Raw genomic sequence first — 144,179 nt, forward strand, 5'->3', positions numbered from 1 at the left:
CCTGGGGTGAGTAAAAGCATGATGATTTGTTAAAATCACCTCACCAACCGTTTTAAGCTTTCAAATTACTAATCATGTTTATCTGTATCTTGGCTGGAAAATAATTTGGGCCTTGTAGCAGTTTGCAGTACTGATTCTATTAGGCCATCTATACTAAACTCCACCAGATTTAAAATTACTAATCATGTTTATCTGTATCTTGGCTGGAAAATAATTTGGGCCTTGTAGCAGTTTGCAGTACTGATTCTATTCGGCCATCTATACTAAACTCCACCAGATTTAAAATTACTAATCATGTTTATCTGTATCTTGGCTGGAAAATAATTTGGGCCTTGTAGCAGTTTGCAGTACTGATTCTATTAGGCCATCTATACTAAACTCCACCAGATTTAAAATTACTAATCATGTTTATCTGTATCTTGGCTGGAAAATAATTTGGGCCTTGTAGCAGTTTGCAGTACTGATTCTATTCGGCCATCTATACTAAGCTCCACTAGCTTTCAAATTAATAATAATTTTTAGCTGCATCTAGGCCGGAAAATAATTTTGGGGCTCCTAGATGCGCAAGACATATGAGTGCCTTCTTGCTGCACTACCTGCAACATGACCATCAGATTGTCAGAATTCAAAATAATCCTGACTACTGGGTTGCCACACTCTTAGATCCCCCACACTCTTCGATCAACCTTTTCATTTTAAGAACAAAAAAATGGTCATTTTTGAAATTATAAGCATTAGCAGGTTATTAGAAACTGAAATCAAACAGTTTTCAACTCAAAACTTTATTCTAGGTGATGTTACATTTGCACATAGGACCCATTGTTCGAAAGGAGCTTCTGAACTCTCTCGTCCATTGAATTTGTCAGGTTTTGGATGGTTTCTGCTTCAATTGTTTTGTATGAGGACAGAATACCCTCCCAGAGCTGTTGCTTAGATGTGAACTGCCTCCCGCCATCATAGACACTCCTTTTGATGATGCTCCAGAGGTTCTCAATGGGGTTGAGGTCAGGGGAGCATGGGGGTCACACCATAAGTTTGTCCCCTTTTATGCCCATAGCAGCCAGAGATGCAGATGTGTTATGTGCAGCATGAGACGGTGCATTATCATGCATGAAAATGATCTTGCTGCGGAATACACGGTTCTTCTTCTTGAACCATGGCAGGAAGTGCTGTTTGAGAAACTCCACATACATTATGGAGTTCATCTTTACCCCTTCAGGGATCCTAAAGGGGCCGACAATCTCTCTCCCCATGATTCCAGCCCAAAACATTACTCCACCTCCTCCTTGTTGGCGCCGTAGCCGTGTTTGCATGGGGTGTCCATCAACCAGCCATCCTCCACTCCATCCATCTGGACCATCGAGCGTTGCACGGCACTCATCGGTGAACAAAACAGTTTTGAAGTCAGTCTTCATGTATTGTTTGGCCCACTGGAGCCGTTTCTGCTTGTGTACAGTGGATAGAGGAGGTCGACAGGATGGCTTACACACAGCTGCAAACCTCTGAAGGACCCTGCATCTTGTTGTTCGGGGGACGTTGGAGGCACCAGCAGCTTCAAAAACTTGTCTGCTGCTATGACAAGACTTTTTTGCCGCTGCTCTCTTAACCTGACGTAATTGCCTGTAGGAAAGAGTCCTCAATTTTCCCTTATCAGCACGCACACGTGTGTACTGTGAATCAGCTACATACTTCTTGTAGGCTGCTTAATAATGTGGGACAGCCTTCTTAAGTAGTCTTGCCTTTCATTGTACACACCTGCCAAACTAATTAGCACAGGAGTCTGCAATTGCTTACAGTGATATAAAGAGCCCTGACACACATCACCATCAATGAGTTTAACTGACAAACAAAAAAATTCTTACCTTATCACTCCTAAACACTTTTTGCATAATAATTAGGAACACAGTGTACATGTGCTTTTCCACAAAACACCTGTGGTTCACGTAGTGAATCTTACAGTTCTAACTTGCCAACCGTGGTCTGTATGGAGTTGTTCAATAAAGGGCCCAAAATTAAGATAACATAGATGGGAGAGGTCTCTATGAATACAAATTCCTAAGTATTTGATACCCTGTGAGGGCCAGGCAAAGGGAAAGTTGGACTGGATGTAATCCTGTATGGATTTGGGGAGGGAAACATCGAGGGCCTCAGACTTCGCTGCATTGATTTTAAAATTTGACCATGTAACAAAGTGATCTATTTCAGCCATAACAGCAGGGATGGATATATGTGATTGAGTGCTATATACTTGGACATCATCAGCAAATGCAGAGCACTTGTACTCGGTGCCTCCCACCTCAATCCACCTAATATTGGGGTTATGGTGAATTGATGAAAGCAGGTGCTCCGTCACTAGGATGTATAAGAGAGGGGACAGAGGACATCCCTGCCTTGTCCCATTGGTGATTATGAAAGGTGATGAAAATGTTCTGACGCGCCCCCTGGGCCTTGGGACTCCGGGAGCCGGACCCTTTTTGGTGGATACTGGGGGTTGTAGTCTCCGTTGCGGCGACCCGGTTCCGTAGCTCGGGGCGGTCAAACCAGTGGCGGAACTATTTATGTGGTTTTGATGTTTAAATGTCCGACTACGCCACCCGTGGATTGCGGTCAGAGTGAACCGCCGCTGCAGGGCAGACCGCTGAGGCTGGTGTTGTGGGTGCAGCAGTGCGTAGTATAACTCCCCACGGGAGGAGTATAGCCTCAGGGCAGTGTATGCGGAGGATGGGGGTGATGGTGCAGGGCAGCAGCAGTAACGACACGGAGTCAGTGATGCAGTGCAGGGCCTTTACTCACAGTTCTTATTATCCAGACCACTTCTGCAGGTAACGGCTGCCCACGTCGTACTGTGCTCACCAGGTGAGGGGCTCGGCCAACTCCCAGATAACTTTGGAGCGCTTCACAGGACCCCCTTTGTGTGTCCTTTCTCTGGCCTTTCTTACCCCACCAGTGACCACGCTTCTGTCCGGCTGCCTCGGGCCTCCTCTTGGTAAACTTGGCGCCAGTTTCCCTGACCCTTTGTGGTGCCTTCCTAGCGGGTGTAGCGAGGGGCTGCGCCACATAAAATGTCACAGCCTCCGGTTTCTAGCTGAGGGTCGTTTCCCGCCTCCACTAGTTTCGGGGACCGGTCTCCCCCTTTGGCCTGACCCCTCCACGCAGGTGGATTCGGGCGTGCGGTGGCGACTCGCCCGTCCGCACCCCTGGGATCCCTTCGTTCCTGGAGCCTTCTCCTCTCCTCTTCCTTCCTTCTCCCTCTTCCAGGCCTGGGCCTCTGTTACTAGGCCCGCCTCCGGAGCAGAGCTCATGCAGAGCCCCTGCTCCCTGTCACTTCTGCTCAGACTTCTCTGCACTGAACTAAGATGGTGCCCACCTTTTATACTCCCTTCTCAATGCACCCAGGAACTGCTTCCTCCCTGCTCCTTCACTACAGGGTTCCCCTTCCTCGGTGTTCCCTCCCCCCACTCCAGCCAGGGACAGGGACTGTCGTGCCCATCTCAGGGGCATATTGGTCGCCCTGCCCCACGGCAATGTGGTGTAATGCATGCATGTGTCGGGGTCCTGATCCACACTCCATCCTTACCTGAGAGTGAGATATCACACCTCTGGGTGAGGTGCAATACCTCTGTAGCAACCGAGCCCTAGGGGTGCTACAGTTTCATTTATCTTCAGCCTAGGTGATGTATTGCGATACAGGGCCGTGATTTTGGCTATAAAAGGGTCCCCTAGACTCCTACCCCAAGCTTTTTAAGAGAATAATATATGGCGTGCCAGGAGACTCTATGGAATGCTTTCTCAGCATCCAACGAGAGTATCTAATTACAAATTTTTAACTGCATCTAGCCCAGGAAATACTTTGTGCCTAGTAGCAGTGTCTGCTAGTCAGCGGATTATCCCAGCTGTTAAGCAAGCTACACCACCTGTAGTTTGGACACTTAATTTTTTCAAAGGAAATGCTTCGGGCCCCCAGGATACTCAGTGAAGAGCATCGGGAGGCACCCCAAGGCACAGGGGCTGGGACTGGCGGTAGGACGCCTTGCGGTGGACTGCCAAGCTCGATCCTTATAAAAGCTTTTTAACTGCAGCAGCTTTAGTGGACGCTACTGGAGCTGGAATTACGCGGCTGCTGGCATGAGACTTGCCCTCCAATAGATCCTTGTAAATGGATTTAAAGTGTATTCATTCAAATTAGAGAGACAATTTAAATTAAAAGCTTAGAGCTGCCTCCACCGCAGGGGGGCTCGCTCGACCCACCAGTGGACAGGCACCAGTATTGGGAGAGGGGGGCTGGCCATCAGGGTCCACCGCAGCTCTGGCACAAACCCGGCGACATGGAGGTCGCACGGGCAGGAACGGACTGGCCGTGTCGGCTTCGCACTTTTTTGGTTTTAGAAGGGCATGGCATGCCTATATCTATGTCTCCCCCTCCATCTCTTTTCTTTTCGCATGACTATATGTACTTGTCACTTTTCCATGTGTTAGTTGTGTCTTCTGAGCAGTTTGTCAGCTTTTGGACACCTTTGAAGTGTTTTGTATGTGTTTTCTATGTGTTTTCTATGTGTTTCTATTTGCCTGCCATTGGTTTTAACGGTGTTCGAAGGTGTTTGACGAACAGTTCGTCGAACATACGGGTGTTCGACGAACCGAACTCGAACACTACGGGAGTGGCTCAACACTATTAGCTAGCTGCTAGTGGTCGTAACCATGGATACCTAAGGTCCTGTATTGCCTGCACATGAGGTAAGTGACATAGCGAATCAAAAATACTATACTACATTTCTAATTGGAGGTATTTGCTAATATTATTATTATTACACCTACTACATATTGGGATAGGAACTTGGAGATGGGAATACCCCTTTAAGTGGTTTGCTTGGACTCTGCCCATATTAAGCTTATATTTTAAGGATTTTAAGGTGTGAAGAATCCAATTCTCCCTTTGGGTTACACTTTCAGCCCTACTAATATCAATTTTTATAATTCTTTTTATTCACTTTGATGCACAATGTTATTAAGGAAATAATATATATATATATATATATATATACATACACATACATACACATATACATACATACATATATATATATATATATACAGTACAGACCAAAAGTTTGGACACACCTTCTCATTTGAAGATTTTTCTGTATTTTCATGACTTTGAAAATTGTACATTCACACTGAAGGCATCAAAACTATGAATTAACACATGTGGAATTATATACTTAACAAAAAAGTGTGAAAACAACTGAAAATATGTCTTATATTCTAGGTTCTTCAAAGTAGCCACCTTTTGCTTTGATGACTACTTTGCACACTATTGGCATTCTCTTGATGAGCTTCAAGAGGTAGTCACCGGAAATGGTTTTCACTTCACAGGTGTGACCTGTCAGGTTTAATAAGTGGGATTTCTTGCCTTATAAATGGGGTTGGGACCATCAGTTGTGTTGTGCAGAAGTCAGGTGGATACACAGCTGATAGTCCTACTGAATAGACTGTTAGAATTTGTATTATGGCAAGAAAAAAGCAGCTAAGTAAAGAAAAATGAGTGGCCATCATTACTTTAAGAAATGAAGGTCAGTCAGTCCGAAAAATTGGGCAAACTTTGAAAGTGTCCCCAAGTGCAGTTGCAAAAACCATCAAGCGCTACAAAGAAACTGGCTCACATGAGGACCGCCCCAGGAAAGGAAGACCAAGAGTCACCTCTGCTTCTGAGGATAAGTTTATCCGAGTCACCAGCCTCAGAAATCGCAGGTTAACAGCAGCTCAGATTAGAGACTACCTCTTGAAGCTCAACAAGAGAATGCTAAGAGTGTGCAAAGCAGTCATGAAAGCAAAAGGTGGCTACTTTGAAGAACCTAGAATATAAGACATATTTTCAGTTGTTTCACACTTTTTTGTTAAGTATATAATTCCACATGTGTTAATTCATAGTTTTGATGCCTTCAGTGTGAATGTACAATTTTCATAGTCATGAAAATACAGAAAAATCTTTAAATGAGAAGGTGTGTCCAAACTTTTGGTCTGTACTGTATGTATATATAGCTACGTGGCATTTTGACAGTGTACCAGAAGCTATGTGGCATTTTGATAGTATACCAGGTTCAAAAATTGTCCTGGCTATCAGAGGTGCAAAGTTTTGAGAAAAGCCTGGAAGTGAAAGAGGTAACCTTACATTTTAACGAGTCTCTAACATGTAAACTCAGCATCCACGCAGTGTATGGCAGGAGTCTTCTACCTATGGCTTTTCCATTTACCATATTAATAACGTGTACTATAGAATGGCATTTTGATTTCCTAACAGCTACAGGTTTAAGACCACTGCAGTACACATGGGGTCCAGTCTTAAACCCAACAATGGCACCATTCTACTCACTCATTTAACCTTTACGCTTATTCTATTCTGCATGGCTAACTTGTTTGTCACCAAGTGATGACTGCTTCTTTCTCAGCAGGTAGGGTCGATGCAAGATGTAATGCAGCTTATTGTGCTGGCTGTGCTTTGTTCACGTGCAGCATGACCCGGTCTGCACTAAGATCATGCCATCTGATTCTCCTCCTGTAGGTGACGCCTTGCTACTCTGCACTGCTTTCAAATTGAGGATGCATCAGCTCTAGGTGGACTGCAGAAAGAGAATAGCGTAAAAGCTAGGCAGCTGCCTCTTCTTCTCTCGCTCATCAATTTCTCTTCTTGGACTTGTCCTGTTGTACCTTGATGCACAACATGAGACAACAGTGCAGAAAAGGGTAAAATAGGTGACATATGTGGAGTTTACAAAGGGTTCAAAAAGGCTAATAACTGGTCAGAATGAAATATAAATGGTCACGGTTGTTTTAATAAACTGAGCATAAATCAATAGAACAAGCAAATAAAGTTTGTAACATGTTAAGCAGAAATATATGCTTCTTTCTTCAGTTTATCTGAAAAACTGCTAAAATCGATCCTGTCCAAAACAAGTGACGCGCCCCCTAGGACCGTGGGGTACTCGCCACCGGGTTGGTCGGTTCCTTGGGATAGTCACGGGGGCGTGACCCAGTCCAGGGCCCTGGGCGGTCAATAAAAAGGACAGTTTATTTAGGGGAAAAGTTTTGTGACGCCATCAGTGGTATGCGGCTATAGGTGGCCGCCGCCGCCGCTGCTGAAAGAGACCGCTGGGGCCGTTGGTGACGCAGCCGGGATGGATTTGCTCCACACGGGTAGAGCAGGACCCCAGGGCTACCGGTACGGTTTATGTAGGGGATTGTGGATGTTGGGGTGCAGGACTGAGGGTGCAAATAATGACCAGACGCCACAGGAATGGTGGTTTCCTCTACCTTTACCTGATGTTTGATGGTGCAGACCGGTGCACTGGTAACAGAAGGTAATAGAGATCCGGGCAGCCTAGAAGCAATATGGGATCCACCTCGCCCGGTGGGGTTGTAGGCCTTCCTTCTGAGCTGTCCTCTTTGGCCCTGCTGCGGTCCTCTTTCCTGAGTGATCGTTAAATCCTAGCCCGTATGGCAGGCAGCTCGAGCCTTTTACAGGTGTCGCTCCTTCGTGGCGGCTCCGGGCTCAAGTATGCTGCTGAGCCGCCGGGTGTTTGGTGGGGCCAGGAGACCTGCGGTCTCCTGCCCTCTGGATTTAGCTGCCGGGACTTCAGTACCCGACTAACCACGGACTCCAGTGTCCGGTTTCTGGCGTTTTTCTCTGGGCGAGCTTGGTCACAGCTCCCCTCCCCAGGTTCTCCCTTGTCTTCCACTGACTCCCCTAACCCCCGCCTCTGGGCCCCAATTTAAAGGGGAAGCTCCCCTGAAACCAGGTTAGAGCTCCCCCTTCTGGTCTGGAGCCAGGAAAAGTGTTGGATGCTGGTGTTACCTGATAAAGGGACTCCTCCTTGCTTCCAGGCATGGCATCACCCCGTGAGGGAGGCAATGCCAATATGGCAACCAGACTCCTGGGGTGCCACATTTGACGCGCTCCCTGGGGCCGTGGAGTACTCGGCACCAGGCCGGTCGGTTCTTTTGGGATAGTCACGGTGGCGTGACCCGGTCCGTGGCCCCGGGCGGTCAATAACGGGGGGGATAAAGTTTTGGGGATAAAGTTTCGTGACACCACCCGTGGTATGCGGCTATTGGTGGCCGCTGCTGTTCAGATCCACTGGGGCCGTTTGTGACGCAGCAGAGATAGTTCAGCTCTCCACGGGTAGAGCTAGGCCCCAGGGCAATAAAAGAGGTAGCTTTGTTGTTGGTGTAGTGCAAGGCAGGTGACGCAGCAATTAAGTCAAGGACACAGCAGGGTGTAGTCTTCAAGTTTTTACTCACAGTTCTTGTGATGTTCCAGGTTACAACTGCCAGCAGGTTATAACAGCCCACCGAGTCCTGTGTCCTCCGGGGAAGTGATCCAGCCAACTCTCAGATAACTTGGGTGCACTTGATCGGGACCCCCTTCTTGTGTACCTTTCCTGGGTCGTCTCTCTCTGCGCTAGCTCTCACCTTCCTGCCCTGCGCCTCACAGTGTCCCGAGCCAGTGGCCGCGAGCCTTGTCAGGCGACGGCCTCTCTGTCCCCTTGGTCCTTTATGGCCACCTTTTCAGCAAATGTGTGTGGTTTTGGCTACGGTACTTAGAGATACCACAGCCTCTGGTTTGCTAGCTGAGTCTTGCGGTCCTCCACTAGTCTGGGGCCGGTCCTCTACTGCGACCTGATCCCTTTTCCCGACTACGGTCAGCGTGAGCTCGGGCACGGGTGGACTCTGCACTTCCCGTGCCCCTAGGATCCCTTCTCTGTCTCCCTCGCTCCTCTCGTTCTCTCTCCTACTGGACCCTACTCCTCAATGGTCCTCACTCACTGGGCGCTTCTAGATGTTTCTACCTGTCTTTTTATACTGTCTGTCATGTGACCCACGTCACTAACTGTCACTCTACGTGGTTCCCTCTACCTTCAGTCCTTCCTTGTGTGCTTCCCTAAACTACTTCCTCCACCCACCTCCTCTACCTAGTTCCCTCCTCCAGACAGGGACAGGGACTGTGCTCTCCCTCAGGAGCAATCTCACCCTTCCCTACTGGAGTGATGTGGTGTTGGATGTGGGTGTGTGGGTCCCGGGTAGTGCTCCCTCCTGACAGAGATGCAGTACCTCTGTGGCGACTGGACCCGCAGGGGCGCCACACAAGCTCACTGATGGATCGGGTTACAGATACCTATTGAAGTCTATGGGGAAAGAAGGAGGAGAGACAGATTGTAGTAATGCTTTATAATAAGTGCTTGCATCACCCAAATGCTGGATTCATAGTTACACCGCTCAGTACTGCTATATTATGTACATCATGCTGTTTCTGAATCTGAATGAGCTAGAAAGAGATGTTATGGCAGGTATTTCTCATATCTTTTGGTACTGTTTATGGGAGACATTGCACCAGTATTTGGAGACTAGCTGCTGAGACAACTGAAAAACTACATATAGAGCCCCCAGGGGAAAAACTGGTGAAAAATGCAGAATACAAGTCACGGCCAGAGATAGTTTTATTCCTCTTGTATACTTTATTGTAGTCGTAAAATCAGTGAAAGTAAAATATGTTCTTTATTGGTAGATGCCCTCTCAAATAAGAGTTTAGGGGTAATATAACTAAATATATGCAGTCTATACTAAATAAATACACCGCTTAACTTTTTTTTGTTATTGTTGGCATAGGTCAGGTCTTTGCTTAGACTTGACCTAGGAAAATCATAAGCTTCCAACTTTTGGGGGAACAGATTAGGGAAGGTACTTTTCACCTGGGCACAAAGTAAGGTCCATAAAGGCATGATTGTATAAGTTTGGTGTCTAAGAATTTGACTAACTCCTCACCTTACTGGAAATATGTCAGCACAAAATGACTGTTCAAACCAAGTACAGGCACTCAGTGCACACTTTGTGTCGCCAAGCATTTAAGTGCACCTTCCCACCTACTTGTTTTCCATCTATCTTCACACACTCTTCTTTTATTGACAGGTCTGGCATTATAGAGCCATAGAAGGATGGAAAATACAGAGGTGGAAAGGTGCACTTAAATGTTTGGCCACGCCAAGGTTGCACCAAGCACCTGTACTTGGTTTGAAGAATCATTGTGTGCGGTCAGTCACTTTAACCTCATCAAAAACCTTTGGGATAAACTAAAACAGAGTTTGCGATCAACATTTTCTCGTCCAACATCAGTGTCTGACCTCATAAATGCTCTTCTGGGTGAATAGCACAGAGATCAATGTAAAGCTGGTTAACAGTGTAGCAGGATTCTTTCCATGAGTGCAATCCATGTGAAAGATTACTTTCCGTCCATACATTGACTCCCCTACTCCATTACAAAAATATGGGGAGGTAACAGAGGTACATACATAATCAGAGACAAGCATATAATAAATAATATATAAACAAACAATACCCCAACTTACCACTTTAGTGCTAGCACAAATGAACTTGAAATATGTTGTTTCAATGTAATGCAAAGAGACAAGCAATAATTCACAACTGTGGATGTAACACTGTGAGGTTTTATTTACAGAATTCACATACATCATTGTACCCAGCAGTCTCTTCTTATTAAATAGCTAAATAATTAGGAACACCAACAAGCTCATTCCCACATTTTCAATCATGGCCGGGATATTCCACTTTAATCATTTTATTCTTTTTATGTTTCTTCTCGTCTTGTGAGCTAAACCTTGTCAGTCTTGTTTTAATATAAGGTGCATGTTAAAAAGAAAAAAAAAAGAACACAAAAAATTGTAATAACACTAAGTGTCCAGTATTTGTCAAAAGTAGATAGATTGTGGCACTGGTCTCCTAGTTGTAACCATCATCATTGAAGTTAACATATTCCTTTCGGCTCGTTCAGATCATAGAGCCATCAGCAGTGGAAACCATTTTGCTTTCAAGCAAACCGCAGAAAGACTAAAAACACAATGATTTTTGTCCCAAAGTTTCTGCTAGTTTCCCAAGGTCCTCTCAGCCAACAGGAACTCAGACGTAATGTTGAAAACTGTTACAGGACTTCTGAAAAAGAAGAAAAACATTGAAAATTAAAGGGGCTTTATAAGATCATGAAATATTTGGCCAATGGTGGGAAAGTCCCCAGCTGCTCCAGTGCCACCAGTGTGATGCTCCTTGCCATTCTGTTTACTTTGCTGTGGCCAGTGACTGACTTCATCGGTCTTGTGGATAGTCGGGGGTTTCATTGCTGTACCACTTTAAAAAACAAATTGGCAGGAAGAGCTGGTGCTGGATCAGCAGGGGGGTTTATCTGGTCAGGTGGTTTTTTTTACATTATATTTTTTCCCTCTGGCCCAATTTTTCTAAACAAAGGAAATTTTAAAGAAGGCCTGTTGCCTCTCCTGACATGTATAATGTATTAATTGAGTAAATGCCTTTATTCTTCATAAAATACAAATCCTAGAGCTTCTTTTCTTGTTAACTGCATTCCTCGATTTTTCCTAATTTATGAATAAATTGACAATTGGGTGCTACTATTCCCCCTCATCAAAGGGATGTGTTCCTATACAGTCTACACTGATTGGACAATATCAGGGCTCGCGCACAGTAGCGTATAAAAATAGATGAGTATGTTATTCTATGCGGCAGTGCAAATCAGTGATTTTATCTCATGCCGATTCGGCATGAGAGAACAATTGCAGCATGCTGCGAGCGGCTCTGCAAATCGCCCCGTGTGCACCCATTCAAGACTATGGGTGTAAGTAAAACATCGGAGTGCACTTGGATGTCCTCTCAGTGCAGGCCAATGTACGGGCACAGACAGTGGAGAAGATGGAGAAATTAAGTTCTCCATCTTCTCCGCACCTCAGCTCTGATTCTCTCATGTGATAGAATCAGATCACAGTAAAGAGGACACCCAGATCAGACTCAGAGTTTGAGCAGAGTTTCATTAGCATAACTGGCCCAATTCTCTCGCATGAGGGAATCTATGCTACTGTGAGCAAGCCTTCACAATGTGTAGACACACGGCCCCAACTGGTAACATCCAGTTGTCACTTTATAAATTTTCTAAAAGGAATAACAGAAGAGCAGCACAATGCCAAGATTTGAGAAAAGATGCTCCAAAATTCTGAATACATGAGGAATAGAATCCAAGGTCATCTTTAATGTAAATTATATGACATGAAATGATAATCTTGGTTGTGCAAAGTAAGGATTTTCCACACTACGTTGTTTGGCCAGGGTAAAGCATATGTTTATAAAACAGATAAAGAAAAGTCTCTATGGGCCATCTGTATAGAGAACATGCCGTTCCACAGTGCATAAAATGTACATGTAACTATATATTATTTGAAAAAAAAATATAGTTGAGTATACATTTCTTCTTCAAGAAAAGAAATACAAATTATGCTTCAGCTAAAAGGCCACAAATAATGGACAAATAAATAAACTAGAGCACATCTTACACAAAGGAATTGACAGCAGTGATTTGAACAAGGATTAGGTTTATTTTCCTAAACTAACATTCATGTTATTACTGTCATTCATATTTAGCTGTAAGATGTGACTGTTGTATATCCTGCCTTGCACAAGAACACTAAATACTAGCCCCTTACCTGTTATCTGAGGTGGCTGGACAGTTGACTTTTTTATGAAAGCATCTTTGCCTCCAAAGGCGATTATTGGCTCTGCAGGAGGAATAACTTTATCTCCATTGGAACTGCTAATTTCAGACAACGTTATCACCTCCTCAAATGCAGGGGATGATTCTTTAGAGGAGAATCCATTTTCCTGTTTGGAAGGTTGTACACCATTCACTATGTGTCCAGGTACCCTAAATAAAATACTGAAAATATTAGCCTGCATGGTAAGGTCATGCATATACATATACATCAATGGTCACCAAAAGGTAGGGTACTGGTTGCTGTTGACTTGGATTGGTTTCTTGCCTACATGAGATACGTGTATGGCAAGACCATGTTCCTGAAACAGAAGTTCCTTATCAAACACAACCTCTGTTTTTTACTATTAAGAGCCAAGCAGCAGGCAATTTTACTGGCTTACTTTTTTCAATCACATCAAGTGGCTTGATATAACATGTATGTGCATAAGATTTGTAAAATAGTCAGCAGCACTGTGTAGAGGGTTCGGTAAGTTTTTGTAAATGTTAAATTACAGATAAATGCGCAACTGTTAAAAGCTATTGGCCGGACATAGATCTTCCAAAGAAACTGCCTCCAGAGCTTATTTTAAATCAAAGGGGGCATTACCAATATGAGACATGTAGATCAGGAAATCAGACTGTCAGGCATTATATATCAAAATAGTAACACCTCTTTTCATTTAAAATAAGCTCTGGAGGCAGATTTTAAGGGAAATCAGTATCAGACCCATAGATCTTAAAGCTCATTTAAATATTGCAGATATCAAGGCATGTTATTCAGCTTTCTATGTCCGGCATGGCAATGTAGATTGCTTAGGAGGGTTGGTCCTACTGACAGATTCTCCATCAGGGTGTCCATACATTAGAACAAAGGTGATGGAAATTTCAACAGAAGCAAACAATCAGCTGGAGTCATGAAATGAACATCCGTTCAATGAATGTTCATATTTATTCACAATACCATTTAAAATGTGATTTTTTTTTCACCTGATGAGCTGTTTGATGCAGCCAGTGTAGATCATACATAATCAGAAGTATGGAAGATAAACAGGTGGCCAACACTTCTCGCACTTACCCCTGAGGCAAATCAGCTCCTGCCATTTTGTCCTGTATCCTTACAACTTTCTTCTCTGGAAGTTCAATCTTCAAGATTACTTCCGATGATTCTGCTTCATCTGCAAAGAAGAACTTTTAGATACTGTTGGTCATAAAATAACGAAAAATATATGTTCACCTCAATAGGCTCTTAATGACTTACCTTTGCTGCGAGTAGATTCTTGCTTGGTTTCCTTCCCATTCACTGCTTGTTTATCATCCTTTTTCTGCAAGAAGTCACAAGTTTACATTAAAAAATCCTTAAAATTTAACTGTTGCATTTTGTGTATTTTACTTCTCTAACAATACATAATCCAATAGTTTGTTAGATACCAAACATGGGAAGTACTTACTTGAGCATCTGATTTCCGTGTCCTTTTCATTATTTCTTCAAGACGCTGAAATAGGTAAGGATCAAGAATGAATATTTATAATGTGACATACAGAAAGCAAAACATCCAACATTACCCCTGAGAAATTATTGGTGATAATTTGAGGTAGCTATCAAATTTGCATGGCCAGCAGAGGACATTTTAAATATTCACATTCAAATATTCCATTAACATTTTGCTTCTAATGTTTCTCTTTCACCTGATATAATGTGCAACATTGTCAACCATCATTCATAAGCATTCTATTGACCATAGGAATTGTATTTCTATATTGAGATGGTTTCCAATTCTAGCCACATGGATTAAGTAAACTTCACTGTAATGTATAAAAAACCAAGGTGTTTTTCAGATTACTATGTGTGCACACTGTACACATTACCTGGCTTAAGGTTAGTCTATCTTCCATGTACAAGAAATCCCTTTCAAATATGAAATCGCATAGCTGGAGCCTACACGGATGCCACATACACACTTCCTCAGCTAATGATGTGCATGCAATAGCTAGGGACTGATCTACGTCTACTCAACACAGGTTTGCACTCCTGTTATAAGCGGAGCATAAGTCACACAACTGTCCATCGGGCCAATAAATGGTTGGCGACTGCATATTATGTTGATAAAGGCAGAAGTACTATGACTGTCAAATTATTCATAGCCCCTTAAAGAAATATGTACCACTATCTCCGACATTCACAGACAGGGAACAACTTGGTGGTGAATATGCTTAACTTCTGCTTCATCTACACAGGGCTCAGAGTCCAATCTTGAGATCAATAGAGGTCCAACTGGTCTGACCCCCAATGATCAGGAATAATTTCCACCTTTCTTGACATATAGAATGTACCAGTGCGTCCTATCAGGTGCGGGAGTATGGAGCAGGCTCCGGACCTTACCTCACTATATACCTGGCTGCTCTCTGCTGTTTAATCATCTAAATGCTGCTGTCAATCTCTGCCCAATTGTATGTTGCCATTTACATCTTTCATTGGCACCACCACAAAAAGATCATGGAAAAAGACAATGGTTTGCCATGGCAGCCAGGGGTCACCTTGATGCTCCTATGAAGCCAAGCCTGTGGCTCAGCCTTATAGATCAGTGATATTCCTACATATTGCAATGCTGCAGTACTACAGCATATAGAACAAACAATCAACGATCACAGTCCCCAAGCAGCCTAAGAATGAAAAAACACTATTTTTTTCATTTAAATATTTTAAAACAAAAGTTTATATTAACCCCCTTTTGTCAACTGTACTTTAAACGCTGAAAAAATAAAAATGCCAGCATTCCCATTTTTTTCAATTGCTACACCTTACCCCCAAAATGCAAAAAAGTGATCAAAACATCATATGTACAGTACCTCAAGAAGGTATCAATAAAAATATCAGTTAAAAAAGCCCTAAAAAACAAAATAAAAAAAAAACACGAGTCTCAGAAAATGGCAATACAAACTACTTTTTTTGAACCACTGACAAGAGAAAAAAATCCCATCAGTTTGGTATTGCTGTAATCGTACTGACATGGAGAATCACGGTGCCAGGTCATTTTTTTCCTGTGCAGCAAACAATAAAACAACGCCCACCCCCCCCCCCCCAAAAAATTATCATAATTATATATTTTTTCCACCATTTCATTCCACTTGGGATTTATTTTCCTGTTTTTCAGTACTTTGCATGGTAAAATAAATAGCGTCACTCAAAACTACAACTTGTCCCACAAAAAACATGCCCTCATACAGGTATGTCGAGAGAAAAAAAAAAAGTTATGGTTCTTGAAACAGTGGGAGGAAGAAAACAAATGTGCAAAAACTAAAGGTGCCCAGTTATGAAGGGTTTAATTCCCTTCACTATTGAGAAGGCAGATTTTCAGTTTGGACATATGAAGGTACATCTAGCCATCCTATTCATTTCCAAAAAACAGGCTTTGGAGCTAAAGATACTCTCTCATTTCCAAACCATAACTCTCCAAGGTTGATTTTTGGCTATTCTAATGATCCTACATGCAATGAAAGTTCATGGCCAGTTCAAAGGGTTTATTGCCTATACACAGTTAGTCGGGATGATGCCTACTATAAAGTCCCGTTACCTTTTCCTTACAAACCTTCATTATACAAATGAAGAAGGCACCCAGATTGTCTTAACATCCACATATAAAGAAACCTTTAGTTTCATCTTATAAAAAGTGTGGTCACAGCAGATCTATAAGGAAAAAACTCAAGAGACATCTGCTATTTGAAGAAAAGCAGAGTGAATGTGATTTCTGAAATCACAAGCATGTGCTGGTGATTTTTTCCTTGTGGATTTGAACTACCAAAGTGTTTCTCCAAATCTGCAGCATGTCAACTCTTTCAGTGTTTTTGCAGTGTTTTTTTATCCGTTCAAATGAATGGAATAAAAATGCAAGTTAAAAAGGCATCAAAAATGCATGTAAAAAAAGTGCATGTTTTATGCAGTGCTTTTCCTGCAAAATCTGCTGCAAATACTCAACTTGTGCACATAGCCTAAGGATACTAGACAGAACCCTTTTCCCCTCCCTGTACTGCAACGTTGTAATTTAATGCAAATTAAAGTAAGAATTATCAACATCAGAATATAAATCATACTGCCAGGTCAGTTTTACCATATAGTGAACATGGTAAATAAAAACCCAAAAAACAATTGTGGAATTGCACTTTTTTTGCAATTTCAACACACTTAGATTTTTTTTCCTGTTTTCCAGTGCACTGTGTGGTAGAATGAATGGTGTCATTCAAAAGTACAACTTGTCTTGCAAAAAAAAAAAAAGGAAAAACGGAAATATATATATTATATATTTTCTTGGTTGGTACCTTCTTCCTCTCCAGACGCTCTTGCTCTTCCCTCTGAAAGTGTTGTTCTCTCTCCAGTCTCTGTTTTTCGGCTTCTTCACGAGCTTTGGCTTCAGCTTCTTCTTTCTGTAAAAGGTTTCAAAAGGTAAATATACTTGAAGAGGATTCTGTAAAACAACCTGCACAGGAGAGGAGACAAAAAGCTTCTTTATACTATATACTGCTCACAGTGCACCACTTTGATAAACACAGAAACTACACAAACATAAAAATGTAAAGCCTGCCAATGGTTAAATGAGACATGCGACAGGGTAGGCACTATCCCACATTATTTCTTATGCACTAGTCCGATATTGATTAATTTGGCTGTATTGCGCTGTATCCTGCCCACATCTGCATAGCTGTGAACAGACAATGTTAATGCACATATGAGGGCATAGACTGATGTTATGATTGGGATTATCCAACATTTATTTACACTGCAGGTTATAGCCCATTGATTCATCACATTATATGCAGGATTTATCATTTGCAACTACTTTTTAAGACAACCAGAATAGCTTTCAAAACAATACATCCAACTCCAGCAACCTACACCTATCAATCCTATCAATAGGAAACAAATAAATGCTAAAAAGAATCATTCGGAGAGACAATGTGGCATCCTAGTCACCAAGCTAGAGGCACATAACTGCTTGGCATCTGTATTAACAAATTACAAAGTGTAACAGTTGTTTACATTTTTATTTCATAAATCAATAGTAACCATGAAAGGAAGCAACTTTGTAATCCATCTTATCAGAGAGATCCCCTTTTCCCTCCACCTGGACTGATGAATCATTCTCAGAATTCTTAATTCATGGGTACAGCATGTCCAGTGAAGACACTGCCTGCAATGCCATACAGTGGGAAGAACTACACGCCCCCAGTGAAAAACTATCTAACACCCACTAGGAGAGGCGAAATTAAAAAACAAACACACGTTTTACTCCGCTCTGCAGCCACTATTACATCGTGTATCTAGTTCAACCTGAAAATTTTGGTGGAAGGTCCTCTCTAAGATGTATGGAACAGAACTCAGGAGCCCCATACATTGCTAAGTGGCCAGTGCAGAGTACTGCACTATCTTCCATTCCCTCATACACATCTCATATTTATGACCTATCCATTAAAGTGAATGGGAGATGAAGTGCAGTACTCAGCAGTGGCTAATAAGCAATGTATGGGGCTGCCAAGCATCAACGGCTACTGGAGCAGATTTCAGCTTAACGGTGGGGGTGCTGCGCGTGGCTCCCCAAAACTCATTAATTCTATTCTCTCGATAGGTCATAAATGCTTCAGTACTGAACAACCCCTTTAACTGGTTAAAATCAGACATGTCACAGTTTGCATGGAAAATGCAAATTAAAAATTTAATAATCTGTAATCCACTGAGCCATGTTGTGTACAAAAATAAGAGAAAAGCAAAGTGACAGATAACCTTGAAGGGAATCTGCCACCAGGTTTTTGCTATCCAATCTGAAAGCAGCTTGATGGAGACCTTGATTCCAGTGCTGTGTCACTGGGCTGCTCGCTACAGTTTTGATAAAATCAGTCTTTATCTGCTGCAGCTCTCCCAGTTCTCTGAATGCTGTATAGCCCTACCAACACCACTGATTGGCAGCTTTCTCTGTACGCTGTGCATCAGCAGAAAGTTGCCAAACAGGTATTTCGGTGGGATTATGTAGAGCTCATGAATATGGAGGACTACATGGCAGCAGGTTTACTAGTCCTCTAATGTAAACTTCTGCTGATAAAACAGTGATTTTATCAAAACTACAGCAAGCTGCCTAGTAAGTGACGCATTGTTAGATTCAGGGCATCTGTCTCTACATTATGCTCCTTTCAGATTATGCACCAAAAACCTGGTGACAGAGTCCTTTTAAATATGCTATCCTATGGACCAGAAAAGTGCAGCAAAAATACCTCATGAAAACTGCATGAATTTATATGCCATGAACAAGAAATGATGTAATTGTCTGCCTGAACATTCTGGTCCATAGGCATGTAATCTAAGAGAGTACAACTTGGATTTGAGAGAGCTTAATATAGCATTTAAAATGGGTTTTTCAGCCCCATAAAATCATCATCTGACAAAACTAATAAAAAAAAAAAAAAGAGCACAAATATGTTCACATGCACATTTTTGCAGGCAGAAAAATCCGACAAGTTTTTCCAAGAAGAATCTACTTTGGGAAATGCTGCTTTTTTGTTTTTAGAGAGTTTTTTTAACCTATGGCATGCTTTCAATAATTTTTTTGTTTACCTGCTAGTGTCAAGCCTGAAATGGATTCCACAAGGAAACCACCTCAAAGAAAAGGACATGTCACTTTTTTTCCCGTTATTAGGTTTTCAAAACCTCACTGGAAAAAAAATGGAAAAAAAAAAAAAAAACAAGACAAAACGTGTCATATGAATAGCATAGCATATTTTGATGAGGATTTTGAAGTGCATCTGTTTCGAAATACACATAGGAAAATTCTTGCTGTCATACCCTAATACTTACCTTACCCTTCCCCTGCTACTCCTGCGTTGATGCCTCCCTGGGTCCCTGACAGGTTCCATTTACCCAGCTCAAGCCTTGTTGTGTTGTCTCGATATGTGGCCACTGTAGCCAATCACTGACTGTAGCGGTGGCACTTCAACCCCACTAATGTTACTGCTGCCCTGCCACCAGGGAATAGATGCAGAATTCACATACTTATATAGCACCAATAAATTTCCACAGTGCTTTAGACATTGCATTTTGATGCCACATCATTTTTAGGCACAAGGCAGATGAAGGTCAGTTGAGGATCAAGGAATCATCAACACAGGAGCAGAACGGCATTGGAGAGTACATTTTACTCCTCTGTTTGCTATATACCTTTATGAGTGGTCTTAAAAAAATTAAAAGCGTTGGACAACCCCTTTGAAAGCTAGTACAATTGGCTTCAATATAACCTTGCTAAACATAAACTATAAAAATAAACTTATGTAAAATGAAAAGAAAACAACAACTGCCTCTGCTTATGTACTAATCATGGTAAAGTATAAATACAGATAAAATCATTTAGCTAAAGAACCAAATATTTTCTATTCTATAACGGACAGAAAGTGCACCTTCATTTTATTTTTAATCTCGCTGTCAAGGAGAATGGTAAAGCATGATATGGCAAAATGGCTACGGCTTGCACACTGACAATAGGGGGCAGCAGAGGCCCTTCCTTAATGAAATGCTACTTTTACAATATATGTTTGGAAAGACCAGTAGTGCATGTTTATTGTGTGATCTGTTATGGATGTTCATATGACCAGGAAACAGGATATCCGTGTCAATAACTTCAATAATAAAGGATTCAGCAAAATAGTTACCGACATTTAACTATTTAGCACAAGAATACTCTTCAGCCTGCTTTAAAGTGCTGCGGAATATGTTGGCGCTATAAAAATAAAAATTATTATTATTATTCTTTTATACATTGTAAATTTTTCTTATCTCTCACTTGTTTCTGCAGTCTCTCAGTCTCCTCTCGCTCAGCTATGGCTTTTTCTTCTGCAGCCTTCCTGTTTTCTTCCTCTTCCTGTTGACGTCTCTCCTCCTCCGCTACTCTCCTCTGCTCCTCCAGTCGCTGGGCCTCGGCCTCTCTCTGGAGTCTTTCCTCAGCCTCCTGAAGTGCTCGCTCTTCTCTGTCTCGTCTACAGTTGGCAGAATTTACGGGTTAAAGAACAACCATGCTATTACAGTAAATACGTAACAAACAAATCACAATAGCCAGATTTAACACACGGCAATAAAATAGTTTTCATATGTAAGAAGCAGTGAGTCTCAACTTTCTAAATCATCTAGGCTTTAGTAGAGTGGTCACAGAGGTCCTCAGACCTATATTATTACTCTCAGTGGCTCTGGAAGGCCATAGTATACCAGGAAGATTCAGAAGACAAATTATCTATAGTAATGCTTTCCAAATACAATTGCACACCTCACGTCAAATGTCCCTTTTGAGTGTGAAGGGAAGGAACTGACCATAGTCATAACTATATTATGACTATATCCCATATGTATGGTGACTTTTGCATGATCTTGAAGAATATTGCATGTTTTGCTTATTTAAATGCATAGTCCACTATTTTGCTCCATTTTGTAATACAAGTTGTCTGGTGGAAAGATGGCCATCCGTGTGTGGAGAATTACTGAAACAGCTGTAAGTGTGTCCCGTTGGAGTACTTCTTTTATAGGCTCTACTGATTACACAGGACAGGCTGAAACCGCCAGGTTTTAAAACTTTTACAGAAATATAGACCAGTGAATAGGTTCAACAATGAATGAGGAAAATGTAAAAATTTGGTAAAAGGCCTAATAACAATAAATTATCATCTGTTGTGTAGAGATTTTCTACAATACATTATTATTAGGTTTCCCCTCTCTACACAAAAATAATAAAAAATAACTTGCAGGGACATAAAAACATATAAATTGACCACAGGAGATGTAGTCATGATTTGCTGGGGGCTTTTAAATCTGCATTCTGCTTGCAGGTCCGGCAACAGGAGCTCAAAGAATTGATTGCAAGATTGCACATGCAGTAAACATTGCCTGCTTTTAAAAGACGTGTTAATAAAATAATAAATTGCTTCGTTCAGACAGCTTTTTTTGATACTAAAGATTTTATGATGCTTAGAGCTCAGTATTCCTCCATACACACACACACACATACATACACAGCAATACCATTACTAATTACTATGGCCTAGGTGAATTACTCTACATTTCTCAACATTAAAGGGGACCTGTCACCAGAAAAAAATAAAAAAAAAACACTATTATCTGCAGGTTAATAGCATTTTTTCTGGTGACAGGTTCCCTTTAAACTTCAGCCATGTTCTCTCTCACGCTGACAGCTTATCTAGATCTTTCTGTAATATGTTTTTAAGTGGTAATGATAGATACTATGTCAGCATATAAAAAGGAACAAATTGCATTGTTAATTAATCAAGCAATTAAAAATGTATACTAGATCATGTAACACTTAAGTTGACAGACTCATGGCTTTTTTAACCTAAACAAGTAAAACTTTAATAAACTTGGGGCTTCACTGCAAGTGCACTGTTACATTAAAAGGGGCATTTCCATCTCCAAGATCCTATCCTAATACGTAGTAGGTGTAATAATAATATTAGCAAATACCTCCAATTAGAATGTAGTAGTTTTTCTGCTTCGCTATGCCTCATGTGCAGGCATTGCAGGATCTTAGGTGTCCATGGTTACGACCACTAGCAACTAGCTGTTATTATATCAGTGGTCGTAACCATGGATAACTAAGGCCCTGCAATGCCTGCACATGAGGAAAAAGACAGTGATTCAGAAAAACCTTATACATTTCTAATTGGAGGTATTTGCCATTATTATTATTATTAATAAACCTACTACATATTGTGATAGGATCTTGGAGATGGAAATACCCCTTTAAAGAGGATCTGTCACCAGATCGAACAGTATAATCTCTATATAGCTTGAAATAAATGGCCTAGCTCTGATGAGGATGGTGTACTTACTTTGCAAATCCATCCCGGAATGACTATAATCCTTTCTGAACACTCCTCATTTTAGGAGACCAGTCATTCACTGTATTCAGATTGTAAAGCATATCTCCAACCACCTAGTTTGATTGCCAAGCTCTTTTCACAGTTGTCCTCCCTGCCACTGAAGTCCTACACATGCTCATTAGGAGCTGCACTCTCCATAGCACTGCAGTGAGATAGTGCTGCGGGGGAAAACTGGCTCTCTCAGTGGGTATTAAGTTTCTAAGACCATCTGCTGCAAGAACCAAGTTCATCAAGGGTAATTCCACATATGTGAATATCTATGATAGAATATGGTAGATTTCCCCAGACTTTAGGATGGTCTTGGCTGTCAATCACAGTGCTGGAAGGTGTTGGTGATGAGGTGTGGTGGGGAAACTTGTGAGAATGGCTGGGAAAGGGATAGGAAACGGAATTACCCCTTAACATGATTTACATATTTGTTGGGAAAACAGGAAAAAAAATTTTGTTTTCAACAACCAAGTCTAGAAACATTCCATCAAGCACTGTAAGTACTGTTTAACAAGCCCGACACTGGTGACATTAGATGGGCATGGTTATTCTAGTGACAGATCCACTTTTAAAAGGAAACAACCTTAAATTACCCATACATTAGTGGATATAAGCTGTTCAATATAATGAAGGTAAATTGCTGTTTCTGCAACAGCGATACATATGCAACAATAATTCTGTAAAGGGATGTGACTATCTAGGAATTTGTGAACAATTTAAGAAATCTTGCTTATATACAGGGTGCAGCAGAAATGTTATGAATCGATTCACAGAACCAGCAATCTGTGGCCATCTGTGGAGCCATACGAACCTCCTCTTACTTGCCCGCATTTAATGTTCTTCTTTTGATTAGCAAGACTAGCACCACACCATATGTGCATCACATGATGCAACAAGGACGCTGAGCCAGGATGCCCTCAGGTAAAAGGTGGTTTGCAGAGCTCCCATCCGGTGTCAACAGATAACAAAAGTGGACTCTGAACCAGTCCTGCAAATAGATTTGCACCTTCTCTAGTATGTAGTAATGTAATGCCATGTTCCTACTTGCAGGATTCAACATGTCCATGAATGATTATAAAGACTTCCTTGAAGTGCCTCTATTTCATGCTTTTCTTTCATAAAATTGCCAATTGTTGCTCAGTACATCGCAAACCACACTTGTCACAGAGTAGTCACTGGCTGTTCCCCAAACCCCAAAAGCTAGATCTTTTAAGTTTTCACCTTTCTTGTTCTTCTCTCTCCCTCCTCTCCTGCTCCTCCCTCTCTCTTTGCTCCCTTGCTTGCCGTCTCTTCTCTGCTAGTAGACGGGCAGCCTCCTCTTTATCAGTTGTGCCCGCCATTGGCTTACTTGGAGAAGGAGCTGGGGAAGAAACATTCACTGCAGCAGAAATAGGCGTGAGGGTTTGTGCAGGAGTAGCAGCACTTAAAACTGTAGCTGAATTGTCTGGAATATAAAAAGGTACTATTTTAATAAAATATATACAGAGACAAATTTAAGAGGATGGTAGACGTCCAGCTGAAGGGTACAAACCTATATTTGGTGTGGTGCTAGAAGAGGCACTTTCTGGTGGTTCCTGGGCCTTTGTTTCCTCTAGTTGAGGTGCAGGGGATGGCAGCCTCTCTTTGTCAACTTTGTGCTCAGCTTTCTTCTCTTTGACCTTCCCTGGGGTCTTCTCTTCCTTTAGTTTATCTGTCTTAGCTTTAGACTTGGGTGTCACCTGAGCACCCTTTGGGGAAGGCTGTTTTGGGGTTAGTGGTGCTGATGGACTTGGAAAGGGTGAAACTGGCCGCCTGGTAGGAGTAGATGGTGAGGACGGGCGATTTTTAGACTTCAAACTGCAGAAATGGACAGAAACCATTACAAACAGATTCCAAGTAGACAAAAACGCGCATTCTTCTTTAGTAAAACTGACCTTTTGTCAGGTGTGGAGGATATGCGGCTTTTAGTTGCAGGAAGTGACTGGCGTTTTTTTACGATACGCTCCCTACCTAGCGCACTTCTTTCACGCTCATTTTCTCTATCTTTCTCCTTCTTTTCTTTCTTTTTCTAAGGATTACAGATTATTAATTAACCATGCATATTTATAGCGCAAATATATTAAAATTACGCTCATTTTCTAAAGCATGTAACATATTAAAAGGCAAATGACTTCCTAGTATCTCAATGGGTTGATTTATGGTCTGATAACATATTTAGAAGCTACTCACTGGGGATGAATCATTCCTTTTCCTTGGCGTTACATCAGGACTGCCAGCTGTGGTCCTACGACGCTCGGAGCAACGATGCTTGTGATTATTACATGGTGCAAGTGGACTTGCAGAGGCAGAACGGGGACATACATGGGCACCTGGTAAAGATATAAGGCATGAAAGTAAGAACACCAGAGAAAGAGGACTAAAGCGCAGTTTGCCTACAGAAACACACCACTCAAAATCTTACTCAATTCTCTGCTGTTACCAGGGAGTGTTGCAGCACTGCGGCTTCGTGCTAGGAAGGACAAGGTGGGTGTCATCAGACGGTCAACAATACTGCTCTCCCATGGGCTCAGCTGCAAGCTCCTGTCTGCCAAGAGATAAGCAGGTCAACGCCACAAATAAATGAAAGAAACAGCAATTGTGAATTTGTAACAGGTATTAATGAATAGATAGAGAAAAGAAAAAAAATGTTCACAGTTAATATTTAAAAAAATAATTTCCATTATACAAAAAACTCTCACAGTTGAGAAAACATGTGGATTAAATCTGGATTATTATTCATTTTACTAGGTTTACCTATAGCTGGCATTAGCAGCCATTCTAGAGCACAGACATCGGTGGAGATTTAAAATAGTAAATGTGCTTAAATTCTGGCTCAATTTGTGCCAAGAAACTGCCGTACATATGTTGTGCCAATTTTATTATGTGTTTTAGTTATTTTTTTGTGTCTTTTTAGACAATTTAAAAATATTAGTCTAAAAGTAATCCAACCAAGAGGTTATGTAAGGAAAAGTATCTAACATGGCTATCAACATGCGTCAAATCAACAATGTATGTGGCACAATGTCTGCATAGATAGTACAGGACAACTGCTTTATGGTAGCCTAATAAATTGGCAATTGCCTGACAGAGAAAGGTCCGCTTATTACTCTCTGGAAAGCGATGGGAGTATGGCCCTTTCCCTCAGTGACCAGCAATAACAGACAAGCTACATACAGTATTATCTGTGTGTATAGTGTTGGTATTACGCATTATCTAGCCCTCCAGCAGTACAATAGCTCCTACCGTCTAATGATAATATGGTACTGCTCATCCTGTCACAGTCTATACGGCAAGGCTAACAAATGATGCGCAGAAAACAGGAAATGTTCACTTTGTTCCTGCTCTAGTGGCCAATTTCAAACAGAAATATAAAAAAGTTTGTTATATTCATATTATATTCGATTCCCTTTAACATAGGCTACATGATATAGAAAATGTATACCTACTGCGAATGACAAAACGTATTCCCTTGTAACCAATGTTTTTGGAGAATTGTAGTGACAGAGCCACATATTTCCTAGCACTTAACCACTCCTGCTTTATGGCATGACACTCTATAGTCACAGTGAAAAGATGATGTAGTCATGAATTGTGTCTTTCAATTGTATCAACATATCAATAGTTGGATAACATTGCAGAAGTCTTGTTCATTTCAAGAGTTCATATCTTCAGATCTGCAGTAAGTCTAGTCGTAGGTTTACAAAAGAAAGGACAGGCCAGCAACTTCACTGTTCCACAATGATCAAGCTTCCTCCTCTGCTATCCGCCCTGGAAATAGTTGGGAGGCCAAATCTGGTAACTAAATTCCAGAGAAACAGAAAGCAATCCAGTGTCTTAAGAGTCTTTTAGCCGCAAGTTTTTTTATATTGTATTTTTCATGTGTATACATGGACTTGGCCATTAATAAACTTCTTGAAAAAAAGTGTCTGCACATCCTAAAGCAGATGTTGTCCTGCAGCAACACTCCAACTTCTTTGTGATCTTCAAGCAAGCAACCTCTAATTCAAACCACACTGTAAATTCCAGGGCATGCTGATGTATAGGATGTCAGAATTATGCAAGGCCTGCTGTTACACAGAGGAGGATGAGCCAACCCTGGATATAATTAGAAAACTTCCACAACACTTACTTCTGTTTGGTGAGTTCCACAAGGTGGCAGAGGATTTAGATAATCGCTTGTTGATTATTGAGTCTACATGCCTGGGAAGGTTTACGGCAGACACTGAGCATCTATTTACAGCTAAAGTTTAGGAGAAACAAGAAAAGCACAGCACAATACAATAAGTATCTGATTATTATATCAGCCTTCTAGCCTACATGCAACAGCAACAACTACGTTTATAGAGATTTAGCCCCAGGCCTGACATACACATCACCACAGGAGTGTAGTTGGCTGGAAATGTTAGATAGCCATTCGCCTAAAAGCTCAAAGTCCAGCCTCCCTTATTAACATGCAACTATGGCTAAACTCTTAGCAAATGTTCATTTTTTTTTCATATAGTGGGGGATAAGCAGCATCCAAGCAGCTCCATGAGAAACCATAAAATCCAGCCTGTCCAATCCTTTTGTATTTTTTTCCCAATATCAGTTTTTAGGAGAATGTCTGACAGCCAACATAGACATTAGATATTGTGTTGGATCAGCGGAATGCTAATGTCAACGCAGAGAGATCATTACAAAAAGATATCAAAAAGTACCAGTAACATATGCAGTACTTCTTTTATTTACCCCCTTTATGTCCTGGAGAGTTCTGATTTAACGCACCAGCCCATGACCATCGTTGCTGACGAATCTCTGCCCAAGTCTTCTTTGTGGTACGGCTGACTGCTGCTTCATATTTCTCCTAACAAGTGACAATATCATACAGTTACAAACACATGCAAAACATGGCATAGGTTTAGATAAATGTGATAAATACTAGATTTACCATTTCCACTGACAACTTCTGAACCATATGGAAAGAAAAAACAAAACCACCAACTTTTATCATCTAAGCTTCATCCTAAAAAGCATTCCATAATATAAATACTAGCAGTGTTGGACTGGGGTGCCAAGGACCCTCCAGTTACATTCAGGGCTGTGGAGTTGGTAAGCCAAACCTCTGACTCCTCAATTTCCATGACACCGGCTCCACGACTCCGACTCCCTCATACATGGCTCATGTTTAAGTGATCAATTTACTATAGCAGAGAATCATCTCAGCTAAAAGTCTAGACCCTTAGATCAGGAATAGGACAGACATTTATAGGACATTTCATAACTTTCCCAAATTCTTATGAAAAAATATTCCCCACAAACTGCATTGTACTACTGAACCCAATTTATTATATATTTTAGGAGTCAGAGTCGGTCCATTTTATATCAACTCCACCAAAATGGACTCAGACTCCACAGCCCTGGGGACCCACTGTTCAGATGCATGAAAATATTACATTTCCCTGATTCACAAATTTACCTATGCTCCTATATAATAAACTGGGTAGTTTTGTTATATAAATGATGAGATGCTGCCATTGTCTGCACACAGTGGATCAAGTGTATTGTGCATTAGTCAGATAAATCCCCTGCAAGGCTACAGAACATGCTAGTCTGCACGTCTGTCTTTCCTACAGGTAATGACATGGTTGAATTGTCATTGATTCTTCATGAGAATAACATTGTTATCTTATGTGTAATTACAGGTTTATGACAGGCTAGCTGGATGCTAGGAGTATGAAGACAAAATGCAAATAAAAATGAACACTGCCCCCTTCCTATAATCATTAAGCTGTTCAGTATGGGCAGGTATCCACTAGATAACTAGCAAGACTTATCCAAGACAAAATGGCCTAAAATTATAAATATGTAATAATTAGGGGCGTAACTATAATAATAGGTGCAGGGGTTGCAATTGCACCCGGACGGGCCCTTTAGACTACGGGGGTCCAAAGGTCCCTTTGTCCCATATGAAAAAACTATTAAAGACCTGTGTTACTTGAGGGCCTCATTGGAGATTTTGCATTGGGACCCACAAGCTTCAAGATATGACCCTGGAAGTAACACAGTTCTGTTTTATGTCGGTCTGGAGCCCAGATCAGTTGACAGACTGCTGTACACTGATGCGCAGAGATAGCTGATTGATTTCATGAATTTTTAACTTCCACTAATTTGCCTTTCTCCCACAGCTAAAGAGAGTTTTCAGTGAAAGCGATAGATTTCAGGAGTAATAATAAATTAGACATTCCAATAAAAATGCCAAATTCATATATTGAATAACTATAAAATGATTCTGCATTACTTTAGGTGTTTTATATTGCTACTGAAGCAAAGTATATTCATTTTGACAATAGGAAAAGCCATCACATAGCACTGACTATTCACACTTATGTACCTTATTCTTCTCATACTTTAACCTTTGCCGTTCCTCCAGTATGACTCTTCTCCTCTCGGCCTTCAGCCTCTGTTCTTCTAACTTCTTCTTCCGGTCTTGTATTTGTTTCTCCCGAAGCTGTTTTGCCTTTTCCTCTTTCTCAAGCCACACATTCTTCTTGGCAGCTGCAGGTAATTATAAAGTTTGGTTAGAGATCATGCTTGAGCTGCATGACTAGGATAATCTGTACTCTCTCTTTGGATATATAATTACATAAATATATAAGATTGGTCACAGGGAATTAAAATCTTCAGTTCTACTGAAAATCCATCAGCAAATATGCTGCCATAAATAACAGCTTGCATTTTCTGATGGGCAGCCCATAGCAGCTACTGTACAGTAATTCCAAGAATAGTACACATGAAGGAACTACTGTTCATACAATTTCTAGTATATATGTGTGATTTCACAACTTTACTAGTTTATGGACTTGTCTAGAGCAGAAACAAAGGTGTACTCAAATGTGTCTAAATTAGTCAGTTCTACAACTTGTTAAAATTCTTCATCTTTCAAAAGTGTCCCGATTTTGAGCTTAAAAGGTTTTTTTTCAGGCATAAGATACACTATTCTATAGCTAAACTGGTTCACAAGTGAAAAAAGTTGAATTCAACTAATTTTGTGGTGCTGAAAACGAATATGATGCTTAAATTTGCTGATGGGCTCCAATTTTCAAGATCCAGAGGAGGTTGTAATTACTTAGGACACCTTTCATACAGGCTTATAGAAAAATTGCATCTTTATTATTTCATCATCATTATTGCATTGTTAGTAGCTAGTCTATTACGTCGTCTATTGAACCAAACAAAAAGCGACAACTCTGCTCCGATGACGTAATCCTAATTACAGTTGAATCACCTACTTTTATAAATGTTCTCTGTGTAAGGTACACAGTTTAAGGATTTCTCATCTTAGTTTCTTAGTATATTGACAGGTTTCTATGTTTATTCAAATATGCCTCGTTCTTGCAGTGACAAAGCAGATAGTATTTGGAAAATGCAAAAGGTAAAAGCTGGTGATAAGAAGCACTAAGGCATATAAAATTCAGCAATTACTACCTTTTTAATAAAGTCCTTGTAAAAACACAACGCGTTTCGACGGCATGCAAGCCGTCTTCATCAGGTGATACAAGGAAATGACCTCAGGAATGTTATATAGGATCAAAAAACAATCCCTCTGATGCACAATATTAAAATACCAATGGGTATCAATTGCAGAGTTTATCAGGGGGACCCTAGTCAAATGACCCTTACAATTATTGATCATATAGATAAAAGTATGCAAAATAGTTTGGGCAATCTTATTAAGAAAGAAAGCTTCTGGATTTTTAAATTGTGCACTTTACACCGGAAGGACATAATCTTACTATTGAAAATATAATGAAATGAGCTTTATAATAGCTTTTAGCGTATATAATTGAATGCATCGTTTAACATTTATTAATTTTAAATTAAATATACATGCATGTGCACGCATGCTTTATTTATGTGTGTGCATGTGTGTATATGTGTATGTATATATATTTTTATTTTTCAATTATTTTTTAAATAAGTGTTTTTTTTTTTTGTGAAATATAATATGATTCATGGTATCCTACATGCTGGTTTGTGTTCCCCCCGCTGGCTTGCAGACAATATTAGGGGGTTAAATTACTGATTGTTATTATGTCATTAATGAGCGGTCCAATCGGTTTGATTTTTGATCCTATATAACATTCCTGAGGTCATTTCCTTGTATCACCTGATGAAGACGGCTTGCATGCCGTCGAAACGCATTGTGTTTTTACAAGGACTTTATTAAAAAGGTAGTAATTGCTGAATTTTATATGCCTTAGCGCTTATCACCAGCTTTTACCTTTTGCATTTTCCACATGTCACCCCTTTGGGGTTACTGGTGAGCTGCTTTGGCTTACTTTTTAATTTTAGCTCATGGACTGTTTGCCCCTCATTTTGACATCCTAGCGCTTCTTACTACCAGCTTCAATGTCTTTTTTCTTTTCAAAGCAGATTGTATTTGGCACATATGCAGAGAAGTCACTTTTGCGTCACAAAGGTGAAACTTGATGAGGAAAGCCTACAAACTGTATTTTGGCTGCAAAATAAGAGACCAGGACAAGAATTGGGATCCACACCTATGCTGCAATAGATGTACATTGCCACTTCCCCTGCAACCACTGGGTAAGATGTAATATATGCCTTTTGCAGTCCCAATGATCTGGAGAGAGACAAGCGATCACAATACCAATTGCTATTTCTACATGGTCCCCCCCCCTACCAGATTACGAAAGGAGATTCAAGGAGAAAGAAGTGAACTTTACAGCATCCAAACATTCATCTGCAATGCACCCAGTATCACATACAAAAGAACTGCTGGTTCCAAAAGCACCAGAAACATTTTCAGTCCAGTCAAGGGAAGAAGAATAGGGCGCTTGGTGTCAAAGCATCTTCCTCTCACAATTCAGACTTTTTGCCAGCAACCTCAACTGAACCACACCTTATAAAACACAAAGTGAACTGAACGATCTTGTTAGAGATTTGGATCTGCCCAAGACTAAGGCTGAACTTCTAGGTTCCAGGCTACAGCAGTGGAATCTCCTAGCGGGCGATGTTTGGATTTCTTTGTTCCGCCATAATGATTAAGATCTTGTCCACTACTTCTTCATGGAAGGCGATCTTGTGGCATGCAACAACATCAACAGTTTAATGGAAGCTCTGAAGAGAAGTCATAAGAGGATTGGAGGCTTTTCATTGATTAGTCCAAAACGAGCCTAAAAGCCCTCTTGCTGCATAATGGCAATGTGCTACCTTCAATTCCAGTTGATTATGCAGTCCGAATCAGCTGTTGAGGTGCCTGAACTATGACCAACATTTGTGGACTCTCTGTGGTGACATAAAGGTGGTTGCCTTCTTACTTGGTCTTCAGGGTGGATACACAAAGTACTGCTGCTTTCTGTGTGAGTGGGATAGTCGTACAGGAAAATATTACTACTACAATAAAAGACTGGCCTCTCCGACATTCACTTCAGCCAGGGAGTAAAAATATCCTGCATCCAGCACTTGTTGACCCACATTGTTGGCCTAATGAACTATGAAAAAACAATGGAGAATATACAAAAGCATTCAAATATCTCATTGATAAATTTCCAAGGTTGAGTGAAGCAAAGATAAAGGAAGGAGTCTTTATTAGATGTCATATTCGTAAGCCTCCTCAAGATGAGGAATTTGTCAGTTTGCTGCAGAGCAAGGAAAAGGCTACATGGGTAGCATTCGCATTAGTGGTACCTCATTTTTTGGGAAACTCAAGAGCAGATAACGAAGCGCTGGTGGAAAATCTGCTCAAAACATAAGGATCTTGGCAGAAACATGTCCTTAAAGACAATTGCACCTAGACTGCATTTCACCAAACTGCGGAGCAGTGAGTGATGAGCATTGAGAGATTTCACCAAGATATTGAGGGTATAGAGAAAAGATATCAAGGAAAATGGAATCCATCAATGCTTGCAGATTACTGTGGACAATTGTAAGAGATGATCTAATGCAGGAGTATAAGAGACAAGCAAAAAAAATAGGACCACTGAATGAGGACCAAATTTGTAGTGCAATTATTGTAACTGCTTATAATTCGTAAGTGTTTAGACATGTTTTAGTTATTTGAATTGTTGCCAAGTTTCCTCTAAATAAATATCTGAAAATTGGCATAACAAAATATTCTGCATCTTTATATTTGCAAAAATAATAAATTTTCAAAGTACTGAAACTTTTATGCAAAACCATTTGATATCATAGAAACAAGAGCCAGCTAAAAATGTTCATTGTTAGATTTGAATTCAAATCAATAGTAGGCGGATCTGCAGTACCCTGCCGCGCCCACTATCAGAAGACTGAGCAGCTCCGCAATTGGGCATTTTCAATTGGCTGCCACCGAGGACATCTGATCAGTGCCAGGTTTCAGACTCCGACTGATCAAACATTGATGACCTATCCTAAGGATAGGGCCCTGTGATGTGCAGGGGAGGGGGGGGAATATGGTAACTAAGCAGATAGGCGAGGATTTCGGGGAATAATAAACAGACAGGCGGTGATTTCTTAGCGTCTGGGGGACGCCAAGCCTGTGCAAAACGGAGTTTATAAAAACAGATTTCTCTGCAATTACTTTTCTATAACCTGTATGCCCATAGTAGGAGGTCTGATATCTCCCAGAGGGTGACAGATTCCCTTTAACTACTGAAATGAGTAGTCAACCAGCACCCTTCACACACAGCTCTAATCTCATGCCAACAGTATACTGTGTTAGGTACAGAGAGGACCTGACAGGCCCAGGACAGCATGATTGTGACATGAAGTACACTAGTACTTTGTATAATTTACTCATTTAAGCATACTTGAGGACATTTACTATACAATGTACAAGATTTTTTTTTTTTTCTATAAAATGTGTTATAAGGAGTTTTTTTTCACATATTTTTGCTCAGTAAAACGAGGTTATTGGTGAATACATGCAATTAGAATGTGTACCAACAGCAGGCCATTCACACTAGGGTAACAATACCCCACATCAAGTAAAATGCATTCATTCTGCACTGCACAGCACAGAGATTTCTGTATATAGATCCTCTTCTATTCCATCATCCACTGGTGTCTGCAGGGTGACATTGGGGACTGCAGAGTTTCCAGGGCACCGCCTTAAAGTTCCGCAGTAGGTTTAGATCAATGGTTATGGACCGACATAAAAACATTCTAAAGAAGCTAATCAATATTTGTAACCCGGCAATCTCACAAGGTTTGGAGAAATGCCAGAGAGCTGGACTTATTACTCTTCAATTAAACACTGCCTTGTCTTTTCCTTGGTACTAAAAACAACTAGACCAACATGTCGGATTTTATCAAATTACAGTGGCGGCATGTAAAAGTTTGGGCACCCCTGGTCAAGATTACTGTTATTGTGTATAGTTAAGCAAGTTGAAGATGAAATGATCTCTAAAAGGCCTAAGGTTAAAGATGACATTTCCTTTGTATTTTAGGCCATAAAAATATATATTATATATACACACACACACATACATACAAATATACATATATACACACATACATACATTTTTTCTCATCTTTTACATTTTTAAAATTACAAAAAGGAAAATGTGCCGATGCAAAAGTTTGGGCACCCTGCATGGTTAGTACCTAATAACACCCCCTTTTGAAAGTATCACAGCTTGTAAGTGCTTTTTGTAGCCAGCCAAGAGTCTTTCAATTCTTGTTTGAGGGATTTTCATCTATTCTCCACTTGGAAAATTCTTCCAGTTCAGAAAGATTCCAGGGTAGTCTTGCATGCACTGGTATTCTGAGGACTAGTTACAGATTTTCAATGATGTTCTGATCAGGGGACAGTGAGGGCCATTGTAAAACCTTCAGCTTGTCTTTTGAGGTAGTCTAGTGTGGATTTTGTACAAGCTATCCTCTTTTCAACTGCAGCTTTTTTACAGATACTGTTATTATTGCATCAATAATTTGTTGAAATTTCATTGAATCCATTCTACCCTCTACCTGTGAAATGTTCCCCGTCCCACTGGCTGCAACACAACTCCAAAGCATGATTTATCCACCCCCATGCTTAATGGTTGGCGAGATGTTCTTTTCCTGAAATTCTGTACCCTTTTTTCTCCACATATACCTTTGATCATTATGGACAAAGTTCTATTTTAACCTCATCAGTCCACAGGACTTCTTTACAAAATGCATCAGGCTTATTTAGATGTTCTTTTGCATAATTCTGATGCTTAAATTTATGTTGAGGACGCAGGAGAGGTTTTCTTCTGATGACTCTTCCTTGAACAGTAGATACCAAATGTGTATGTAGGGTTTTTTTTATTTTATTTTGAATGGGGCGAAAGGGGGGGTGATTTAAACTTTTATATTTTTTTTAATATTTTTAAAAACTTTTTCTTTTTTTTTTTTCACTTTTTGCTTGCTTCTATAGTCTTTATAGGAGACTAGAAGCAGCACTTGTCTGATCGCCTCTGCTACATACAGATGATCAGCAGCTCACCTGTATGTAGCAGAAATGGTCCTGTGCTATGAGCGCCGACCACTAGGTGGCGCTCATAGCGACCCGCTCATGACAACCACTTGTGTCTGCTGCAGACCCAGGGTTATCATGACCACCAATCGGTGACCCGCGATCACGTGACGGGGTCGTCGATGTGCGGGGTAAGTGACGCACTTCTGGCGCAGCGTTGTTAAATGCCGCTGTCAGAGATTGACAGCAGCATTTAACATGTTAACAGCCGCGGGTGGATCGCGATTCCACCCGCGGCTGTTGCGGGCACATGTCAGCTGTAATAATCACCTGACATGTGCCCGGTTCAGTGCGGGCTCAGCGCCGGAGCCCTCACTGAACCGGGGGATTACAGCCTGTGTGTACTAATACGGCACAGGCTGTAAAGGGGTTAACCTCCACTGTTTCTGTTAACTACCATTTCTTAATTACATTTCAAACTGAGGAAAGGGCAACTTGAAAACACTTTGCCATCTTCTTATGGCCTTCTCCTGCTTTGTGGGACTCCACCATTTTCATTTTCAGAGTGTTAGGCAGCCACTTAGAACACATGGCTGCTGTTTTTTGGCACAAGGTTAGAGGAGGCTGGGTTTTAATAAAGCTGGGAAATTTGCATAACCTGGTCTTTCCTAACGACAATAGTTGAGAAGCCATAACCCTAACAGGCTAATTAAGGTCTGAAACCTTGATCAAAGTTATGAGCACACAAATCTCCAAGGGTGCCCAAACTTTTGCATCGGCACAAGGTTTGAGCCAAAATAATGTGAGAGCAGTATGATGTAAACATAGAGACCCAGATTCCAGTGATGTATCGCTTACAGGACTGATTGCTGTAGTTTTGACAACATCACTTTTATTAGCAGATCACTGGAGGACTAGTAAACTGACTGCCATGTAGTCCTCTATATTCATGAGATCAGTGTTATCACGCCCCCACCACAGATTTTCTGCTTCCTGCCTAAGCACATTGCACACAAAAAGCGGCCAGTCAGTGGTGTGGGCAGGGTTATACAGAGCTGATGAATATGGAGGACAACATTGCAGCAAGTTTTCTAGTCCTCCAGTGATAAAAATTACTTTTATTAACAGGAGATTATTAATACTACAACAAGCAGTCCTGTAAGTGATACATTGCTTGAATCAGGGTGTAAGCTTCTACATCATTCTGCTCTCAGATGGGGTAGCAAAAATCTGGTCACAGATTCCCTTTAAAGAGGACCTTTCACCAGCAGATCTGGAAAAAAAATAATTTTTTTGATTTTAATTTCTCTTAACCAATCTTTAGATATTCACTCGTAAAGTTTAGATTCTAATTTATGCTCTGACCAAAAGGCACTTAAGATTTATATCAGGGGACATGTACCTTTTCCCCCCTGCATGAGATTGAGCAATCATAAGCAGGAGAGGGGGAAAAAAAAGAAAAAAAAAAAAGAAGATCATGACCCCAGAGGAAGTCAGACTTGGCTTTTTCACGTGAGACATGTAACCACACCAAGCTCTGCTCTTCTTACTGATCACCTGGTCCCATAAGATGAAAGCTGAAAGAGGTCTTTGCAGTGATACAAAGCTCTGCTCCACATAGCTAATGCTAGCAGTGAGAACATTTAGAAGAGCTGGGCTGTCTCACAGAAGAAAGACAGTTCTAAGCTTCTCTAGGGGTGTGTTCGTTTTGGCACCTCCTGCTTACGATTGGTCACCGTCATACAGGGGAAAAGTACACGCCCCTAAAAGCAAGTCTCTGCTAACGCCCCTTTAGTCTTAGCATGAATTAGAATCTAAACTTTACAAGCCAATATCTCCACATTGGAGATAAGAAAGAAAAAAAAAAGACCACTTTTCATTCAGTTCTGTAGCCACTATTCCATGATGTGGCCAGATTAGCATACTAAAACTGGTGAAAGATTCTCTTTAAGCAAAACAACTGTTTAGGAGATTTTAGTAGTGACTGTAAAAATATGAAATATGAACTAAAGTCACTAGAAGTAGCAATTCTTCAAACAAATCTCACTGCTTTTCAAGCATCATCCTCCTGTCTTCGTCATGAGCATGAACTTCAATAAGCTTGAAGAAAAGACAAGTTGCTCTGCATATCAAGGCGTTGAGCTGGTATGGCGTGACAGAACATGAGTTTCTAGTCATCATCTCTGCAGTCATGTAGAAGAATTGAGGCAGAGCCACAGTGACATCTTCACACTAGAAAGGAACTCTGTACTCTAGGAACTGTTATTTCGCCTCCTTTACAATGTAGCAGACAACATATAGCCCACATGAAAAAATAAACTGTGGGTGGATTTTTGGAACTACATGTAGAGAGATGAATCTCTATAAGTGCCACACTCCACAAAGGGGAGATTTACAAAAAGCAGTGTTTCATACCGACGCTGAAAATAATTAACTAGGAGTTGTACAACTTATTTCCTTACTCAATTTAATTGAATTATTGTCAATTTGCATTTCTTATATCCAGCCTTTGGGTAAAGTATAATTCAGATATAGCATGCATTTAGTGCAGTGGCATATGTTGGCGCTATAGCAAGGATAGTTGGGTGAAGAGGGCACATCAAAGAAAACTCAACAGCGAAGACAGAAGTTCTCTGCTTCCTATGTGTCTGGAAGAAGTGAAATATTCATGTTGTTTAGCCTCCACAGTAAATGAAATATTCATGTATTTGACTTGCGAGTTTTCCTGGCAAGGGCAAATTTCAAGAGTTCTAATGGAAGAGACAGAGCCTCTATAGCATGACGCTAGGTTAATAACACGCGATGTTTTGTTATCTACTCACCCAGATATTTGGCCCTTTCTTCTCTCCTTTCTTTTGCTTGCTTCTGTCGTTGTTCTGCTTTCTGGGTGTCTGCAAGGAAATTCAAACATGGGTTCTAGTACATTTAGATTTTTTTTTGCTTTTTTACACCCTTATTACACTATATTTTGCAGTACGGTTCTAACGTCAATTGAGATTCTATCTTAATCCCTAAAAAAGGGATTCAGACGTACCCCATATACAGCCACTAAGTTTAATACGGCAAACAGAGTTCAAAGTATGAAATTATGGATTCCACTCGTGCTCCTTTCTGGTGGTGTTCGGCTTTGTGGATGGCCACAATAACCTTATAGACTTCATTGCTGCAAATGATCGCACACACAGACCAAAGTTTCACATTTTGGACTCTGTTTGCTTCATTTAATGCAAAGAATATTAGGGGCACCTAAAGAATCTTGCTTTCATGGTTTCGCGATGGAAGTCCAAGAAGAAGAAATAAATGCATGTATTGTATTATATTGGCAAAGAAGGTCTTAAAACAGCAAAAGTAAAAATATCTGATTAAAACAATATAAAAATATAATATATGATCAAAACTGTCAACTTATAGCAAAGTCATCCATCAGCCACAGAAGTGTAGATGAAGGTTGAATTCACACTTCCGTGTCTATTTGGAATACGCATCTAGAAAGCTACGCTACATACGTGAAATGTATCCATAGATCCCATTCACCTAAATGAGGACAAGGGAGTCATTTTGGCATCTGATAAGCTGGTATATGTCAGTAGTCCTTTTTTCAATTACAAAGAATAGTGCTAAAAAAGTACAACATAGTAGCAAGGGCGAGGTTTATCATTGTAAGGATACAATGACATACATAGAAGGCATATATCAGGAAATTTTCTGCATGTATACCTTTAACTCTTAAATGTTACAATTATGCCAGTTAAAATGTGCATAATACTGTCAAACGACAGCAGGTATATAAGCAGAAATAAACGAGGTCAAGGAAAACCGGCTTCCTTCATCTCATGCATTGTTTAAACGTTCAGAGTCAAGACTACATGAATATATTAATGAACTGCATAAAAAGATAGTCCCTAACATATACTTGTAGTATACTACAATTGCCTTCATTATCAGGGATAATCTGTTAGTAAACATGCAAAATGGCAGTGAAATTAACAATGTCACGCAAATCCATCTGGAAAACCTGGGTTGGACTTTACAGCAGCTTCATTGAAACACTGAAGAAGTCAACATGATGAGGAAGCCATGCTGAATTTGAAATATATTCAATATATCTGATGATAACGAAAGGTCTTGATTTTTACACAATTTTACAGTTGATTTATAGATAGACAAGCTGAGTAACGTTGTGAATACACTATCTGCTATTGATCTAGAACTACCGCTTGTATTATAGTCTGGAGCTGTAGTCACAATTCTGCTGAGGCTATATTCAGAAAGCTTTTTTGCTCTATGTTTAACGTGTGTTGAGAAAGTTCCTGTCTATTAACATGTCCACGGGGTTCTTTTGCTAGGTAGAGGCCAAAAAAAGTATCTTGTTGGCCGATATACGCTAGTATATCACAAAAAGGTTATTAAATGGAATGTGTCAGCATGATTTCATACCCAAAGTTATTTATATGTGTATGTAGCTTTTACAAAAACAAGTCCAGCAATACATTTACCTGGCCAGTCGGTTCCTCTGTTGCTGAGAAATCAAAGTTTGAATTGATATGCAAATGAGGCTGTAGATCTGAGCCCTGTCACTCCAGCTCTATTCCCCACCCAGCACTGCCTCTTCCTGCTTGACTGACAGCCTATATGCCGGGTGATTTCAGGCAAATGACTCGTCAGTTGAGTAAGAGGAGGCAGCACTGGGCAGGTAATAAAGCTGGAGTGGCAGAAGCTTCACATCTACACATAGCTCTTCAGCCTCATTTTCATATCAATTCAATCGGTGATTTCTCAGTAACAGAGTAATGGACTGGCCATGTAAATGTATTGCTCGACTTGTCTTTGAAAGCGCTACATGCAAATATAAATAGTATGTGGAGAGAAGTTAAAAGGACTCAGTTTGAACAAGTACCGCCGCTCGATGCTTCACGGCGGGGCCAATCTCCACCCCCACCCTCTTCTTTGATTGACAGCTCTGGCTTCTTAAGGCTAGAGAAGGGTGGAGAAAGAAGGAAACCAAACAGGTGGGAAGGTGTATATAAATTATTGGTCCCACCATGAAGCACCGAGCACCTGTATTTGGTTAACAGTTTGTGCCAACAGAGCAACAGAGTCCCTTTAAATCGTGCTGACAGATTCCCTTTTTTACCATGTAAGTCTATGGATAATGGACACCATGCAGATTTCATGCCTGAATTTAACATACATGTTGGGTACTTTTCCCAGCATATACGTCAAATGGAGGCCTTAAAACATGATGTGAATATAGCCTGACTGTTACTGGATATAGTCAACAAACCTGTTGACAGACACACATTAACTGGCCTCTCGGCTGACCAACTTTAAAAGCTTCTCAGACGGCAAATCACTAGAGTAAACGCTGTGCAGACAATGAGCCTAGAAAGAACATTTCAGCAGAAATTAAAATGCAATTCTGAATTATATTGCAGGTTGTAACATGTAAAATTGTGCTCAAAGGTTGGCATTTTATTGGAAAGCTATGCATTAATCATGTAAATAAAGCAGATATCATCAAAGCTTTATACAACCCCTGGCAAAAATTATGGAATCACCGGGCTCGGAGGATGTTCATTCAGTTGTTTAATGTTGTTGAAAAAAAGCAGATCACGGACATGGCACAAAACAAAAGTCATTTCAGATGACAACTTTAGGGCTTTAAGAAACACTAAAAGAAATCAAGATAAAAAATGTGGTACTCAGTAAGGGTAATTTTTTTCAACAACATCAAACAACTGAATGAACATTCTCCGAGCCCGGTGATTCCATAATTTTTGCCAGGGGTTGTATAAATAAAATGCTCAATTAGGAGAAAAAAAAAAGCCACATTAGGCTATGTTCACACTCAGCATTTTTGCTGCATATTTTTCTGCAGACAAAACCTGCCTCTCTTGGCAAAAAAAATGCTGCGTTCAAAACACCTGTATTTCAGTGTTCTCGCAGTGTTTTTGTCACTTTTTTCCCAGTTTCTCGGGGGCATATTACGTGTGCTTTGTCTACAGCACATGCTTAATAAAGTTAGTTTTATTCACCAAAGACAATTTTAAAAAAACTCAGCGAAACATGCTGTTGTGTTTTTTGCAGCATTTTTCACTTTGCTTTCTGTGGGTGAAAAAACACTGCAAGGAGGCTGAAAGAATTGACATGCTGCAGATTTAAAAAAACGCTGCTGTTTTCCAAGTTAGTCTGGAAAAAAAAAGCTTGTGCATTTTAAAATCTCATATGCTTTACTGATACTGTAAAAAGCAGCTTTTAAATTTGCATAATAAAAAACACAAAAAAAAACGCAACATGCGAACACATCGTAAAGGTTATGTGATCACGTTGAGCTTTTGCAGCAGAAAAGGCTGCTGTAAATCTGCTTCAAATACGGATGTGATGGCAGGGAAAACGCAGTAGAAAATGAGCATGTTGTTTATGTTTTTTTAATGTATTTTTCCCCCATTCATTAGAAAAGGTGAAAACTGCTGCAAAAACACTGAACGTTTCAAATCTGCAAGGAAAAAATAAGCAATGTGTGCATGAGACTTCAGAAATCTCATTCACTTTTCTGGCACTAGGAAATCCTTCAGTTTTTGTGACAAAACTGCACAGAAAAACCGTGACAAAAATACAGCAAATGCTTAACATGTGCACATACCCTAAAATGTTTTAATAAAAAGAAGCCACCCAGAAAAGGCTTAAATAATATGTTTTTTTAAACCAAAATGCCATAAACAGTGTTATATGTGAAAGACCTCTAAAGAGGTCTTATATGCCATAAAATCACTCGTTATATCTTTTTAATTTTTTTGTGAAAATAATATTCTTAAAAGGGAACCCATCATGTTGAAAATAATTTCGGATCTGCAGGCAGAATGTTATAGGGCAGGAGGAACTGATTAGATTAATATAAATTTTTGTGGCAAAAGTTTCAGTAAAACCATCTTAGACCTCAGTTCACATTGCTTGTTTTTTTGTCTTGTTTGCATTCTGTGCAAATTAGGGATGTGGCATCCCCCTAGTTGAGCTGGTCAGTATATATGTAGCTTACCACGGGCTTAGGTGGTCTGATTTTGGGACCCGGTTCTATTTGTCTACCCTTTTATATGCATTACTTCAACTTTTATATACAGTAAGGTTTTTAATATAGACAGTGTAGGACCGTCCCAATTAGGGTCACCTTGTTGCTGGTGGGACGGCTTGTATACTTTTTTTGATCAAAAATAGTTCACTAAGTACCCTATATTTCATATGCAACTTTGCTTTACATTTATATATAATGATGGTAGGGTATGTGATATATTTTTTGTCTTTTGTAGGTTTTGTATCTTTTTGCTTGTGTGAACATGCTCCTATTTCTTGCATGTGTACCATCTTAGACCTCAGTTCACATTGCACGGTTTTAGTTCTGTAAGGCCTCTTTGCCCCTTTTTCTGCCCTTAGGTCACTGACAAGTCTGACTTTAACTGAAAACTTCAATAATATGATAGACTTGTAGGACTGCTTGACAAAACAATCAAAGACTGTTTTTAGGCAACATAGGCCCGGTAACCAGCCTGTCAAACACGATACATCTGATCAGCTTAAAGCTAAATTGGCACTGTGCTGACAGGGGAAGCACCTTGTCAGCAGTGAAGCCATATTATTCATCATCCAAGTCTAACAAGAGGGTAAAGGTCCAGGTTTATTGCCATTATTTTTACAAGGCCTTACTACTGCTATCATGTTTAGCAAATTTTGATTTGATTTGCTCGCATTTTGCCTGTATGTCAGCTCAAGATCTGCAACAAATATTATCATATTGACCAAACCATTATTATAAGTGATGAGCTCATCGATATTACAAACAGCAGCAGTAATGGTTAGAGCTGAGAAACAAAGCCAGTTATATGCTATATCAGAAGATCCTTAAAATCAGACCCTAATTCCACGGTGGTCTTGTTTTCTTAAACACGGACATTAGGATTATGTTAATTATTCATGCGTCAGCCAATGGCCAGTAAGGTAGTTTTATGAGGCGCACCTATTTTTAGTTTGGGTGTAACAGCTGGAGTAGGAGATTGGGCAGCAGAGGGAGAAGTCCCATCACATTTTACAGTTTGCTTTTCTTTTGGAGAGATAGGACTGTCAGCCACTTGTGATGTGCCTGGTCTTTCAGTCTGTGGTAAAGAACTGTGATCTTCAATGGGTAATCTTGGTCCCTCCTCAGCAGAAACACAAGGATCTTCTGTTTGTGAAGAGAAAAAGGGCTCATCAGCCGACTGTTCTGTATCAGGTCCACGAGTCTGTTGTAAGAGTTGGCTCTTCGTCAAAGATGAAGAGCTGTCAGTGTCTGCTTCTGTCTGTGTGTTTGGTTGTCCTGTTGCTAACCGACAGTCAGACTTGTGCGAGGGCTCGGCTGGAGGCTGCACATTTTCTTCTGTTGCTTCTACACCTAAAAAATATACAAAATATGAATACCACTTAGTAACATATTAGGGCATCACATGATTCAACATCCTCAAGGCCTAGCTGCAACTCAGTACATTACACATTCAGTCAAATTCTGCAACAAACCAGTATTCATCCCAAAAGTAAAGTAAAACTATTGAATATAGAAAATAGAACTGACTACATTAGGCTCTAAACTGCCTAGACTGATGAATGATACAAATGGTGGAGCAGAAATATTGGAAGCCTTCAGGAAACGAGATGGAAAGTATATTATATTGTATATGCAAGAACTTTTATTTGCGGAAATTATAACTCCTTTAAATATGCAAATTCAGAGAAAACTGTACACCAGAGAGTCAATTATGTGTTATCATCCCAGGAATAATATGGAAGACATAAATAGAGATAGCACTTTGTTTTGTTTTCTTAATCATTTTTAATGTTTTTCTGCATTCAATATTTCAGTTTTTAAGCAGAAAATACAAAACGCTGATGTAATGTATAGGAAATGGATGTTTATTATTATTTTTGCCTTTTTCGGAGCATAAACAATGACATATACAGTGGTTGGACTGAATTATTTCTTCCTGCCTGAACCCTTGCCATCAAATTATGTTATGTTGGCAAACTTTCAATCACTCTCTTTCTTCTCTTTACCAAGGCAGCAGCTAATTCAAGATCCAAATTGCATCGTTGAATTAATAACCCTCATGCTATTTATTGCACTTTATATTTTATTAAAATTAGAAATACATACAGACCGATTAATATTTTATAGGCCAGTTTTGGGCTAGGTAGTTTGGGATTGATATTTATCATGAAATCTCACAGTAAATGGTATTTGATGCTATTACTTGACCACAAGGCTTATAAGGCTCAGCTTGGACATTCAAGGGCCCTCTCTACCCCTTTCAGGTAAATTGGACGTGGTTTAATGACCATATTTGTAGGTTCTGTAACATAATATTCTTTAAAGTGATTGTCCGACACCAATAGTGAATTTCATATTATAGGTCTACCTATTTTAATTACTATTCTAACCACGTTTCTAATATACTTCACTAGCTCTTTCTATTCTAACCTCCAGTCTTTTTTTACTTCATTCCAATGATGATTCGTTTGAGTCTCCCAGCATACACTGGGGATTCAGAAACAGATCATCATCATCAGGGGCAAGGTGCTGTCACTTAGACTATGTGCCCACGATGCGTTTTTTAAGCGTTTCCGCAGTGGCAAAAACGCTGCAAATGCTTAAAAAACGCATGGTAGAAGGTCTGCCATGTTCCCCAATGATAATCCGCATGTGTTGTGCACATGCTGCAGAAATTTCCGCTGCGGATTATCATTGCGGAAAAAAACGCAGCACTACCAATTATTTTGCGGAAGCGCTGCGTTTTCACCGCCATTGACTCGCTTGGATTCCGCATCACTGCATCTGTAGATGCACATTCCATGCATTTCTATGTGCGGATGGTACCCGGGTGTGGAGGACAGGAGACTCTCCTCCGGACCCGGGTACCATAGAACCTGTAAAAAAAATAATAAAATAAAACATAAATATGATACTTACCTTTTGATGGCCCCCCCGGTGTGCTTGTCTTCGCTTGCTTCGCGGTGGAGTGAAGGACCTGCGCTGAGGTCATAGTCATGTGGCGGCAGGTCCTTCAGTGTAGTGAACCGCGAGCTACCGGTAAGCCAGGACGGAGCGAAGCAAGACACCGGGGGCCATCAGAAGGTAAGTATAGAAATATTTTTTTATTTTCTACCATTCTTTCGGTCACACTATATAGATCCATGCCGGTTGCATGGATTTATATAGTGTGACCAAGTTGTCAAGCACTTTCCAAGTGATGCTAAAATCGCTTGGAAAGCGCTTGTCAACCCGCATGCAGAAATGCATGTGAAGAACGCTTCACATCTGAATGTCCCTGGCAGGAAAAACGCATGTACAATCCGCATGCTTTTTTTCTGCTAGGGATATGCAGAAACGCTCAGGAAAAAATCCTGAGCATTTCTGCATCGTGGGCACATAGCCTTACTTGGCATCCTTTTCCTCCCTGAAATGAAGAATCGAAGGGCAGTGTGGTAGTCACTGGACAGTTGCTTTCCTCGCTTTGAAATGAAAAGTCATCAGGCACATCCTTGTCAGAGGCTGTGCTGAGTCTTTTATACTGTGCATGTGCTGGTTATCCAGCAAAGGAACACAACAAAGTAATGCTGTGAGTAGGAGACCATACAGCACATATATGGGAATGGACAACTGGAGCATGCTCAGTAAAAAAGACAATCCAGACTCAAAAGATTGTTCCTTAGGACATCCCTATCCAAGCAGTGAATAACTTTGGGGAGTGACCGCAGCACTGGCTCCCCTATGACGCTTCCTTTCAGGAAGGAAAAGGATGCCATGGAAGGGACAGCAGCCCCACCTGATCACAATCTATTTCAGAATCCCTGAATAACAACAGAAGGATGAATGTACTGTTGCTTCTTACTGAGTGATTACAAAATAACAGCAATACTGATAACGAATGGATACAAAACACCCAAGGCGCAAAAACAGTAAAAAGTTACAAGGGCTAGAACAAGTGGCAACTACATAAGATAACATTTAGTGCCATGTAGCAATTCATTTTATACTGTATTATTTAATTTAATAGAACAGCAGTTTTGTGAGATTTTGCTGTATTTCAATCAACACTGAGATCAGTTCTTTATAATATGTCAATGGAACCTGGGGGGGGAATGTTGTGGCCAGGTTTGCAGCAATAGTGGGAAATATTATGAGAATACAGAGATACCATATTTTCCACTTTTAGGCTGTAAAATATTACTTCTGTGACATTTTACATCAAGTTTCTAGCCTACCAATCAGATTGACATTCGGATTCCCGCTGCCTATCAGAATGACGTTAAAAGTCCTGCGCTATCAACAGAGCAGTGCGGAAGAGAATCCGCTGCTCTATCGACGTGACGTTAGCAGCTGAATCCCTGGCAGGAGCGGTCTGTGACCACTTTGTGCCGAGGAAGAACGCCGCCGTGCACAACAGGCAGGTAAGTAGCAACTACCTGCCTGCTAGTGCTTAGGCACAGTTTTTCTTTTTCAGAAAGTCCCGGATATTCCCTTTAATCATTGAGGTGCTGTAATAGAATTACCCTGTAGTAGGCATCTGGGCTGAACCACTGGTCTGAATAGTCACACAGTTTCTGCTGTAATTACGTCCAATGATGCGTGAAGTGCCAAAAAGGACAGACGTCAGAAGATTCGATGAAGAATTCTCTGTCATGGTCTGCAGATTGCCTTTTGGCCTGTCAATCACGCCTCAATGGGAGGCAGGGACGGCAAATGCTTTGTGAAACCGTCAATACAAAAACATATAGGACTACAAAGTCTATCAGGAAAAAAATAAATACTTTACTTATACCTATAGTAAAATTACATATATGGTGGCTCAGTGGTTAGCACAGTTGCTTTGCAGTGCTGGGGTCCTAGGTTGAAATCCCACCACGGACATCATCTGCAGGTTTTGTGTTCTCCCTGTGTTTGTGAAGGTTTCCTCCCACACTCCACAAACATACTGATTGGGGCTCACAATCTAAATTCCCTATGGGGACAGTGTAAAGCGGTGCGGAATGTGATGGTGCTATATCAATAAGCATTTTCTAGCAGTTAGATCTTCCTTTTTGCTTAACCAAAAAGAAACCTAAAGGACCGGCTACATTTATTCGGCCAAACTTGTAGTCACAGTGAGGCCCATGAGGTGTCCAAAATAGGATCGAATCCAATTAGCAGGTAATTTTTCCAGTTTGATTCCTGTGTTTGCCACAAAGAGCCAAAGGACTAATGTACACATTTTGAATAGAGCAGGAATAAAGCAGATATAAAGGCCAATTAAATTATTATTTATTCCTGCAGTTTTACCACATTACAAATTTGGTAAAAAATAAATCCTAATATTTGTGTTTCCGATTTTGGATTAAAAATAAAAACATTATTAAAAGGTCAGCATGTTAGAAGGCAAACACAGAACAAGTCTTCAGGTCCAGAATGGGTTTACTCTTTACTACGCATCAAGATTGTCAAAAAGAAATAAAGTGTGGTAGAGTACTAGCGCAAGTCTAAACGTAATTGATTTGCTGCAGCAAACCTCAGGAAAGTGTGGCAAATCTGTTCCAAATTGTAGAAATTTTGGTCTAAATTTTCCGTTTTGGGAGTCACACGAGCAGGGCCGGCTCCAGGTTTTCGTGGGCCCGGGTGAAAGTCTCAGTGGACCCCTTTAACACATACCACGATTCATGATGCACAGATAAGAAACATAGGTATAGTACAATGCCAAAGATTTCACTTCTTACATTACATGAGTGATATCTATTGTAAATTCTACAATAGCTCAGAAACCGGAGAATCCTCGCAGTGCAGAGTGCGTGTCCTGGGGGGATTCAAAAGTTTTACATTTTAGACCGGACAGTATAGTCCTCCCTCCATAACAGTATTATGGGCACCACATAGTCCTCCATAACAGTATTATGGGCACCACATAGTCCTCCATAACAGTATTATGGGCACCACATAGTCCTCCATAACAGTATTATGGGCACCACATAGTCCTCCATAACAGTATTATGGGCACCACATAGTCCTCCATAACAGTATTATGGGCACCACATAGTCCTCCATAACAGTATTATGGGCACCACATAGTCCTCCATAACAGTATTATGGGCACCACATAGTCCTCCATAACAGTATTATGGGCACCACATAGTCCTCCATAACAGTATTATGGGCACCACATAGTCCTCCATAACAGTATTATGGGCACCACATAGTCCTCCATAACAGTATTATGGGCACCACATAGTCCTCCATAACAGTATTATGGGCACCACATAGTCCTCCATAACAGTATTATGGGCACCACATAGTCCTCCATAACAGTATTATGGGCACCACATAGTCCTCCATAACAGTATTATGGGCACCACATAGTCCTCCATAACAGTATTATGGGCACCACATAGTCCTCCATAACAGTATTATGGGCACCACATAGTCCTCCATAACAGTATTATGGGCACCATAAATTGCTCCATTCAGTATAATGGACCCCATACAGTAGAATGTAATGCTCCATACATAAAAAAATAAATCAAATACTCAACTCTCCTTGTTCCCCGCTAGCCGCAGGTCAAGTCTCTTCAACATCTTCTGGCTGTTTGCACTGCGCAGCACAGGGCAGGGTCCTCTCCCTCTCTGCGCCAGTCTGTCACTGTGTGTTCACTCTAATTTATATATGTTTTTGTACGTACACCCTCTTCACATGTACAGCACCAAGAAATCAATGGTTTCTTAAAAATAAATAATAACAAAGAACTTTACAGTCATTCCCACGTGGATCTGATTTTTATGGCGTTTACTAAGGGGATGTGTCTATAGGCTGCTCTGCATGATTACCTTGTGTTCAATTACCTCTTGGTATAGATCATAAAAATGTGAATACAGCACACACCAAATAAAAAGATCATATCTCTGGAACCATGAGGGTTTTTAAAGAATAAAGAGGAACAGTGGAAACAAGAGCAAAAACTGGCCACTTTTGACCTGGCGACTGGTTTGCTTTAAAGAGAATCTGTCAGCACGATTTTGTAATGTAAAGTAAGAGACATAGCTGTAATACTGATTAAATTTACACCCTTGGTGAAGAACTCCGTGTTGGGATTCTTCTTTAATCACCATGTGAAGTTTTCTGCCAATTAGATTTTGGTGCACAGGGGCTGGACTTTTCACTGGGTCTTCCCCTCCCTGTCGGCGATTCCCCAGCCCCTCCTCCTGCCTCTAGGTCTTTGAATGACCGGTCACTTCTGAGATTTCAGAGGAAGCAGGCGGAGGGGCTGGTTAATTACAAACAGGGAGAAGAGCCAGTGCACACACCAGCCCCTGGACACCAAAATCAAATAAGAAGAAAACTTTTGATTATAGAACCACAAAGCGGATTATTTCTTCACCAAATACAGTACAGACCAAAAGTTTGGACACACCTTCTCATTTAAAGATTTTTCTGTATTTTCATGCCTTTGAAAATTGTACATTCACACTGAAGGCATCAAAACTATGAATTAACACATGTGGAATTATATACTTAACAAAAAAGTGTGAAACAACTGAAATAGGTCTTATATTCTAGGTTCTTCAAAGAAGCCACCTTTTGCTTTGATCACTGCTTTGCACACTCTTGGCATTCTCTTGTTGAGCTTCAAGAGGTAGTCACCGGAAATGGTTTTCACTTCACAGGTGTGCCCTGTCAGGTTTAATAAGTGAGATTTTTTGCCTTATAAATGGGGTTGGGACCATCAGTTGTGTTGTGCAGAAGTCTGGTGGATACACAGCTGATAGTCCTACTGAATAGACTGTTAGCTGCTTTTTTCTTGCCGTAATACAAATTCTAAGTAAAGAAAAACGAGTGGCCATCATTACTTTAAGAAATGAAGGTCAGTCAGTCCAAAAAATTGGGAAAACTTTGAATGTGTCCCCAAGTGCAGTTGCAAAAACCATCAAGCGCTACAAAGAAACTGGCTCACATGAGGACCGCCCCAGGAAAGGAAGACCAAGAGTCACCTCTGCTTCTGAGGATAAGTTTATCTGAGTCACCAGCCTCAGAAATCGCAGGTTAACAGCAGCTCAGATTAGAGACCAGGTCAATGCCACACAGAGTTCTAGCAGCAGACACAGCTCTTCAACAACTGTTAAGAGGAGACTTTGTGCAGCAGGCCTTCATGGTAAAATAGCTGCTAGGAAACCACAGCTAAGGACAGGCAATAAGCAGAAGAGACTTGTTTGGGCTAAAGAACACAAGGAATGGACATTAGACTAGTGGAAATCTGTGCTTTGGTCTGATGAGTCCAAATTTGAGATCTTTGGTTCCAACCACCGTGTCTTTGTGCGACGCAGAAAAGGTGAACGCATGGACTCTACATGCCTGGTTCCCACCGTGAAGCATGGAGGAGGAGGTGTGATGGTGTGGGGGTGCTTTGCTGGTGACACTGTTGGGGATTCATTCAAAATTGAAGGCATACTGAACAAGCATGGCTACCACAGCATCTTGCAGCGGCATGCTATTCCATCCGGTTTGCGTTTAGTTGGACCAGCATTTATTTTTCAACAGGACAATGACCCCCAAACACACCTCCAGGCTGTGTAAGGGCTATTTGACCAAGAAGGAGAGTGATGGGGTGCTACGCCAGATGACCTGGCCTCCACAGTCACCAGACCTGACCCCAATCAAGATGGTTTGCGGTGAGCTGGACCGCAGAGTGAAGGCAAAAGGGCCAACAAATGCTAAGCATCTCTGGGAACTCCTTTAAGATTGTTGGAAGACCATTTCCGGTGACTACCTCTTTAAGCTCATCAAGAGAATGCCAAGAGTGTGCAAAGCAGTCATCAAAGCAAAAGGTGGCTACTTTGAAGAACCTAGAATATAAGACATATTTTCAGTTGTTTCACACTTTTTTGTTAAGTATATAATTCCACATGTGTTAATTCATAGTTTTGATGCCTTCAGTGTGAATGTACAATTTTCAGTCATGAAAATACAGAAAAATCTTTAAAGGAAAAGGTGTGTCCAAACTTTTGGTCTGTACTGTATATCAATTTAATCAGCACTATTGCAGCCATGTTTTTACTTTACATTACAAAATCGTGCTGACAAGGTTCTCTTTAAGACAGGACAGAAGTTATCTTATAAGTCGTAGAGAAAAATTAAAATCCATAAAGACATCTTCAGAGAGGGGACATATCACCCTTATATTGAACATATGGGATTAACTATAACTGGGAAAGTGAGAAAGAGCTGACAAGTCAAACTCCATTGAAGTAGGGGCCTCCTGCAGTGAACAAGTACAGCAGAGATCTGCTGGGAACCAGCCACCTAGACTGGGATTTGTTTATGCAAAGGTGGAGAAGTATATTTTTGAGGCAAGAGCTTCCTCTGTTCAAAGGGCTTGTCTGAGACACTTTGGAGCCAGTGGTCAGTGATTAATATTGAGGTTTAAATCGATCTGATATTTATGGGAGATATATTTTCGGTGTCATAGCAATGGGGCCAACATGACGCAGTAACTCGCATCACCATGGACGTTCTAATCCTCCAACTTAATATCGGTCCGATGGGTGATGCTATCCATGTCATGTTTCATCTCTATAGAAAGGTAAAATCACAATAGGAAACACGAGGACAATATCTACCACCTGGGACCTTCAGGGTCAAAGATATCCTGAAAGTTCTGGATCTCAAAGTTCTAAAAGACCTAGAAAATCACACAACCAGCCTCCATGTGAGCTCACCAAAGAGAGGTATGTGGGTGTAACATTGATCTAATAATAAAAAAAAAGGTTGGGGTTCTGTCATTGTTCATTTCTGGAAGACATAGTTCGCTGTGGGAGTGTTCCATTTCACTAATCGTAGTGCTTCCCTCCATAAAGATAAGAGCCATTCATGCAATATCAGGTTTAGCACTTTTCTTCCTTTTGGTGATAGCAGCTAGTAGCTCCTTTTGTCATTGTGGAATTGGCTGTGACCATACCGGGGTGTGTGTGGAAATATATATATTCCATACGTTGTAATCGGGGGTGTATATACCATATGCTCAATGGGTTCCCCATTAACTGGCTCAGTAGTGGAAGCAGCCGCGGCCTTGTCCATCACTGCGTCCCCTGCTGTTATCGCTGACAAACTGGTGGCAGTGGTGGGATCTGCGAGATTTCTTCGGTGTTACCCGTGACAAACTGGTGGCTGCGGTGGGATCTGCGTGACTCCCCCTGCTGTTATACGTGACAAGTACTATTAGAAGAATAAGGGTTGTGAGTATAATAAAGGTGATGTGCCCAATCTCTGCGTCCGTAAACCTTCCCCGCAGCATTGCTAGGCAGCCTCTTCTATTGTGGGAAGTGCCCTGATCACCACAGCTGCCCTCTGTGCATTCTCCTCTACAGCTGCTCTCTCCAGGACTGCCAGTAATGCTGCACCTGTCAGCTGAAAGACTGTCTGGGGCTCAGCCCTGGCCATTGAAATCTTGCCAGCTGTCAACCTACAGGGACTCGCCCTTACAACTATCCAAAGTTGCAGTTTTAATATGTAGCCATTTAATATAAAATACTTATCCGCCACAATCATTTTCTATTGACACAAAGTAATACCTGGTGTACCAATTCATACTTTACATTTTGAAAATTTTTTCCCCTGCAAATTACAGCTGAGGTCTTTGTTCATGCATTTTCTTTGGGAAGAGTTGACACTCAAAGAAGCCAGACACTTATGTCTATGGGACTCAGGGAAAAATAGAAGTCAACTGAACAAGCGCTCATGTGTATGGGTTGAGTCCGGAGAGACAGCAGTCTGCTGAATTATACTCCTCTAACTTTGGGGACGTTGGCTTGTTTACATGGTCATATACTCTGTGCATTATGAAGTATAGTTCAGTGACTCAATTACAACAGTACAATTGCAATGTTTCAGCAATAACATGGCTACCAACATTGATTTCCTGATTTCCTTGTGCTCCGTGCTAGTTTACAGGTTACGTTTACCGTTTTACAGGAGGATGACTAATCATAGTAGACTACAGAGTATCGCACATATTGAAAATAATCCAGAAATACATTTTGCAAAATAAAGTTACGTGATCATATTTGATCCAGCCTTCGCCTTAATTTCTAGATGCAGCGAGTGGCTTTATAGAATGTGCATTAACATTTTTATAGAACATAGATTATACACAGGTTGTATATCTTACACATTGTGCCCACTATCTAGCCTCCTGGTACTCAAGAGTCAGATGACATAAGAACCCAGGCGTCTGACCTTGCAAAGATCCCAGCTGCCAGCAACCATCAAAGACAGGGAAGGTTCCACACAGCCGGCCCTTTCCATTCACCACATATCTATGATTACCACGTGGCTGCCAGCTCAACCTAAGAAGGCTGACAGTTGCTGCACAAATGGTCAGCATTAAGAAGAGGCGCAAGAAAAACTCAGAAATAAAAGGAGTCACCATATGTCAGACAAGCAACTGAAATAGTATCACTCAGATAGGAAAGAATTAGTGCCAGCCCCATTTAATAAATTCAGTAGGAGAAATCATAAAACTTGCAAACCGCTTTAAATCAATACGGCTTAATTGTTATCAGAAATGGAAGACGTACAGCAGTACACGCCCAACCACCATCTACTGGAATTACTGTACATTGATCTTCCATTACATGCAGACAAGAATTCCATCTAAGGATGTGAGGACAATGGACAGTCTTTTAAACTGGGGTCAACCCGCCAAAGTGCATGGTAGGCTTAAAGGGAATCTGTCAGCAATTTTTGCAATATAATCTGAGAGTAGAATGATGTAGTGGCTGAGAGTCCGATTCCAGCGGAGTGTCACTTACTGGGCTGTATGTTGCGGTTCTCAATAAAATTTGTGTTTTATCACCAGATCAGTACAGGACTAGGCGTTTTGTGCCTCCTAGTCAACGTTTCTTTGTAATCACGCCCTCATCACTGATTATTTCTGCCACTGTACACAGAAAGCTGCCAATCAGTGGTGTGTGTGTGGTGTGTGTGTGTGTGTGTGTGTGTGTGTGTGTGTGTGTGTGTGTGTGTGTGTGTGTGTGTGTGTGTGTGTGTGTGTGTGCGTGCAAGGGGGTGGGGGGAGTTGTACAGGCCTCAGTATTCTGAGCACTGTTAGATCTGCAGCAGAGAAAGCAGTGATTGTATCAAATGACAGAATCCAGACCAGCAAGTGACACATTGCTGGAATCGTGCCATTACGAATAAGACTGCTAAAGTCGAAACGCGTCAACACCAGAGCACTGTCCTGTTTGGGACCTGATTTTAATGTAAATGTAATAAAGTTGCCAAGATTTACCAGAGACACCAGCTTTTTTTCTGGTATATTGGATACTTTAGAGAAACTGATTGTCTTGATCTCTTTGGGGCTGTCTCTAATGTCAGACTAGCTAGGCCCGGAGGATTCTGTGTAAGAGAATGATAAACAGAAGCAGGATGACTGATACAAAGAGACCACCCCTGGAATTCTCATTCGCACACAGCACATCATGTGACCATGAGGACACCCATGTCACATCTCCGTGCCGCACTCCCTGCTTTATATACTGACCTTAGCTAATGCTGGAAGAATGCAGTCACTAATCACTCCTTCATTGAAAGCACTGTCCCGACTAGCAGCCATTTTACTGTGAGAATTGTCACAACACACTTCTTATAGTACTTGTACAAATACTTCACAATGGACTAGAAACTGAAGCATTTTATTTTTACACTTTTTCAATCATTTCTCAAGGTGATAAATATTTGCAGAACGGACCTACACTACACAACAATAAAGGGCTGCTTTCGTTTGTTTTTTTTTTTAAAGTCAATATATTACACGTCTGAAGAAAAAAAATAACAAAAAAGCAACAATCGTTTATAGAGCAAGAGTATATATGGCTTTGATTCAGATTGTCCAGTTACTACTGCAGATTCATCCACTGGCCCCGGGGTGCAATCATGCCGCATGACCTCTAATATATTCTATTATCAGTAGTTATTTCATTACTTTCATTAAGTAAATCAGTCAGCGCATAAGAAATGGTAAAATAAAACAGAATGGCTATATCGTCAATTCAATGACTCCGAGACATCAGTGCTTTGTGGCAATGCTATTCATTAAACGTACAATGATCTTTTTGTATGCTCCATTGCCCTGCAGAACACTTCATCCAGTTACCATACATAGAAAATAATAAAAGGTGTCTAAAACCACAACTGTGGCCTCGCTTATATGACTGGGCACAAGTAGCGCTCTAACTTCCTAGCACACAATGGTACGGATTTACCATGGTCGCTGCCTGACAATTTTGGAGCACATAATTTTAACCAAATGGATCAATGAAATTCAAAAGAGACAATACATTGACCCCTTGGCGCCATAGTCCGTTTTAGCCTTTATGCCAGACTTTTTTTTTAATTTTGCTATTGTTGTATTTCAGCAGCCATAACTTTCTTTTTTTTTTTTTTTGATGACAGTCATATGGGGGGCTTGTTTTTTTTTGTGTTTTTTTTAAGATGTGATGTATTTGTCAGTCACATTATTTTGGGGTTCATATAAAGCATTAACATTTGCAGATTTCAAATATTACACCCAGAAAATCACATTGTATGATTTTTACACAATAAAATTTAATGAAATAAGTATTTGATCACCAACCAACCAGGAAGAATACTGGCTGTCACAGACCTGTTAGTTTTTCTTTAACCGCTTCGAAACCGTGGAATTTTCCGTTTTTTGCTCCCCTTGTTCCCAGAGCCATAGCGTTTTTATTTTTTTGTCAATATGGCCATGCGAGGGCTTATTTTTTGCGGGACGAGTTGTACTTTAACGCCATTACTAGTTCTACCATATCCTGTACGGGAAAACGGGAAAAAAATTCCAAGTGCGGTGAAATTGCAAAAAAAGTGCAATACCACAGATGTTTTTTTTTTTTTAATGTTTTTTTACCACGTTCACTAAATGCTAAAAGTGACCTGCCATTATTATTCTCCAGGTCATTACGAGTTCGTAGATACCAAACATGTACAGGTTCTATTTTACTTAAGTGGTGAAAAAAAATTCCGAAGTTTGGCAAAAAAAAAAAACAAAACAAAAAACAAATAGCGCCATTTTCCGAGACCCGGGGCCGGGTGAGGGCTTATTTTTTGCGCGCCGAGCTGAAGTTTTTATTGATAACATTTTGGGGTAGATCCGATGTTTTGATCGCCCTTTATTGTATTTTATTGCATTTTGGGGTAGATCCGATGTTTTGATCGCCCTTTATTGTATTTTATTGCAATGTTACGGCGACCAGAATTTTTTTCTTGTTACACCGCTTGTTTACCGATTGGATTCATTTTTTTTTATATTGATAGATCAGGCGATTCTGAACGCGGCAATACCAAATATGTGTAGTTTTTTTTATTATTTTATTTTGAATGGGGCGAAAGGGGGGTGATTTAAACTTTATTTTTTTTATATATTTTTAAAACCATTTTTTTCAATTTTTGCTTGCTTCTATAGTCTCCATAGAAAACTAGAAGCAGCACTTGTCTGATCGCCTCTGCTACATAGAGGTGATCAGCAGATCACCTCTATGTAGCAGAAATCGTCCTGTGCTATGAGCGCCGACTACTAGGTGGCGCTCATAGCAATCAGATCATGACAACCACTGGAGTCTGCAGCAGACCCAGGGTTGTCATGCCCACGCATCGGTGACCCGCGATCACGTGACGGGGTAAGTGATGCACTTCCGACGCGGCTATGTTAAATTCCGCTGTCAAGAGATTGACAGCGGCATTTAACGTGTTAACAGACGCGGCTGGATCGCGATTCCACCCACGGCTGTTGCGGGCACATGTCAGCTGTAATAATCAGCTGACATGTGCCCGGATCAGTGCGGGCTCAGCGCCGTAGCCCTCAGTGAACCGGAGGTTACAGCCTGTTGCGTACTAATACGCCACAGGCTGTAAAGTGGTTAAGAAGTCCTCCTTCTCTGCCCTCACTACCTGTATTAATTGCTCCTGTTTGAACTTGTTCTCTGTATAAAAGACACCTGTCCACACAATCATTCCAACCTCTCCACCATGGCCAAGACCAAAGAGCTGTCTATGGACACCAGAGACAATATTGTAGACCCCGCACAAGGCTGGGATGGGCTACAGGACAATAGGCAAGCAGCTTGGTGAGAAGGCAACAACTGTTGGCACAGTTATTAGAAAATTGAAGAAACACAAGAGGACTGAGGAAGATTGACAGTCTGGGGCTCCATGCAAGATCTCACCTCGTGGGGTAAAGATGATTCCGAGAAAGGTCTGGAATCAGCCCAGAACTACACGGGAGGACCTGGTCAATGACCTGAAGAGAGCTGGGACCACAGTCTCAAACATTACCGTTAGTAACACACTACGCCGTCATGGATTAAAATCCTGCAGGGCACGCAAGGTCCCCCTGCTCACGCCAGCACATGTCCAGGCCCATTTGAAGTTCGCCAACGAGGATCTGGATGATACAGAGGAGGTATGGGAGACGGTCATGTGGTCAGATAAGACCAAAATATAACTTTTTTGTATCAACTCCACTCGCCATGTTTGGAGGAAGAAGAAGGAGTACAACCCCAAGAACACCATCCCCAACCATGAAGCATGGTGAGAAAAACATCATACTTTGGGGGTGCTTTTCTGCAAAGGGGACAGGATGACAGCACTGTATTGAAAGGAGGATGGATGGGGTCATGTATTGCGAAATTTTGGCCAACAACTCCCTTCCGTCAGCAAGAGCATTGAAGATGGGTTGTGGCTGGGTCTTCCAGGATGACAATGACCCAAAACACACAGCCAGGGCAATTAAGGAGTGGCTCCGTAAGAAGCATTTCAAGGTTCTGGAGTGGCCTAGTCAGTCTCCAGACCTGAACCGAATAGAAAATCTTTGGAGGGAGCTGAAACTCAATGTTGCCCAGCGACAGCCCTGAAGCCTGAAAGATCTGGAGATGTGTATGGAGGAGTGGCCCAAAATCCTTGCTGCAGTGTGTGCAAACATGGTCAAGATCTACAGGAAACGTCTGACCTCTGTAATTACAAATAAAAGTTTCTGTTCCAAATATTAAGTTCTGTTTTTCTATTGTATCAAATACTTATTTCAAGCAATAAAATGCAAATTAATTATGTAAAAATCATACAATGTGATTTTCTGGATTTTTTTTTTTTTTTTAAGATCCTGTCTCTCACAGTTGAAGTGTACCTACGATAAAAAAATACATTCTTTGTAGGGGGGAGAACTTGCAAAATCGTCAGTGTATCAAATACTTATATGTATGTACAGTACGGACCAAAAGTTTGGACACACCTCATTTAAAGATTTTTCTGTATTTTCATCACTATGAAAATTGTACATTCACACTGAAGGCATCAAAACTATGAATTAACACATGTGGAATTATATACTTAACTAAAAAGTAACAACTGAAAATATGTCTTATATTCTAGGTTCTTCAAAGTAGCCACCTTTTGCTTTGATGACTGCTTTGCACACTCTTGGCATTCTCTTGATGAGCTTCAAGAGGTAGTCACCGGAAATGGTTTTCACTTCACAGGTGTGCCCTGTCAGTTTAACAAATGGGATTTCTCGCCTTATAAATGGGGTTGGGACCATCAGTTGTGTTGTGCAGAAGTCAGGTGTATACACAGCTGATAGTCCTACTGAATAGACTGTTAGAATTTGTATTATGGCAAGAAAAAAGCAGCTAAGCAAAGAAAAACGAGTGGCCATCATTACTTTAAGAAATGAAGGTAAGTCAGTTCGAAAAATTGGGAAAACTTTGAAAGTGTCCCCAAGTGCAGTTGCAAAAACCATCAAGAGCTACAAAGAAACTGGCTCACATGAGGACCGCCCCAGGAAAGGAAGACCAAGAGTCACCTCTGCTTCTGAGGATAAGTTTATCCGAGTCACCAGCCCCAGAAATCGCAGGTTAACAGGAGCTCAGATTAGAGACCAGGTCAATGCCACACAGAGTTCTAGCAGTAGACACATCTCTACAACAACTGTTAAGAGGAGACTTTGTGCAGCAGAGGCCTTCATGGTAAAATAGCTGCTAGGAAATCACTGCTATGGACAGGCAACAAGCAGAAGAGACTTGTTTGGGCTAAAGAACACAAGGAAAAAAAAAAAAAAAAAAAAAAAAAAAAAAGATTATACTTGCCTTCCGATGTCCTCCCGGTGTTTTCTCTCCTGCGTCCAGTGTCTTGGGCGGCTCGTGGTGGTGTGAAGGACCTGCGGTGACGTCACTGAGTCATGCGACAGGTCACATGACTCAATAACGTCATGGCAGGTCCTTCGCAACAGCGCGACCCATACAGCAGACCAGACGGAGGGGAGAAAACACCGGGAGGACATCGGAAGGTAAGTATAATCTTTATTTTTTATTTTAAATTCTTTTTTTTTTTTTTTTTTTTACAGTTTCTATGGTACCAAGGTTTGGATGAGAGTCTCCTCTCCTCCAGACCTGGGTACCATAAGCACATTGAACCGTGTGATATCCGCTTGTGCAGATGCAGTGATGCGGATGTCACGCGGTCCAAAGCAAGTCAATGGCGGCGATGACGCTGCGTGTCCGCAAAATTAATGGACATGCTGCTTATTTTTCCGCAATGATAATCCGCAGCAGAAATTTCTGCAGCATGTGCACAGCACATGCGGATCATCATTGGGGACCATGGGGCACGTCTTACCAAGCGTTTTCAATGTGGAAATTCCGCGGCAAAAACGCTTGAAAAACGCATAGTGGGCACACAGCCATACACACACACACACACACACACACACACACACACACACACACTATGTTATGTTTTACTACTCTTGCACAAGCCCTTAGTTTTTCACTTTCCTAAACACAGAGCTGTATTAAAGTGAATCTGTCACCACATTTGACTTATCTAAACTATTAATATGAGGCATACAGGTTATAGAATGCTGAAAAAAGTCCTATCTGTATGCCTCATGGATAAATCATCTTTTATTACTTTATGTAAATGACTTCTTTCAGGCTCTGAGGAGGATGCTGTCTGGATGATATCTCAGCCTCCAGAGTTTATTTTACATGAAGGTGAAGTTACCTGTGTGATCGCCTCTCTCTGCTCTCCTGATCTTACTGCAGAGCTGTGTGTGATTATACCTCCGTCTACACATCTGCAGATTCCTCTCAGCTTCCAGCTCACACGCAGACAGTGCAATATGGTTACAATACAGCAGAGATCAGAGAGCTGCAAAAGATGTGTTTGCAAGAAGACAAAAGTTAATTTCTCCTGTTCGGTGTTAGTTACTGGTCTCACACTGGTAACTCCCCCTCATGCAAAATAAGCTCTGGGGACAGAGTTATCTTCCAGGCACTGTCCTCCCCATAGCCTGGAAGAGGTCATTTACATATAAGAAAAATGTAGATTTCTCTGGAATAAGACATCAGATCGCAGATATTAAGGTACCATTTTATTCAGCTTCCTATGACCTGTGTGCCCATATAGATGGTAAGGGTGGCTGATCCTACTGATCCTGGCTGCCATCAGACATCAGATAGGAGTAAATGCAATATGATGAGACTCAGGCATCATGTGAAAGGCTTTGGGGAAAATCATATAAGATGGGAAAAAGAAATCAATATGGCAGACAATAAAGCCACAGCACATCAACTAAACTAGGTATGTCCGAAAGATACACTAGAACTTCTACATTATTCTAGAATAATAATTTATGTGACACTATATAGGAAAAGAAAAAAATGCTGGAGTGATTTTTTAATGCGCCATGCTCAACATATCTGTTTTTTAGACTTAAAGCACCACTCCAGCATTTTTTTTTTCAGCCCTGGAGTTGCGTTTTAAATGCAAGTCTCCTGCCCCTGATCACATACTCACCCTTCGGCGTCTTCACTGCTTTTCGCCACCGCTCCGGTCCCACGGCACCATCTTGTGAGCGCAGCTTCTAACTGTCCGGAAGTCAAAAGCCACGTCACAAGCGCTCAATTCCAGTCTGTGAGAGCCAGAACAAGGAGCTCATAGACTTCTATAGAAACGTGACCTCTGCGCAGCTTCATGAAACACTGCAGGCAGGTCACTTTTTGCCAGAGACAGACGGCAAAAACAGATGAAAACGCTGGAAGGCGAGTATCAGACAGGCGGCAGGAGATTTACATTTTAAAGCACCACTTCAGCGGTGCAATAAAAAAAAAAAAAACGCTGGATTAGTGCTTTAAACTAATTGAACTGTGTTTTTGGCTCAAATAAAAAGCACAAAATTGCCTGACATGCATAAGAAGAAAAAAATGCAAAAACAAAACACTATCTAAATTCAAAATGTGTAGAAGCCTGGCACATTTAAAGAGCACGATTGTGCGCAGTAAACCATATACACTGTCAGGTTGTTGCCCTTATTCTGAGTAAAATGATACCTTTGTTAATGAAATCAGTCAACAAATCTTTACTTTCATTTCTGACAAAATGATATGCTTGTGCTCTCATTGTGTATTCATGTATTCCTATCTCTGCCTTCTGACAGGTCATTGTGCTTTCAGTGACCTGCCTACTATTTTACATACCGACTGTCTAATTTGTGTGTCATATCGAAATTTACATTCCCCCAAAATGGCCACAGCAGCCAGCATAAGCACAGTAGCATCTCTCATTTGCCAAGAGATGCTACTGCGCACGTGCGGGCGCCATTTTGCTTTTGGAAAGAGAATTTGGGTGTAGCAATATGGCGCCGCAATTATGGAGTATGTTACCTGCAACATATACAATGTTATCGATACATCTTACTGTGAGCATGATTTGACAGGTAGGGTGACAGCCCTTTATGCTACATTCTCATTATGTGCTTATTATTTAGAAACAGGCATTAATTATGGGCTGTAACCCTGCTCATATCCTCATTCTGCAGTCTGATTCAATTTGGGTATGTGCACATGGTCAGGAATGGCTGCGGATCGGACGCAGCGTCCAGATGTTAGAGCATAGTGGATGGGATTTCAAGAAATCCCATGCCCACTATGCGTCTGTGCTCCTGCGGCTCACCCGCGGAGACGGACATGCGGCAAGTCTTCATAGGCCGCAGCATGTAAATTTCTCTTGCAGAGATGCTAGTCTCCACAAGTGAAATTCTATCAGTGTAATGTACTGATTGCGGTGAATCCGCATGGTTCAATGAACACATGTGGATTCACCTGCGTGCAGCGCTTTGGATGCAGCATAAAGTATACGGTGTTCAAAATCCCGCCAGAAAGGATTGTGTGCACATAGCCTTACGGTGAACACCAGTTTGTACATTTTTATATATCTCTCTACAAATGAGAGGGGGAAATGTAATCATATTCTGAGAGCTATAACTTTTTCATTTTTTTGGTTACAGAGCAGAATAAAAGGCCTGTGTTTTGTGCAGCGAGTACTTTTTATTGGCAACATTTTGGGATGCATGTAACTTTTTGATTTTTCATTTTTTGTGACGTGGGGTAAACAAAAAATTTAATTCTACCACTGTTTTTCAAAGAGATAATTGATGAAATAGCTTTATGGTACGGGTTTTAACGTGGCAAAACCTAATGTGGTTTTTTTTGTTGTTTGTTTTTTTACACATAAATTTTTTTTAGATTTAAACTGGGATTTGTTTTTACATTCTATTATTTTTAACTTTACACAATTTTTTTTTTTTTTTTTTTTACAATAAATTACTAGTCTCACAACAGCACATGAACAAGCGATCCTTTGATAATACACTGTACAACTCATGTTGTACACTACATTACTAAGCCGGGAAGTGTTTGACTGACAGGTGGCATATCTGACTCCACCTCTGGCAGTATCTGATGGGCTGCTGTACATGGCAGAAATTGAGGGCATTGTTTGGATTCTGGATGCCAAGGTAACCAATCAGCACCCCACGATTGCTCTGTAGGCATGTCAATGGGCAAACAGAGAGCGATCTCTCTCTTAAATCACCACTCCAGCATTTTTTTTTCCCAGTGCTGGAGTGGCGCTTCTATCCCAAGGTTCCTGCGCCTACTCTTAAACTCACCTGCCAGCGTTTTCACCTTTTTTCCCGCACAGCTCCGGTCCTGCGACACCATCTTGTGACCGCAACTTCTGACTGGCCAGAACTCAATACAAGTCTATGAGAGCCAGAACGAAGCTCTCATAGACTTGCATTGAAAAGGGATTTCCAGCTCGCTCCAGCAAACATTGGAGGGATCTGGCAGGTCAGAAACTGCCGGTGACGGACTGGAGCGGTGGTGATAGAAGGTGTAGACAGCAGCAAGAAAGCAGAATACTGGGGTCAGGGACCTTAGCATAAAAGGACCATGCTAGAGCTGCAATTGAAACGAAAAAAAAAAAGCTGGAGTGGTGCTTTAATCAAAGTTTTTACAGTGCGACTGGGACATGTAGAGAGTTAAACAGCCATGATACATAGCTGTGATAATAATAGATTGTACAGTGCACATAGGCTGCCACTGTTCTCAGCAGCACAGGACCTGTTTACACAGAATGATGCGCTGCTGAGAACAATCTTTTGTCTAAACCAAAAGATCATTTCACCAAACATACGAGTGTATTTTTGACCAGCAACAAGTTACACTGTATGATAATCGGGAAACAAGCATTCTTAGGAACGCTTAGGCTGTGTGCCCACGATGCAGATTTTAATGAGTTTCCGCGGCGGAATTTCCGCTGTGGAAACGCATTAAAATCGCTTGTTAAGTTGTCTGCCATGTTTCCCAATGATAATCTGCATGTGCACAGGCTGCGGAAATTTCTGCTGCGGATTATCATTACGGAAAAATCCACAGCACAACCAATTTGGGTGTGATTTTGCGGTGAAATCACGCCCATTGACTTGCAATGAACCGCATACCATCCGCATGTATACATGCGGATATTATGCGATTCAATGCGCGGATGGTACCCGGGTTGGGAGAAGAGAAGACTCTCATCCAACCTGGGTACCATTGTACCTGCAAGTTAAAAAAGAATTAGAAAGTTTAAAAATATATACCGTATATTCCGGCGTATAAGACGACCTGGTGTATAAGACGACCCCCCTACTTTCCTGTTAAAATATAGAGTTTAGGATATATTCACCGTATAAGACTACCCCTTTTCCAACGCATACCAAACACCGGTAAAAATTAAAAAAAAACAGATTTGAATTTAACATGGTCCTTTTTTAATTTAAATTCTTATGACATGCAGGTATATAGCAGGAAAACTGTCACTCATAAACATATTAAAATAGGGGGGACCCCACGTCATTTTTTGGGGGGGTCCCCCATTCTAATAGCTAGTAAAGGCTAGGTATTCAGCTGGGGGCTGATATTAGTAGCCTGGGAAGCTCCGTGGGTATTACCCCCTTCCCAGACTTCAAACATCTGCCCCAGCCGTCTGCTTAACCTCCGCTAGAGACTATAATGATGGTGGATCCCACGCCAATTTTCTTTTTAAAAAATCCTTTATTTTAACACTAAATGACAATTGAGGGGTTAATAAAGATGCAGTCCCTAAATTATTAATTTTGTAATTAATTTTTCCCAAAAATGTTGACGTGGGGCTTCGCCATATTTTTGTGTCCAGCCAGGTACAGCAGGCAGGAACGGGCTGCCCCCAACCACCAGCTGCCTATTTGTACCTGGCCGGACACAACAATATAGGGAAGCCCTTTTTTTTTTAATTATTTCATGAAATAATTAAAAAAAAAAATACGTGGGGCTTCGCCCTATTTTTGTGTCCAGCCAGGTACAACTAGGCAGCTGGGGGCTGGAATCTGCAGCGCAGGGAGGCCCAAGCTTTCTGGGCCCCCCCTGCTGCAAATTGCAGTCCGCAGCCACCCCGGAAAATGGCGCGTTCATAGAAGCGCCATCTTCTGGCGCTGTACCCAACTCATCCAGGGCCCTGGTGCGGTGGCTCACTGGGTAATAAAGGGGTTAGGGCCAGCTTGGCATTATCAGCTGGCCCTAAGCCCGAAATTCATGGGGTCACGCCAGTATTAGACATGACCGCCATGAATTTCTAGTAAAGTAATTAAAAAAAACACAACACCCAGAATAAAGTCCTTTAATTGAAATAAAGACACAATTTTTTAATGTTCTAAATTAAACCATACTTACCATCACGCCCATTCCAGCTGAAGCCAACGATCTCCTGCAATAAAAGTAAAATAATAAAGCAACCTCATCCTTACCTCTCCATGGTTCCCAGGACCGGTCCAGCTCTGCTACATTCACATGACAGGCTGCACCGCAGCAGAACGCTGCCGTTCAGCTTGCCATGCGGCAGACACTGAGAAGCGCAGGCATGCTTGTGCTCCTCAGTGTCTGACTGTGACGGCATCCAGATGAGCCGAGATCATGTCCAATGAACTCGGCTCACCTCATGCACGTCACTGACAGCGTGGGAAAATTCTCCTGCTCCCCGCATGCGCAGTAGAAGTTTCCCACGCTGTCAGTGACGGACGTCCAGGAGGTGAGCTGAGTTCATTGTCGGCTCATCTGGATGCCGTCACAGCCTGACACTGAGGAGCGCAAGCATGCCTGCGCTTCTCAGTGTCTGCGGGATGAGAGGCTGGATGGCAGCGTTCTGCTGCGGTCCAGCCTGTCATCTCGATGTAGCAGAGCTGAAGCTGTCGTGGGAACCATGGAAAGGTAAGGATGATGTTGCTTTATTATTTTTCTTTTATTGCAGGAGATCGTTGGCTTCAGCTGGAATGGGCGTGATGGTAAGTATGGTTTAATTTAGAACAATAAAGGATTGTGTCTTTATTTCAATTAAAGGACTTTATTCTGGGTGTTTGTGTTTTTTTTAACTTTGACTATGGGGTTAGTAATGGGGGTGTCTTATAGACGCCTCTCCATTACTAACCTGGGCTTGATGTCAGCTGGCATTATAAGCTGACATCAACCCCAACCCTATTACCCCCTGCCACCGCACCAGGGCAGCGTGGAAGAGCGAGGCTAAGTGCCAGAATTGGCGCATCCTATGGATGCGCCATTTCTGGGGCGGCTGACGGCTGGTGTTTCTAGCCTGGGAGGGGGCCAATATTCATGGCTCCCTTCCTGGGCTATTAATATCAGCCCCCAGCTGTCTGCCTAGCCTTTGCTAGCTATTAAATTAGGGGGGACCCCACGTCATTTTTTTGGGGGGGTTCCCCATTTTAATAGCTAGTAAAGACTAGGTATTCAGCTGGGGGCTGATATTAGTAGCCTGGGAAGCTCTGTGGGTATTACCCCCTTCCCAGGCTTCAAACATCTGCCCCAGTCGTCTGCTTAACCTCAGCTAGAGCCTAAAATTAAGGGGAACCCCACGCCAATTTTTTTAATAATAAATCCTTTATTTTAATACTAAATGACAAGTACAGTAACCAACACTATCACTGTACTTCATATATATGTGACTGACATGTTTCTATCTATCTAATCTATGTGTGAAGCTCTATTCTGTCTGTTATAAATTGTCGGGTACCGCTGCTGAATTGCCGGCCGGCTTTTTTAAAGAGACAGTGCATGAAAACACTATTATTTTTTTTAATAAATCCTTTACACTAAATGACAAGTACAGTAATCAACACTGTCACTGTACTTCATATATATGTGACTGACATGTTTCTATCTATCTAATCTATGTGTGATGCTCTATTCTTTCTATTCTAAATTGTCGGGTGCCGGCTTATGCCGCTGCTGAATTGCCGGCTTTTTATATATTGTCACAGAAGCGATGCGAACTTCCCTGCTCCGGACACAGCGCAGCGCTTCTGTGACAAGTGAAAGCTGTCGGCACAGAAGCCCTGCGCTGTGTCCGGAGCTGGGAATACGCAGCGATGTGTCAGTTTCAGCACAGAAGCGCTGACTGTCTGGACCTACCGCCGCCGTATTTTAACTCCCTCCACCTTATATTAACTCCGACATGGCAGGGATACGGCCACGGCAGCTTATTAACACCCCCAGAGTATCCCCGCATGTCAATTTCTGAAAGTTCAAAAGCATTACCGGCGTATAAGACGACCCCAGACTAGACAGAAGATTTTTCAGTCTTCAAAAGTCGTCTTATACGCCGGAATATACGGTATATATATTCACTTACCTCTCCGGCGGCTCCTGGTCTCCTCGGCGCCCCGCGGTGTACTGGCAGGACCTGCAGTGACATCATTCGGTCAGCAGATGGCGACCGCGTGACCGAATGATGTCACCGCAGGTCCTGCCAGTACACCGTGGGGCGCCGAGGAGAGAGGATCGCCGTCTGGAGGACACTGGGGGCCGCCGGAGAGGTGAGTATAAGGTTTTTTTTTTTTCTTTTTATTTACACTAGATGCACGATTTGAAGCAGAGAACTCCTCATAAATTGGTCACACAATAAAAAACCATGCCGGTTGCATGGATTTATATTGTATGACCAACTTGTCAAGCCCTTTTCCAAGTGATGCTCAAAATCGCTTGGAAAACAGTTAGAAAAAAAACAAAAACGCATGCATAAACGCATGTAAAAATGCTTGAAAAACGCTGAAAAAAGAATGTAAAATCAACATCAGTTTTTTCTGCTTAGGAGATGCAGAAATGCTCAGGAAATTTCTGCTTCATATCTGCATCGTGGGCACATAGCCTTATTCATGATCATTTTGCAGCGTAAATAGACCTTTACAGTAGAGCAGGGATGTGAAACTTAGACAAAGTCGCAGGCCAACCAGTATACAGAATAATGGCCCCCACACAGTCCTCCGTACAGAATAATGGCCCCCACACAGTCCTCCGTACAGAATAATGGCCCCCACACAGTCCTCCGTACAGAATAATGGCCCCCACACAGTCCTCCGTACAGAATAATGGCCCCCACACAGTCCTCCGTACAGAATAATGGCCCCCACACAGTCCTCCGTACAGAATAATGGCCCCCACACAGTCCTCCGTACAGAATAATGGCCCCCACACAGTCCTCCGTACAGAATAATGGCCCCCACACAGTCCTCCGTACAGAATAATGGCCACCACACAGTCCTCCGTACAGAATAATGGCCACCACACAGTCCTCCGTACAGAATAATGGCCCCCACACAGTCCTCCGTACAGAATAATGGCCCCCACACAGTCCTCCGTACAGAATAATGGCCCCCACACAGTCCTCCGTACAGAATAATGGCCCCCACACAGTCCTCCGTACAGAATAATGGCCCCCACACAGTCCTCCGTACAGAATAATGGCCCCCACACAGTCCTCCGTACAGAATAATGGCCCCCACACAGTCCTCCGTACAGAATAATGGCCCCCACACAGTCCTCCGTACAGAATAATGGCCCCCACACAGTCCTCCGTACAGAATAATGGCCCCCACACAGTCCTCCGTACAGAATAATGGCCCCCACACAGATCTCCGTACAGAATAATGGCCCCCACATAGTCCTCCGTACAGAATAATGGCCCCCACATAGTCCTCCGTACAGAATAATGGGCCCCACATAGTCAACCATGCAGAATAATGGCCCTATACAGAATAATGGCCTCACATCGTCCTCCATACAGAATAATGGCCCTACATAGGGGGGTGGAGGTTCTCATGCCTTGGGCCAAATAAAACCACCTTGCAGGCCAGATTTGGCCCACGGGCCAAAGTTTGACATGAATTCTGTAGAGGAATGAGAAACTGCCTCATTCAGGACGACAGTGGCATCACAGACCATATCATCCAGTTCATACAAAAAAAAATAGATTAAGAACAGTAGTGATGTCAAAGATAATTCTTTCAGTAGCTATCCAAAAAAGCAACATATGACATACTCATCTAGGTAATTCAATAAAACGTATTGCACCAGTTTATAGGCAGCTAAATATCCATAAGCAGCTCACATTTCAGGCAATTATATGTAATTTCACAGACAGATTTAGTGTCTAGGAATGACCTAAAGGTGTAATAGAGCATGAACTGGAAATGACACACTGCCTTTAGGGGTACTGTAGTTTATTTTATCTTCCTTACCTGAGCATGACTCATTTCCTGCCCCTCCCCCAAAATACCAGAGAAATGCACAAGATTCCTCCAGATTGTTCCTGACTGTTTAGGATACAGCAAAGGAAACAGTGATTACATCAATGAAACGGAAACAACATATGCCTGTATCGGTGACTCTGCTGGATATGATACATGTGATCTGGCATAGTAACCCATGTAGCACAGAAAGTACCTACCATCAATATTTCCACACACCAGACATTGGGGGCCAGGAGCCAGAGTATACAAGTGCTGCTGCATTCAATAAGTTGCTATTTTTGGACATTTATTAGACACAGGAAATCATATCGATTTGGCTTGATATTCCTAAATTAGGATTTAGTGTGTACATATGTGCGTATCATTGGGAATTACCGGGGTTGTTGGGGAGTTCTATTATTGAGGTCCTAAGCATAATAGATCATCAGTATGGGATTGGTAGGTTTTCACCACTTGTCATGCCCACCGATCTGCTCCGGCAGGGTCCTGATACAAGCAATGTAGAGCAGAACGCTGCAGCTACATTGTATAGTGGCCGCTGCCAAGTACTGCAGGTTATATCCCATTTAAGTGATCAGTCAATGGCAACATTCCCAGCAAAGTCCGCTAGCCAGGACTCTAAAATGAAATGGGTCTGCAAGACAATGGAATATAGTGTATGCCGTGATACATTTGTATCAGAAATGTTTGTGACAATACAATCATCTGAATAGAGCGTGCTAATATCCAAGCACATGATGTAGAAACAACCCCATAATGGCTAATGTTCACATGATCAGCTGAATTTATCGGACCTATTAGATCCACAAACTGAGAACGTGCCTGGCTGTATGCACCTGTACGGGGGCCGTAACTGCATGTTATTAATATGCATTAGTTCAGGCCATAAGTCGGACCAAACTTGACTATTACATAATTACATGATCCGGTCAACACATGAACCAAAAATATGTACCCTTAGATGTGTTGCCATATAGAATGGATTGTTTAGTCACAAACATTTCTGTAAAAAATTCTGTTTCATGTGAACACAACCTAACAGCAACTTGGTGAGCAACCTTTTGATTGTAATATTCTCATCCTGTGCCTATGACTGCAGACAGAAAATACAATGGGCAGAAAGGCCAGAATGCCATGTCAGTGTCATTACATCCGCAACATAGTTTGGTAACTGGGTAGTAATCGTATAAGAGGCCTGCAAATGTAATGCAGCCTGCATGCCCCAGGTATATAACACATGATTGCACAGATTATTTATGTAGAGCAAATAGCAGAAGTAGATGTAAAATACTACATTTTGAGAAGCCTTTTAATCTGACAGTCTGTCTCTCCATATATTAAAATACAGAACAAAATGTGAATGTTGCCTTCTTAGTTCGTGCCTTCTCCCTCTTCCATACCAGCAGTAGAGATTTGCTCTTTATGGCACCAACTAGGTGACCATTTACAGGCATTTGTAAAGCTTTCTCATATAGACATGTGTGTTAGTATTTAGTGCAATATATGACAAGAACCAGATAAGTGTTGTGGCCTCTCAGCAAAATATTGTGGTTGTCGTGTGGTGGAACTCAATTTTAGAAAAAAATGAAGGGATGAAGGGAAAGAAGACTGGGCTCTGAAAATAAAAACAGCTTGCAAGCAAGGCTATGTTCACACTTGCATTGGGACCGCTGTCCGGCTCCTTTGCAAGTTCTGTCATTATTTCCTGGAAGAAAAAGCGCAGCTCGTGCACAGGGTCCAACTAGCGCCATTTGTATCAGTCAGGCTACGTTCCCATGGTGAGCTTTTGGTGCATTTTTGACACTGCAGAATTTCTGCAACTATTATTTAAATTAGGTTGTGTTTTTTCGAGCCTTTTTATGCTGCATTTTTTGTCTGTTTGGTATGTCATGCTTTAAATAAAGTTGCTTTGTTTTTGATACTTCCTGTTTTTTTTGCTTTGACAAAATTTTGACATACTTAGGTGTGGATTACATGTGTTTTTGATGCGGAAACGCACTAACAACACTTGTGCATTTTTGTACCTACGGAATTTCCGCACCTAATGTAAATCTATGGGGAAATTCTGCACAGAAAACTCCGTGTGCCCACAAGAGAAGTTGACATGCTGAGGATTTGAAAAACGCACCACAGGTGAGTTTACGCAGAGTTAAAAAAGAAGCACAGTGGGTATGAGATTTCTATAAATCCCACCCACTTTGCTGGAACTGTAAGACACTGTTTTTGAAGCAGCAAAAATACACAGCGTCAATAACGCACCAAAATCTCATCGAGGGAACATAGCCTCATAGTACAGGATGTTTTTGCAGGAGTTATATTTTTCTGTTCCTATGGAACACTAAACGCTACAGTAAACATAGCCTTAAAGGGGTTGTCCACTACTAGCACTACCCCTTCTTGATCAAAATCTTTGGCCCCGATAAAATAAAATAAAAAAAAACTATACTTACCTCCCGTGCCAGCGCTGTTCCCGTGCTCTCCCGGGGCTGCGGTGCTGTTGTTGTGACATGTGACCCCAGCGCTCAATCACGGCTGGTGTCACTGTCCCGGCCATAGGACAAATCGAACATGAAGAGGAAGTCCGGTCTGCAGCTGCTCTGACTTCCTCTTCATGCTCAATTCGACAGGAGGCAGGGATAGTGAAACCAGCACTCATGTGACATGTGCTGCCGGCGCCCAAATACCGCATGGGAGCCCGGGGGAGACCGTACAGACACTGCGGGAATGGCGCCAGCATGGGAGGAGAGTATAAGCTTTATTATTTTATGGGGTCCAAGCGTGGGGTATGAGAAGGAGTTGTCCATGTAGTGGATAACCTCTTTAAGGCAAAATTACGTTAACAGAATCGGTAGCAAAATCATAAAAACAATCTTTACATCTTTTCCTTAAAGAGTAAAATATTATGCACTGTCAAATATTATAACATCCAGGTTCTAGTATTCTAAGGCTGTGTGCCCACTATGCGTTTTTCAAGCGTTTTTGATGAGGAATTTCCGCAGCAAATCTGCATGTTATGTGCCCATGCTGCGGATTTTTCCGCAACGGATTTTTCTTGCGGAAAAATCCGCAGCATGTCCATTATTTGTGCGTTTCTGCATGCAGATTTGAGGTCCCAATGGACTTGAAAAACGCAAGTCAAATCCGCATGTAAAAACGCGTCAAAAACGCGTGTAAAATCCGCAAGCGTTTTTGACTGCCAAGACCATGCAGAAACGCTGCAGAGATTTTCAGCTTAATTTCTGCATCGTGGGCACATAGCCTAAGCCAGACATAACAGACTTCTAATTAAACCCTTGTGTCAACTATCCTGAGGAGAGCAGTGAAGACCCCATGGTATTTAGCCCTTTTACCCCCCTATAATTAAGCCCTCTAAAATATATAATATTACTGACCATTAACTTATTTATTGTAGATGGGCTTTGTTGTATTTCTACCAATACATGAAAAACCCAGCCTTTCTAAAAGCACACTAGCCCTCTCTTGACACAGACTGTCTTGTCCAACTAAGAATTTCTCATGGCTGAGATCATACCCTGTCTTTTCCTCTTGTGTCATGACAACCAGTTTAAAGAACTGATTATTCCCACAGCCCTTTATATACTGCCCTATTCCAACATCTACCCTACACTGGGTACAATACCAATATGTAGATGTTCTCAGGGTTTAGGAAGAGGTTAGGTTAAACATGTTCTGCATATAAATGCTAAGCCGTCATGTTTTCCAAGGAAAATAAGAACTCTCAGTTACAATGTTGTTTTTTTCTGTTATTTTTTCCACCCATGGGAAACTGCAAAATCCAACACCTTGTCGAAATATGCCTTCATTACCGTAAAACATATTTTAGGGCTCACTATTCATCTGCACTATAGCCTCAAAAGCTTATGACGAGCATCAATGGAACCAAATACTGGAATCCTAATGTGCAGGTTTAGTGGATCATAAAAAATTATATTACAATACTTTGTGCTTTTAATGATCACCTAAAACTCACTAATGAAATAATTAGTGTACATTTACTTTTTACTGGTGGAAAAGTAGTTGAGATTTTAGCAAACCTTAGGCCATGTGCACACACGTTGCGTTTTTTCCGTGCGGATTTGTCACCAAAACCTAAAGAGTTTCCTGATGCCAGCAAAGTGAATGAGAATCCTGAAGCCTCCTGCACATGTTGCTTACTTGTGACTTGCAGATTTGGTGCAGAAAATAATTTGCAGGATGTCAATTCTCTCAAGATTTTTTTTCACCCACTGACGTCACTGAAGTCAGTAAAAAACGCAGGTCTAAAAAGGATTGTGGATTTGCTGCTTTTTTGTAGCATTTGTGCTGCATTTTTCCCTGCATTTTTACACAGCAGTGAATGTTATAGAGATAGATAATATTGTTATAAGAGCACGCTCGAGTCTTAATTGAGTATATTCGGCATGCTTGTCAAATATGTTTGCGTCACCACGGCTGCATGTCTTGCGGCTGTTAAGACAGTCGCAACAAATGCAGGGATAACCTAACAAAGAAGCAATCCCTGTATGTGTTGTGGCTGTGTAACAGCCGTAAGATAGGCAGCCGTGGTGACACGAACGCCAAAGATACTCGGTTAAGACTTGAGTGTGCTCAGATAATACATTAGCGCATCACTAATAATAACCCATTTGGCCTCAGTGTTAATATGATAGTCAAATGCCCCATGGGCATCTCTTAGGGCACATTCATATGGTAACTAGTATCCTGCATTGTTTACAGGTGTATTAAATATATTATAATGGTTATGTGTGGTTGTTATCTGATTTTGCACCTTAGGCCACGGCCCCACTATCAGTATTTGGTCAGTATTCAGTAAGTATTTTTTCTCAGGAATAGGAGCCAAAATCAGGTGAGGAACAATCAGAGGAAAAGTATAATAGAAACAAGTCACCAATTCTGCATTTATCACCCACTCCTGGTTTTGGCTTCCACTCCTGAGAAAAAATACTGACCGAATACTGACCAAATACTGATAGTTGGGCCGTGTCTGCTCATTTGTTTGCACTGGCTTAGTTCTCGCTCTGTGAAACTACCATACTGTCACACCTTGGAGCATTATTTGCACACACCGTTTACTTTCTTCTATTCTTATACATACATGGTATATCTATTTATTCTATGTATCACACTACCATTCATTATTTAAAATATAATTCTATTCTATTCTATACCTTTGCATCTTATATTTACAACCAATGTGGTGGTTTTATGGTTTTATATTGTGCCATTGGTCTGTTTTTTGCATCCTACACATTCCCCTATTTTCTCTTTTTTAATTGGTTTTAATATGCATATCCCTTTGAATTGATGTACCAATAAAACGATTTTTACATTAATTATTGGAGAAGCATTTTTTTTGTCCGATTTACTGAGATACATAATATAGATACACCGCTTTGTACGATTAAATAAATAAATGAAAAAAAAAACGAAACGACGTTGGGTTCCCCCAATTTTTTTTTTTTTTACGAGCAAAAGGTAAAGCAGACAGGTGTGAGCTGACATTAGAAGGCTGGGAAGGCACCTGGTTATTGGGCCCTTCCCAGCCTAAAGATAACAGCCCGCAGCCAACCCAGAAGTGGCGCACCCAGTATGTAAAAAGAAAAAAAAAAAACTCACACAAAATAATCTTTATTTAAATAAACACTGCCCCACACTTTCCCTCATTCACCATTTAAAAAAAAAAAAAAGAAAAGTTTCCACAAAGATCCGACGTACTACAGGGAATCCGATGTGGTCCACAAATGGAAACTTGAAAAATAAAAACAAGACACGGTCCTTCGTTCACCTATTTATTAGAAAGAAAAGTTCCGACGCAAGTCCAACGTAGTCCAGAGATTCCCACGGAGTCCATCGAATCCTCCATGCAAAGCCCTCGTTCTGAGTCTCCATAGGCTTTAGCAGCAGCCACTCCCGGCTCATGCTCCGCAAGACCAGGCGCCTCTGCAGAATGGGGACTTCATTAACGTTACCGCTCATCAGAGCCGCCGGGTCACGCAGAGGGCAGCGTGACTCGGCAACTCTGATGAGCGGTAACATTACTGATGTCACCGGGAGTCACGCCGCGTAAGCCGGGAGTGGCTGTTGCTAAAGCCTACAGGAGCATCAGAACGAGGCTCCATACTGCAGGGCGGGCGTCAGCACCCAGCGCATCCGGGCAAGTGTCGGGGCCCTCAGCAGGCGGGCGGGCCCACTTGCAGTCGGGCACCCCACCGGGCTATGGGCAGAGGAGAGCGGTGGCAGCGCCTGCCCTTCTCCCCCGCTTGCTCAGGGCCCCGGCAGCCAGATACTTACCTCTCCCCGTGCCTCCGCAGATCCGCTGTCTTCTTGCTGTGCGCTCCCTGTGATGTCTCAGGTCAGAGGATGTGGTGACGTCTTTCCACCGCGCCTTCCTCTGAGCCGTCACAGGCAGCGCAGAGCGGGAAGACGCCGGCGACGCTGACGCTGAAGTTCGGACCTGAGCAGCGGCAGCAGGTGACGAGGAGTGAGGTGAGTATTTGTTTTCTTTTATGTATGGAGGCATGGGGCATAATATGGGTTGGGGTGACATCCTGCATGGGGCATTATAAAGAGGGGGGGTGACATAGTGCATGGGGCATTATAAAGAGAGGGGGTGATATCCTGCATGGGGCATTATAAAGAGAGGGGGTGATATCCTGCATGGGGCATTATAAAGAGAGGGGGTGATATCCTGCATGGGGCATTATAAAGAGAGGGGGTGACATCCTGCATGGGGCATTATAAAGAGAGGGGGTGACATCCTGCATGGGGCATTATAGAAAGAGGGGGTGACATCCAGCGTGGGGCATTATAGAAAGAGGGGGTGACATCCAGCATGGGGCATTATAGAAAGAGGGGGTGACATCCTGCATGGGGCATTTTGTGTGTGTGTGTGGGGGAGGGGGGGGGGTGAACAGCCTGCATAGAGCATTATATGGGGGCCAGCATCCTGCACGGAGCATTTTATGGGGGCCAGTATTCTGTATGGAGCATTATATGGGGGCCAGTATTCTGTATGGAGCATTATATGGGGGGCCAGTAGTCCGTATGGAGCGTTATATGGGGGCCAGTATTCTGTATGGAGCGATTCGCCGGTTTCTGAGCTATTGTAGAATTTACAATAGATATCGCTCATGTAATGCAAGTGACATCTTTGCATTGTACTATATCTATATTTCTCTGCGGTATCTGTGCATCATGAATGTGTTAAAGGGGCCCACTGAGACTTTCGCCCGGGGCCCAGAAAAATCTGGAGCCGGCCCTGCTCCATAGGCTTTGCACAGAGGATTTGATGGACTTGGCTGGATTAGCTTGGACTACGTTGGACCTGCGTGGGAACTTTTTTTTTTTTTTTTAAATAAAGAGGTGAAAGAGGGAAAGTGTCTGTTTTATTTCTCTGTGTTTTGTGTGGATGTACTTTTCTGGTTTCCATTCGCTGGACTACGTCGGACCTGCATGGGATTTTTTTTTTAATATAAAGTATTGAACCAGGGAAAGTGTGGGGGACAGTTTACTTAGATAAAAGTATTTCTTGTATGTGTTTTTTTTTTTTTTCTTTTTTAAGATTACTGGGTTAGTAATGGGGGTGTCTGATAGACAACTCTCCATTACTAACACCAGGGCTTGATGCCAGCTGACATCAACCCCAACTACCATTAACCCGATTGCCAACGCACCAGGGCAAATCTAATGTGATGCACCACTTCTGGGGCGGCTGCAGGCTGGTATTTTTAGGCCATGGACTTTCCCAGCCTGATAATATCAGCTCAGATCTGTCAGCTTCACCTTTGCAGATTGCAAAAAATGGGAGAGACCCCCACATCGTTTTTTTTTTTTTTTCATTTATTTAATCATAAAAAGCTGCCCAATAAGCTCCATATGCTGCAATTTTATTATATGTAGGGGGTTGTGCAATTAGATGTCTGTCTATATCTATTATCTATCTCTATAGCATTTATTGCTAGAAAAACACATGGAAAAACACATTGACAACGCTGCAAAAATGTGCATCTTTTGGCTTCACATTTGTTGCAGATATTTCTGCATCTTTTGGCAGGAAAAACGTAACACAAACAATCGTTTTCCTGCATTTTTTACTTGAGTTTTGGGGGGGAAATTTTTGTCCACTGATTAGTATGGGTGAAATCTGCAGCAAAACGTTGAAAGAATTGACATGCTGCAGATTTAAATCTGCAAGTCACTAATTAGCAATGTGTGCATGAGGCTTCAGGATTCTCATTCACTTTGCTGGTATCAGGAATCCCTTCAGTTTTTGTGAGAAGTCTGCCCTGAAAAAAAACGCCGCAAAAATGCAACGTGCACTCAGCCTAATCCATGCGTTTTGTAAAAATATCTGCATGAAAACTTACAAGCACTTCTGATTGTAAAGGAAAACAGTTGCCAGGTTTTTGTTACCCCATCTTAAAGCAGAATTATGTAGTCGCAGGGACCCTTATCCAGTGAAGTATTACGAACTGATGTGCTTGTTTTATTTTTGATAAAATTCCTGTTTTATCAGCTGCAGATTTACCAGTTCTCTTAATGCCCACAGCATTGATTGGCAGCTTTCTGTGTGCGCTGTGCATAGGAACAAAGCTGCCAGAGGTGGGGGTGAGGTTATACAGCACTCATGAATATCGAGGACTAACTGGCAGCAGGTCTACTAGTCATCTAATGATAATCTCCTGCTGATAAAACAGTGATGGTATTAAAACGACAGCAAGCAGCCCAGTAAAGGCCCCGTCACACTTAGCGACGCTACAGCGATCCCGACAACGATACGACCTGTCAGGGATCGTTGCTGCGTCGCTATGTGGTCGCCGGTGAGCTGTCATACAGGCAGGCTCACCAGCGATCAGGGGAGCAGCGACATCGTGTAAAGAATCTTTCCACGATGTCCTGCTCCTGGTTACCAGCCTGCTGAAGCAGGAGCCGGCTGGAAACCATGGTAAACATCGGGTTACTAGGGGCACACGCGCTCCTAGTAACCCGTTGTTTATCATGGTTACCACTCTGCTACGGTGAGCGGGAGGTTACCGCTCAGCGTAGCAGAGTGGTAACCATGATAAACAGCGGGTTACTAAGTGCGCGTGCGCCCCTAGTAACCCGATGTTTATCATGGTTACCAGCCTGATCGCTGGTCCCGCTGGTCACACACAGCGATGTGTGCTGACCAGCGGAAGGGCAAAGACCAAAAAAAGGTCCAGGACATTCTGCAGCGATCAGCGACCTCACAGCAGGGGCCTGATCGCTGCAAACTGTCACACATAGCGACATCGCTGGTGAGGTCGCTGTTGCGTCACCAAAACCGTGACTCAGCAGTGATCTCGCTAGCGATCTCGCTATGTGAGACGGGGGCTTTAATGATCATGACTGTCGCTACATTTGGCTGCTCTCGGATTAAGTGGTAAAAATCTGGTGACAGATTCCCTTTAATCTCACAGCATGTCAATTTATGTTGTGTACTTATTGGTTGCAATTTTGGTGCAGATATCCCACTGAGTTCAACAGGGAAGTCAAAATCTTTCCGAATTTACGAAGGATCTGCAGCATAAGGGCTCACACCCATATGTGTGAAAAAAAACGTTCCCATATCTGGACCGAAAAAAATCACACGAGTGACAATGCAATTTTTCACACCTAGCATCCGTATGCAATGCGGTTTTTTTACCTGCAACTATTATTCTACAATCATTTACAGGACCATTTGCAGTGTTCTATGCTACGTAATGGTAATGTATCCGTAAAAATCGGATAGCATACGAATGGTTCTTGTGCAGTCTTTTTTTTTTCTCGCTCCCATTGACTTGTATTGGCGAGGCTCGTCTGATATACGTGGCAAATCGCAGCATGCTGCGATTTTTTTTCTCAGTCCGATTTCAGCTGAGAGAAAAAAAATATAAAAAATCGCAGATGAGATGTAACCCACTGAATAACATTGGTCAGAGTGCAATCCGATTTTTTATCGGATTACACTCTTAAGTTTTTCTTGCATATGAGCCCTAATACTCAAGTCCTTAAAAGGGAACCAGTCACCAGAAGGGAGGCACCGGACCAAGGCCACCGACGCCTATAGGGCCCGACCACCCTGTAGGAGAGTATAATAAAATGTGTTTTCTTTTGTTGCAGGCCGGATCGGGGGCATGTATACAACATATTAGAATGCTGCATATGAGGGATGAAAGGTGCTGGTCTTCTCTCATATGGGACAAATCTGGTGACAGGTTCCCTTTAACAAAAAAAAAAAAAGGTACATGCTGCAGTGGTCGTGTGGGAGGAGCAGTCTTCACAGGAGACTGGGCTATTCAGAGACCAGTGGTTTTCTTGCTGGTCCCCAGCCATTGGATAGTGTTTTTTTTTATTTTACACTTTATGGAACTCAAAGTCTCCGTGCCATCATCGTGTTCATGTATTGTGTATTCTATAATACTTTATAACTGGGTTAGCGGCTACTCAAGACTTCACAGTGTAGTAGTTTACATGCATGTATGTTCATCAAGTGATTATATGTTGGGCTGAATGTCACATCCATCTGGCCATCAAGACAGTAGAGCAACAATTTTAACAAGGTTGTGTAGATGCTCCTGGCAATCAAAATCATTTAATAGTGTCTGAAAATTGCTTATTGACCTTCCAACAACAACATCATTGTCTGTACCAGCACTAGTGTCAGGAGGATTACAGAAGAGGCAGGATCTCAGGCACTGAGGCGGAAAAGTGATACATTGTGGGAAATGAACCAGGCAACAGAGTAAACTGAACTAAGGCTGGGACATTACAGGACAAAGCAGGGTTTCAGGAAAGAGCAAAACTGGAGATGATCACAGCTTTCCCAAAATATCCTCTATCCTCTATGCAGAAATCCTAAACACAGTAACACACACACACACGTAGAATAGCTGTATACACCGACAGTCACCAGCAGATAGCAGTAAAATGTGTGTAAACTGTAACATGTCCCAGGGGCTGTCACTGGCAATGGAATCTGCTGATCACTACTTTACACATACAGTACAGACCAAAAGTTTGGACACACCTTCTCATTTAAAGATTTCTCTGTATTTTCATGACTATGAAAATTGTACATTCACACTGAAGGTATCAAAACCATGAATTAACACATGTGGAATTATATACTTAACAAAAAAGTGTGAAACAACTGAAAATATGTCTTATATTCTAGGTTCTTCAAAGTAGCCACCTTTTGCTTTGATGACTGCTTTGCACACTCTTGGCATCCTCTTGATGAGCTTCAAGAGGTAGTCACCGGAAATGGTTTTCACTTCACAGGTGTGCCCTGTCAGGTTTAATAAGTGGGATTTCTTGCCTTATAAATGGGGTTGGGACCATCAGTTGTGTTGTGCAGAAGTCTGGTGAATGCACAGCTGAAAGTCCTACTGAATAGACTGTTAGAATTTGTATTATGACAAGAAAAAAGCAGCTAAGTAAAGAAAAACGAGTGGCCATCCTTTAAGAAATGAAGGTCAGTCAGTGCGAAAAATTGGGAAAACTTTGAATGTGTCCCCAAGTGCAGTTGCAAAAACCATCAAGCGCTACAAAGAAACTGGCTCACATGAGGACCGCCCCAGGAAAGGAAGACCAAGAGTCACCAGCCTCAGAAATCGCAGGTTAACAGCAGCTCAGATTAGAGACCAGGTCAATGCCACACAGAGTTCTAGCAGCAGACACATCTCTTCAACAACTGTTAAGAGGAGACTTTGTGCAGCAGGCCTTCATGGTAAAATAGCTGCTAGGAAACCATTGCTAAGGACAGGCAACAAGCAGAGGAAACTTGTTTCTGCTAAAGAACACAAGGAATGGACATTAGACCAGTGGAAATCTGTGCTTTGGTCTGATGAGTCCAAATTTGAGATCTTTGGTTCCAACCACTATGTCTTTGTGCGACGCAGAAAAGGTGAACGGATGGACTCTACATGCCTGGTTCCCACCGTGAAGCATGGAGGAGGAGGTGTGATGGTGTGGGGGTGCTTTGCTGGTGACACTGTTGGGGATTCATTCAAAATTGAAGGCATACTGAACCAGCATGGCTACCACAGCATCTTGCAGCGGCATGCTATTCCATCCGGTTTGCGTTTAGTTGGACCATCATTTATTTTTCAACAGGACAATGACCCCAAACACACCTCCAGGCTGTGTAAGGGCTATTTGACCAAGAAGGAGAGTGATGGGGTGCTACGCCAGATGACCTGGCCTCCACAGTCACCAGACCTGAACCCAATCGAGATGGTTTGGGGTGAGCTGGACCGCAGAGTGAAGGCAAAAGGGCCAACAAGTGCTAAGCATCTCTGGGAACTCCTTCAAGATTGTTGGAAGACCATTTCCGGTGACTACCTCTTGAAGCTCATCAAGAGAATGCCAAGAGTGTGCAAAGCAGTCATCAAAGCAAAAGGTGGCTACTTTGAAGAACCTAGAATATAAGACATATTTTCAGTTGTTTCACACTTTTTTGTTAAGTATATAATTCCACATGTGTTAATTCATAGTTTTGATGCCTTCAGTGTGAATGTACAATTTTCAAAGTCATGAAAATACAGAAAAATCTTTAAATGGGAAGATGTGTCCAAACTTTTGGTCTGTACTGTAGGTAATATACATACGTGGATGTACACTGATGCAGAATCACTACAACCAAGAATAATGTTAGCTGCTCTCATCCGAATGATTTAATTTGTTCTCTTTACATAAAAATCATCAAGTATTTCTTTTTGCAAGCATCTACTAACATACTTAATTTGTAAATTTTAAAATCCAGATTAATTGGCAAAAAAATCTGCAGTGTAATACAGTATCCAAATAATATTTACGTGCTGGAAAAAAAATATCTATATGGAAATTGACCTGTGGTGTGGATTGAGAATCTGCATGACCGCAATTTGATTGTTTTCATTGTTAATTTCACACATTGAAATGAAAATTTGAAGCAAAATTCACCCATGAAGCTACTGACACAAAGCTGAGGAGGTATAAGACAGTGGCCACAGTCAGTATGGATGACATTCATCCACCATAGGGACCTGTTAGATTATAAAAAAAGTATACTGCATGTTGCACAATATCCATTTTCTTGCACTCGATATCCGTATAGACAAGTATGCTGCGGAACGTAAAATCGATCATTGATTTTGCTGCAAAATTTCAAGAGACCTACCAAACAATCCACAGTTTTTATCTGGATTTGGCTGTGGAATTCATCCATTGCAAGTTTGATCATCAAGTCTGGATTCTACGTAGATTTTTTTTTATATAATAGGAAAATAACCATCAACATCATCTCATCCACCTTAACAATACTGTAATTCGTTGCAGATTTTTTCTCCTGAGAATCTAGGTGGAAAAGTTTCAGGCTATCTTCCCTTCCCTCTACATCAGAGATGTCAAACACACACACAGAGGGCCAAAATGAAATACTTGGACAAAGTCACGGACCAACCAGCATACAGAATAATGGGTCCCACAGTCTTCCATACAGAATAATGGGCCCCACATAGTCCTACATACAGTATTATAGGTACCACATAGTCCTCCATACAGAATAATGAGCCTCACATAATCCTCCATACAGAATAATGGACCTCACATAGTCCTACATACAGTATTATAGGCACCACATAGTCCTCCATACAAAATAATGACCCCACAAAATCCTCCATACAGTATTATGGGCACCACATAGGGTGTAGAAGTTCTGGTGTGGCGGGCCAAATAAAACCACCCTGTGGGATAGATTTGCCCCACAGGCCAGAGTTTGACATGTATGCTCTACATAATAAAACACTGAAACGTCTAAGCACGCATGATGTTCACGTTTTTAATAGTGTTGCTGGTAACACTAGGGACATGACAATCTACGTAATGCATTCATACAGCCTTCTGCACAAACAAGAGACATATAAACACATCATTTACATCAGCAGAAATAGATTTATTGGGTCCAATTTTAACATGTGAAGAGCTAAAAGCCTAGGTTCACAAATCGCATAAAAATGACACTGTACAAAAAACACAATGAAATCTGCGTGTTTTAAGTGCAAATTGGAATTTTGCTATGGATTTCACTAATTGAATTTGAAAATCTGCAGCATACCTACAATCTGCTGTGGACTTTTCATGCTGCAAGTGAATGGGATTTGTCAAGTTTCAGGTCACTAACAGTTTACTGCACATTATTGCGGATTCAATAACAAGTACCCGATGTGTGAATCCAGCCAATGAGCATTTGTACCTTTCCCAGATGTCCTCTTATTCAGGAATGGAATAGCTTTCCCGAAAATCACTGCATTCATTATAACTCCTCCTATGGCAGGTCCAAAGCACTTCAGTCTGACACTGTCGCTATTTTTGCATATTTGAAGCACATAATGGTTTCCAATCATGACACATGACAAATAAGCATCAGTCATGAGTTACTTAGTCAGCATAGGAAATACTTTAACTGCAGCAGTTAGCAAATGCACTAATAACTAAACAAGCAAAACAGTGCTTTATGTGTTTCAGTTGTCTACAGGACAGGTGATACATTTAGGATTGGTAGGGGTCCCATAATCACTAGGAAGGGGGTCCCAAGTCCCCTTATTTCTCCAATGCACAACCACAGTGAGGAGGGTTTTGAAAGGAGCATCAGTTGAGCATAAGAGTATGTAGCCCAAGTTCAGTTCTAATAGGGCACCCCAACCACCAATGCTGTACATGCTTTGCGCAGTGTTATCCAATGTGCTCCACCCTTGACTCATCCATCAAGAGAACATTCTCCCGACTGACTATGTGGATCTTGAATAGCGGCCATTTCTGTTATGCTACTTCCCCATTAATCCATTCTTCTGTCTAGCCTCTCGTCTTCAAAGGAGTTTTTTGTTTTTGGAAAATCCCTTTTTGCTTTGTGTTTTGTTTTTTTAACAAAAAAACAAACTGTGCTCTTCGCACCCTCCCTAGGTACAGTGCAGAGTCTCTGCAACTGCTCACATCAACAGTGCTGCAGATTAATTTGTTTTTAGCAAACTGCATTGGAGCAACAGTGCTTTTTAAAAGCAGAAAATCCTATAATATTAGGGCATATTCACACATACTTGTTTTGCAAAAGTTAGAAATGGTTCCTTTTCAGGGTTTAACATAGAATCTGTAGTTAGTGGTTACAATGTAAATAGAATGAGTTAAGATTTGGGAGGGGGCGAGTTCCGGTTTCCTGCTATCTGATGTCACTGTGTATTCAGGGATAGTTCACAGAGCCAAAGTCTCATTTCTCTCCTATCACCACTTCTCAGATATTGCTTCTGTGCTAAGAACAAAAGCTCCATCAGTCACAGGCCCCTAAGAAATGCAATTTGCATCAAAATGAGCAAGTCATTTCTTTGTCGTTAACATGATTACATTGATTTAGGAAGCCAATTACACAGTTTTATGTATTACAATACGTTATTTTTGGGATAGCTACATTGTCAGATTCCTAAGCAGGGCGATGGGAAATTTCTTCCAGCAGCTTGCTAAAAACGGAACAAGAAGAACAGCAGCCCTATCTTTACAATATAAAAGATACTTTTCCAGAACTTTTTATGACAGATTAATGTTGTATTTTATGTGAGACTCATTGATCTCTTGTAGAATAGAAAGTTATAGTAAAAATAATATTACGCTAACCCACAACTCAAGAAATTAAGAAATCACTTTCTTTTTCTACTTACTGTTCATTATTATCTTGACATATTAAGTAGAGATGTACACAGTGTCTTTCTCTGGTGGAACTCCAAATACATGAAAGTACTGAGTTATTGGAATGCACATTAAAAAAAAAAAAAAAAACCCTTCAGAATTTTCCTTTTGAGGACATTACATCTGAAAACATAGCATCTTCTTGTGAGGTGGCCCACATCTGGTTGGAGAACAAATGGAAAAGTGGCTGTGAATGTGCATGTCTCTCTCCATTATTTTATATTAGTTTATAGAATAGTTACGATATGCGCGTATACCTTTTGATGGTACCGTATGATCACTCTTGTAAAATACTCATGCAATATGCATATTCTACAAGATACATGTCAGAAATCCAAAGCCTATACTCTGATTTCTGATGCCAAAGTGCTACATTTGTAAGGCAGATCACAGAGTGATGAGTGACCAGATTAACCCTTTTGTCACTCAAAGGTGCTGATCCTTGGCACTTCTTGGATGTTGAAACTCAACATGCCCATTTTTGTTGGATTGAAAGTAGGAAAGCCCCCATATACACAAGATAGTTGCAAAAATGGTGCAATCAGATGACTTTGCTCTAATGTGTATAGGGATCTTCATGTCAAGCTCTAAGACTTAAAGGGTCATGCCCTTCTCCTCATGTAACGTCTTAAGACTTTTGTTTATTTCCAAAATCATAATGTAGTCTCCGTTTTCGAATACATGTGTGCTAATACAAACTATTTTTAAATCTGCATGGATTTACTATTATGATGCACCCACAACCCCCCAGGATTCTCTTTAACTTCTGTTTACACTGGATCTATCCCCTAGTAGTTCTTGTGTTCTGGTTTGAGCATCTACTGAACCTGTATAATAAAAATTCTCATTGATCTGGCAACCAGGTTTTCACTCAGCCATCCTCGGCCCCGAAGACCCCACTGATTCATGAATCTAATGACCCTGTTTAATTTTTTTTAAAAATACTGATAAGAAAATATCCTAATAAAAAAAATAAACCCTAGCTCCACTCTCCCCTCCTTTGGACAAATCAGACATCTGGAGGAAGTGAGAGAGAAGCTGCGTCTGACTTCATGTGACTTTGTCAGGATGTCAGTTACGTCAGAAGTAGGGGCCACCGATTGGCCCTAGGAGAGTCAGTGCTGACACTGCTGGAACGGCGCTCCCAAAGAGGGGTATGTGTGTTATTATTTTATAAGGTGGAGAGCATGAAGATTGAGACAGGGTTGTCTGAATAGTGGACAACACCTTTAACTATAGAACCCTAATATAGCTGAGAGATAGCTAATGGTTCTTTAACGACTAGATCAAAAATTATATAGGGGAGACCAGAAGACCTATATATGTACATAAGAACCATGCCAAATGTGAACTCGTGCAACTGCTGTCCCTGAATAAAACCTAGCAGACGAGGCTGGCATCATATATGTACGATATGGCGCCCCAAAGACACAAAAGGTAAAAGGAATAAACTTTATGATGGGCTTGTACTGTGTTTAAGAAGTCATGCAGATACTGTGCATTGTAAAAAAAATAAAGCCATTATGATAATATCCTTTAAAAATTGATTACAGATTGGTTCTATAGTACAGTATTCTACAGGTTCTTGTTTCCACAACACATCCATAAGAATACCATATTTTAATGGTAGAACCAACAAAGTTATAACAGTTGTGTTCTTATAATGCAAATGGATAGCAGGCTATTCCAGGGACATAATGGTTAATCCATCACACTCACACAGCAATCATTATTTCATTGTGCGTGGAGGCTGGAATATGCCTGGGAGGCTAACACACCTGTGTGCGCTCTGAGTCAGTGTAGCATCCACATAGCCCCACACTGGCCGATGATGGATAAAGTCACGCAGTGACAGAGTGAAAGCTGGGGCGTGTATGCCGCTTTCATATACAGATCATCAGCATATTGGGCAATACAAATATATTAGTATGACTACATCTCTTCCCATCATTAAACAGCTGGAAGCACTTTCCACAAGAGAAAACAATGCTTAGCATCAATAAAAGAAGCAGTATCAAAGACAATTAAACATAAAGATTAGTGTTGAGCGAGTATGTTCTGTCCGAGTATGCTCGGGCCGAGCTCCGAGTATTTATAGCTGCTCGGTGATAAGGTTGAATCGCTCCCGTGTGCATGATTTGCAACTGTTTGACAGCTTTATTACATGTGAGGAATGTGTTAGAAATAGACATTCCTCACATGTAATAAAGCTATCAAACAGTTGCAAATCATGCACACGGGAGCGATTTAACCATATCACCGAGCAGCTATAAATACAGTTGCAAATCATGCACACGGGAGCGATTTAACCTCATCATCGAGCAGCTGTAAATACTCGGCGCTCGGCCCGAGCGTACTCGCCGAAAGGATTAATAGAACATACTCGCTCAACACTAATAAAGATACAAACAAATCCAATGTTCAGGGCACATACAACAAGACAACCAGTGTTTTATGGCTATAGTACATGACATAATTAGTTTCTTTAGAATAAAAGGGGATATCCAACATTTTAAAAATATATACTCGCCTCTTCTTTCCCCAGTGACCCATTACTGACCTCCAGCAATGCTCCCAGTCTAGGGACCAACATGGTACATGAATGAGTAATGTGCTGCATTGCTGGCATAATCACATGCTGAGGGGTGAAGCCGGTAAAGCACAGAACATAACGGTTGTAGTTGATTGGCAGCGGTAATCACATGCTGACCCCTGGTAATCAAAGATCAAGAAAACATTCTCTTCTTATTGAAAAAAAAAAAAAGGACATCATTTAACTCCTCTGCTATGCCTGTAGGTAATATCAACCTCACAATAAGAGATAATCACAAAGATCTAAGCATTTGTGCACAGTGAGAACAGATACTACAAGTCTCCTGTAACTCCACATTTATCAAAGATTCACATTTACTAAGAGCCATGAAACTTTGCTGAGAAATACATGAGCAAGTCATTCAACTCCACAGATGATCTTCACCTTTCTATTTAGAGCAGAGAAGCAAACATAAATCTTTGTAAGGGTTAGCGGTTATCCAGCCTTCATAAAAATTACAAAAAGCTGTGAAAATATAGATATCTATTTCCCCAACTGAACAGAGGCTTCAGTGGTGCCACAGTTTTTTATCCACTAGTGGCTGGCACATGACTATTGTTCTGCAGTGCATCCTGCATGGTGTGATATGGCATCTTATGCGGATAATTCATTAGGACAGTTACTTCAACAGCTCTAGCTCTGAAGGTACTTGGCCAAACTTTGTAATGCACTGTTGCCATCTTATTTAAATGGGCAATGTGTGCTACCATATTTCCCCTTTAGCAGCCATTCAGATCCCGATTTAGAGGTTTTCTGTGACATAATATCTGAGGCACTATGTGAATGCAGTGATTTGGCATTTAACCCAGCAGTATGTAAAAAATAAAAATAAGGCACCGATTATATTTAACACTGTATCTGACCTACCTAACTGTACTGCATAACAATTTCTCAAGTAACTTGTCAAAGAACATTTCAAATTAAAATCCCCCGCATTAACACTTTGGCCCCAATTCATTAAAGGGACTGTCACCCCCTGGGAGTTATCAGACCTCTACTATTGGCATACAGGTTATAGAAATATAAATCTATACTTACCTGTATGTCCCATATTAGCGGTCCGATTGCAGAGAAATATCCTTTTATAAAATCTTTTTTCTTAAGCTTGGCGACTGGGGGACACCAAGAAATACCCGCCTATATGGTTAATTTAAATATCCCCCCCATCATCTGCCTATTTGGAACACGGGGGATCTACCTCATACTCCTGAAAAGCCCTATTAAGGAATCTATGGCATATTTGGTCCATAACAAAAATGAAAGATAAGTGGTCTTTTTGCGGTCCGATTAATTACTCCTGATGAACCTTGTTAAAGGAGAAACGCGTTGAGTTGAATTGATTAGGCTATATATTCTAAAAAAAAAAAAAAAAAAAAAAACACTGTAAAAAGGCTAATATCCATCATTTAACATATAGGATATTTTCTGTCTACAAATACCAGGTGATTGACTGGTTATTTTCTATGTATTATTGACCGTGTCTCTATGTACCAAAAAAAGCCATTCCCATATATAGGCTAACGCTATATCTTTCCTTTTTTATGCAGCTAAATTGAACTGATCAGAGCTACTGTTATTTATGGATATTTTTTATACTAATCAATATATTTCTATTGTTTTGGTATCTGAGGTTTTCCCTTGCCATTATAGGGTGAATTAGGGTGAGGAGGGCTAGCCGACAATGAGCGGGGGCACCAATGCGCAGGTTTTAGGGTGCCAACCTCAGCGGCAAGGTAGGGAAAGATTAGTGTCATAATAAGGGTCAGGCACACTTTTCTTATCTATTTATTATGCACGAATAAGGTGGTTTGTTGTTTTAATATTATAAACATAATTGTTATTTTTAAGATAATATACATTAAAGGTTAAATTTTATGACTATCTATCTAAAACAAAAGGTACTTTATTCTGTGAATTACTATTCCTCCCCTCTCCTGCACGTCACAGGGACCTGTGACATGCAGTCTAGATCTGAACATCCTGCGCAAGCGCCTATAACTTAAGGTGCATTTTTTTCTCTCCCTGTCCTATTTGAATGATTTGCTCTAGTGCGCAGGGGCCGGGGAGTCACTGTAACTTCAGCTCCAGTGACCTCCGGCGTGCGCAACAATGAGGTTTGGTCCCCACTTCCTCCCAGATAGCAGGATGCCGGGAGGAAGTGGGGACCAAACCTCACTGTTACGCACGCCGAAGGTCACAGGAGCGGAAGTCACAGTGACTCCCCGGCGCCTGCGCACTAGAGCACAGCAGTAAAATAAGGAAGGGAGGAAAAAAAAAAAAAAAGCGCCTTAAGTTAAGTTATAGGTGCGTTGCGCATGCGCAGGATGTGCAGGTATAGACTGCACGTCACAGGGCACTGTGACGTGCAGGGGAGGTAGGCAGGCATTTCTTGGCTTCCCCTGGTCGCTAAGCTTAGGAAAACGGATTTTATAAAAAGATATATCAAAGCAAGCTGACCTCTAATATGAGCCATACAGGTCAGTATAGATTTACATTTTTATCAGCTGTATGCCCATATTAGTGGTCTGAAAAGTCCCAGGGGGTGACAGATTCCCTTTAAGAAGCATGTGTCTAATAAATTTGGAGCATCTTTTAACTACAGTGCATCACCACCAAAAATGTACACCAGCCAGGGCGCCACTTCAGTGTTATAAATTCTGATTAATTTATTTGGCGTGCTGACCATGCCCCCCATCCCACCCAAACTCTATCCTCTTTTCAAAAAGTTGGAGGAACTGCCCAGAAGTGCAAAAACTGTTTCATGAATCTAGGCCTTTGTGGTCATATTGTGTCTTTGGCAATGCAGAAAATCTCCAATTGTTGAATCTTGTCGATATAAGTACACTGCTCAAAAAAATAAAGGGAACACTCAAATAACACATCCTAGATCTGAATGAATGAAATATTCTCATTGAATACTTTGTTCTGTACAAAGTTGAATGTGCTGACAACAAAATCACACAAAAATCATCAATGGAAATCAAATTTATTAACCAATGGAGGCCTGGATTTGAGTCACCCCCAAAATTAAAGTGGAAAAACACACTACAGGCTGATCCAACTTTGATGTAATGTCCTTAAAACAAGTCAAAATGAGGCTCAGTATTGTGTGTGGCCTCCACGTGCCTGTATGACCTCCCTACAACGCCTGGGCATGCTTCTGATGAGGTTGCAGATGGTCTCCTGTGGGATCTCCTCCCAGACCTGGACTAAAGCATCCGCCAACTCCTGGACAGTCTGGGGTGCAACGTGATGTTGGTGGATGGAGCGAGACATGATGTCCCAGATGTGCTCAATCGGATTCAGGTCTGGGGAACGGGCGGGCCAGTCCATAGCTTCAATGCCTTCATCTTGCAGGAACCGCTGACACACTCCAGCCACATGAGGTCTGGCATTGTCCTGCATTAGGAGGAACCCAGGGCCAACCGAACCAGCATATGGTCTCATAAGGGGTCTGAGGATCTCATCTCAGGCTACCTATGGAGAGCACATGTAGGGTTGTGCAGCCCTCCAAAGAAATGCCACCCCACACCGTTACTGACCCACTGCCAAACCAGTCATTCTGAAGGATGTTGCAGGTAGCAGATCGCTCTCCACGGCGTCTCCAGACTCTGTCACGTGCTCAGTGTGAACCTGCTTTCATCTGTGAAGAGCACAGTGCGCCAGTTTCGACTTTGCCAATCCTGGTGTTCTGTGGCAAATGCCAAGCGTCCTGCACAGTGTGGGACTGTGAGCACAACCCCTATCTGTGGATGTCGGGCCCTCATACCACCCTCATGGAGTTGGTTACTAACTGTTTGTGCAGACACATGCACATTTGTGGCCTGCTGGAGGTCATTTTGCAGGGCTCTGGCAGTGCTCCTCCTGTTTCTCCTTGCACAAAGGCAGAGGTAGCGGCCCTGCTGCTGGGTTGTTGCCCTCCTACGGCCACCTCCACGTCTCCTGGTGTACTGGCCTGTCTCCTGGTAGCGCCTCCAGCCTATGGACACTACGCTGACAGACACAGCAAACCTTCTTGCCACAGCTCGCATTGATGTGCCATTCTGGATGAGCTGCACTACCTGAGCAACTTCTGTGGGTTGTAGAGTCAGTCTCATGCTACCACGAGTGTGAAAGCACAACCAACATTCAAAAGTGACCAAAATATCAGCCAGAAAGCATTGGTACTGAGATGTGGTCTGTGGTCCCCACCTGCAGAACCACTCCTTTATTGAGTGTGTCTCAATAATTGCCAATAATTTGCATCTATTGTCCATTCCATTTGCACAGCATGTGAAATTGATTGTCAATCAGTATTGCTTCCTAAGTGGACAGTTTGATTTCACAGAAGTTTGATTTACTTGGGAGTTATAATCTATTGTTTAAGTGTTCCCTTTATTTTTTTGAGCAGTGTATATTCTTACTGAGCATATGAAAAACATGTAAATTTAAACACTTCACAACAAAATAATACCCCAATTCCCCCCAAAAAAGTTGGGATGCTGTGTAAAACGTAAAAAAACAAGAAAGCAAAGATTTGAAAATCTCATATCCAAATTTTATTCAAAACAGAACATAGCACACATATCAAAAAGTGAAAATTAGACATTTTTCCATTTCATTTAAAAAAGTTAACTCATTTACAAATTCATGGCAGCAACACAGGTCAAAAAAAAGTTGGGACAAGACCATGTCTACCAAAGTGTAGTATCCCCTCTTTTTACAACAGTCTGAAAATGTCTGGGAAGTGCTGGAGTTTTGGGAGAGGAATGTAGTCCCATTCTTGTCTGATTCTTTGCTGTCCAACAGTCCTGGGTCTACTTTACCAAATTTTTCATAACATAATGGGCAAAAATGTTTTCTTTTGGTGAAAGGACTGGACTGCAAGCAGCCAATTCATCACCCAAACTTTTCTCTTGTGAAGCCAAGCTATTGTGATGAATGTAATATTTGGTTTAGCATGGTCTTGCTGAAATATGCAAGGTCTTCTCTGAAATAGACATTATCTGGATAGGAGCATATGTACGTAGTCCAAAAACTTCTATATAATATGTAGTATTGATAGGGACTTCCATGATGTAGAAGCTGCCCATGTCATAGGCACTAATGCAACGCCAAACCATCAGAGATACAGGATTTTGAAATGTGCGCTGATAAGCTGGAGGCCCCTCACAACTTGAGTCTACAGGACACAGCATCTGTGGCTTCCAGAAAGAATTTAATATGCAAATTGCCTCTTCAGAGAATAAGAGGACTTGAACTCTGTGGCACCACCTATTGGAAGCAGCAATCCTACAAGTCACAATCGACCCTTTAATAAGTCATGCAATATGACTTAGTATAACAGCCAAATCAGAATCTCAATTTGCAGACACAGTGTTTCGTCTGTTGGCCCTCGTCAGTGCAAAGTATGAGAACTGTTTTGGCTAGGTGAGAGGCTCGGGAGTGAGGTCTAAGGGGTGACATTTCTCCTTGTGGAGAGTGACATACCGGCTCTGGCATGTCAAGGTAAGGTGGCTTATTCGCCGTGCAATGTTCCTATGGGAAATTTAATATGCAAATTGCCTCTTCAGAGAAAAAGAGGAAGAGGCAATTTGCATATTAAATTTCCCAGAGGAGCATTGCACAGCGAATAAGCCTCCTCACCTTGACATGCCAGAGCCGGTATGTCATTCTCCACAAGGAGAAACGTTACCACATAAAGAATTTTAAATTCTGATTCATCTGACCACAGAACAGGTTAACATTTTGCCTCAGTCGATTTTAAAGGAGCTTTGGCCCAGAGAAGACGGCAGAGTTTCTTCTTTGCACAATAAAGCTTTTACTTGCCCTTTTGCCTTCCACAGCAAATTAAATTCATAGAAATACTTCCAAAAATCATTGTCTGAGTCCATGCAGCAATTTTCACAACTGAATCATGCCCATTTTTAATGCATCTTGAGGTCTCTTAGCTCATCAGCATCCAATACTGACCATTGGACTTGTCCTTTGTTAACATGGATTTCTTCAGCATCTCTTAAAGGGGTTGTCAGGTCAAAACCGATAAGTCTGCAGTCACTCTGTGTGACTGCAGACTTATGAATCCCCCCAGGGCACGCACTGTGCGCTGGAGGATTCTCCGGTTTCAGACCCAGAACCGAAGGGCATGTATGAGTTATACATACCCCCGGCCAGTGGGCCCTCTAGTCAGACACGCCTTCTGTCCGTCCGCGGCCTTGGCTCAATACAAGTATATGGAGCGAGGCCACGCCCACTGGCCGGGGGTATATATAATTCATACATACCCTCCATTACTGGGTCTGAAACCAGAAAAATCCCCGCAGAGGACAGTGCGTGTGCTGGGGAGATTCATAGGTCTGCATTCACAGAGTCACTGCAGACTGATTGGTTTTGACTGGACAACTCTAATCCCCAGAACACAGGTATTGTAGATGTTGAGATTCTAAGCCTTTAGAGTTTTACATTGCAGAACATTTTTTCTAAAATTGTTCAGCTGTGTGCCCACGATGCGTTTTTTAAGTGTTTCCGCAGCGGCTAAAACACTTAAAAAACTCATGGTAGGAGGAAGCCTGCCATGGTCCCCAATGATAATCTGCATGTGCTATGCACATGCTGTGGAAATTTCCGCTGCGGATTATCATTGCGGAAAAAAACGCAGCACTACCAATTATTTTGCGGAAGTGCTGCGTTTTCGCCGCCATTGACTTGCATTAGAACACATGTATTCCACTTCACTAGATAAGCACATGCGGAATACATGCGTTCAATGTGCGGATCCTACCCAGGTCAAGAGGAGAGGAGACTCTCCTCCGGACCTGGGTACCATAGAAACTGTGAAAAAGAATAAAATAAAAAATAAATGTTATACTTACCTTCTGATGGCCCCCGGTGCGCTCGTCCTCTCATGCTGGCAGATCGCGATGGACTGAAGGACCTGCCCTGACGTCATAGTCATGTGACGGGTCACACGACGCTGACCTCGGCAGGTCCTTCAGTGCAGTGTACCGCGATGTGCTGGCAGCCAGGACGGAGGGAAGCAAGACACCGGGGGCCATCGGAAGGTAAGTATAGATTTATTTTTTTATTTTTAAACATTCTTTTACGGTTGCACTATATAAATCCATGCTATTTGCATGGATTTATATAGCGTGACCAAGTTGACAAGCACTTTCCAAGTGATGCTAAAATCGCTTGTCAACCCGCATGCGGAAATGCATGTGAAGAACGCTTCACTTCCACATGTCCCTGGCAGGAAAACGCATGTACAATCCGCATGTACAATCCACATGCATTTTTTCTGCCAGGGAGATGCAGAAAAGCTCAGGAAAAATCCAGAGCATTTCTGCATCGTGGGCACATAGCCTTCCGCAATTTTTAGACGCAGTTGTTTACAGATTGATGAACCACTAACCATCTTTGCTTCTGAGAAGCTTTGCCTCTCTAACACACTTTAGTCATGCGATTTATTTGAAAACTGACCGTCCAACCATTAGTACAATTTTTTTTAGCCTTTTGTTAACCATGTCACAGGGTTTTTTTTTTATATACGTTGCTGCTATCAATTTCTAAATGTGTCTTTTTTTTTTCAAATTAAATGGAAAAATATCTAACTTTCAACTTGCGATATATGTTCTATGTTCTGTTGTGAATAAAATGCGGCGGCTATAAGATATTTCCAAATCATTGCTTTCTTTACATTTTACACAGCTTCCCAACTTTTTTGGAATTGGGGTTATACTATGGATTTGATCTTGTCCAAACTTGTCCTTATGCCCAGAGTAAGCTGGTAAGTGATCTACTGCAAAGCAGTTGGTGCCAGCAGATTGTGACTACATCACATTGTGTGTCCTCGCACAGCAAGCCTAGCTGTCTGATAATAAAACATTCAGTGCTGGAATACGGGAGCAGCAGAGCGTTCATCCTTGGGACAGCTCTTCAGAAGGAGCAAGAAGAATTGTTGATTGCACAGTTATAAGACAGTACATTAAGGCGTTCTTGATAAAACGGATAAAATAGAACCCATCTTCCCTTGTGTCAAAGCAAAGAGAGAACAGTTTAAAGGGGCTTTCCACGTAAAAAAAAAAAAGTTTATGTGGGTATAAAATATAAATATATATTAAACTAAAGTAAATTCACACAACAGTTTTTCTTCACGTATACAAAAAAGATTAGCTTAAATTTACATTTGTGCAAGATTGGATTTTCATGCAATTTTAGACCATGTGTCTGTTTTTACCTTGTTTGCCATCCCTTTTTACTCATATGCAAACAGAAAAAAACTGATTAAGATTTCTCAAGCTGCTCAACCAGTTAGAGAAGAACAAACACTAGGATGCATATCGGGTATCTTTGTTTTGACCATTTTTCACTGACCCATCAACTATAACAGACAAGTTTGATCTGCAAAATGGACATGTGTCAGAGTGAAATACACTAACAGCACACACATGCGAAAATATAAAGCCTCGTATATGCTCATGAGGCTGGTATTTGTCAGGAAACATCCGGTAGGACCGCGCATTGTGGTCTGTACACGAATGTGTGAATTCAGCCTTACTAATACTTCACACACGTTTATTAGTGATAGTCAAGACAGCTCTTTTTCCAGGTTTGGTTTAACACAGGAGAAAAGGGTCCAGTCTTCGCACGTCACCAGTGCTGTGTGTGGAGGAGGCAGACTGGAAAGCCAACATAAGGCAGCCCCCTTCTTTGTGTGACCAAGTAAACACATAGGGAGGAATAAATACCGTATAAATACCATATAGATAGGCCCCACCACCTCCAACGCCGTTTCGCCGGATGGCTTTCTCAAGGTGTATACTTGAGAAAGCCATCCCTATGTGTTTACTTGGTCACATTAATACATTTAACTTAACACTCAAATTTACATATATCCACTGTGATTTAATTTATTTTTATTTTTTAGTGGCTGCTATATGTATTCATTGCACTATGCACTTTAACACAGTCTGGACTTGCCCTCTATATTTCTTTTTATTGATTTGTGCCCCACAGCGAATTAATTATTGGGTATTTATTGTATATCCCTGAGTCTGTTTTCTATAATCATGTCTTTTGATTTATGGGTGTACGTATTTATTTTTAATATAAAAATGTATTAAATGAATAATTTTAAAATGATTTTGTGGTTGTTCATTGTTTTAGTGGGTTTAGTATTTATGTACCTCTCAATAAGAAGGCAAATGAAGGCAACAAAAAGCAAAAGAATAAATCGGCTACTTCAGATTAAAACCATTAGTGTCTCCATCAGGGATTTTGTCACTTATGGTTGCAAAAACAGCAAAGCATGCAGCATTATTCTTGATGTCTTGTTGTTCTAAGGAATTGCGGCTGATCACACACACTTGTTGAATCTGTCATATGATGGATATGGCACAACACCATGGTTTCTATTACAAATGAAAACTATGATGGCAGTGTAAACTGGCCCTATAGCATGCATTCCAGACGATGTCCATTTAAAGCGGTTGTCTTAGACTTTTATATTGCTGGCCATCACTATCTGATCGGTGGTGGTGTGGCACCCATCACCTCTGCTCATTAGCTGCTCTTGATGCTGCTGGCAGTGCCCAGTTGCAGAGCTGCACTGCTCCGTCATCGGTTTAGTGACTGCACATCTGTCCCCTATTGATTCAACTTGGGGGCAGATATCCAGTACTAGGACACAGCTACTAGATTATTAATTAGCTACTGATGACCTATCCTAAGAATAGGCCATAGATGTAAAAGTCCAGGCCAACCCCTTTAACACTGCAGTCTAGAAGAAACACACTTTTGGGTATATCATTATTTCACAGCATCTCCATTTATGCCAATTCTTCATCAAGCAAAGATATGAGCTCCAACGCCAGTAACAAAACAGTTCCTTGAGCCTTCTTACATCAGCTACCAAATCTAATTCCTCTCAAACCAATATGTTATGAATACTTAAAGGGTTTTCCTATTAGCTACATTTATAATCTATCCACACCACCGCTCCACTTTGAGCATGCTCACCACCACTGCATTCACACAGGTGACTTCAAAACCCCCTTTCTCAGGATTGGTGGGGGCCAAGTGTTCAGACCTACAATAAACATAAAATTACTACTTGTGCAAAGGCAAAACATGTTAAAAGGGAAGTGTACTTTTATCAAACTTTGCATAAATCAATCAATAGTACATGTGAATATAAGAGATTTTGAAACACATGTGATTAGAGAATTCTGCTTTTCTCTCCACTTATGAGCCACTTCTTTCCCTCTCCTTTGCCTTTTGTCATCCACTCAACGTTATCGTGCTCAGGACAAGATGAGCTGCCAGCAAAGTAAGTGACAGATTACAGAGCCTATTATACTCTATGGAGAGACCAAAGGGGGTGAGGAGTGAGAAGCAAAAGGGAGAAACTGGGAATTGGGAAACTCAGACAAATGGTGCATAGCTTTAAAACAATTTTTTTCTCCTCAACCCAGAGTTGGATTCACATCTACACAGCTCAGGTAACATCAGAGCAATTAGTCTCCTCTCACCTGATCACCCTGGGGTGGTAATAAGCACCTTCAAGAGACTGAGCCTATATTAAACTGGTGAAAATGTAAAACACATGTCTCAACTTATTCTGAAAAGTTACTTGAAAGTAGAGTTACCCCTTAAAGGATAACTGTAATCGGTGTTTATAAAGTGTACTTATTCTAAAACTTTTCTGGAGCTAGAGACACTATTTTGCCATGCTGCATATTTTTTCTAGATTCAGAATTTAAAAGCAATTTTGCAATAAATTATATTTTTTCATGAAACTCTGCAAACCGTAGCAGAAAATCAGAATAGGTCACTACAATCTCTCTGGGCTAATTTCCTAATGCTACCACCAACTTTTTCCTGCTTCGTTACTTCCTTATGCACACTCAGCATATATCCTGCAAAGTGGTGTGGGAGTTAAAGGCAAGACTCATCTACATGAAACTGAAAGGTGGAAGTTAAAGTTGTCTGTGAATGTTCTTCTGTGGTAGCTTACAGATTCAGGGCTCAATACAAACTAACTGATCAAAATTAACAGACCACTAATGGCTCATCAGTTCTAATCTAGTGCCGACAATACACTTCAGATAGCTGTCGGTTGGGGTGTACATTCATTTTACCAGCAGTCTCCCTTGTAAATATGTATCTTTAACCAAGCAATAATCTTTACTGCCGTATGGAAGACGTGCATAAGCGATTTCTCCTCTGACAGAACTAATTTGCAAATAAAAGGTTTCTTCTAAACTTTATGGACTGAGCAAACCCAGGAGTCAGGTCCCAAGCGTGCCATGAAATTTGCTACTTTCTCCTCACTAATTGATTGTCTTCTAAGGTTCTATGGGAATCTATCACCAGGTTTTTGCCACCTAATATGAGCACAGCATACTGTAGAGTTGGAAACCTTGATTTCATGATTACTGGGCTGCTTGCTGTAGCTTTGATAAAGATCACCATTTTATCAGCAGGAGATTATCACTAGAGGACTACTTGATCAACTGCAACTACTTGGTCCTCCATAGTCACAAGTGATGCATAACCCCGCCACTACCAGTGATTGACAGCTTTCTGCACAGTATACACAGAAAGCTGCCCATCAGTGGTGTTCATGGAGTTATACAGAGCTCAGCATTCAGAGAACTGTTGGATCTGCAGCAGAAAAAAAAACAGGGATTATTTCAAAATGACAGCATGCAGCCCAGTAAGGGATATATCACTAGAATCAAGGTCTATGCCCCAACATCATGCTGCTCTTTGATGGTGTAGTAAAAATCAGGTAACAGTTTCCTTTCAATGAAAGATTATTGTAGAGTCAATTAAAAAGGTTAACTGACACCTGGAGTTTTGTTGTTGATTGTAAAAGTCCATAGCTCATTTACATATTCTATAAGTAAGGGACATGTGTCCCAATTACTTATCCATACGGATCTAGCACACATCTATGGATGATATTCCCTGATCAGTCTCCCTCATGCCACCTAAACAATTCAGAGTCATTACAAAACTGAATCTACAAGACCTCTGAAGGTGTCTTACAATATCTGGCACCAAGATGTTAACAACGGATACTTCAGATCCTGTGAATAGTATGGATGCTTAATAGAACGGATATTTCAGTTTTTTCTGCAAGAAACTAAAAAAACGTAGATAAGCACACCCATAACACAACAAATTTTTGTTTTAATTTCTATCTGAATGTGGTGGTCACCATTCAAGGCAGATTAGAGGACCCTCTTATTTAATGCATGTGCAAGTCCCAGAAGGTGGGACCGCATCTATCAAACATGAACATGCCAAAATATCTGAAGGCCCCATACACATTAGATTAAAGTTGGCTGAACCCACCAAAATCTGTTCTGTATGGGAACCCCCAATGTTGAGGTAGGGAAGGATAGGGCATGTCGGATTTCTGATGGATGATCCTTTTGTAGTTTATGAAAAAAGTTGATGCCAGAGGAGTCTAGCAGTGTCTCTTTCATACAACTCATTTACACTTGGCCAAGTCAAGTGTTCCTGCATATGATAGACACAGGAGAAATAGTTATCCACTGAATGATCACTTGACAGACAGACATCTATTGTGTATGGGAGGCTTACATTGGGAATATCCCTTTAGATCTTGTTAAAACAAATAATAACTGTAATATAATAAGCCGATTCTGTTTTATCTGTTGCACAACCTCAGTAGACATCTGATCCTACAGATCATCTGACTGTTTCCTGCTAGGAGCAATGAAAAGGTGTGATATCATTGTTTTCCTTAACAAGTCACTAAGGTGTTATTCAGCCTTATATTAATGCACTGGAGAGAAGAGAACTAACCTGCAGTTTTAGAATACTAGATTGCTGCTTTAATAAGCACACAAGCCTGCCATGCATATATACCTTGGTAGCCAATTTAATAACTTTATAGCTCATAATGAAGTGGTAACAAAAATGCCATTTACGAAAAATAAATGAAATCAATATTATGCTTAGCACAGAAACCCGTCATTTTCCTGCATATGGCAGAATTTCAGTGATTATGTAATGTGAAGAAAAGTTTCCCCTTTCTTTACTCAGCGACGAAGTAACAGTATTTTCACTGCCATGTAAACTGAACGTGCCAGCAGTCCAAGCACAAACCGTAGCACATTATTATTCTTTTTCAGCTTCTTCCTGACATGCGAAGAAACTAAAGTCAGTTTTCTGAGTTATTGGAATCGAGCTGTTTGAAAGGACTGTCATTTATTAGTGCAGATTATTCATATCTAATTATACCCCAAATGTATATATAGCTAGCCCTCTTCCACGTAGTCAGACATGTGTCCGTATTATTAGTCACAGACAGTGATTTCTTTTCTAGCTGTAGATAAGACATAGCTTTGTAGCACTCTTTCACTCTTGGAAGCAGTTGCATACCATACGTAGTATCCAAGGGCAACAGACATAAACAAGTTTCCAGGAAGACATACAAGGGCACAGTAGAGAAAACCACAAGGAAGCCAGAAGCTAAATTCAGTAAAGATTGAATTAATGCCAATCTATCAGTGTAAGAACTTGATTTATGGCTGACTTTTGTACAGGCCAGTGCTGTAATCTACAGTACCAAAACATGGCCTACCGACCACAATCCCCTGTGTGATTACAGGTCATTTATACAATGCCCACAAGTTGCAGTTTAGGCCTATCTGGTATTTAGTACAGTTTTATCCCCTACAGTGCTCATTGGTGCAGTTTTATTTCCTTCACAGCTATGAAACAGACAAAACATGGGTGGAAACACAAAAGCAGACACCGGTGATGAGATCTGTGACCAGTTCACTTCTGTGTAATCTTCTCAATCTGCTTTAAGACTTGTCCACACATGATACAAGTATAGCAGCAAGTTATTTGCATGACAGAATAAAATTACAGATATGAGGAGCTGCTTATACTACCCCAAGAGCCAATCTGTAGAAGATTTCTATTGGTTACTTGGTTGTCAGTACTGACAATTAGATCTCACTGTACATAGTCATTATTGTACTGATCATGCAGTTATCACCCAACCAAAAACACAGAACAGTGTTAGAAGATGGCAGTCGCCAAATACATGCTGTGTACACACTTTATGTGTGTAACTGTGACCAACACCAAGAACAGCTGATCAGCCGGGGTACTGGGTGCTGCACCCCCTCCGATCAGACATTGATGACCATCCTAACGATAGGCCATCAGTGCTAAAGTCCCGGACAACCCCTTTAATACTCCCTGGGCCAGAAAGTGTACCGTATATCTTTATAGAGATGAGGCAGGTCATGACACCACTCTGTGAAGGCCAACACATGTGGAAGAAGCACATGACAGAACCTGAGATTCATATTGCTGTACCAAAGATTAAAGGGGTTTTCCCCCCTTTCAGAATGCCTGTAATAATGGAAACAGACAATTTAGACAGCAGGAGCTGATGAGCACAGTGTTTGGCTGCAGTGCTTGTGAAGTGAAGTCAGGTAAACAATGCCTGGAGAAATATGCATGCTGGACCTGGAAGGGCGAGTACCTGCTGCTTCTATTGTTATAACACAAGCACGCCGATGGCAGAGAGAATGCTGTAGGGGAAAACCCCTTTAAAAAAGATTTTTGTTCTAGGGAAGGAACTGGCTATGAAAATTTCTTATAACAAATTGAAGTTAAATGCTACAAAGAATGGCTTTCACTCTGTAAGCTCTAATATGAGATGGTCACCCATTGGTTTCAATGGAGAAAAGCATAAGTGCTAGCAGCTGTTATAGACAGGACTTTCAATAGCCAAGCCCCAGCAATCCACACTCTGGAAGAAGAAAGGGAATGAGAGTTGAACAAAAAGATTCACAGGACCCTGGTCCTTGCCGCCATGTTGGTAGCCCGTGGTCACCGGACCAGTGCACTGTGAACCTCCTACAAGCTGTGATATCCCCAGAGCCATTTCTCTTTGGCATAGCCCTTATGACGTTAAGTGTGCGTCACATCACAAAGTAATGATGTCCCAGGGCCTACTAATCAGTGCTCTAGCCTGGCGGCCATGGAATACTGACGTGGCCCCTGGACCAGGCTCCTGAAAATCATTTGCTCAACTCTGAAAGGGGATAGTTATGATACAGAAAAAAACAAAATTACATTTTAAGCTTTCCTCTGACTTTGATACCTACAACTCATCTAGGAGAAGCACCAGCAGAAATCACGTGCAAGCGCTAGTGCTGGACTGTAACTTCAGAGCACAGCACCGTGTACACTAGAGGGCTAGGACAACTTTACAGACTAGTCTCTTTAAACCCGCAGACAGATGTAAACTGATGTAGATGTGACCCTCACCTGGGCCTGCAGCATATTATACAGAACATGAACATTATCACATCTGGACCCTCAATAGTAACAAATCATTCATGTACAATGTCATAATATTTATAAACATTCACACTTTAGCAAGAAGAAAACCTAGAAAGTTTATGGACAGCCCTGAAATAGCAGCTGAGGGCTTGTGTACCATATATCTCTCAAAGAAACAGCCTGTTGGCCTCAAGGAGGGGGAGAGGGCCTGTGCCCCCTCCTCCTGAATCAGTCTATTGTGCTGTGCTCCTCCATGATGACTATCTGCAGCATTGTGTGCTACAGGACATGTATGTAGTGTCCTGGAATCTGCAGCGTCATTAAGTGGACAGTAGTATTCAGAGCAGAACTCTATTCTGTGCCAGTGACCTCACCCACCCTGAGTGGCATATGATGGGCGCACTGCCCTGACAGCAGGCTGCCACACATATAGCTGTGGGCCAGGGCATAGTCCCAGCACTGCCCCCCTGTGCCCCCATACCTTGTGTGGCATCCTCGCGTGTCTTGTCCATGTCCTCAGCGGATACAATGGGCAGCTCCAGTGATTGCTAGTCTGTGCTGTGCCAGGCTCTGAGGCTATGGGAATATCAGGATCTGCCTCTCTGGTACAGGCTCATTCCTAAGGGCAACAGGATCCGATTAACAGTTGGAAAAAAAGCCCTTCATCACCAGGGAGGGAAGAAGAGTATTGTCCAGCCCCCTCCCTGCCCAAACAGACAGCCAGGATCTGCTGGGGAGATGGAGTGCTGTGACTGGGGAGATCTAGTGTGTCTGCCCCTCCTCCACCCGAAAGATCCTGCGGCTCCCAGAAACTTGAGAGGAGAAGATCCCAAGCTCCGAATGTAGAGGAGCAGCTGATGGCAATGCTATTGTAACAGGCAGTGTGCAGCCTCTCCACCGGAGCGTACCATGTGCGGCACGGGGGTGGCCTCACTGCCTCTCCCTATCACACGCTGGGTTATCACACATAAAAGGGCTTGTGCTGAGCTTCCAGCCTCTCCTATCAGACTCCACGCAGGATCTCAGCCTGATTTATTGTGAAAAGCAAACTCTGAGGCCGCGGCCCCCTGTTGGTGGTATGGTCGAGCCTTGCAGCGTGTTGAGACTATCTAAGGAAAGTTGCATTCTTTTAGGATTGGGAAGCACAGATGGTGACTCACTCAGACACCCAGCCCAGTGAGCCCAGGGCCGAGGATGCAGGCGATGGCCGGAGGATGTGCTCACACGGCGGCCGGTGACGTCATCATCGCGAATTAGGCGGGAACTGCCAGTGATTCCTGTCAGGCAGTGGCAGATAAAATGTGGGACTCTACATTATACAATGTGATGGCAGAAAGTGCACCAAATGTGTCATAGCAATGGCCACCCGAAACCCGCCTGAATAAAAGCACCCAGAATACGCTTAAAACCGCCATGCAGTTAAAAGAAGCGACCTGACTGTCCTTGAGGCATTTTCTGTTCTGAAGACGTTCCATACTTTACAATACAGAGCAATAAGAAGAAAACAGACAAAAAAAAACAAAGAGCGCCCAGGAAACGTTCCACCCCCCAAAAAAAACTATTAAAAAAAAAAGCGTCTGTGTTTCCTGAAGTGGTTCCCTCTAAGAAAACTCTGCAGGTTTGCCCTGGTGTAAATGGCGGCTTGTGTACATACCCTGAGCTCGGCAATGGCGGCTTGTGTACATACCCTGAGCTCTGCAATGGCGGCTTGTGTACATACCCTGAGCTCGGCAATGGCGGCTTGTGTACATACCCTGAGCTCGGCAATGGCGGCTTGTGTACATACCCTGAGCTCTGCAATGGCGGCTTGTGTACATACCCTGAGCTCGGCAATGGCGGCTTGTGTACATACCCTGTGCTCGGCAATGGCGGCTTGTGTACATACCCTGAGCTCTGCAATGGCGGCTTGTGTACATACCCTGAGCTCGGCAATGGCGGCTTGTGTACATACCCTGAGCTCGGCAATGGCGGCTTGTGTACATACCCTGAGCTCGGCAATGGCGGCTTGTGTACATACCCTGAGCTCGGCAATGGCGGCTTGTGTACATACCCTGAGCTCTGCAATGGCGGCTTGTGTACATACCCTGAGCTCGGCAATGGCGGCTTGTGTACATACCCTGAGCTCGGCAATGGCTTCTTGTGTACATACCCTGAGCTCGGCAATGGCGACTTGTGTACATACCCTGAGCTCGGCAATGGCGACTTGTGTACATACCCTGAGCTCGGCAATGGCGGCTTGTGTACATACCCTGAGCTCGGCAATGGCGGCTTGTGTACATACCCTGAGCTCGGCAATGGCGGCTTGTGTACATACCCTGAGCTCGCTGAATCTTGAGCTGTTTTTGTACAACCTTTTTGAGGGGCTCAGAAACAATAAGGGCTCAATTTATTAAGGTGTTCATGTCAGAATTTCTGTTGCAATATTTTTGCGTAATTAAGTAATTGTGCAAAAATATTGCAACATTTGGAGCTTACACATCAGTCTCGGTCAGCCAATGTAGGCGGACATGGGAAGGGGTGTGCCTATGCCCGTCAAAGTCATGAAAATTTACAAAGTGCCTTAATTTACTCCAGTCACTGACTGGAGTACAGTTCTGGCAGCTGTGCATGCCAGTAACAGATACTCCTAATTCATTAAGTGGCATATACAATGCCAATCTTAAAGGGAATCTGTCAGCAGGTTTTTGCTATATAGTCTGCGAGAAAGCGGAATGTAGGGCAAGAGAGCCTGATTCCAGCGATGTGTCACTTACTTGGCTGCTTGCTGTATGGATAGAATCCTTGTTTGTCTGATGTAGATGTAGCGGAGCTAAGATTTCTGGCCTGTGTATAACCCAGCCCACACCCCTGACTGGCAGCGTCCTGTGTACACTGTACATTGTCAGCAAGCTGCTAATCAGTGGTGGGAGTGGGGTTACACTGATTAGCCTGACTGCCCGACCCGCAAAATGTAGTCCTGTAGTATTAATCTTCTGCCGATAAAATATTGATTGCATTGAAACTACACCTTGACCTACACTCACTCTGAATCCCTCCTCCCTCTTACAGACATAAATTCTTTACACGTACACGACGCAGATGTTGCTGCTGCTTATGTAACACCACAATAGCTGCAGCTCTCGACTTGATCGCTCCTATCACACATATCAAAGTTCGCACAATCAACAGGCAACCCTGGCACACCAACCTTACTAAAGAACTGCGACGGGCCTCCAGGGTTGCGGAGCAGACATGGAAAAGGTCTCACTCCATCGAGCACTTCATCGCAAAGAATCCCTCACTATTTTCAAGTCCACACTCACTGCAGCAAAACAAACATACTTCTCATCTCTTATGTTCCCTGTCCCACAACCCTAAACAGCTATTCAACACTTTCAATTCTCTCCTTCGTTCCCTAGTGCCTCCTCCCTCTTCTCTCATCTCAGCCGAAGACTTTGCCTCATTCTTCAAGCAGAAGATTGACACCATCAGACAAAGCTTTTGCATAAAGTCCCCACAACCCCTCCTCATATCTACTCAATCTTCCTCCTCCAAACCCCACTTCTCCACCATTACAGAAGGTCAAGTCTCCTCTTTACTCTCCAAATCACACCTCATCACCTGCAAACTTGACCAAATCCCATCCCACCTCATCCCTAACCTTACCACAGTCTTCACCCAACCCTAACCCACCTTTTCAACCTGTCACTAACAACCGGTGTCTTCCCCTCATGTTTCAAACATGCCTTAATCACACCCATCCTCAAAAAGCCCTCCCTTGACCCATCCTCTCTGACTAGCTACCGCCCCATATCACTTCTCCCCTATGCCTCAAAACTACTAGAACAACATGTCCACCTTGAACTGTCCTCCCATCTCTCCTCATGTTCCCTCTTCGATTGCTTACAATCTGGCTTCCGACCGCATCATTCGACTGAAACTGCCCTGACCAAAGTCACCAACGACCTACTAACCGCCAAATCCAAGTGACACTACTCCATGCTCCTCCTCCTGGACCTGTCATCTGCCTTCGACACAGTCGACCATTCCCTCTTACTACAGATTCTCTCATCTCTTGGCATCACGGACTTGGCCCTATCTAGGATCTCCTCATACCTAACAGACAGGACATTCAGCGTCTCCCACTCACGCACCACCTCCTCATCTCACCCCCTATCTGTCGGTGTCCCCAAGGTTCAGTTCTAGGACCTCTGCTCTTCTCCATCTACACCTTTGGCCTGGGACAGCTCATAGAGTCTCACGGCTTTCATTATCACCTCTATGCTGATGACACACAGATCTACCTCTCTGGACCCGGTATCTCCTCCTTACTAACCAAAATCCCACAATGTCTTTCTGCTATTTCATCTTTCTTCTCTTCTAGATTTCGAAAACTTAACATGGATAAAACAGAATTCATCAACTTTCCACCATCTCATTCATATCCCCCATCTGACCTATCCATCAACGTCAATGGCTGTTCACTCTCCCCAGTCCCACAAGCTCGCTGCCTTGGGGTAACCCTGGACTCTGATCTCCCTTTCAAACCACATATCCAAGTCCTTTCCACTTCCTGCCAACTCCAACTTAAAAATATCTCCCGGATTCGCACATTCCTCAGCAAAGACTCTGCAAAAACACTAGTGCATGCCCTCATCGTCTCCCGCCTTGACTACTGCAACCTCCTGCTCTGTGGCCTCCCTTCCAACACTCTCGCGCCCCTCCAATCTATCCTAAACTCTGCTGCTCGACTAATCCACCTGTCCCCCTGCTATTCCCCGGCCTCTCCCCTCTGTCAATCCCTTCACTGGCTCCCCATTGCCCAGAGACTCAAGTTCAAAACCCTAACCATGGCATACAAAGCCATTCACAACCTGTCTCCTCCATACATCTGTGATCTAGTCTCCCGGTACCTACCTGCACGCAACCTCCGATCCTCACAAGATCTCCTTCTCCACTCCCCTCTTATTTCCTCTTCCCACAATTGCATACAATATTTCTCCCGCGCATCCCCCCTCCTCTGGAACTCTCTACCCCAACACATCAGACTCTCGCCTACCGTGGAAGCCTTCAAAAGAAACCTGAAGACCCACCTCTTCCGACAAGCCTACAACCTGCAGTAATCACCGCTCTACCACATTACTGCATGACCTCCTCTACCCCCGCCTACTGTATCCTCACCCATCCCTTGTAGATTGTGAGCCCTCGCGGGCAGGGTCCTCTCTCCTCCTTTACCAGTTGCTGACTCGTTTTGTTAAGATTATGTAAATGTTTTTGCTATGTATACCTCCTTTTTCACATGTAAAGCGCCATGGAATAAATGGCGCTATAATAATAAATAATAATAAAACTACAGCACACAGCCTAATAAGTGACACATCCCTGGAATCAGGCTCTTGTGCTCTACATTATGCTTCTCTCAGATTAAGTAGCAACAACCTGCTCACAGATTCCCTTTAATGATTCAAGAAAAGTGCATTTTTCGGGGAGCTTTTCTTTATCTGAAGAGTTTTTGTAGCCTATTGATTCTTTCAATATCTGCCTCAAATTGACATGCATTTTTTGTCACACACCAGGGCCGGCGTCACCACCCGGGCAAGTGCCGAGGCCCTGGACAAATGTTGGGGCCCATGAACCAGGGCACCGAGCCCCCTCTGCATTTTACTTTCAACTGCTTCGGTATCCTGGATGCTGATACAGTTGAAAATAATAGTGGGAGAGGAAGCCGTCCGCTGATGCTCCCTCTCCCATCATTCCCCCTCTCCGTCCGAACTTTGTGACGTCTCAGTAAAGAGGGCGCGATGATGTCACTACAGCATTCCCTCTGTGCTGAGCAGTGCAGAGGGTCAGAAGATGCTGGCGAGACTGGTGCATCAGGGAGAGGGGAGTATTTGATTATTTTATTATGTATGGAGCATTATATGGGACCCATTATACTGTATGGAGCACCATGTGGTGCTTATAATACTGTATGGACGACTATGTGTTGCTCATAATACTGTATGGAGGACTATGTGGTGCTCATAATGCTGTATGGAGGACTATGTGGTGCCCATAATACTGTATGGAGAACTGTGTAGGGCCATTATTCTGTATGGAGGACTATGTGGGGTCTGTTATACTGTATGGGGACTATGTGGGGCCCATAATATTATATGGAGGCCTATGTGGTGCCCATAATATTGTATGGAGGACTATGCGGTGCCCATAGTACTCTATGAAGGAACGTGTGGTGCCCATAATACTGTATGGAGGACTATGTAGTGCCCATAATACTGTATGCAGTACTATGTGGTGCCCATAATACTGTATAGAGGACTGTGGTGCCAATAATACTGTATTGAGGACTATGTGGTGCCCATAATACTGTATAGTGGACTGTGGTGCCCTTAATACTGTATGGAGGACTATGTGGTGCCCATAATATTGTATGGAGGACTATGTGGTGCCCTTAATACTGTATGTAGGACTATGTGGTGACCATAATATTGTATGGAGGACTATGTGGTGCCCATAGTACTGTATGGAGAACTATGTGGTGCCCATAGTACTGTATGGAGGACTATGTGGTACTCACAATACTGTATGGAGGACTGTGGTACCCATAATACTGTATGGAGGACTATGTAGGGCCATTATTCTGTATGGAGGACTATGTGGGGTCCATTATACTGTATGAAGGAATATGTGGTGCCCATAATACTGTATGGAGGAATATGTGGTTCCCATAATACTGTATGGAGGAGGAGGACTATGTGGTGCCCATAATACTGTATGGAGGAATATGTGGTGCCCATAATACTGTATGGAGGACTATATGGTGACCATAATATTGTATGGAGGACTATGTGGTGCCCATAGTACTGTATGGAGAACTATGTAGTGCCCATAGTACTGTATGGAGGATTATATGGTGCCCACAATATTGTATGGAGGACTGTGGTGCCCATAATACTGTGTGGAGGACTATGTAGAGCCATTAATCTGTATGGAGGACTATGTGGGGTTCTTTATACTGTATGAAGGAATATGTGGTGCCCAAAATACTGTATGGAGGACTATGTGGTGCCCATAATACTGTAAGGAGGAATATGTGGTGCCCATAATACTGTATGGAGGAATATGTGGTGCCCATAATACTGTATGGAGGACTATATGGTGCCCATAATACTGTGTGGAGGACTATGTGATGCCCATAATACTGTATGGAGGACTATGTGGTGCTCATAATACTGTATGCAGGACTATGTGGTGCCCATAATACTGTATGTAGGACGATGTGGTGCTCATTATACTGTATGGAGGACTATGTGGTGCCCATAATACTGTATGGAGGACAATACTATCCGGTTTACAATGATAAGTCTGCAGTCACTCTGTGTGACTGCAAACTTTTGAATCCCCCCCAGGACATGCACTCTGCACTGCGAGGATTCGCCTGTTTCTGAGCTATTGTCGAATTTAGAATAGATATCACTCTTGTAATGTAAGAAGTAAGTGAAATCTTTGACATTGTACTATACCTGTATTTCTCTGCCGTATCTATGCATCATGAATTGTGGTATGTGTTAAAGGGGCCCACTGAGACTCTTTCACACGGGCCCTCAAAAACATGGAGCCGGCCCTGTCAGCCACAATGTATGTTACAAACCTTCAGTAAAAAAAATGTTCAAAAATGTACTCATGTGAAGAGTAAAGTGATTTTCCTATAGAAGTGAAGAGGAAGAAAGGATAAGTTTTCCAAGCGTTTTTAACCCCTTATCTCTGAAGCCTGTTTTCACCTTCCTGACCAGGCCATATTTTTAAATCTGACCAGTGTCACTTTCTGTGGTAATAACTCTGGAACACTTCAACGAATCCTACTGATTCTGAGAATGTACTTCATGATAGTATTACATTTATCAATATACTTTGCATTTATTTATGAAAATATCTAAAATTTGTCAAGCATTTTGAAAAACTCAGTTTTCAAACTTTGAATTTTTATGTTCTTAAAGCATATAGCAGTACAACACAAAATAATTAATAAATAAGCGCTATTTGATTTTTGGATTGCAAATTGGCAGGAATAGATTGCGGACACCATGTCGCATTTGCAGAGTTCCCAAGGTGCCAAAGAAGTAGAAGACCCCCAAAAATGATCCATTTTGGAAACTACATCTCTCAAGGAATTAATCTAGTGGTGTAATGGGCATTTTGAACACACGGATGTGTGGCACCCCAGGGGTCTGGTTTCCACAGTAACAGCAATGTTATGTCTGAGAGCAGGTGGGAGGTCTCTTGGTTAGGGATCCTATGCATGCCACACCTCCTGCCCAGTCCTGGGAGGGGAAGAACTTCCCCTATATAAACTTAGGGCTGAGGCAGGGTTAGGGAGTAGAGAAGAAGTAGAGACAGAGAAGCAGATATAGGAAAAGAACATCAGGAGCTCTGTGGGAGCAGTGCTACAAGGAGTCAGGGGCTGGCAGCTGCAGAGCTCGCCCTGACTGAGAAGTTATCACCGGACCCGGAGTCCGAGGCTGTGGGGACTAACTCCTATCCAGCAGCAGAAACCGACCGGCAGGGGATTGCAGGTCCTCTGGCCCAGAAACCCGAAGGCACGGTCACACGCGTGGGACCAGCACCGCCGTCGTGGAGCGGAAGCTACTAGAAGGCCCCGAGTCACCGGCCATACGGGTGAGCACCACACGGTACACTCAGGGACGTGGGCTACTTATACCCGCCTCTAGCAAGGTAGCCGGAAGAGTATCGTTAGTTTGGGAGGCCTACAACTCCGCCTGGCCAGGGGAGATCCCATCTGCTCAAGGACTGACCAGGCCCCAATCGCTAGCCAGTACTCCGGGAGGGTCTATCTTTGTCACCAGTAAAGACCCTGAACTACACCGTACCGTCTCCGAGTGGTTCCTGCTACCCCCATCATCCACGTCGGCTGCCCTGAGGCCATACCCCTCCCGTTGGGGGTTATACTATCACGCTGCACAATCCTACCACCGGCCTCAGCGGTCTGCCCTGCAGCAGCAGCTCCTTAGCTGTACTCAACGGGTGGCGTAGTCGTCCAACATCTACCGCTAATACAGCGCCACTTAGTCTGACTCCCTGGGCACGGACCGGATCACCGCCACGAGACTACAACCCTCAAGAGATCCGGCTCCAGGTAAGCTCCCGAGTGCGCAACGCAGCGCGACACAGGTCCAGGGGCGCGTCAACTTTTGGCGTAGTCGGCAGGATTTCGTGCCCGCAACCACCGGGTACTGCGTGCCTGAAAAAGACTGTTCAAACTTACCAGTGGTGAAGATTCCCGCCATCCGTGGAGGTTTCCCGCCATCCGGCGCCATCTTCTACCTTCTTCCCGCCATCCGCGAAGTTTTCCCGCCATCCGGCGCCATCTTCTGCCTTCTTCCCGCCATCCGTGGAGTTTTCCCGCCGTTGGACGCCATCTTGAAGACGCCGCGCGGGAAGAAGAGGGGCGTGGACTCCGAAAGCGCGCGAGAACTGAAGCCCCGCCTCACGTCCGGACGTTGCGTAAGGTCCTGGAAGGAGCCCAGCAGACGCCGACGTCACAGGAGCGCGACGGAAGGTCCTCAACCCTGACGATCCACTGCGGAGCCGCGGCCTACGGAAGAGGATCATCGCAAGGTAGGCCACGGTCCACTAGGGGGGAGGAAGATGTCGGATACGGAGGAGAGCTTCACTGCCTCAACCCCCGCCAGCGCCACCGCTGCTGCAGTCATGCCTTTCACCATGCCCTATATCCCGGGAGCGGCCTGGCTACCCCAGTACTCAGGGGAGTCACATACCCTGCATGACTTTAGAGAAAAGCTGGATAGCCTCTTCCAGGTGTATCCCCTCACAGAAGAGCAAAAAGTGAGCATCCTGGTGGCCCAATTAACCGGGGCAGCCCAAAGGGAGGTAAAGTCCTGGCCACCTGGGGGGAGGACTGTTGCAGGGATACTAACCCGGCTGAGGGACACCTTTGATACCCGCACCTCAGCCGAGATCAAGCTTAGATTCTACGGGTGCAAGCAACGAGCACACGAGAGTATAAGGGACTATGCCCTGAACCTACAAGAGGCCCTGAGAGCCATTAAGCAGACCGACCCTGACGGCGTGGGAGACGAGGACAGGCTGTTGACTGATCAATTTATAGAGGGTTTATATTGCAATGCCCACCGAACCCAGTTGCGGGCAATGGCCTTACAGGACCCTCATCTGGGATTTGCACAGTTCAAGGACAGAGCCATCCGGGTGCTCCGAGAACCGGCACCAGGTGGCGTTGTGACCCACAGACGCCCCACTACCACTTACCACCAGGAGGCGGCACCCTTGTCGGCAGGGCCTGTGGGAGCTGATGCGCAGGCTTTGAACAATGACCCGGCTCCAGACCTGCACCATCAGGTCCAAGAGCTAGCTAAAAGCGTTGCTGCGCTAACCCGAACTGTGCAGTCTTTACAGGTTTCCACTCCAGGGAAGATCCAGCTGGCATCCGGACTGGAGGACATCCCGTGGCGTCGACCAAGGAGGACCCCACCGGCCAGAGGAAGACCCAGCGACCAATACAACGAGGACGGACGACCCATCTGCCGCCGCTGCAATCAACCCGGACATATGGCAAGGTACTGTCCTTTAAACTGGCACAACCTGGGGTAGAGGGCCAACCCCCAGGAAATAGATCACCAGGCCCATCGAACTGGCGCGACGAATATGTGGGAGGACGTCCAGTCTTACCCGTGGTACTGGATGGCATTCCTATGAGTGCCCTACTGGACACCGGGTCACAGGTCACCACCATCCCGTACGTGCTCTTCAAGCAGTACTGGAATGACTCGGATATCACCCGCTACCCTGACGACGACTTGAGTATCATCGCCAGCAATGGTCAGCCCGTGCCACAGATTGGATTTAAAGAGGTGACCATTAAAATCGGTAGAGTCGAACTGGCAGCACAGGGACTGATCATTGTAGACATTGACAAACACGAGAGTCACCCAAAGATAACTCTAGGAACTAATGTAATTGAAAATTGTCTTGCAGAGGTGATTTTCCTTTTACAGCAGGTTGCCAAGAACGCCAGCTCCGGCCAGCAGCGAGTGCTCCAGAAAGAGATCCGGGCACTGATGCGACGGCAACAGCTAGAACTCTCCGGTGGTGAGATTGGTAGCGTGCGAATGTGTGACCCTTTCCCTATTGCCATGCCCCCGAAAAGTGAAATGATGATTTGGTGCCGGGCAGCTATTGGTCTGAGAGGTAGAGATTACCAGGCAATGGTAGAACCAGTTTACTCAGACAGTAGGCCCACCATTTTGACAGCACGGGGGGTGGTCAATGTACGCCATGGGAGGGTGCCCGTTCGCATAATAAATATCGGGAAGAGGGAAGTGTACCTGCCCCGGTATGCCACGCTAGCCAAATTGTATACCATCAATCAAGATTCCATACAGTCCGTAGAACCCTTGCCTCCATCTTCCCCGGAGGAAGGTAACGGCTCTCAGAAAACAATGGAGGACTGGTGTCAGCAACTACATTTGGGTACTGACTCCACTCCCTCACACCAGAAACAGGGAGTCTATCGGGTGGTTCAAGAGTACGAGAGAGTGTTTAGTAAACACCCGTTAGACTTCGGGCGAGTCAAGGGGGTAGAACACCACATCCCCACGGGAGACCATCCTCCCATAAAAGAGAGGTATCGACCCGTACCCCCTGCACACTACCAACACGCCAAGGGGATGCTTAGAGACATGAAGGAGGCTGGGGTGATCAGGGATAGCTGTAGCCCCTGGGCAGCTCCACTAGTCTTAGTCAAAAAGAAAGACAACACCATGAGGATGTGTGTAGATTACCGGAAAATTAACCGTATCACACACAAGGATGCGTACCCCTTACCAAGGATAGAGGAGTCTTTGGCTGCTTTAAGATCTGCTAACTTCTTCTCTACCTTGGATCTCACTAGTGGGTACTGGCAGGTTCCTGTAGCAGAGGCGGACCGGGAGAAGACCGCATTCACCACCCTGATGGGACTTAGCGAGTTTACCTGCATGCCGTTCGGACTCTGCAACGCACCAGGAACCTTCCAACGATTAATGGAGTGCTGTCTGGGCCACAGAAACTTCGAGACGGTCCTGCTGTACCTGGACGATGTCATCGTATATTCCAAGACGTATGAGGACCACCTGAAACACCTGGCGGAAGTGTTCGAAGCTCTGGCAAGCTACGGCCTAAAGGTGAAACCCTCCAAGTGTCACCTCCTGAAACCAAAGGTGCAGTACCTGGGACACGTGGTGAGCGCTGATGGAGTGGCTCCCGACCCTGATAAGATCACCGCAATTAAGGAATGGCCAAGGCCCTCCAGTGTAAAGGAAGTGCGGCAGTTCCTCGGGTTGGTAGGCTATTACCGCAGATTCATCCCCGGTTTCACCAAAAAGGCAGCTCCTATGCAGGACCTCCTGATAGGCCAGTCCCGGAAGGCCAAGAACCAGAAGCCACCCTTCAGATGGGAGAAGTTAGAAGAAGAGTCCTTCCGCCAGCTGAAGATGGCCCTCACGGGGGATGAAATCCTGGCGTACCCTGATTACAGCCAGCCCTTTATCCTCTACACCGACGCAAGTAACATCGGGCTAGGAGCCGTGCTGTCCCAGATCCAGCAGGGGAGAGAACGAGTATTCGCTTACGCCAGCCGAAAACTGCGACCCACCGAGAGAAACCCTGAGAATTACAGCTCATTTAAGCTAGAGTTCCTGGCAGTGGTGTGGGCAGTCACCGAACGCTTTAAGCACTACCTCGCTTCCTCCCGGTTCACCGTGTACACGGATAACAACCCGTTGACACACCTGGACACAGCAAGACTCGGTGCCCTAGAGCAGAGATGGATGGCCCGTCTGTCCAACTACGAGTTCACAATCAAATACCGGGAAGGACGCTCCAATACCAACGCGGACGCCCTGTCCAGGATGCCAAACCTACCGGACGTAGGAGAAGATCCAGAGGGACTGGAAGAAGTCGAACTCCCCGCGTTCCACCGTCATGGGACTATCCAGTATTCCCACCGGGTAGGGAGTAAGCAAGCTGCTACGTTTAATCCCTTGCCTCACTACAACTGGGCGGAAACGCAAGACAGTGACCCTGCCGTCCGACTGGTGAAGGAGATGCTGACTCGGCCAGAGGCTCGCCTTGACCCAGACGCTCCGGAGGAAGCCAAGCAACTGTGGGCTGAGAAGAGTCGACTGTTCCTTTATAAGGGGAAGTTGTGCCGCCGAATGGTTAACTCCCGGACGCATGAACTAATCTGGCAAGTAGTGGTGCCACGAAGAGACGCAGCCGTGGTGATGGAGGCATACCACGACGGGGCTGGACACTTCGGATGGAAGAAGCTGGAGTTCCTGCTGCGCGGGCGGTTCCACTGGGTAGGCATGAGGGGAACCATCGAGAGGTGGTGCAGAGACTGTGGCCCGTGCAACCTAAGAAGGAAGGACCGTGCCAGCCAGAAGACTCCCCTGCAGTCCATCGTCACCCGGCAGCCGTTGGAACTGGTAGCCTTGGATCATGTAAAACTGACCCCAAGCAGAAGTGGCTACGTCTACGCACTAACCATCGTGGATCACTACTCCCGGTTCTTGGTTGTCGTCCCCGTCAAGGACTTAACAGCTCGAACAGCAGCTAGAGCCTTCCAGCATCATTTCTGCCGTCCACACGGGTACCCGGACCAAGTGTTGACAGACCAGGGACCTGCCTTTGAAGCGGAGGTCTTCCAAGAATTCTGCACTCTGTATGGCTGCCGGAAGATAAGGACGACACCCTATCATCCGCAAACTAATGGACTTTGTGAGAAAATGAACCAGGTGGTGATAGATCTTCTGAAAACATTGCCCCTGGAAGAACGCAGCTGCCCGACCTAGTGGACCTATACAACCACATCCCGGTAGGTTCCACCAACTGTACCCCGGCTTACCTGATGAGGGCAAGACCTGGTAAGCTACCTGTTGACCTGGAGATGGGAGTCCTGACACCCGAGGACACTTCACCAGAAGCAGACTGGGACACAGAGAGGCAGCAGCAGTACCGGAAAGTACAGGAGAGCGTGGAGCGAAGTCTCTGTCAAGCTAGGGAAAGACAAGAGAAAACTTACAACCAGTATGCTCCCGCTGTTCCCCTGGTACCCGGAGAGCAGGTCTTGAAGAGGAAAAGGCGGCTCCACAAGTTGGACGACCAGTGGGAGAAGGACCCGTACATCGTACTGCCCTCAAGCCAAAGGTCTGTACCATCAGTAAAGACGGAGGGGAAACCACAACCATTGTATCCCGGGATCACCTGAAGAAGTGTCCCGAACAGCTACGGAACCCTGAAGAGGAACAAGAAGACCCTCGACCCGTAGAGGAAAGGGAAGATATGGTTAGTACTGTGCTCGGAGACTTCCCTCGGTCTTGGACTCAAGTCAATGGTGCAGTTGTGGTACCCGTACTCACCTTCCTCCAACCAGCATCCCAAGCACCTACGGAGCAACAGGTAGAGCTGGAAGAACAGCCGGTCCAGGAGGCAGAAGACCCCACACCAGCAGACCAGGAGGATCAACCCTCTGCTTATAGTGAACCTGCCATGCCTCTAGTGAGCCAAAGGGCCCGTGGACAGCTGCCCAGTTTACCCTTGACAGTTCCTACACCCTGTAGTTCGGGGCTAGACAGTCAGCTCCGTAGGTCCACTAGGGCCACTAGAGGCCAGTTACCCGCACGATGGAGGATTTGAAGTGTATAAGTTGTTTTATTTATGGTTACCTGTTTTTCTTGTTGCTTGTGTATAATTATGTGTTTCTAGTTATTTTTAGGAGTCCTTGGTGGATTTACCGGGAATCCTTGTACAATTGGTTGGAGCGTAACCTAGGAATGGACTAAAGACTGTTAAGGACTCGGGGCAGGACAGACCCCTACCTGGTTACGTCTCCCTGTTTTGGTGAAATGGACACCTTGCTTTTCTTCAAAAAACTGCACCCGGTTGCGGACACGCCGTGACCATCCTTATGTGTTTTTCTTATTGTATTATTATTGTTTATACCTTGTTATGTTTTTCTAAAAATATGTTTAGTCCCGGAGTACTAAATTTCACTAGGGGGGAATGTGGCACCCCAGGGGTCTGGTTTCCACAGTAACAGCAATGTTATGTCCGAGAGCAGGTGGGAGGTCTCTTGGTCAGGGATCCTATGCATGCCACACCTCCTGCCCAGTCCTGGGAGGGGAAGAACTTCCCCTATATAAACTTAGGGCTGAGGCAGGGTTAGGGAGTAGAGAAGAAGTAGAGACAGAGAAGCAGATATAGGAAAAGAACATCAGGAGCTCTGTGGGAGCAGTGCTACAAGGAGTCAGGGGCTGGCAGCTGCAGAGCTCGCCCTGACTGAGAAGTTATCACCGGACCCGGAGTCCGAGGCTGTGGGGACTAACTCCTATCCAGCAGCAGAAACCGACCGGCAGGGGATTGCAGGTCCTCTGGCCCAGAAACCCGAAGGCACGGTCACACGCGTGGGACCAGCACCGCCGTCGTGGAGCGGAAGCTACTAGAAGGCCCCGAGTCACCGGCCATACGGGTGAGCACCACACGGTACACTCAGGGACGTGGGCTACTTATACCCGCCTCTAGCAAGGTAGCCGGAAGAGTATCGTTAGTTTGGGAGGCCTACAACTCCGCCTGGCCAGGGGAGATCCCATCTGCTCAAGGACTGACCAGGCCCCAATCGCTAGCCAGTACTCCGGGAGGGTCTATCTTTGTCACCAGTAAAGACCCTGAACTACACCGTACCGTCTCCGAGTGGTTCCTGCTACCCCCATCATCCACGTCGGCTGCCCTGAGGCCATACCCCTCCCGTTGGGGGTTATACTATCACGCTGCACAATCCTACCACCGGCCTCAGCGGTCTGCCCTGCAGCAGCAGCTCCTTAGCTGTACTCAACGGGTGGCGTAGTCGTCCAACATCTACCGCTAATACAGCGCCACTTAGTCTGACTCCCTGGGCACGGACCGGATCACCGCCACGAGACTACAACCCTCAAGAGATCCGGCTCCGGGTAAGCTCCCGCGTGCGCAACGCAGCGCGACACAGGTCCAGGGGCGCGTCAGATGCGTCACAGAATTTTACAATATTGGGCCGGGAAAATGAAATATTACGTTTATTTATATGAAAATGTTGCTTTAGCTCCACATTTTTTATTTTCGCATAAAGTTAACAGTAGAAAATGAACCCCACAATTTGTTGTGCAATTTCTCCTGAGTACGCCAATGCCCCATATGTGGTCAGAGATTACTGTTTAAACAACCTGAAAGGGAAGGAGTGCCATTTGACTTTTGAAGCTCAATTTTTACTAGAATAGACTCAATTTGCAGAGCCCCTAAGTGACAGAAAAGGAGAAACCTCCCTGAAGTAACTCCATTTTGGAGTCTACACCCCTCTGGGAATTCATCTACAGGTGTGACAATTTTGACTCCATGGGTGTTTTCCAGGCACAAGCATGCAAATATGACAGCCTAGTGCCCAATACATTGTAGTGCCTAATAAATGACAGTGCTCAATACATTGTGCCCAGCTTGTGCTTCTGTAGCAGTAAAACCTGTAAATTAAGTATGCACACCTCGCTACAGTAATGCCAAACATAAACGCTAACTGTGGTTTTGGCAGACTGTGGGGCTCAGGAGGAGGAGGCATTTGGATCTGGGAGCTCAGAATTAGCTGGATATCTTCTTGGAGGCCATGTCACTTTTCCAAAGCTTTTGTGCTACCAATAAAGTAGTAACCCCTTATATTTCTGTAAACAGAACACGGACCTGAATGGGGTCTTGTTTTAAACTGGGATATGTTGAAAGGGGCTCTGGATCCATGAGAACGGAATCCAGAGCCAAGTCATTAATGGAGTGGAGGTGCACATGCTTGACCTCCGCTTCATTCATTGTCTAAGGGATTGTCAGAAAAAGCAAATTACAGCCTTATAGTGTTTTGGACAGTCCCATTAACAATGAATGGGGTGGAGACTGAGCATGTGCACCTTTGCTTGAAATAAGACAGGGTTCTGCAATGCCCCAATCTCAGGATTCCAGAGTCCTGTTCTCAAGATCGCTTAAGGTCCCTGTGGACAGGCCGCCAGCAATCAGCAAATTATCCCCCTAACCCATTGATTGCAGATAACAAGATTTTGGGAAAACCCTTTCATTTTCTAATACTTGAGCATAAGTCTCAGAAACACCCTAAAATGAAGAGGGATCCCACAAAAATGTATACTTTTGCTAAACCTTACCAATATTTCTGCCCCAGCAAGAGTGATAAAATGCTCCTTCCATACAGACAGCATAAGAAGTCACATAAAAACTAGTCATATGTATACATCTTTTAGATTTGTAACAATGGAGGAACAATCATACTTACATGTGTGGCCTTTACTATTTTTAATTTCTCTATGCTGTTTCTATATTTACTAGTCCCGTATCCTACATTCTTTACCATAAGGAACCGTTCACATGACCATATCTTTTTACCGCAACAAGTAGCGTTCACTCAGGCAATGCTTTTTTGTTCAAACATGCAGTCTTATTGCTTCCATAAAACCAAGGGATTCAAAACCAAAACAGCCTCTCCTGGGCACAAAGGTATAACAGCAAATAAACAGTTCATTCAGCATGCACATACAGTTGTGCTCAAAAGTTTACTTACTCAAGCATAATTTTTCCTTTCTTGGCCTGGTTTCAGAGAATATGAATGATAACAAAAAAACTTTTTCTCCACTCATGGTTATTGGTTGGGTGAAGCTATTTATTGTCAAACTACTGTGTTTTCTCTTTTTAAATGTTAATAACAACCAAAAACATCCAAATGTCCTTGATCAAAAGTTCACATACCCTGGTGATTTTGGCCTGATAACATGCACAGAATTTGACACAAATGAGTTTGAATGGCTACTAAAGGTAACATCCTCGCCTGTGACCTGTTTGCTTGTAATCAGTGTGTGTGCATAAAAGCTGAGTGAGTTTCTGGGATGTAGACAGACTCTTGCATCTTTCATCCAGCCACTGATGTTTCTGGATTGTGAGTCCTGGGGAAAGCTAAATAAGTGTCAACGGATCTACTGGAAAAGGTAGTTGAACTGTATCACTTCGCAGATTACAATCCTCTTCCTCTCAGCTTCTGTCTGGGACTGCCAATACCAGTGGGCTTTTCTTCTTCCCAGACATAATAAGGTGATATATTCAGTCCCTTCTCCCCAAGCAAACTTTACACAAAGAAGAGGTACGGTCCTACCAGTCTTGGTATCACCTTCAGCCTGAGCTCCAGCAGCTTCTAGCACCAAACAGAAGTGTTCAGCTCCATGCACAGCTCCCACTTAATGGGCTCCAGCTTTCACACTTTTCTCTGCAGCTCTAACACACAGACTGCTCAGCTTTCCCGTGCTACAGCTCACATTTTAGCTGGTCACTCACCAGCTTCAACAAACTCCACTCTGCTCAATATCCCCAGCAGACTAAGTATTTGTAAGCCAAAACCAGGAGTGGGTGGAAAATGCAGAAGTGGTCCACATATTTCTATTATTCTTTTCTTATGATTGTTCCACTCCTGATTTTAACTTACAAATACTGATGTAAAATACTGACCAAATATTGAACATGTGATTAGAACCTTAGGCCTCATTTAGATGTCCGTTTTGCACGTATGTGTTCTATTAATTTTTTTTTCATGGACACATCAGATACCCATTATAAACTATTGTGCTATTCACATGTCTGTGTTTTTTGTCACGGACCTTATGTCTGTACAAAACTCATGGAGACCTGTCCATTTTGTTCCGGTATCACGGATAAGGGCCAATACGAGTCTATGGGTTTGTGTACCATCCGTGTGCTGTCTGCATTTAACATTGTGAAGGATAGGAGAAACTTTGTAATCTATTTATCCATCTGTGAAAATCATTGATGACACTGATGGTCAAAACGGACACACAGACCATACACTGGTCACAAACATTGTTGACACAGGTTTTTTCTCACATACCTGTTAAAACGTGGATGAGGCCTCAGTATGACTATGTGACATAGTTACATGTTGTTGTTGGCCTTCAGCAACTATGACTAAACAATTTCTAAATTCATAATTTGAGGATTCTCTTACGCATTATTATTATTATTATTATTATTATTACTTATTTTTATGGCACCATTGATTCCATGGTGCTGTACATGAGAAAGAGTTACATACAAGATACAAATATATCGGTAAATGGTTTAGGTACCGTTCCTCCCTAAGCATTTACTTATTGTAAACATGTAAAATCTATCGGTGAAATTTAAAGACAACCAGTAAGTCCCAGTAATTAGTCCACTGTCACTTTGGCAACACTTTACTCTGATATGTATTGTGATATCCGTCTATTTACCAGCATTGTTTTCTTTTAATTTCCTCCAAACTACTGGTTATGTATATGATAAAGATAGTACATATTTAAGCAAGAAGCAACATTATCCTTACTTGATATTTCATATATAAAGAGAGATACATTGGATGACTTTATTTTTATGACTTTATGACCAATTATACAAATGCTGTAGCACTGAAAAATATTTTCCAAATTAACAACAATGCTCACATTTCCGTTTAAATAACAGTGATGGCCTCTGTGGTCATATTTAGAATAAATACTACAAGGGTTATTATCAAAGGAATCTTTCAATTAATACAAAATTATTGGGAAGAGTATTTTGAACCATATATTACATATTCGCAGATGTATAAAATATACAACTTCTAAACAAATGTATTAAAGGGGTTATCTCATTATGATAGTAAAAATTCCAAAGTACTTGTAAAAACAAGCAACTTTGCTATGTACTTGTTATTTAAAATCCTCTCTGTTCTCTAAAACAGAGAGCTATTTAATTTGATAGTTTACGGTTTGTTGCCTAGGCTACCGGCCATCTCTGCAGTCTATCAGAGATGTCTATTTTTTTTAGGCAAGGAATGTAGCTCTTTTGCAAGCTCTTTGCTATAAAGCTTGCAAGCGCTGCTCTGCAGCCACTTCAGATTCAATGCCACTGCACTCCTCCAATTCTGCAAAGGCCCAAACTGTCAATATTCAGAAGCACACCGCTCCCTGGAAAGCAGGAGGCTGGGGAGAAATGTGCTTCTGAAGATTGATCTTGATAAAACTTCTTTAAAAGGGAGTTGTTTCACAATCACAAAAACATACCCTTTTTAGAAAGAAGCCATTGCAGTGATCAGCTGATCACTGCCAGTCTGTCTTTGATTCCAGAAGCTAGGATGTAATCACAGGAGGAAGCCACATGTAGACACATATTTCCCTTGCAGTGACTCCTGCAAGGAAAGTGGCACATTGCTTGTCAAATGAGTGACCAACTAGATAATACATGTACTTGTGGTAGCCATTCTTTAGGGCGCAGTCAGACGATCGCATTGTAATGCTTGGACTGGCAGTCAGCTCTCCTGACCCAAGCATGACAGCATGTATTTCTATACAGCTATCACACTCAGGTGAAGAGAGCCGGCAGCCAGTCCGAGCATTGTGATGTGATCGTTGTCAGTGTTATACGGCCGTTTGACTGAGCCCTTAGGCTATGTGCCCACGATGCAGAAATGCTCAGGATTTTTTCCTGAGCGTTTCTGCATCTCCCTGGCAGAAAAAATGCATGCGGATTGTACATGCGTTTTTCCTGCCAGGGACATGCGGATGTGAAGCGTTCTTCACATGCTTTTCCGCATGCGGGTTGACAAGCACTTTCCAAGCGATTTTAGCATCACTTGGAAAGTGCTTGTCAACTTGGTCACACTATATAAATCCATGCAAACGGCATGGATTTATATACTGTGACCTTAAAGAATGGTAAAAAATACAAAAATAAATCTATACTTACCTTCCGATGGCCCCCGGAGTCTTTATTCGCTCTGTCCTGGCTTGCCGGCAGCTCGCGGTACACTACACTGAAGGACCTGCCATCACATGACTATGACGTCAGCGCAGGTCCTTCAGTCCAAAGCGATCTGCCGGCAAGCGAAGACTAGGAGACCAGGGGCCATCAGATGGTGAATATAATATTTATTTTTTATTTTATTATTTTTTTTACAGGTTCTATGGTACCCGGGTCCGGAGGAGAGTCTCCTCTCCTCCACACACGGGTACCATCCGCACATTGAAACGTTTGGATTCCGCATGTACAGATCCAGTGATGCGGAATCCATGCGTTCCAATGAAAGTCAATGGTGGCGAAGACGCAGCGCTTCCGTAAAATAATTGGTAGTGCTGCTTTTCTTTCCGCAATGATGAAATTTCCGCAGCATGTGCACAACACATGCGGATTATCATTGGGGGACATGGCAGGCCTTCTACCATGCGTTTTTTAAGCGTTTCTGCAGCATTTTTGCCGCTGCGGAAACGCTTAAAAAAACGCATCATGGGCACACAGCCTTAGAGTGACTCTTCATTCCCTCACAGAGGATAGAAAATGTTCAGGGGCTTTTATTATGTGACCACCCCTTCATTTAATATTTAAGAGGTGGTTTAGTGGTTTGCATCGTTGTCTTGCAGAACTGGAGTCTCAAGATCAAATCTGATGAAGGGCAACATTTTCATGGAGTTTCTATTTTCTTACTGAGTAGTTGTGCCTTCCTCAATTTTCTTTCCATACTCTAAACATATGCTAAAAAGTTAATTGGCTCTCATGAAATTGAGGGTCTTGAAGAATGAGTGCCTAGATGGCAGCTACTGACACCCTACTCCACTACTCTGTTAGGCTGTGTGCCCACTATGCGTTTTTAAAGCGTTTTTGCTGCGGATTTTCAGCAGCGTAAATGCTTGCAAAATGCTTGGTAATCCGTGCCCCATGATCCCCAATGAAAATCTGCATGTTCTGTGCCCATGCTGCGGAATTTTCCGCAGCGGATTTTCCTTGCGGAAAAATCCGCAGCATGTCCTTTATTTGTGCGTTTCTGCATGCGGATTTGAGGTCCCAATGCATTTGAAAAACGCAAGTCAAATCCGCATGTAAAAACGCGTCAAAAACGTGTGTAAAGTCCGCAATAGTTTTTGACTGCCAAGAACATGCAGAAACGCTGCAGAAATTTCCTGCTTTATTTCTGCATCGTGGGCACCTAGCCTCAAACAACAAGAAATTCCTAGCTGTAGTTTGAATCACTTCTGTGAGAAATGTGCATTAAATGTTTGTTGTTCGCAGTTAAAGCACTATTTATGTTTTAGGTAACATATATCTTTGCTTCCAGACAGTAAATGGAAACAGTTTTTTTATGTTTAGTAATTAAAAACTTGAGAAAAACCTACTTTTCACAACTGAGAGGAAGTGCATGCTATCTAAACAATCCTTCAAGATTGATACATCAGCTGGATAACTTTCTTTCCTGTCCTGATAGTTTGTTACAATTTATCAATGTCGGTGAAATATATCAGTCTTGAGTTCAGGTATTTGGATTGATTGCAGATTGATTAGACCTCTCAGCTGTGAGCCAGACTAGGACTAATTTAGCTTTCAGCCTCTGGATATGAAGAAAACTATCACTGACCGAAAACTGAGATAAAGCTTTATTTACATGAAAACAAAACAGTCCTTTAGGGTACATTCGCACACAGCAGATTTCTTGCAGAAATTTCCAATAAATAGCTACTTTCAATTAATTTTATTTGTTTTGAGGCAAGCACATGGATGTCTAGTAGTTAAATTCAGTCAAATCGGATAGTCATTGAATTTTTTTTTGAGAAAACACAATTAACTAACTGATTTACTATATATATTTTAAATATGTGCCTTGTATCCTACAGAATGAGGTGCATTAAAAATATTGCAGTGTCCCAGGGAAAGTGTTTAGAAGAGGACTACAAGAGAACAGAATTTTTTGGACTTGTAGGGTGTGTCATTAGTGCGTGGGTCAGAGATCAGAGCAGCAGAGAGCTAAAGCAGTGGCAAGCATCCACCCAAAGCAGGGGAAAAACAAGATTACTAATAAAAAGATAGACCAGTGAGAGGGTATTCATGGCTTTCTAGTCTGTACTTCATGTACTGAAAGACATCTGAAAGAAAGGATTCACAGCAGCTCATCCCGTTCAGACAGAATTCAATGTTTTCCCCCAAGAGCTAGCTCCAGACAGATCTAAAAGACAGCATTAGAGTCAGCAGAATCAAGTTACTACAGGGAGATCTCATAGCCTGGAGAAGACATCTGGTGCACCAAAGATTCGAATAACAATAAGGTTTAATAGACTTTGTGTCTGGTAGCAGACTGGCCCTGTATATTGCAATAGACTGTTGCAGTTGTGGTCAACATTGTCCATTCTCAATGTTAAAGAGTTTGTCTGGTCCAAATCAATAAGTCTGCAGTCACCTTGTGTGACTGCAGACTTATGAATCCCCCAGCGCAAGCACAGTGCGCTGCAGGGATTCGGCGATTTCAGACCCGGGAACGGAGGGTATCAGAGGCGTAGCTAGGGGTTTGGGTCAGGGGGGGCAAAACTTCTGAGTGGGCCCCTAACCAGGTAATCCTGATTACAGCTATGGTGGCGCACCCTAAGGCCACGGCCCCACTATCAGTATTTGGTCAGTATTTTTTCTCAGGAGTGGGAGCCAAAACCAGGAGTGGGTGATAAATGCAGAGTTGGTGACTTGTTTCTATTATACCTTTTCTCTGATTGTTCCTCACCTGGTTTTGACTTCCACTCCTGAGAAAACATACTGACCGAATACTAACCAAATACTGATAGCTGGGCCGTGGCCTAATAGTGGATGTAGGAAAACCTCAACAGATGACAGCACTGTTACTAAAATAAATCTCTATACAAAGACCAACACTGATATTACCACCATATGGTGACATATAGTGGTAGACACCAGTCCTGCGGAACATGTAAGAGATCACAGTACAGTTATTGATGGTGACTTACAGATGACGATCTTTCTGGTGGAGTTATTCACTTTTCCCTTCTTTTCCATCTGGCCCAAACTGACATGGCAACTTTTTCCAGCCAGGACATGGCTTCAGAGATTGCAACAAAGACTCATATGACTTCTCACATTTTAGGCACCCTATAATACACCCACATACACCAGCATAATACACCCTATAGCCCATACAGCATAATGCACCCCATAGCCCATGCAGCATGATGCACCCAATAGCCCGTTCATTACAATGCACCCCATATAGTATAATGCACCCCATATAGTATAATGCACCCCCATTCAGTATAATGCACCACCATTCAGTATAATGCACCCCCATTCAGTATTATGCACCACCTATAGTATTATTCACCCCTGTTCAGTACAATGCACCCCCTATAGTATTATGCATCCCATATAGTATAATGCACCCCCGTTGAGTATATTGCACCCACCTATACTATTATGCACCCCCCATAGTCCTCAATATAGTTTAATGGCCACAGCAATTGTTCTAAAAAAATTAAAATACAATACTCACCTCTCCTCCTCGTTCCCTGTCACTTAGTGACATCATCGCGCTGAGACGTCAGACGCCGAGAAAGACTGATGGGGGAGGAATAATCAGCTGACACTCTCTCCTCCATCGCTTTCAACTGTATCAGCAGATGCTGATACAGTTGAACTTGTGGGGGGGGCAGCTCAGGGGCTCCATAGCAGCAGTGCAGGGAGATCGTGTCTCCCTGCTCTGCCCCAGAGTTTAACTGTATCGGCTCACGCTGATACAGTTAAGCGTAGCTCTGGGTGGGCCCCTTAGAGCACGGGGCCCAGGGCTGCCGCACCCTCTGCCCCCCCAGTAGTTATGCTACTGGAGGGTATGTATGAGTTATACTTATCCTCGGCTAGTGGGCGCGGCCTCCCTCCATACTTGTATTGAGCCGAAGCTGCTCCCCGTCTAGTGATGCAGCCGTCTAGTAGGCGTGGCCGACTAGAGGGCGTGGCCTCTCTCCATATGAGAGCAAGACCGCAACCACTGGCCGGGGGTCTGTATAACTCATACATATCCTCCATTCCCGGGTCTGAAACCGGTGAATCCCCGCAGCATACATTGCGTGCACTGGTGGGATTCATAAGTCTGCAGTCACATAGAGTGACTGCAGATTTATTTCTTTTTACCAGACAACCCCTTTAACTAACCATGTAAAATATCTCCTGAAATAGTGTTGAGTGAAACTGCTTGAATATATATAAACTCATGTTTGACACGGAAAAGACACAATACACAAAAATAACAAAGTTAAAACTTGACAGAAAAGGAACTCTATAAAATTTAAAATACCACAACACAATTAGCATCACTCATTTTTATGTTTTAAAAAAGTCACAGTTGGGGAACACTTGTATGGAACAGGCTCAGGAGCTGTCAGTTACTGATGGTGTCATTAAAATGGCACAATCGTCAGTGCACTTATGCTCTGGCTTCTATTGGCCCCTCGCAACAAGTTAGAAGAGTGCCAATGGATTTCTTTGACAGCTAGGGGTCTGCTGAATGCCCCTATCACTACCATGGTGGACCACCTATAAAACCCCGCCTCTAGGCCAAGGCAGACCCAACTGCCAAGTACGACAGTTTGAAATATTAACAAAAAGGTTGCTACTTTTACAAATTGGATCAATTTTCCAGGACGTGGTAGAAAATGAAAAATTAATGAAAGAACTCCACAAAAGTTGATTTGAAGTGTGGCAAAGAAACCATGCATAACATTAAAAGAAATTCAGTCTGAGCTGGAGACACCTGGAGTGATGGTTTCAACCCGTAAAAAGGCATTGAACTTTGCTAAAAGTGTTCATAACACTACGATCTTTAAAAACATAATTTAAGTCATACATTAACCGCATCACCCCCAGACTGTTTTCTGGTAGTAACTCTGGAACGCTTCAACGAATCCCAGTGATTCTGAGATTGTTTATTCGTGATATGTACTTCATGAAAGTGGTAAAAAATATTTGATATGACTTGCGTTTATTTGTTAGAATATCGGAAATTTGGTGAAAAAGTTTTTACATTTTCAAACTTAAATTTTATGACCTTAAACCAGAGAGATATGTCACACAAAATAGTTAATAAATAACATTTATCACATGTCTACTTTACATCAGCACCATTTTTGAAACATCATTTTTTTTGTTAGGAAGTTAGAAGGGTTAAAAGTTGATCAGCAATTTCTAATTTTTCCCACAAAATTTACCAAACAATTTTTTTAGGAACCACATCACGTTTGAAGTAGCTTTGAGGGGCTTATATGACAGAAAATACCAAAGAGTGACATCATTCTGAAAACTGCACACCTCAAGGTGCTAAAAACCACATTCAAGAACTTTATTAACCCTTTAGGTGCTTCACAGGAATTACATCTATGTGGAAGGAAAAAAAATGTCCATTTAGCCCCAAATATTGCATTTTTACAAGGGTAACCGGAGAAAATGAACCATACAATTTGTTATATTTACATTTGTCTTTTTGATCGCGTTTTATTCCACTTTTTGTTTGGCGGTATGATGAAAAAGCATAGCTTTTTGCCTCATTGTTTTTTTCCTTTTTTTACGGTGTTCATTGAAGGGCGCGATAATACCAAATATGTGTACTTTTTTTTGTTTATTTTTCTTTTTTACATAATTTACGTATTTATGGGTATAATACATATATGTATGTACATATATACAGTTGAAACCAGAAGTTTACATACACTATATAAAAATACACATATGCATGTTTTTCTCAATATCTGACATGAAATCAGAATAAATCTTTCCCCTTTTAGGTCAATTAGGATTACCATAATTTTTAATATTTACCAAATGCTAGAATAATGAGAGAGAGAGAATGTTTAAGGCTATATGCCCACGATGCAGAATTGATGCGGATTTTTCCTGAGCGTTTCCGCCTCTCCCTGATAGAAAAAGCGCATGCGGATTTTAAGCGTTTTTGCATACATTTCCACATGCGATTTTTCAAGCGCTTTTCCAAGCGATTTTGCGCATCACTTGGAAAAGTGCTTGACAAGTTGGTCATACAATTTAAATCCATGCAACTGGCACGGATTTATATTGCGTGACCAACTTATGCTGTTTTAAATGCAACATGAATAGTAAAAAAAAGAATAAGGCTATGTGCCCACGATACAGAAATGCTCAGGATTTTTTCCTGAGCGTTTCTGCATCTCCCTGGCAGAAAAAAACGCATGCGGATTGTACATGCTTTTTCCTGCCAGGGACATGCGGAAGTGAAGCGTTCTTCACTTGCATTTACGCATGCATGTTGACAAGCGCTTTCCAAGCGATTTTAGCGTCACTTGGAAAGTGCTTGTCAACTTGGTCACACTATATAAATCCATGCAAACAGCATGGATTTATATAGTGTGACCGAAAGAATGGTTAAAAATAAAAAAATAAATATATACTTACCCTCCGATGGCCCACGCTGGCTTGCTTCACCGTCCCGGCTGCCGGCAGCGGTAGAGTGAAGGACCTGCCGACGTCAGCGTGACCCGTCACATGACTCTGACGTCAGCGCAGGTCCTTCATTCCATCGCGAAGTGCCGGGAAGCAAGGAGGAGCGCACTGCGGGCCGCCAGAAGGTAAGTATACATTTATTTTTTATTTTATTCTTTTTTTTACAGCTTTTTTAATGGTACCTGGGTCCGGAGGAGAGTCTCCTGTCCTCCACACCCGGGTACCATCCGCACATTAGAACGCGCAAATTACGCAAGTACAGATGCAGTCTTGCAGAATTGGCGCGTTCTAATGCAAGTCAATGGCGGTGAAAACGCAGCACTTCTGCAAAATAATTGGTAGTGCTGCGTTTTTTTCCGCAATGATAACCCGCAGCGGAAATTTCCGCAGCATGTGCACAGTACATGCGCATTATCATTGGGGGACATGGCAGGCCTTCTACCATGCGTTTTTTAAGCATTTCTGCAGCGTTTTTGCCGCTGCGGAAACGCTTAAAAAAAGCATCGTGGGCACACAGCCTTAAAACGTAAAAAATAAGAAAAAAATATTATACTTACCTCTCCGGTAGCCCCAGGTCTCCTCTCCGGTGGCGTCCTCTGTCATTGGCATCACACGGTGTTCTGAAAGGACCTGCGTTGACGTCATATAGTCAGCTGACGGTTCACGCGACCGCCGATGTCAGCGGTCGCGTGACCATCACATGACTAAATTACGTCACTGCAGGTCCCTTGAAAACACCGCGGGACGCTGAGGACAGAGGACGTCACTGGAGAGGAGACCGGGGGCCACCAGAAAGGTAAGTATAATGTTTTTTTTTATTTTTTTACGTTTTAATTCTTTTTTTCTTAATGGTGTTTGGGTCGGATTAGAGTCTCGTCTTCTCCAGACCCGGGTACCATCCACGCATTGAACCGCATAACATCTGCATGCATACATGCGAATGTTATGAGGTTCAGTGCAAGTCAATGGCGGCGATTTGGCCGCGATTACGCACAAGAAATAGTTGTGCTGCGGATTTTTCAGCGATGATAATCCGCAGCGGAAATTTCCGCAGCATGTGCATAGCACATGCGGATTATCATTGGGAAACAAGGCAGACAACTTAACAAGTGTTTTTAATGCGTTTTCGCTGTGGAAATGCATTAAATCCGCATTGTGGGCACACAGCCTTAAGGTATTTTTATTACTTACTGCAAAGTCAAAAGTTTACATACACTTCATTAGTATTTGGTACCATTGCCCTTAAACTGAATGACTTGGGTCAAATGTTTTGGCTATCCTTTCACAAGCTTCTCACAATAGTTGGTCGGAGTTTGGGCCCATTCCTCCTGACAAAACAGGTGTAACTGATCCAGGTTTGTAGGTCGCCTTGCTCGCACCTGCCTTTTCAGCTTTGTCCATAAGCTTCAGGTCATTGTCCATTTGGAAGACCCATTTCCGCCCAAGCTTTAACTTCCTGGCTGATGTCTTGAGATGTTGCTTCAGTATTGCCACATAATCTTTTTTTCTCATGATTTCATCTATTTTTGTGAAGTGCATCAGTCCCTCTTGCAGCAAAACAACTCCACAGCATGATGCTGCCACCCCCGTGTTTCACAGTTGGGATGGTGTTCTTAGGCTTCCAAGCTTCCCCCTTTTTCCTCTAAACGTAACGATGGTCATTATGCCCAAAAAGTTCAATTTTTGTTTCATCAGACCACAGGACATGTCTCCAAAAATTAAGGTCTTTGTTCCTGTGTGCATTTGCAAACATTAATCTGTTTTTTTATGTTTCTTTTGGAGTAATGGCAGAGTGGTCTTTCAGCCCATGTTGATACAGTGCTCGTTTCACTGTGAATATTGACACAATCTTACCAGCTTCTGCCATCATCTTCACAAGGTCTTTTGCTTTTGTTCTTGGGTTGATATGCACATGTCGGACCAAAGCACATTTATCTCTGGGACACAGAACCTGTCTCCTTCCTGAGCGGTATACTGGCTGAACATTCCCATCTTGTTTGTACTTGCATATAATTGTTTGTACAGATGAACAATGCACCTTCAGATATCTTGAAATTGTATCCAAGGATGAAACAGACTTGTGCAAGTCCACAATTCTCTTCCTGATATCTTGACTGATTGCTTTAGACTTTCCGATGATGCTACACAAAGAAGCAGTGTGTGTTCAGGTGTGCATTAAAATACATCCACAGGTATGTCTCTAATTAACTCAGATATTGCCAATAAACTATCAAAAGCTTCCAAACACATGACATCATCATATGGGCAGTCCAGAATTGTTTAAAGGCATAGTAATCTTAGTGTATGTAAACTTTTGAATTTGCAGTAAGTAATAAAAATGCCTTAAAAACATTCTCTTTCTCTCTCACTATTCTGGCATTTGGCAAATATTAAAAATTATGGTAATCCTAATTGACCTAAAAGGGGAAAGGTTTATTCTAATTTCATGTCAGATATTGAGAAAAACATGCATATGTGTCTTTTTATATAGTGTATGTAAACTTCTGGTTTCAACTGTATATATGTACATACATATATGTATTATACCGATAAATACGTAAATTATGTAAAAAAGAAAAATAAACGAAAAAAAGTACACATATTTGGTATTATTGCGCCCTTCAGTGAACACCGTAAAAAAAAAGGATAAAAAAATGAGGCAAAAAGCTATGCTTTTTCATCATACCGCCAAACAAAAAGTGGAATAAAACGCGATCAAAAAGACAAATGTAAATGTAACAAATTGTATGGTTCATTTTCTCCGGTTACCCTTGTAAAAATGCAATAAATTATGTAAAAAATAAAAATAAACAAAAAAAAGTACACATATTTGGTATTATCGCGTCCGGAACGATCCGACCTATCAAACTGTCACACTAGTTAACCCCTTCAGTGAACACCGTAAAAAAATGAAAAAAACGAGCCAAAAAGCTATGCTTTTTTATCATACCGCTGAACAAAAAGTGGAATAAAACGCGACCAAAAAGACAAATGTAAATATAACAAATTGTATGGTTCATTTTCTCCGGTTACCCTGGTAAAAATGCAATATTTGAGGCTAAATTAACATTTTGTGAGAAAAATTAAAATGTTAATTTTGTGGTGTGTAAAAGTTTTTTGCCCCCGTCCTGATTTCTTATTCTTTTTCATTTCGTTTGTCACACTTAAATGTTTCAGATCACAAAACAAATTTTAATATTAGACAAAGATAACACAAGTAAACACAAAATGCAGTTTTTAAATGAAGGTCTTTATTATTAAGGGAAAAGAAATCTTAAGCTACAGGGCCCTGTGTGAAAAAGTGATCGCCCCCTAAACCGAATAACTGATTGATCCACCCTTAGCAGCAACAACTGCAATCAAGTGTTTGCGATTAGAGATGAACGAACTGCTCAAGGTTCGACTCGTTTCAGATCGGCGACATTTCCAAAAATTAGGCGCAGACACCTCCAAAGTGGCATCAATTTCACCAGAGTACAACTAGTATAGTGGGCCACTGACAACCTTTCCACTGCAGCCAACCCAGCAGATGGAGACCCAATCAGGAGTCTCCACATTTCCAAAAATTATTGTTAATATTAGCAGCAACAGCAAGCACAGATCCACGACAAAGATATCACAGACTGCAATAACGCAAGATCAATGCAGCACACTAAAAACAAGACCATTGTCTAGTCTGCGCAGTCTGCGATTGGGGTGCAAAAGTCCTTGAAGATGCATGACTTGTTCATCATTATGAAAGTTAGGTGGTCTACACTTTCAGGGGACACCTGGATGCGCTTATCCGTCAGGACAGCACCAGCTGCACTGAAGACACGTTCTGAGAGAACGCTGGCTGCCAGAAATGATAAAACCTCCAAGGAGTGACAAGTTAGAGCAGGCCACTTTTCCATTTTTGAAGACCAAAATGTAAAAGGGTCCAATCCCTCCCTGATGGTATTGATATTGAGCTCGAGATACTCCTGCACCATCCTCTCCAGTCATTCACCATGTGTCAGACTTGTACTCTGTTGTTCTGGTGCACAAGCTAGTCTAAAAAGTGTTTGAAAGGACCCACAGAAATTGCTTCTGCCACTTACACTGCTGCTGCTGCTAATGTTTTTGCGTTGACGTATGGACGTTACTGGGGTTGGAAGTCTAGAGCTGCAATGCACACTATGTGCCTCACTGCTGACTTGGGGAAAACCTCTCTTAAGATTGTCTAAAAGCGTGTTTCGATACTCCAGTATGTGCGTGTCACCCTTTCCAGGGTGGAAGGATCTGTAACGTGGATCTAACAGAGTGGCAGCCCAGCACTATTTTGAATCATAACTATATATGCGGATGGTGTTGCAGATAGTGCAGCAAGAAGGCGCTCATGTGTCAGGCTCTTCCATAAGGTCCAAGCCTATGTTGTGTTAGTGACTGGGTGACACTGATGCCTGTTTCTTCAGTACCCTCCTGCCAACCATGGACAACGGAGAGGGGATCATTATCCTCTTAATCTCCTGACTGTTGCTTGCCCATCACCTCTTTCTCCTCGTCCTCCTCCATTTGTTCCTCGGCTCCTGCACCTTCACTAACAGTTTGTCTGGTAAACGGGTCCCCCTCGATCACTGTAATGCACCCTGCTTTGGCACCCGCCTGTGTGACGACAGTGTGGAACTTAGAGACATTGTTATCCCTTTCGCATCCTCCTCTGCTTCCTGCTCTTCCTCTGGGACCACAACCTTCTCCCGCAGGCTATTCAAAGTCTGCTCCAGCAAGTAGATTACCAGAATAGTGCTGCTAATGACGCCATTGTCAGCGCTAACCATCTTAGTAGCTATTTCAAAACCGTGTAGAAGGGTGCAGAGGTCCTTAATCTGTACCCACTCCGCAAATGAAATTTGCCCAACATCCATACTGCGTTGGCCCAGGTATATGACATGAGATACTGTGTCAGGGCTCGTCGCTGCTGCCACAGTCGCTGCAACATGTGCAGAGTGGAATTACACCATGTCACCACATTGCATATCAACCGGTTAACTGGTAGGCCGAAAGACCTCTGTAGCGATGGAAGTCGATGACCAGCGGGGTGCGATCGACGGAAATAAGCACACAGCAACCGTGCTTTCTGCAGCAGCGCATCCAGGCCGGTATAGTGATGGATAAATTGCTGTACCACCAGGTTGAGGACATGAGCCATGCAAGATACGTGTGTGAGGTTGCCCCGGCGTAGGGCCACCACCAGATTTCGCACCGTTATCACACACAGTCTTCCCTGGCTCCAGGTTAAGTGGAGACAGTCATTGCTCAATCTCAGCGTGGATAGCTGTCCACAACTCTTAACCTCTGCGATCTACAAGACATATTAATTTTAAGACTACCTGATTGCAGTGAGCCCTGGCTGCGCAGTACAGAGGTGGTAGGGATTTGCTCTGCACTGTTGGAATGCATGTCTCATTAAGGCAGAGGTTGAGGGCGCAGGTGGAGGTCCTAGAGGACGTGGAGGAGGCAGAAGCAGTGGATTAAGGGTTAGATACAGAGGTTTGTCCCGCACGCCTTGGGGATTCCAAGACTTGTGGAGCAGCCCCTTCCCTACCTACCCCCAGAGCCACCAGAGTCACCCAGTGCCCAGTCAGCGAGATGTAACACCCCTGGTCATACTGGTGTCTGTGATGAAATCCCCCCTGGCAGACATAGATTTTGTCAAGGAACGGATGATGTTGTCTGCGACATGCTGGTGTAGCGCAGGCACAGCTTTCTTAGAAAAGTAATGGCGACTGGGCAACTGGTACTGGGGGTATGCGACAGCCAACAGCTTTCGGAAACCATCTGTATCCACCAGGCAGAAAGACAGCATTTCTGTGGCCAACAGATTGGAGATGGTGGCGTTCTCATGGGGAGCACTCAGATAGTACTAGACAACCCGACTAATCTAATGGTATGGGCGTAACTAATAGGCTGTAAGCCAAATACTGTGCACTACCCATGTGTGAACAGCACCCTATACAAGCCTTTTTGTGTGCAATTCTAATGCTAAGTAATCACCCCCTCCATGAAATGGTAGGCTGTGAGTGATTGTCTCATCAGTATTTTGCACCTGTGTTGCTGCAATCTTTATTATATGGGGTTGCCTCATCCTGGTAGTGCACTAGTTCTGAGTTCTGGCCGGTAAACACTCTTGCCTTTTTTGCTGTGTTTTTTTTCTTGAATCTTGGGGGAATTTAAATTCTTCTTATTGTGGCTTTGCTTTGAGTTTAGCGTAGGGACTCGCAAACATAAGGACCCTTGAGGTGGGTTGCAAGCTTGCGTATTTTGGCCAAAATATTGACTAATACCTCATATATTATATATATGTATTTTTGCACTTTTTTATTCCAGGGTGCGGCCTGGCCCATTGTGCTGGCATTGTAAATTAGGGTGTCTGTTCTCATTGGGTGCACTCAGATAATACTAGACATCTCGCCTAATCTAATAGTATGGGCGTAACTAATAGGCTATAAGTCAGATACTGTGCACCATCCATGTGTGAACAGCACCCTATACAAGCCTTTTTGTGTGCAATTCTAATACTAAGCAATTAACCCCTCCATGAAATGGTAGGTTGTGAGTGATTGTCTCATCAGTATTTTGCACCTGTGTTGCCGCCATCTTTATTATATGGGCTTGCCATATCCTGGTAGTGCACTAATTCTGTGTTCTGGCTTCTAAGAGGGACCCAAAAGACTGGCACCAAACCAGCAAAGGTACAGCCCCAGACGCACTTGATACAAGCTGCCCAGCTAGGCGAGCTTGAGGGCCGGGAATACTGTTTACCCAGCTCCCATAAAATGGAAGGGGGACTTTGGCAGAGCCCTTCACAGGCCCACTGTCGTCGGACAGCTGGCGCCTGGTGACGCGGCTGGTGCTCAGTCTAGGACCAGGTGAGTACCTCTTCTGGGACCACAGAAAGCGTAGCCAAAAATAAAATGATAAGACCCTGCTGTGATAGCAAAACCTAATGCTAACACCACAAACCAACAAGCACATTGAAACTGCAATAAACAGCAAAGGACTAAGCAGGGAGCAGGATTATATAGCCAGCCTAATGATCAGGTGTTGACTACTTCCCAACCATCCCCAGACAGCCACTCCCTGCTAGCTTCAACCACAGGTTGGACAAAATCCCACTATTGCTCATTGCCAAACTAAGCAGCTAGCTTGGCTAGCAGGGAAGATAGCGTCCCATCTTCCCTAGGCAGAGAAATCAGTGAGGGACACAGAGTCACGTGTCTTCACACATCCCACAACACTAGAACTAGTCGCCACACCAGATTGGGACAGATTCCCTACACGCGTGGTAACTCTGCCTCCCGGGTCAGAATAATGGCGGCGCTTGCGACCGGAGATGCGCCATACCAACTTTTGTCTCATCAGTCCTCAAAGTATTCTCCTAAAAGTTTTGTCGATCATCAAGATGTTTTCTGGTGAAACTGAGACGAGCCTTTATGTTCTTTTTACTCAGCAGTGGGTTTCATCTTGGAACTCTGCCATGCATGCCTTTTTTGCCTAGTCTATTTCTTATGGTGGATTCATTAACACTGACCTTAACTGAGGAAAGTGAAGCCTGCAGTTCTTTGGATGTTGTTGTGGGGTCTTTTGTGACCTCTTGAATGAGTCATTGCTGCGCTGTTGGGGTAATTTTGGTCGGCCAGTCACTCCTGGGAAAGTTCACCACTGTTTCATGTTTTTGCCATTGTGGATAATAGCTCTCACTGTGGTTCGCTGGAGTCTCAAAGCTTTAGAAATTATTTTATAACCTTTTGCAGACTAATAGATCTCAATTACTTTGTTTCTCATTTGTTCCTGAATTTCTTTGGATCGTACCATGATTTCTAGCTTTTGAGGATCGACTTCACTTTGTCAGGCAGGTTCTATTTAAATGATTTCTTGATTGAGAACAGGTGTGGCAGTAATCAGGCCTCTGTGTGGCTAAGGAAATTGCACTCAGCTTCCCAAAAATGTGATACACCACAGTTAATTTATGTTTTAAGTGGGGGTGGGGGGGACAATCACTTTTTCACACTGGGCCTTCATTCAAAAACTGCATTTTGTGTTTACTTGTGTTCTCTTTTTCTAATATTTAAATTTGTTTTGTGATCTGAAACATCTAAGAGTGACAAAAATGCAAAAGAATAAGAAATCAGGCGAGGGGTGAAACAATTTTTCACACCTGTGTGTGTGTGTGTGTGTGTGTGTGTGTGTGTGTGTGTGTGTATATACATGTGTATTATGTGTATGTGTATATATATATATATATATATATATATATATATATATATATATAATATTATTAATTTTTATTATTATTATTTTGTGATTTTATTTTTTTTTTAAATATTTTTACTTTTTTTTTTTTTTTTTTTTTTACTTTTTTACCTAGTCCCACCATGGAACTTTAACTTTTAATACTCTGATCGCTGATATAATGCATTCTAATGCACTAGCATAACAACAATGCATTATACCGGTCTGCACAGAAACCTCTTAACCCCTTTACCCCCGAGGGTAGTTTGCATGTTAATGACTAGGCTAATTTTTACAATTCTGACCACTGTCACTTTATGAGGTAATAACTCTGAAACGCTTTAACGGATCCCACTGATTCTGAGATTGTTTTTTCGTGACATATCGTACTTCATGATAGTGGTAAATTTAGCAATTTTCAAACTTTGAATTTTCATGCCCTTAAATCAGAGAGATATGTCACACTAAATAGTTAATAAATAACATTTACCACATGTCTACTTTACATCAGCACAATTTTGGAACCCAAATTTTTTTTTGTTAGGAAGTTATAAGGGTTAAAAGTTGACCAGCGATTTCTAATTTTTCCAACAAAATTTACAAAAACATTTTTTTAGGAACCACATCACATTTGAAGTGACTTTGAGGGGCCTTTATGACAGAAAATACCCAAACGTGACACCATTCTAAAAACTGCATCTCTCAAGGTGCTCAAAACCACATTCAATAAGTTTATTAACCCTTCAGGTGCTTCACAGAAATTTTTGAAATGTGGAAGAAAAATTTTTTTACAAAAATGTTATTTTAGGCCCAAATGTTTTTATTTTTGCAAGGGTAACAGGAAAAAATGGACCCCAAAATTTGTTGTGCAATTTCTCCTGAGCACGCCAATACCCCATATGTGGGGAAAAACCATTGGGTGTATGGCAGGGCTCGGAAGGAAAGGAGCGCCATTTGACTTTTTGAATGTAAAATTTTCTTGAATAATTAGCGGACACCATGTTGCGTTTGGAGAGCCCCTGATGTACCTAAACAGTGGAAACCCGCAACAAATGACACCATTTTGGAAACTATACCCCTCAGGGAACTTATCTAGATGTGTGGTGAGCACCCTGAACCCCCAGGTGCTTCACAGAACTTTATAACATTGAGCCGTGAAAATAAAATCTAACTTTTTCCACAAAAATGATGTTTTAGCCCTAAATTTTTTATTTTCACAACAGTAAGAGGAGAAAATAGACCCCAAAAACTTTTGTGCAATTTCTCCTGAGTACGCCGATACCCCATATGTGGGGAAAATGCACTGTTTGGGCGCACGGCAGGGTTCAGAATGGAAGGAGCACTGCGTGACTTTTTGAACGCAAAATTGGCTGGAATTGAGAGTGTGCGCCATGTCGAGATTGGAGAGCCCTTGATGCGCTTAAATAGTGGAAACCCCCGACAATTGACCCCATTTTGGAAACTAGACCCCTCAAGGATTTTATCAAGGGGTATAGTGAACATTTTGAACCCAGAGGTACGACACAGAAATTTATAACATTAGGTCATCATATTGAATAAGTTGTCATTAGTATTGAGCACAAGTGCTCGCTACTTGAGTTTGCATCGGGTACTCGGGTATGCACCATGTATCGCGGGGCCTTGAGTGACATGTTCGAGTCCTCGCCCCGCATGTTTCACGGTTGTTAGATACCCAAAAAAAAACATGCGGGGATCGCTCGTGCATGGCAGGCAATCCCCGCAAGGTTTTTTTGGCCGCGAAGCATATGGGGCGGAGATTCGAGCAGGTCACTCGAGCACCTGCGATACTCGGTGCATACCCGAGCACCCGATGCAAACTCAAGTAGCAAGCACTTGCGCTCAACACTAGTCGCCATATCGTCATCATTGTTTTTCCTTTACTTTTGAAAAAATCCCACCCCCAACACAACCCTAACCGTAGCACATCCCTAACCCTAGCACATCCCTAACCCTAGCACAACCCTAACCCTAGCACAACCCTAACCCTAGTACAACCCTAACCCTAGTACAACCCTAACACAACCCTAACCCTAGCACAACCCTAACCCTATGTTTATCAGGTGTCAAGTTTATTTTTTAAGCCGTTTCACGTGCGGTAAAAGTGATTAGACGACTTTATTCTTCGGGTCAGTGCAATGCCAGATTCATATCGGGTTTTTATGATTGACAGCTGTCACACACTAAAAGACGCTTTTTTTTTTGCAAAGACTAGTTTTTGCATCGCCATATTTTGAGAGCTATAATTTTTCCATATTTCGGCCGACAGAGTCATGTGATAGCTTGTTTATTGCGGGACGAGTTGACGTTTTTATTGGTACCATTTTCAGGCACGTGACATTTTTTGATCGCTTTCTATTCTGATTTTTGGGAGGCAGAATAAACAAAAACCAACAGTTAAGGAATTGTTTTTTTATACTGATCTGCGTGTGGTAAAATTGATAAGGCAGCGTTATTCTTCGGGTCAGCACTTTTACAACGGTACCACATTTATATAGTTTTTTTTATGTTTTGGCGCTTTTACACAATAAAAGCTATTTTATAGAAAAAAATTTTTTGTTCGCATCGCTTTATTCTGAGAGCTATAACTTTTTTTGTTTTTCGGCTGATGGAGCTGTTGACTTGTTTTTTGCGGGACAAGATGATGTCTTCAGCGGTACCATTTTTATTTATATTTGTCTTTTTGATCGTGTTTTATTCCACTTGTTATTTGGCGGTATGACGATAAAGCACAGTTTTTTGCTTTTTTTTTTTTTACCGTGCTCACTAAAGGGGTTAACTAGAGGGACAGTTTTATAGTTCCGGACATGGACATGGCGATACTAAATATGTATACTTTTATTGTTTCTTTTTTTTTTTTTTTTAAATAATATTTATTTATGGGTACAATATATATATATATATATATATATATATATATATATATAATATAATATATCTATGTATAATATATATATATATATATATATATATATATATATATATATATATATACATATATATTGTGGTAAAGCAACTTGCTCAGCTCTCCGGAGGCAGACACAGGACACACGGTTTGGTTAAACTTCCTGCGGGTTTATTGTGTGGCATAAACTCCAGCAGTGTCCCATAAAAATAAACAGTCCCTCTTGGGGTTAACGGGAAAACAAAAGATATAACAGAGTCCTCTAGCCAGCAAGGCCTTTGCCGGCTGTAGATAGTCCTGTGAAGTTTCAGCAACACCAGTCCTCCTGTGTTGCTGTCTGGCATCAGTCACACACAGCCTGGAGACTTCAATCTCCAGACCACACACTCCACACAGGAAAACAAACTGACTGAACATTTAAACCTTGTTCAGCCACACCCTGAGGGGAGGTATGGGGAATGACTTCCCTCCCATCTCTATGTCATTCCCATAAAACCACACCCTTTAAAAGAGGTAACCCCCAGCATATAACATGCTGGCAGAAATTCTGTAGGTCTTAGTTCACACAGAAGAGCATCCTTAGTGACACATACCCCCCCTCACATATAAAACTAGTGACTCTGTCACATATTCCCCTCTCTGCCCAAAGCCGGGGGTTTGGGCACCTTCTGGTACCAGAAAGGGAATTCTAGAAAGGGTATCAGCTTTCCCGTGTAACTTCCCAGGCCTATGCTCTGCGTGAAAGTTGAAGTCCTTAAGAGCTAGGAACCATCTAGTTACCCTGGCATTTTTACCCCTCTTTTCCCTCAACCATCTCAATCGGGCATGATCTAACACCAACTTAAACTTCTGGCCTAGTAGGTAATATCTAAGAGTATCTACGGCCAATTTTATGGCTAGTCTCTCTTTCTCTACTATTGCTTAGTTCTTCTCGCATGACAAAAGTTTCTGGCTCAGATAAATGGGGAAGAGCTTCCCATTCTCTATCTCTTGAGAGAGTACAGCTCCTAGACCAACCTCTGAAGCGTCTGTCTGGACCACAAACTCTTTCTTAAAGTCTGGTGTGACCAGGACCGGCTGTTTACGCAGTGCTGACTTCAACAGTTGAAACGCTGTCTCTGTCTCCTCCGTCCACTTCACCATGTTTGACCTGGTGCCTTTAGGAGATCCGTCAGTGGCGTGGCCATCATAGCAAAATTTGGGATAATCCACCAGTAATATCCCACCACTCCCAGGAACGCTATTACTTGTTTCTTGGAGAGCGGTTGTGGCCAGTTCTGGATTGCCTCCACTTTATTGACCTCCGGTTTTATTTCACCTCTCCCGACAACATAGCCCAAGTACTTGGCCTCCCCTTTTCCGATGGCACATTTTCTTGGATTTATAGTTGTCATGAAAACAACACCCACTCTTGGGTCAGACCTTGCAGCTCTCTGGCGCCCCCTTATCCTGCTGGTCAAACATGGTATTGACAGAGGATAAGCACGGGTGCAGCTGCTCTAATTTATGTCGACTATTGCGGCACGTGATGTGACAGGACGTATATATACCACCAGTTCCTTCCAGGAACGTATATATACCTCCGACCAGCCACCCTCAAACCACAATATCACATAAATACTGGTATACTGCCACCACCGATCGCTTAATAGGTGGATCGGGTACCTGGTAGGTAACGTGAATTAGCGAGTGAGGAACGTGTTTGCTCGACATAGGACAAGAAGAAAGAAACTGGTAAATAATTAATGATTTACTCCCAAAAGGTGGGCAGTGTTTACAAAATATATACAAGATATTATAAAGGAGACAATTTACATGTATGCATAAACAGTTATTAAAATAAAAGGGATAAGTAATAGCAAAACCTGCTTCACAAGGTGATGGTCTCAGATTCTGTGGGGGGGACGGCTCCCCGGAAATTAGACTTGATTCCTTCACGCAGCGTGTAGTGCATGTGTCTGCGTCCCTGGTTGGAATGGCTTGAAAAATGGCCGATCTGGTTTTTAGCAAGCAGCCAAAACTCTGGGGAACACCCCTTATTTACCTTACAAGGGGGCTCGGCTTTGCGAGCCCACCCAGCTGCAGAAGACCTAAAAAATCCTTCAGATTCCATATCTTGGTGTGGGGGGGTCCCACATCCAAGAGGGAGACATCATCTTGACCGTCACCAATATTCATGAAGATAGATATTAAATATGAAACCTCTATGACGCTCAGAATATCAGAATCCATTATCTCAGTTCCCGGTCATTCCTCAGTTATGCAAGTTATACTATTGTAATGGGAAAAAGGTGAGCATTCAAAAAACGTGGTTCCGATGTTTCTGTCAGACCTGTGCGTGATTAAAATTGGCATAAAACGTTTGTACAATTAAACAATGGGATTTTTTTGGAGGGATTTTCCGGTTTGTACCAGCGCTTGCTCTGGACTGAGGTTTTATGGCGGGTCATAAAAATTCCTGGTTTGGGGAAAAGCAAAAGTGAGTTCTATGTCTTCACTTACAAACAGATAGGGGGTGGGTTTTTTTTTCCTTTTTTAAAACATCTCTCATTTTTAAAACTCGGGCAAAAATACCTTTTGCCTGACACCTCCCCCTTTTTGACTGCGCTATGGAGGTAGGACCTTCTGGTACTCCTCCAAGCGTATGTCTGGAGGCTCCCCTCGCCGTGACAACCCATCGGCATTGCCATGCTCGCTGCCCCTGCGGTGTTGAACGGTAAAGTCGTACTGCTGGAGGGTGAGGCTCCAGCGTAACAACCTTCCGTTGGCACCTGACATGGGGGTTGTGGTCAGTCACGACAGTGAAGGGGCGCCTGTACAAGTAAGGCTGTAAGCGGTTGAGGGCCCATACAATGGCCAGGCACTCCTTCTCTATGGTGGAATAGGCCACTTCCCTCGGCAGCAGTTTCTTGCTTAGGTACAACACGGGGTGTTCTTGGTTCCCCGAGTCGACCTGGCTGAGTACAGCACCGAGGCCAAACTCACTGGCGTCGGTCTGTACTAA

At 42.6% G+C, this 144,179-nt stretch overlaps 1 protein-coding gene across 7 annotated transcripts; it reads right to left on the reverse strand.

The window, feature by feature from the left end:
* Positions 1-10,474: 10,474 nt before the first annotated feature.
* Positions 10,475-103,516, reverse strand: MAP7D1 (MAP7 domain containing 1). 7 transcript variants are annotated; one of them, XM_073665923.1, is made up of 18 exons: positions 103,079-103,516; positions 42,949-43,359; positions 37,763-37,831; positions 28,893-29,056; positions 27,287-27,365; positions 26,652-26,762; positions 24,945-25,067; positions 24,713-24,852; positions 24,418-24,551; positions 24,036-24,340; positions 23,726-23,948; positions 20,416-20,608; positions 16,913-17,017; positions 14,047-14,091; positions 13,857-13,920; positions 13,674-13,773; positions 12,552-12,769; positions 10,475-10,998 (listed from the first exon to the last, which is right to left on the reverse strand). In XM_073665923.1, the coding sequence occupies exons 1-18, from the start codon at positions 103,107-103,109 to the stop codon at positions 10,988-10,990; spliced, it is 2,526 nt and encodes an 841-aa protein (XP_073522024.1). In that variant the 5' UTR covers positions 103,110-103,516; the 3' UTR covers positions 10,475-10,987. The 7 variants fall into 7 exon arrangements, with proteins under 7 accessions (XP_073522024.1, XP_073522023.1, XP_073522022.1 ...); XM_073665922.1 differs by having other exon boundaries at positions 24,963-25,067; positions 27,251-27,365; XM_073665921.1 differs by having other exon boundaries at positions 27,251-27,365; positions 103,079-103,515.
* Positions 103,517-144,179: the final 40,663 nt, after the last annotated feature.

The sequence above is a fragment of the Phyllobates terribilis genome, unplaced genomic scaffold, assembly GCF_046119375.1.
Source record: "Phyllobates terribilis strain yellow unplaced genomic scaffold, ASM4611937v1 Scaffold_2__4_contigs__length_985480577, whole genome shotgun sequence".
Lineage (NCBI taxonomy): Eukaryota > Metazoa > Chordata > Amphibia > Anura > Dendrobatidae > Phyllobates > Phyllobates terribilis.

Excerpts from the sequence above, each read along its gene's own strand:
- MAP7D1 (XM_073665921.1), bottom strand. The coding sequence starts at position 103,109 with ATGGACAAGACACGCGAGGATGCCACACAAG. Across the intron at positions 25,068-26,651 it reads GTGGAACTCACCAAACAGAA|ACAGGAGCTTGCAGCTGAGC; the intron begins GTAAGTGTTGTG and ends ATCTCTTGGCAG. Across the intron at positions 17,018-20,415 it reads CTGAGAGACTGCAGAAACAA|AAAGAAGAAGCTGAAGCCAA; the intron begins GTGAGAGATAAG and ends AACCTTTTACAG.